The 144,179-nt window shown below is 38.0% G+C and overlaps 6 protein-coding genes and 1 pseudogene across 16 annotated transcripts in view; 3 read left to right on the top strand and 4 right to left on the bottom strand.

Moving 5' to 3' along the window:
- The window catches only part of akap13 (A-kinase anchoring protein 13), a 93,344-nt gene extending 41,250 nt beyond the window's left edge, over positions 1–52,094 (bottom strand). For 5 of the 10 annotated variants that reach the window (XM_059535828.1, XM_059535833.1, XM_059535829.1 and 2 more), the window contains exons 1-8: positions 51,725–52,093; positions 31,727–31,770; positions 25,205–25,358; positions 22,106–22,414; positions 12,688–12,871; positions 9,695–9,881; positions 7,085–9,416; positions 6,064–6,137 (exon numbers count right to left, since the gene is read on the bottom strand). In XM_059535828.1, the coding sequence (XP_059391811.1) occupies positions 6,064–6,137; positions 7,085–9,416; positions 9,695–9,881; positions 12,688–12,871; positions 22,106–22,414; positions 25,205–25,358; positions 31,727–31,759 (3,273 nt within the window). In that variant the 5' untranslated portion in view covers positions 31,760–31,770; positions 51,725–52,093. Of the gene's footprint in view, positions 1–6,063; positions 6,138–7,084; positions 9,417–9,694; positions 9,882–12,687; positions 12,872–22,105; positions 22,415–25,204; positions 25,359–31,726; positions 31,771–51,724 lie in introns of all 10 variants that reach the window. The other 5 variants (XM_059535831.1, XM_059535835.1, XM_059535832.1 and 2 more) reach the window with 2 other exon arrangements.
- An 8,683-nt stretch (positions 52,095–60,777) lies between these two features.
- Positions 60,778–95,190, top strand: LOC132125073 (synaptic vesicle glycoprotein 2B-like). Its single transcript, XM_059536285.1, has 13 exons — positions 60,778–60,952; positions 86,669–87,355; positions 89,434–89,614; positions 90,000–90,151; positions 90,250–90,383; positions 90,747–90,836; positions 90,975–91,088; positions 91,168–91,256; positions 91,475–91,639; positions 91,745–91,878; positions 91,949–92,149; positions 92,309–92,468; positions 93,174–95,190. Exons 2-13 carry the CDS (start codon positions 86,896–86,898, stop codon positions 93,355–93,357), a joined length of 2,064 nt encoding a protein of 687 aa, XP_059392268.1. The 5' UTR covers positions 60,778–60,952; positions 86,669–86,895; the 3' UTR covers positions 93,358–95,190.
- Positions 95,191–97,121: 1,931 nt separating this feature from the next.
- On the top strand, positions 97,122–98,316 carry LOC132125240 (uncharacterized). The gene is made up of 2 exons (XM_059536544.1): positions 97,122–98,012; positions 98,093–98,316. Exons 1-2 carry the CDS (start codon positions 97,302–97,304, stop codon positions 98,141–98,143), a joined length of 762 nt encoding a protein of 253 aa, XP_059392527.1. The 5' UTR covers positions 97,122–97,301; the 3' UTR covers positions 98,144–98,316.
- A 3,474-nt stretch (positions 98,317–101,790) lies between these two features.
- Positions 101,791–103,071, top strand: LOC132124796 (mesoderm posterior protein 1-like). The gene is made up of 2 exons (XM_059535948.1): positions 101,791–102,941; positions 103,049–103,071. The coding sequence occupies exons 1-2, from the start codon at positions 102,227–102,229 to the stop codon at positions 103,069–103,071; spliced, it is 738 nt and encodes a 245-aa protein (XP_059391931.1). The 5' UTR covers positions 101,791–102,226.
- Positions 103,072–104,786: 1,715 nt separating this feature from the next.
- LOC132124795 (major histocompatibility complex class I-related gene protein-like) lies at positions 104,787–106,098 on the bottom strand (annotated as a pseudogene).
- Positions 106,099–109,893: 3,795 nt separating this feature from the next.
- On the bottom strand, positions 109,894–114,515 carry LOC132124794 (major histocompatibility complex class I-related gene protein-like). The gene is made up of 4 exons (XM_059535946.1): positions 114,201–114,515; positions 110,715–110,993; positions 110,157–110,438; positions 109,894–110,018 (listed from the first exon to the last, which is right to left on the bottom strand). The coding sequence occupies exons 1-4, from the start codon at positions 114,265–114,267 to the stop codon at positions 109,894–109,896; spliced, it is 753 nt and encodes a 250-aa protein (XP_059391929.1). The 5' UTR covers positions 114,268–114,515.
- A 9,708-nt stretch (positions 114,516–124,223) lies between these two features.
- LOC132124952 (aminopeptidase N-like) lies at positions 124,224–143,355 on the bottom strand. 2 transcript variants are annotated; one of them, XM_059536121.1, is made up of 20 exons: positions 142,766–143,355; positions 142,542–142,684; positions 141,448–141,584; positions 141,186–141,312; positions 140,887–141,041; positions 140,638–140,751; positions 140,416–140,559; positions 140,249–140,314; positions 140,075–140,140; positions 139,816–139,988; positions 139,254–139,330; positions 138,663–138,796; positions 138,491–138,546; positions 138,259–138,406; positions 138,090–138,178; positions 137,900–138,010; positions 137,144–137,311; positions 136,917–137,057; positions 136,735–136,816; positions 124,224–124,376 (listed from the first exon to the last, which is right to left on the bottom strand). In XM_059536121.1, exons 1-20 carry the CDS (start codon positions 143,347–143,349, stop codon positions 124,224–124,226), a joined length of 2,868 nt encoding a protein of 955 aa, XP_059392104.1. In that variant the 5' UTR covers positions 143,350–143,355. The 2 variants fall into 2 exon arrangements, with proteins under 2 accessions (XP_059392104.1, XP_059392103.1); XM_059536120.1 differs by lacking the exon at positions 124,224–124,376 and adding an exon at positions 136,098–136,641.
- Positions 143,356–144,179: the final 824 nt, after the last annotated feature.

Below are 144,179 nucleotides of genomic sequence, written 5' to 3'. Positions count from 1 at the left end.
CTAAATATACAACCTCCAACATACTGATGGCATTCCAGTCAGCGTCCCTACTGTTCCCACACACACACACACACACACAATATCTAAATTAGGACACGGTACACTACTATTGTTTTTATAAGGCCTTTGTATTTCTAGATAAAGCTTTACATAAAGCTTCAGTATTTTTATGATGAAAATAACTTGATTTAAAGATCATTTTTGTTGTCAAAAGGAAATTGTGCAGAATTTTGTGGAAACTTTTGTGTCGACATGAAGTATATACACATTGCTTTAAAGCTTTAGATGAAAATATGGACAGAGAAGTCTCAGGTTTCAACACTTGTTTCACAATTACTTTATTCTTCAAATAATTTTTCCTTACTTATACATGTCCTCAAAAAGGACGTGGTCTCAAACTTCTTGGGACATTTTGTCTCTAAAGTGTCCATATGAAACATCCACATTGCTTTGAAACTAAAGAACAAATCAAAATCCTTGTGAACATGAAACCTGGACTGAGAAGTCTTCAAACTCTATCATGTCTAGAATAAAATGTCAAACCCTTGAGCCAGTGGACAACGGCGGCCAAAAGTTGAAAAGCAGGCCTCATCGTTCCACATCCAAAACTGAACTCCACCCAAGCCAAGCAGCAAAGCTCCAGAGCTCTCTCACACATACACACACACACACACACACACACACACACACACACCCCTTCGACTCAACGCGATCGAGATCTCTGGCATCTCAACAACGCTCCCGGCAAACACTAATCAATGCAACGTGACAGCACAAGCAACTGTCAACAAGACAATCTGCAAAATTTATGGACGAATCCCGCAAAAAAAGATTTTTAACAGACGAACTCAACACAACTACTACTTGGTTTTAGTTTCGTACCTTTATTAAAACCACGTCCACGGACCTCTCGCCCTTTGCGCACAGACTGTACTTTCGCCGGTGTCGCTCGTACATTTTTTCCAGGAGTGAAACGTCAAGGAGAAGAAGAAAGTGCTGTTATAGTCCAACATGAAGCCAGAGACTTGTAGAGTTCTCAGTCAAGCTTTGGGAAAAATGAGCAACTTTCTGCACATCTGCACCATGAACCAGCCCCGTTCTCACTCTCCCTCCCTTCTTCACACACTTCTTTCTCCCCTCCCTCCCTCTCTCCTTTTTCCTTCTGCACACTCCCTCTCTTTTTCTGTCACCGGCTTTCCTTCTGCTCTCACCGTTTTTATTTTATTTTTGTAACAGACTCACCATATTGCAGCTGATTTTTTTCCTTTCCCCCTTCACTCTCTCTCAATGCCTCTCATCCCACCATTTCCATCCTTCTCAATTTTCACATAAAGCTTCACGTCTTACCCAGTGAGCATCACTGTGTGGTTGAACTCTGATCGGTAAACTGTGACCAAAGAGGATGAGGTCATCATATACATTCACTGATAAGACACGTTTTCATCCTTCAAACAGTGGGCTGAGATTCCCAGACTCCACCTAGCATTGTGTGTGCTTTGAGCCATAAGATAAGGCTTTTTTATCAGAGTTCACACTCTGTCAAAAAGATTTTGTCATGATCAAACATAACACACCCTTGATCTATGCTGTTCACAAATTATAAGGTGCAGTAAATCAGATTTAGCTTAGCACTGGATGCAACCCTGCATCTGTATAGATCCATCAACAGACTAACAGCTGGAGCCATGGCAACTGTTTCAAATGGCGAGAATGATAAAGGCCAGAGCACGGGCTGATGGGATTCACTGGAGTTGAATACAATTGACACAGTGCGAGGAACTCACAATTGAACTTTTGGAAAAGAATCAGAAGTAAATTATCTTTAAAACTCAGGAGATAAGGATTCATGTGGAAATACCGGTTCAATGTTATTGATGATTGAAACTATTAAAAATACTTTCTATTAACTAAAAAAACATAATAAAATAAATATTCAATGGAAAACCTTCAACTAAAATCTGTAAGTTTTAAAATTCTTGAATTACTAAAATTTTAATCTAAATATAATTATTTTAAACAATGATTAAAAAAAAACAAATTTAATGGAAACAGAAAATATCAATTCAAAAGCCAATTCAAATATAAATAATATTAAAACCACTATGTAACCACTGCACAATATATAATTGATTTAAAAAAAAATGCTAAATTAAAATATTGCATTACTTAAAACTGGTAGCATTATGACAAGCCTGTTGTTGAACCAATGCATGGCGAACTGCACTGTTTTTCCACACATGCTTGGGAGTTTCCATCCACCATACAGTATAATGAGGGTGTCACGGTGTGGGTATATATAATTTTATACAAAAACACACAAAACTGTCACACAGACACACCTTGTGCACAAGAATACCTTCAATTAAAGTCTCATGCACTTTTCCATGTTTAGCATGAAGATCCTTACTTGTACTTAGGAGAAAGAGACATTCAGATGTCCTGACGCAGTCAATTTGATCTTTACTCTGTGTTTGCATGCATGCGTGTGATTATCCAGTGGAGGAGGGGATAGGAGAAACAAGGGCTCTTTGTGGGGATCCCAGTGTATGTAATCCCTACGTTTCACTCAAGACCACTCATCCAATCTACAATTTAAATTTTAAAGGAATAGTTGAACCCAAAATATATAACTTTCTGTCATTATTTACTCACCCTCTAGTCTGTTCTGTTCTATGAAATTCATGAATATCTTGAAGCTCTTTCCAACTTAATAAACAAAAACAAAGAAAAGCATCGTAAAAGTGAGTTTAGTGCAATGTTGAGAGTTTCTGAAGTCATGTGGTAACCTTTATGTGAATAATAGACTGAAATTTGAGTCATTAAAAATACTGAGGTTCATGAGAGAAGCAGTGATGTCCGAATCATGAATGAATCATTCCTTTGAGTCAGGTCTCTAAATGAATCAGTTGATCCAATTCACAAAACTAGTCTGAATGATCCATTCACAAATCTGACTGAATTATCGAACTCAAAGTAATCAAGCTGGCAGTAAAGGGAAAAAAGTATGTCTGTTTTCTAAGCTGGCAGTAAAGGGAAAAAAATATGTCTGTTTTCTAAATGTATGATAAAGGTGAATTATTCACAAAAAGATCAACAACACACATTTCTGATGTTTGTTTGACCTTTAAAATCAATCAGCCATAAAACGGTATCTTACAATGTCAGAAGACATAAATACAGTTCAAATATAGTTATATGGCCATCTTTTATAATAAGTTTATGTGAAAATGCATTGAAAAGAGTGTCAAGCACTAAAATATAAATTTCGGCTTTTGTGTTCCACAGAAGAAAGCCGTATGGGTTTGGATCAACATGAGGGTGAGTAAATGACTTTTTGGTAGAACAAACGTTGGAAATAAGAGACAAAAACAAAACAAAGGATGATGGACAGAGGGGAAAAAAGAGAAAGGATTTTCCATCAGTGGTGGAGCCAGCAAACAGATGCATGAATGGAAGGAGTGTATGTGGATCTAGACCAGCCTCAGTGGTGTCTTCAACCCTCCCACTCCACCAAACACCAGCCCTTTGCTTTTCTTCAACATCACGCCATTCTTACACTTCACATTCCAGCACTTGAGAGGCAGTCTTGTTCCTTTTTCCAACACACTAGATGTTGGATTTGCGTGCGTGTTTGTTGTGCGCGCTAAGGCCTCTGTTTCCCAGGGGCGGGCTTGTGTGGTTTATTAGTTTGGATGTTTAGTGAAAAAGGAACTCCTTTAAAGGGATTCCCACAATGCATGTGGCCTACTGCATGAGGACAGATGAAAAGAGGTGAAGAAGGCTATGTTAGGAGATATTAAACAGCTCTCATGCTGCTGGTGGCATATTGAGACCACAGTCTACGCTTATTTGCCCTTGTCCCACTCTATAACACATATGTAGACTACTTTACAGCTCTGTGCACATCTGGAAGGTGTTATATCTCATCCTAACACAAGGGGGAGCCACAGCGCCCTAGAAGCCACAAGATAATAAGCTTAAAACAGCCAAACCACCCCATTACCCATCATAAGTGCAGGATGGAAAACATTCAAAGATAGTATGAAATCAAAAATGAATCCATTTATGTTCATAAAGCATGTTTCTGGTTTTATTGTCAATTAATCATTCGCCCAGGTTATTAAAAAAAGTAAATACCCTCATGCTAATTATTACAATCGTCTCTCTTCAGCCTCTTCGAAAAATAACTTGGATTTCACACTGCCCTCTGTTGGAAGCAACTGCATTGAGGAATTCGTTTATCAACTACCTCCAAAGGTAAGAAATATTTGAAGGCTGAGCTTTTCTGATGTGAAAAAATACTAAATATTTGTTAGCGTGACAAATTAGATTGAATGAAGCAACCCCAGATTCAATTTTCAAAAATTAACTGACAGAATGACAACAACTGTTAAAATATAAGGGGGAAAAAACATGCAAATTGTAATACTGCTTTAGCAAGCACTGCTAATAAGACCCTGGCGTTCTAGTGGTTTGTATTGGACCAGCAAAGATAAAGTTAGCATGCTAGTCAAAATTGGGATGCTCTGTAAATGTGGCCTCTGCTCTTATCTCAAGAGTCTCTCAAGATAGAATGTTCCAGAGTGTAATTTCTTTCAAATGCTGACAACGTAGCTACACAACCTCATGATGCCGTCCAAGTCTGCATACCAGACAGCAGATAAGTGTAAATGTAGCTTGATTTCAGAGGCAACAGAGACCGAAGAAGCTACCTTGACAAAAGAGGTCAGAGGGGGGTAAAAAAAAAAATTTAAACACAAAGGATAAGACAGTCACTACCTGGGTAGCCTAATTCATATACTTTTTGTTGTTGTTCTTATAGGACCTAGATTCAAATTAAACTGGAAGAATGCAGCTAAAGCCAGCTAAAGGTTTAACAAAAAGATATTTAGCATTCTCTGTTAATTGGTTTGAAAACAAACAAGACTGAATAAAAACCCATTATGTCACAGTTATATCATGTACAAGAAAAAGATTTCATCACTCATGCTAGAGTGCACCACAATCAAAACAATTGATACTAGTCGCAACATGCTAGCAAACACATGTCAGTTTCCATTGCTTTATGGCCCATCTACACTAAAAATGATAACTATAGCGATAGTATCCACACCATCAGATGAAAGTATTCTTTTTATTGTATGCACTGCAGTTTTGTTATATGCCAAGCTCTTTAAAGTCGGGTGAATTGTGACCAGATTTTATCATTCATTTGAAAAAAAAAACATCTCAAAGTTATTCCCCTGATATTGTTATAGCTGTGGTGTGGACTTCCATATTCTCATTTCCCGTTTTCGAGAATTATTATTAAAACTTCATAGCTGCAGTTATCATTACAGTTATAGTTATCATTTTTGGTGTGAATAGGCCTTTATATACTGTACCAGTTATAACTTTATCTTTCACCTCCTCAACAATAATTTTAGATCCTATCAGGTACTCCAATACAAACTGGGAGGCACAGGAAGAAGTCAAAACAATATGGATTCCCACAAAAGATGACAAAATCAACAACTGAATTTCTTTCGAATCAGAAACTTCCAAAGACATACGTCTAACTTTATCACTCTTACTGGCCCACATATACACGCAAGCTAACACATCTTCCCTTCCTCCCTCTGTTTTCTCGCCAATGATATCATCCCTCTGACACACAACTGGGAAAAAAAAGGTGTTCAGGGTGATGTCATCTTTTCTTTGAGAACAAGGACAGCACACACACACAAAACCACAGTGTGAGCTGTAGGATGGCAGTGTTCTCATATCTGCCAGTTTGACCTTGTGTGACACAGTTCAACACTTGTAACTCAGACCTGCGTCCGAACGCTGAGGCACTTTCAGCAACCAGGCAAAAAAAAAAATCAGATTTACGACAGAAGGTCAGGTTGAAAACGTCCCTGAATTTCTGCTCTGTGGAGCCTTTCAGGAATCTACCACCCTCCTAGCTACTGAGAATTCAGGGTGGCTGGAAGCAAACTATGAGTGAATCATACTAAGAGGTCTAAATGTTAATGATTTATTTAGTGGATGGCAGGTTGAGGATAATTGCCAAAGAATACTCACCGCTTCAGAATTCGCTATGTCTGCTGAGGAGTCTTGGTGTCCGTCCACCTCATCCTCTGGTAAAGTGCCATCATCTGTGAAGTGGAATCAAAACAGAGGACATTTAGAATTTGGAACTGAAAAAGCTGAAGCACTTTTCAGTTGCCATTTTGTCAAACTTACTGTAGACGATGGGGCATGTACAAACAACAAATCACTTCATTTAAATACGTTTTGAGGAAATATACAAACATTTCAGTGGCGCAGGTTTATTTGTTTACTTATAAATGAAAAAATCATGATACAACCATTCAGATATGTTATTAAACCTATAGTTTTGATAAAAGGAAATTACTTTTTCCTCCTTTCCAACATAGCTCAGCAGCTCTGTGAATGTGATAAAACACATACAGTAAGCAGCTATTAGTAGAACAATGCTGAACTCTCATACATGTGGAAGAGAGCTGGGCGTCTACCTTGTAAAAGAAATGTTCACAAGACAATCTTTCAACTGATTTCATTCTATGATGTGAGGCAGAGGTGACATCAAGTTGCCATGATACAATGTGCTGCTAATACACACATAATTTGCAAACACTCCCTATTAACACTGTTACCTGAATGACAAAGAAGGTTTTCCCTTCCAGATGGAAACCTAAATCGCTGATCAATGGCAGAAATTTGCTTAAACATTACTAAAAATAACATTACAGACAAAATGGGAATATTGACCTAAGTAAGAATAACTCAATGTTATGTCCATAGAAGATAGTTTTTAAGGCATCATTGTATTCTCATGCATACACACACGCATGTGTTAGAATACAATGAAGCTAATGACAAACTAGCTTCAGCTGTAAACAGTCTGCCTGGAATGGCATGACGCTTCATTTAGTGGCAGGACAAAGTTTCAGACTTTCAAACAACTGTTACACAGGATGACAGTAAAAAGTAGCATTATCTTTTAGCATCAGACTCCCTAAAATACTTGCTTACACTAGCTATGTCAGCACTGCTAGAATGAAAAATAAAAATGCATTACCTGTCATTTTTTCAACATGTGGTTCCTCAGCACACTTCTGAAGTGTTTCACTGTGCTCCATCAAACAATCAGGCATATCTTGATGTAATCCATTCAGGCTTTCAGGTGTTTCTGAAGGCTGCAGTTCCTCAGACAAACCATTGTCTATATCCACTGGGGAAGTGTGTTTCAAACCCTGGAGCAATCCACTATTAATATCCAAAGGGGAAGTGACCTCAGCTGTTGAGGATGAGGCATTGAGTGGGTCAGACATGGAGGAGCTCTCTAGAGCTGAACCACTCGTGGTGTCTATGAGAGAGCAGGGGCTGTCCCCTGAGACAGTCGTCTCACACATATCGATAGTCATGTCAACACATTCATTCCCACCAGGAATTACAGCAGAGATCTTTACTCCATCAGTGAAGGGTGTCTCAACAGGTCTGTCACCTTGGCTTTCGGTTAGGAGTGAGGCACAAGACAGCTCTAGGTCATTCACACATTCAGCAGTGGGTTCTGGTGGTGTGTTTGCACTCTCCTTGGAGGATTCAGGGAGCTGGAACTGTGATTTGGATTCAGGACAATCATTGTGTGTGATTTCCGATGGATCAGGGAGCTCGTTGATTGTGTCCTGTGAAGTAGAGTCAATTTCCGTTTCCTGTAGAGGTTCATCTGGATCAACATCCTTAAATCCCGGTTCCCCCTGCAAAGTGGACACTAGAACCGATGGTTCCCCTGGTTCACAAATTTGATTTTCATTTGTGGTATCTCCAGAATATTCCTCAGGAATCTGCTCAACCAGTTTGGATATAGAATCTGGCTGAACAAACGTTTCAGATAACTCTTTGAAAGGAGTTCCTACGAGTATATCAGCTCCACAATGTTCAGAAGGCAGTACTGTAGACACATCCTGTTGTAAATCACTTACCATAAAGGTTTCAGAATCAATAGGCAGAGAAAATTCATCATAAGTTTGTGATTTGTCATCCAAATTAGAGTCAAAATTGTCCTTAACTGATTCTGGCTCTTCAAAGATCTCCTTAGGGTTGTTTATACTCTCTTTCAGGGCTACCTCCACCTTGCTTCCATCAGGTAGAGACCCATCAATCTGGCAAAACGAAATTTCTGCAGTGACGCCAACAGAATTCCCTGTTTTTGCACTGATGTCACAGTCTTTGTCATTCGACAAAATCTCCTGACATTCTAATACAGCTTCTGAAGATTGTGTAACTTGGTGTGGCTGTTGAAAACGTTCTGTATTTTCAGAAAATGGCTCCACAGCTGGACCTTCATGATAGGAAGTCTCAGTAACAGGCGAGAGCCCTCGTCGAACCTTATGCACCGGTCCTGGTGCCATGTTTGGCAGGAGAATTAACAATTCCAAAGGATCACCCTCTGAAATACTACATCCAGAGTTCTGCTTTATGCTAGCGTCGTCTGTGACCAAACCAGAAACTGACTCAGTGTTGCCTTCAATAAGATTTCCTGTCTCTGTCTCTAGGCTACCATGTGTCTTATCAATGCCATCAGAAATAACAGTTTTGTCTATTCGTACAGATGAGGTAACCTCAGAATTTACTTGAATTAAAGTCAATTTAACTTCATCTGTTCCCACCAAACATTCTGTAGACAGCTTAGTCTCAATCTTGTCGTCATGCTGACTGTTTTCCTCTGGATCATGGGAAGAAAGTGCTGAAGAGTTTAAACCTATTTTCTGGCTGCTACTTGTCTCCCCTTCCTTTTCCTCTGGTAAGTCCCCTTGCCAACTAAGATCTGTACTCCCCTCACTCTCTTCCTCTCTTTGTGAGGGCTGACTAGTTTCCGTAGGGAGGAGACCCTGAGATTGTGTATGGCCCATGTCTTGGGACTCAAGATTTCCAGATTGAGAGTTACTGTCCGTTTCAGTCTCTAAACTCCTCTGGCAAGCCTCCTGCTCTTCTTGGTCCCCTTTATCAGGCTGTGAAGCAGCTCCCTGTTTGGCACTGATTATGCAGAGCTCTATATCAGCTTCCTCCCTCTGGTTTCCACAGGAAGGGGCACTGAAAGTCACAGAATTGCCTTCTACCCGCTGCTGTGAACAGTCAGCCTTATCGGACGCCTTCCCAGTATCCCCTACAGCTGGCTTGTCAAGCTCCACCTCCCCGCCCCGCATTTGGACATGATCTCCTGTGCCGTTTTGACGAATACACAATCCATCCTCAATGGCAGAGTGGTTCAATTTGCAGGTTTCTTCTTGTTCAGAGTTGGGTCCCTGATGCTCAGGCTCCAGAGAATTGGGTGCTAGGCAGTCTGTTTTATCACATGAGTTTCTGTTAAGAATCAGCAGTGCTGGCTTACGCTGTGGCGGAGGATCTTCCTGAATAAACAAAGTTCAAAAACAGCTATTAAATAAAGCAGCACGCCTTAAACAGCCCTCATTAAAACTGACATTAAACATTCACAGAGAGAAACAGAGCAATGGTGTGTGCACAGAGACAGTCAAGTTTGTGATCTGCATTTAGTGACTTCCTTTAGTCACAGATAGCTACCTCCTGCAGAGTCCTAATCCGCGCTGATCGTACCCAGCTGGAAATATCACTGTGATCTTAAAGTGACAGAGCAAGAAAATAGAGGACTCCGAAATCACTGACTCACCTTCTGATGTGACTGCATGAGGCGTTGGAGCTCCTCCACATCAAACTGAAGGTTAGGTGGGGAACTCCCTGGCACATCCTCTAGCGTCAGGGTGTAAGTGTTTAGCTTGGGGTGGTGTCGCAGAACTCTGCCTTCCGGGTAACGCCACTTGGACGTTTTCGTCTCCAACTCAGGCAGGTTGTCAACCCTGCCCAACACAAACATAGCAAACTTTGAGAATGCCCAGTCTCGAGGCACTGAATCAGCAAGGCCACACCCAGCACACCTACAGAGGATGTGAAGTTATACACAATACTGATTGTGGTTACCCATTGAACACATTGTCAAGTGTGAAATTTTTCACTCATTTAAACAACACAGCCAAACTCAAAACAGGTTTACATCCAGCACAATGCTGCAATGAGCTCAGACAACAAGAATTTCATTCTCTCTTTAGACAAAGATATGAAAACCACTCACTCTCAGTGTAAAAACCTGTTCTGCTTTTTTTCTTTTGCGGGGAGAGAAAAACAGCGTGACTAAATAAAAGGTGAAATTAAAGTTAGATTTAAATAGATTTAAAACATAACATTATGTATCTTAGTAATAGTAAACTACTAAGGTGGACTCACCCTGGTCAACCCCAAAACGCTTCAAGCTTTCAAAAGAGAAAATGTGCAACTGTTTGTGTTTTTGTGCATGTAAGTAGCTCAGATTGTCCCCAGGGCTCTGACACGTGGGTAACAACAGGAGCTGTTTTCACCTGCTGTGTATCTAAGGTCCAAAAAGGTATCCATAGCAACCCTGTGACATCACTCACAGCAAAAAAAAAAAAAAAAGAGTAAAGCAAAAGTAAAGAGTGCAAATTGTAAAGGAGAAGCTCTTAAGGTATTGCGGACCTGAGAGGAATATTTTAGGCAGCCTGAGCATTAGCCAAATGAAAGACGTTAAAGGCTAAACTATGAAGGATTGGAGGGCTGAATAAATCATCATGTATATCTGCTGTTTGCCTTCTACACAACATAACAGCTTAAAATGTTAACATTATAACAATGTTATTTAGATGTATTTACATATACATACACAAACTCATATATAATTGAAACCAGTTATAATACATTACAATACTTTTACTTGATAACACATAAAATGTGTTGATCATGTATTATATCTTATGCATTATACTCTGAAGGTGAAACCTAAATAGGCAGGTAATATAATGTATTATAACAGATCACTATGCATAAATGTTTGACTTTATAGAAAGTTATGACATAAGTACATCAAAATATCTTAAAGAAACCACTAACAAAATATCATGAGCTTTGAGGCAACATCTAAGGGTGTGCCATGGTTCAGTTAACTTGCTTTAAATGAGGAACTTAACCAAAACACTTAACGGCCTTCTATAACAGACCCTTGAATCAAAATAGCACAGATCACACACTAGCTCTGGTCTCTCCTCTATCCTTCTGTCTGTGATCACATTTCACTGGCTTTACCAAAGCTGGGCATCCAGTGACCCGGTAGACATCAGTCTGGGTGACACCGCTAACAGGAAATGGTTCCAAGAGTGTCACGTCTCTCATGTATTAATACAATTATTTAGCCTAACTTTCATATATAGGCTTGAATTCAAACCTAATTTAACAGATGTGAGGTCACAGGTATGTCTCAAATTAAATTCAAAAAGAGATATAAAACAGGATCAAAACATGCATAGCCCTCTCATGCGTTTAGTTTTCAACCCTGAGGAGTACACAGACTGCCTTGGTGCCCTGTTTTAGAATAGTCAAGTAGGGGAACATATGGAATCTGTCCCACGTAGGTTTGCTAGCCATAGACTGTGAAGAGCAATGGCTGGAGGAAGCTGATAAAAAGTAAATGTCTCTGTTACACACGCACAGGTAATGCCACTTTACTGAGTAAATCTGCAGACAGGATCTTGCTGGTTTGAAGCAGGTTTCTGTTGCAGACTGCAAAGGCTTGCTTTAAAAAGCTTATGTGGCTTTAACTGTTTACACAGAGCTCAGAGCCACATGGCCTGTCCTTGTGCTTTGCTCTTATCTCCCCCAGAACACAACACTAAATCTTGAGAACACAACACATTCACATTCTTCAGAACACAACACTAAATCTTGCCTCATTCACATTATAAAATAATAGCTTTATTATTATAAATCGGACTCTTGCTCTTTTTGGGAATCCATATCAGCCCAACACAAACATTGCCTGAACGGATCTGTGTGGTTGTCCAGTGCAAGACGGGGGGGGGGGGGGGGGGGGGGTTATGGGACATCTGAAAAATAATGACATTTGCAGCTTTACCTTTACAAGTGTGACTTAACTTTTTATGTTTGAAAGCAACAAATACGATAAAGCTGTATTTGTTTAAGGCATTTCAAAGGTCACAACATCCGTTCTGTTTGATAAAGTCTGCAGCTTATAACAGCCTGTTTCTTGACATTAATCTGGTCAGATTTCATAGATCAAGATTTTCAGAGGGACCATAATGACAAAGGCTGTATTATTATGTTTGTATTAGTTTTAAAACAGAACAAGGCAAAAATACTATTTAAACAACATTACAAAAAATTAAAAAAAAAATATTAAGCAGCAGAACTGTTTCCAACTTTGATAATGAATCATCATATTAGAATGATTTCTAAAGGATCATGTGATAATGATCCTAAAAATTCAGCTTTGCATCACACAAATAAATGATAATTTAAAGTATAATAAGTTTAAAAACAATTATTTTAAATTGTAATAATATATCACAATATTATTTTTTTTCTGTATTTTTGATCAAGTAAATGCAGGCTTTTGGTCTGTACTGTATATTGGCACTCTTTGTGTAAATACAAACTCTCAATATAACCCGCATTGTCATTATTGCAGAAGTATCAGAAATATATTATTGTTTTCAACAATGGTGGGCCATGGAATCAAAACGGTTGCTAAAAAAGGAACCAAAAATCCTGGTTAAATATATAATTTTCTTGCATACTTACTCCGTCAGCAGTTTCTGGAGCTGCGTATGGCCTCTCTTCTGGGCGACCCTGGCTGGTGTACGACCCTGTTTGTTGGGAAGTCGGAGGGCCTCTTTTCCCCCGGGTTGCTGGAGGAGAAATAGTGCTACCTTGCGTAGTCCACGCTTTGCAGCAAAGTGCAAAAGTGTGTCTTGTGGTCCAGGTTCTATAGGAAAATAAATAGTTTAGTTAAGTTTGTGATCTTAGCTCAATCTCTTTCCTTGTCCTTTAAAAAAAACACTATTATCTAATGCATATTTCTAATAATGCTGCTTCAGGAAAGTGCCACACTGACTGCTTCATAGGGGCTCTGAAGCTCTAAGCTCCACCCCCTGCCACTTCAGAACCAATGAGAGCCGGCAAAGCCCTCGAACTAGGCCCACCCCCACAATTCCCTCGACCTCTGTCAACAGAATCTCCTGACAAACTTGTGCAAACAAAATTTCAATAGATGATTTACAACGAGGACAAAAAAAATCAGGCAGAGAGGTTTCCTGAGTGAAAGAAGTGAACGCATTTGAAGGCGTTTTTCTTAAAGACAGATTACAGTGCTGTTTTAGAAAGTTCAGGAAGCTTGAATGAGGCTCTCTGTGAAAGCAACAGATACAGAGGAAGGATTGTTCTTGCTGGTTAATGAGAGGCTGAGAATGAGACTGCCCTCAGTTAATCGGCCCACTGAGGATCCAACAACCAATTTGAAGCTGTGGTGAAGTGATCTGGCACAGGAAAGAACGGCAGATCAGGATCACTACACAGTCTGATAATTGGAAACACAAGAGTGGACATGAAACTATATTGAAAATACTGGACTCAAGTAACTTGTATCCCAAACCCATGTTAGAATTGTCATACTCAAGCCTCAAAACACTGGTGTTACCATAGAATTTATTTTAAACAGTGGTATCATACATAAGGTTTCTACATGTTTAAGGAAAGTTTAGTAAAACATTTTTTAGCAATTTTTATTTACTAACTTTTACTCATTTCCTCACCCTCATGTTGTTCCAATCCTGTATGATTTTTATTTCTTACAAGTATCTTAACCCATGAACATGCTCTTTTTATTTTTATTATTATTATTATTATAAATAACAATAATTAAGTAGATTTTTGCTGACATCCACAAATTAACAAATAAACAAAAAATATAAATAGAAATGATAAAAACATAAGAACAAATAAACAAAAATCTCCCCCCTCAGGTCATTCTAAACATTAATTAATTGTATTTAATTTTATTTAATGTGTGTATATTACACAGTGGACTGGAAGTACACTTTATTAGCACACTTTATTAATAAATAATTAAATACATTTTGCTGACGCCCGCAAATTAACATACAAAATCATCACTAAAACAAATAAATAAACGACAAAAATAAATATAGATAAAAATAAATATACAAATATGGAATATGCATTTAATTTTATGTTTATTTATTTATATTTCTTTACTTGCGCTATGGCTCAATGTACAATACTAGGCCACAACACAGAAAATGAAGCACTTTTGAAAATATATAATATTCAAATTCCAGAAATATTTGAATGAATGAATGAATGATGCATTTATATAGTGCTTTATTTTTTATTGTTGTACACCCAAAGTGCTTTACAATCATGTCGGGGGGTCTCTCCTCATCCACCACCAGTGTGCAGCATCCACTTGGATGATGCGACGGCAGCCACAGGACAACGGCGCCAGTGCACTCACCGCACACCAGGTGGAGAGGAGAGAGAGATAGAGTCAATCAAGTGGTTGGGGATTATTAGGAGGCCATGATTGACAAAGACCAAGGGGCAATTTGGCCAGGACACCGTGGTTACACCCCTACACTTTAAGAGAAGTACCATGGGATTTTTAATGACCACAGAGAGTCAAGACCTCGGTTTAATGTCCCATCCGAAAGACGCTGCTTGTTGACAGTATAGTGTCCCAGTCACTATACTGGGGCATTAGGACCCACACAGACCACAGGGTGAGCATCCCCTGCTGGCCTCACTAGCACCTCTTCCAGCAGCAACCTAGTTTCCCAGGTGGTCTCCCATCCAGGTACTGACCAGGCTCAACCCTGCTTAGCTTCAGTGGGAAACCAGTCTTGGGCTGTAGAGGGGGATACAGTATGGCATATTTATACCACCCATCCAAAATTCTGTCATCATTTACGTACCCTCGTGGTTTTCTAAACCTGCCTGCATTTATCTGTGTCCTGCAGGAGTAATAAACACAGAAACTAAAAATAAAAAATGTGCCAGTTTCTTTGTCTTAAAAAGTTCATTGTTGAATTGGTCCCTACTGAATTTCACTGAATGGAGAAAAGCAGCTAAAAGATTTCTCAAAATATCTTTGTGACGAGTGAGGCGGGGCCATGGGAGCGGAGCGAAGCCGGTGGAGTGAATGATAATGAGCGACACCTGCACCACTCACCAGTCTCGAGGACCATGGAGGAGCTCCGGAAGAATAAAAAGCAACAAGTAAGTACTGTAATGAACAAGTAAGTTCACTGTGAGAGACAACAGTGAAGGACGAAACAGGACCAGACCTTTTGATTTTCAGTCGGCCGTGAGGGGCTGTCGCGCTATTTTCAGTTTGTGTTTATTTTGTTATTAAATTCTGTATAAAATGTTTGCTGGTTCCCCTCTCCTTCTTCCCTGTACTATGAACTTTGTTACAATCTTATTTTGTGTATAAAAGAACATTTTACGGGTTTGGAACAACATTCTGGGTAAACTATCCCAAAGAAGAATCCAATGCGTCATTTTCCATGAATATCATCTTATATGTGCCATGCAACATGTACGAATACCAGCAAATTCCCAGTTGGCATTCCCAGTTTCCACATTGGAAATATATATTTTCTTTTTAAATATAAAGCGCTTAATTTTACTTATGGAAGACTGCTGGCAGTACAGGCTCCCTGATGCACTGGGCAAGAAGATGCCCGCGGGTTGCTCCAGTTTCAAGGCCGGTCCAGGTGCCCAGTGCCAGCTGCCACAAATGCCAGAGCTTGGGGAGTCATTACACAGATCGCCCTCTCCCTCAACAGACAAGTCAGCTCTTGGAATTTGTTTGTTTTTTTGTTATTTGGCATAATAACCATAGAGTACTTATTAAAGAAGAGATCTAAAGAAAACACTACATCTAAGGTCAACAGCAACTTGATCTAAATCTGCAGGAAATACAAAACGATACCAACATGTGCTCAGGTACCAGATAAAACCTACAATTGTCTTTTCTCTTTTTACTCAGAGTGCTGAACTTTGCATGAATAGGTAACTGAGCTTTCAGATGTTTTGCTGAATTGGCTATTTAAGGCCAAGGCTGTTTATAAAAGATAAGCCTGTGCTTATTATGACATCACAGAGCCTGTTTAGCCTTTGTTGGCCTTATCTCTCTGTGCCTACGGTCCAGCTCTCACCACACCTCCTACATGGACACAGAATTTAGAGGACAAGCTTGAGTCACATGACAGCCGGGAATCTGTTGTTGCGTCAGCTGGCCTGATGAATGATTCCTCACTGTGCAATTGTTTGAATCCTCACATCGGCCGGATCCACACACTCATCCAAGCACACTTAATATACACAAGCTCATATTTCACACCAGTGGATTACGGAATGATACACAAAACAGGGGCTTCCCAAGGCGTTTGGTCGTTTACGACTGCAATCAGTATTTCAGTATTCATGTGATATCTTTTCGATCTTTTGTTTGGCTTTGTTTAGGTTGCATATTATAATCATCTACCGAAAGTTTATTTTCAGTTCCCGTTTCTGTTCCTGGTTGACAGACAGTTACACAATAAAACAAACAGAAACAATACAACTGTACTTCTGCTGGCAAGTTTGTTGTGTGCAAATCATCTGAAAACACTTGACAATGTAGATGTTCACACAGTGCATTATACATTCATGTGAATATATATATATATATATATATATATATATATACAGTTGTGTTCAAAATTATTCAACCCCCTTGACTTGAAAGACAATTTGCTGTGGAGGATAACATTTTATGAAATCAATTTAACAAAGGCATCAGTAAAGTATTAGAGAAAGTTTGTTAATACACTTTTGAGTGATTCTGAGAATGGAACATTGATGAATAATGATAAAATTCGAATTGTCTCTAAACATTCATGTTCAAAATTATTCAACCCCCTTTGTGCAGAATCTTTTATTCTTTAAAATCACCAATAAACGCTGTCTGTAAGTGTTTAGAAGCTTCTGTCACCTCTCTACTACAGTCTTGGCCCATTCCACACCTGAAAAAGCTTTCAGATCACTGATAATCTTTAGTTTTCACATTGCCACTGCTTTTTCAAATTCAACCAGATATTTAAAATGAGAATTAAGCCTGGAGACAGAACAGGTCACTCAAGTACATTCTGTGACTGATCCCTGAACCAAGCAGTAGTAGATTTGAATGTGTACTTTGGGATGACTGTCCTGCAGGAAAGTCCATTGAGAATCAGCTTCAGTCTTTGCACCAAAGGCATCACAATTCTTGTCAAAATGGCCTGATACTTCAAAGAATCCATGATGTCCTTCATACAGTCATGATTTCCACTTCCTTCTACAGTAAAGAAACCACATAACAGGACTGATCCACCTCCAAGTTTGAGGATGGAGATGGTGTTCTTCTGCTTATGAGCTTTGCCTTTTTTTGCAGCAGACATACCGCTGATCCATGGGTCCAAAAAGTTCCAGTTTGGTCACATCACTCCATAAAACATTCCTCCAGAGCTCCACAAGTCTACACAAATGAATTTTATCAAGTTCAAGTTGGCTTTTTGTTCTTCTTGATCAAGAGTGGTATTTATCAAGATGTCTCAACATGAAGGCCTTACTTGTCTAGTGTTCTTCTTACACACTGCATTGAAATGGTTTTCCTCTTTTCATCGGGTCATCTTGCAAGTCTTTGGCTGTACATTGCAGGTTTTTTCTCAGTTGCTCTGATTAAACATTTTATGATATTGTGCTTTTTCTTCCACAACTTCTCAAAGGTTTTCTGGTAAAACACATTTTAAGCTAAGAAATAAGGCTGAGAACTGTGTCTCTAGGAACTTTCAATGTCTTGGAAATCATCATATAGCCTTAGCCTTTCTAAAGTACTACGATATTTATTCTCTTTTGCTTTTGTGAGATCTCTGTTGACATTTTTGCTACTCAACTTCAATACATGCATGGGCCAAACTGTATGTGTAACAGCTCAAGCTAATTCTGTTTTTAATAGAGTTTCTAAAGGCTTAATTGTGTTTTGAGACTGTTTTATTCCCCACCATGCAAATAAGTGATTTAAAAACAGCAATGTTGAATAGGGGTTGAATAATTATGACATAGCAGTATTATTAAAAAATCTTATAACTCAAATATATATCATTATATATTGACAATATAACTTTTAATATGCCAGTGAACTGTTATAGATGCAAGTTTTATTATATCCTGGATCTTCAGAAAAGCTTGTATTTGTAAAGTACTGCAGTCTCTAGGGGGTTGAATAATTTTGAACACAACTGTATATATATGCATGCAATGCATTGTCTGCCTCGTCTCTCTTTTAATTTATTTTAAATCTCACGTCAGGTTCTTTCGCAATGATTTTTTAATGTGACACAACGCGTTTACGTCACCCACAAAGCAGAAGGAGACACAAGCGCTGCGTCCGAGATCGCATACTGCAAGGAGTCAGCAGTGTTTTGATTTGAGGCCGCATGCAAACGTAAAGAGAACGTCGTGGTGTGTGTCCATTGCAAGATAGAGCTGGCATACCACAACTAGGGCCCTGTGATTTCCGCGATGCAGAAAACGCAGAGGGAATCGCGGAATCCAGTCATAAAAACGGAATTTACAGTTTAACGCGGAATGGCACGGAATTTGCCAAATTTTGAATGAATTAATCAAAAATAGGTCATTGCACTTACATCAAATCACATCAAATATTAAGCCGGAACAGTCTGTTTAAATATGCATCCTGCATGTTCTGCGTGCCTGTGTTAATGAATGGAGCAGAAGCGCGTCGTCCTTTATTAACACACTGAAGCACGCGTGACGCTCACGGTAATTTCAGCGTCTGCTGTCTCACTAAATGATGTTAACACATGAACAACATCTCCAGAACTGCTCTGACAGTCACTTCATGAGCATTTGACCGTTTGATTTGAGTAAAACTAGCGTCACATCACATACACAGAACTGTAAAGGTACGTCAACCCGTCAAAATAAAAGTCCGGTAAAAGACTATTGTTCAGCAGAATGTACTGTACATAGCCTACTACAAAAAAAAAGTTTAATCACACAAAATTTCTTCCATGTTTTATTTTTTCCATAGTAAATCCCCTTTGTTTACCAAAAAGTTAAGTTAATTTTCAATAATTAAAAGATTAATTCAATTAATGTTTTATGTTTAATGTTTAATGTGCATCTCAGAAAATGCTTTATTTAAAACCCCAACTGAATGGCACTTAATTCATCTGTCAACTTTGTCATTGTTCACAGTACAAGTACAGACAGAGAAACAATGGGTAATAATTAAATGTTTATTTTTGATGTATGCATTGCATTCTATGCATTTAAAAAAAAATATATATTTTTTTTCTAAAAAATGAAACTTAGTTGTTCAGTTTAAGAGACACAGGAATCTTATTTTCTCTTGCATAATTAATATTGCACTTTAAGCAAAAACACATTTTATCCGATTACTCGATTAATCGATGGAATTTTTGGTAAAATACTCGATTACTAAAATATTCGATAGCTACAGCCCCTATCAGATATTTTTTAATAAAATGTATAATGATAAATATTTCTAACAATAAATAAATAAATATTAGGCCCTTATAAGAGTAAATTTTTTTATGTTTTTAAAGAAGTCTCTCATACTCACCCAGACCGCATTTATTTATTTGAAAATAATATATATTATTTTACATTATATACTGTATATTACATCAGTGTTTGTCAACTGGTGGGTCACGAGACCGTTCTGAGTGGGTCAAGTAGGCAAGTTAGTAAAATTCTGCTCTTAAGTCAGTAGAAATATGAGCCAAGTCTTCCAGAGGTTTGCAGATCCTCGGTCGAATACCAGTCACAGCTCTATGGATATCAGTGAGCAGGAAGAGAAGCTCGAGTCATAAGTAATCATTTACAAGACACTTTCAAAGCGACACCAGCATAATTGTGCTGGCTTATAAAATAGATTCTTTTGAAAATATTTTATGGCAAAAATCCTTGGTGGAGAAAAGTCCCAGAATGTGATGAGACAAGCTTTGTGAGACAATTAAACCAGGATGGCAAAAGAGTTGAGAAAACTTAATTATAAATTAGCTCAAAAGCACTGATAGAAATGAACTTTAAGTATGTTTTTAGCTTAGCAACATGCTAATGTCTGACTCTACAGAGTCTTTCATGCTAAAGCTTTATATTTGTTCCAAAACAATCCCCAAAATACCTTTCATAACAGGACACTGTCTACAGCTCACTTAGCTTTTAAAACCTACAAACAAAACTAGAGATGCAATGATTGCAGTTTTTTTGGCCAAATTCGATATCCGATTTTTTGTTAGTGTGATCTGCCGATACCCATTTTTGCTGATTCCGATTTTGTTTTTTAAGAACTATAATTGACAGCATATACAAACAAAAATCGACTTTTCTTCAATGCTGAGTCATATTTTGCCATAAAAACACAATAAAAAAGTCAGTAATAAAATAAGAACAAATTAAAAAATGCAAACAACAGCACAAATACATGCAATAGAATAAAGAGAGCTATGAAACTATGTTTTTCAGGTTAAGTAAGTTTTTATTCAGTTAAGAAATACTACAGAAATGAAAGTAGCCAAATGTAAATTTTCATCAAATTTAATATCTGTGGTCTTAACTGTAAAAATGAAATACAAATTAAAGCTTACCATTAAAGTTATAAAACATACTCAGTCAAGAGCAGAAAGAGATTTTCTTTTTTTGATTAACATGACAGACAGCAGCAGGAATATTGGACTTCTACACACCTGACATGTACTCTCTTTCTCAACTATTTAACATTCCAAAACTTACTGTGTTTAACTGCATACTCACCAAGAAGAGCATTTTGACATCATTTTGTGTGTGTTTGAATGTTTTAGCACAGTTATTCACTCATTTAGGTATTTGTGGCTTACAAGCTATTTGACACTCTGCACTCCACAAAAAAAGGGAAGTGGTGGTGCACGTGGTGGACGCTTTTGGTGTAAGAGCGAAACCTGCAGGAATGACTAAAATAATGCGCATTACAAGCACTATTTAACCGGTGCGAATGAGACGTGTACGAGAGAGAAGTAGAAGTCCGTACAGGCTTTGAACAGGCTTTCTTTTATATTGGGCTTTAAACACAGTAAAATTTAGAGCCCAAACCCATAATCTTTTTTTTCCACAACGAATAGCCAAATAAAAAAAATAAAAAAAAACTTCTGCCGAGTTTTTGATTGGTTTTATATGACAAATGGATAATTCTTCCATCGTGCCAATTATGGTAATTTTCGTCAGTTAAGGCTCATTAGCATTTGGCCTGCTTTAAATCAGACAGAGAGATGCAGTGTGGTAAGATCACATTTATTTGAATTAATTAATTATATAATTTAGTTGAATTAGTGAGAGACAGATAGAGAGAGAGAGAGATGAAAGTTGTGTGTGTGTGTAAACCTGTGTGTGCGCATCTCTCTCTACATGTAGTGTCATAAACAGAGATTTTACCCCCTCATTGCAGAGAAATATAAAGTTCTGAGTCAGTAGCCTGTCGAAGCTATTTTAATAATAAAAGTTTCTATGCTGTGTTTTCGTTGTGTGCAATAATGTGTGTGCATGCATCAATGAAAGCAGTGTAGCCTACTGCATAGAATTTTAGTTTAGGTATAAAACTCGAGCCTGAACCGAACCCGAAGCTATTCATTAAACATTAACCTGAATCCGATGCCGAAAGTATTCGGGACCCATTGGGCTAGGGACGGGTAGCAGACCTCTAGAGAAAAGGGGTCGTCGGAGAGAAGAGAGCGAGAATGCACGACTGACGTTATTGCCTGTGCCGCTGGTAACCAAATGGATATAATCGGAAAGAAGTGAGACTAGTCACTGATCCTGGCTGATCATGAGGAGAATCGTCCAATTCTGATCCCTAGCCTATCAATCGGTGCATCTCTGAACAAAACCCTATGCAATATTTCTTGTTTTAGTCCAGAGGTATCCAAACCTGCTCCTGGAGGACCACTGTCCTACAAAGTTGAGCTCCAAGCCTAATTAAACACCTGAACCAAGGCAAGTGTGTTGCAGCTAAACTCTGCAAGACATTGGCCCTCCTGGATCCAATGTTTTAGTATAACTGTGTACTTTGAAAACCTCAAAAACATTGCCTACTCACCAATTCCCAAGCCTGTGCAAGTGCCCGTGTCCAAGTTTGTGCCCAGGACGCTCCAGCCTGCCGGTAGAGGCAGATGTCTAAGGGCAAGAGCCAGAGTATCATCCAACCTCTCACACTCCTTCAGGGGGATCTGACACTCGTCCAGAAGTAACGCTCCCTCTGTCTTCCCAGCCGCATTCACCAGGAACTGAGCCATGTCCAGGGCAAGGTCCTGCACGAACTGGAAGCGTTCCTCGGCCACAGGGTCCACTGAGCCCCCGGGCCGGGCCTGGCACAGTGTGACCCGCACAGTTTCACTGCAATCATGAGCTGTTAGAAGACAAAAAAATAAAATAAATAAACATTGGACAGAAAGATATTTTTTGTCATGCATTTGTGATTTTGCTGATGTCCACAAGATAAACTAATTAATACAAATAATAACAATTCAATAATACAAATATATAATAAAAAAATGGAAAATTAATTATTGTAAATAATCAGATAAAAGTGTATAAATGTAATAAATAAAGCTTGGGATTTTGCTTGGCACTAAATAGAAAGCAGCACAATTTTATCTATGCATCTATTTATTTGTAAATAATCAGATAAAAATGAAAATAAATTAATAAATAATTTAAATACGAGTGAGTTTGCTGATGTCCACAAAATAAACTACTAAATAAAAATTTTAATAAATAAAGCTCGATATATCCCTTGGAACCAAATAGATAGCAAAAAATGTTTTATGTATTTATTTATAAATAAGTAAATAAATAAATAAATACAAAGCTTGGTATATTTCTCAGCACAACATAGATGGAAACAAAATTTTTGTATTTAATTGCATGCATGTATGCATGTATGTATGCATGTATGATTGGAGAATCAGGGAGCACAGTCGGATTTCAACTTGATTTACAAGCATGAGAACCACAGCTCAATGTACACTGCAAGATCACAATTCTGAGTATGAAGCTCTTTTAAAATTCAAACCCAAATTCCAGTCAAAATATTTTGGTGCAGCTTGCAGACTATAAAAAATATTTATACCACCCACTAACATTTCCACAACTTTGTCAACTATAAATCAATTATGACTAAGCAAACTAACTATGCATCTCATATCAAACAGGGAGGTCTCCTTTAAATCATCTTCAAACTGATTAAAAAAAGAAATAGATCTAGCTTAATATTTTGGCAGCTACACATCAACAGACAAAAAGGAGACTAAGTGCCTATGGTTGAGTGGAGATAGATATAATTACTGAGAAGTGTTCCTGCATTAACACTACTCATTTCCAACAGGGAAACAGACAGAGACAGATGTAGACATACTATAAAAACAATATTCATAAACAATTAGAACTTCACCATGAGGGCTGCCAGGAGGCCTGTGTTGTTTCACTACAGTTATAAGACGTCACTGCAACAAGTGTCGCGAGGACAGAGTTGGTTAGTGAGCGACTTTCCAGTCAATGCAGAAAACCCCCAATGTGTAGATCCACACGTCCACACTGACCAACAGCACATTTGTTTGACCAAAACATCTCAGTGGGACATCCATCTGGGTTCAAAGCATTTGAGCCATTTTTGCCGATAAAGAACTCTTAGCAGCCAAACATTTGGAATTAACCAAAAGTATGGACCTCCAGCAGAGAGACAGAGGGTTGAAAGTGTACTCTGGCGGGCCGACAGTAGCGCACCTGAGGCGGACGATAGTAGGGCCATTCTTCATGCACTCTTAATGCATTGCTGAAAAGCTTTTAAGTGCTCAGTCAGAGTAGTGATTACAAAACTGGTGCCAAAAGTCTCAGCTGGATTCCATAACACTGTATCTACTGTGACCATCTGTGGAAGTGCTCGGGGGCTACGGTTGAAATTTATTCCTTTTTTGACTCTGAATACTGGCTAAATTGTGTTTTTGTTTTTTATTTCTTTGTAAAACAAGATAAGTTCGCAATGCTACCAGTTCCACTAAAAACAATAATGTCTCAAAATTATGGGTTACAAGACAAATCTTCAATTAATTACAGTAATGGATTGTGCCTGTTAATGGACAGTTGCTCAGGGTGTTCTAGTTGGTTGCTAGGGCATCACTAAGTGGCTGGTAGTACGTTCTAGGTTGTTGCTATGTAAATGCTTACTAGTTCTAACATATTGCTTAGACCACTATTTTTTTGTTTGTTTTGAAAGTCAAATTAAATATATAAACAAACAAAAACATGAAAAATAAATTAAACAATCAAACAAACAATAAATGAAGAAAAAAAGACAAACAAACACAAACAGAAAAAGAAACCATCCCCCACTACCCAGGGTCAAATTAAATAAATTCTTCAAATGAAAAATTCGTAGGTCATTACTTTCCTTTTTTTTTCAAAATTAAATAAAACAAAAAAAAAACATGAAAAATAAATAAAACAATCAAATAAATGAAGCAAACAAAAACAAAAAGACAAACAAAAACAGAAACCCTCCCTTACTATCTTTTGGAAAAATAAAATGAAATAAAATAAATTTAATTTAAACATATCAAACAAACGAAATAACCTTTATAAACCTTCTTCCACTAGCCCTCGGACAATATGTGGTCAAAACTATAAATATTACTAAGTTACTATATATTTATATATAGTTTATAAATATTTACTATACTAAACAGAAAAACAAACCCACCCTCGCTATCCCCAGACAAGTCTATTTTTGCACCAATAAAAAAAAGTGTATATGTTTGTAGACTCTGGTTATATTTTCTTCCACCTCTTTCAACATATTACTCCATTAAGCAAGAATGTGTCTGTTGATTAATAGTTACTGCTTGTCCATGAATCTTCAGAAGCAGCACTGGAATATCTGAATCAGCTCAAGCATGTGCTCAGTGCAGTAATACAGAGGTCGCCCTGTGGTAAGCGGGACAATTTTGCGGGTGAATAATTGGGCAAAGCAACAATGTGCCAAGCAGTGCCTGGACCAGGTCTGGCATGACTGGAATGTAAATGAGTCGATCTCTGCAGGTAATGAGAGTTTGGTTCCAGGAAGAAGCTAACAATTATCAAGCACTGATAAAATACTGTACGCGGAATGTGTTGTGTGACCGTTGGGGTTTTAAATACTGACCTGGGCACACGGCTTGCAACGTGACATGGCTGACTTTCAAAGTGCTGGAAACGTGCCTCTGGGTGGAGCCGGCGAATAGCAGGTAAAACTCTACATCTTCCTCATCCTCGACACACTCTTCCTCACAGAGCTGGACAGTCAATAGACACTCACCCTGAATAAGAGAGAAAAAATAGATCACAAAGCATTTCAGGAATTATTGCTTAAATATTAAAAAATAATCCTATTGCATTTTAAATTATGGTTGAAGCGCGACAATCAAGGACTAAGAAGTCCTTCTCTTTTTCTCTCGAAAGACTAAAAGTAGGACTGATAAAGTGTTCAATTGACTGTAGGTGAAGAAAATTACACAACGCAAAGCATTAACTCGTATAAATCATCATTACTGGATCCTCAAACAACAGGGAGGCATCAACACCTGTCCATTAAGAGAGACGCATTACATTACAAAGAAAGCAGCGACAGAACCGAAGACTATATACATATCAACAAATGCTGAAATAAAAAAACAGTCATCAGCTTTTCCCCACCCTCATAATTATAGCTTTACTGTCATAAAAGTGTATGTGAGAAACAGTTTTTTACTCTTGACATACTTTAAATGTCACTTCTAACCTAAGGTATGGACAACTACTATAATATATCTTTTGAAAGAATTGTGGATATGTTATGTTATGAACTCCTGTTTTTGGCTGGAAGGTGAACAGACAAAGCAAAGCAAGATAAAAAAAAAGAACGACAAAAACAAAACAACAAACCACAACAACAACAACAAAAAACCCTTCCAAAACAAAAAACAGAAAACAAAAGAAAAAATCAAACATCAAATAAAGCTATTTAAATAAATTATAGATTTCACCTAAATGTTTATTGACAAATAATATAAATTACCTATTTGATGCTACATTCATAGATAGAAAGACAGACAGACAGACAGACAGACAGACAGACAGACAGACAGACAGACAGACAGACAGACAGATAGATAGATAGATAGATAGATAGATAGATAGATAGATAGATAGATAGATAGATAGATAGATAGATAGATAAACTAGACAAAAATAAAATAAAACTAAACTGTTCATTTGGCCTGGAATATAACTCCCAGTTTGTCTGTACAAGCAATATATAATGATGTGTCACCGACACTTGACACCAGAAACAAATCGGCAGGCGTGACGAGAAGCAAGTATATCCGCCGTCTTAGATATCGTCACTTATTTATAGCATGCTTGTGAATGAGAATGTGACTATTAGAGTGAAAATGAGAGAGAAGTACCACCATAAGATAAAAAAACAAACAAGAGAAAGAGTGGCTTGACATAAGTTTGACAGGGCTGTCTAAGCAGAAGGAATGTTTATACTATCTTAACCCAAAGTAACAAACTAGCATTCCCACACTGCATTTACCTAGCTACTATTCTAGGCCACAAAGTTTTGTCTGACACAGAGGGCCTTTAGAGTGTGACGCAAGCAGTGGGACATCCTAGCGAGAGATGTTTTCATTGGCCAGGCTGCAAAAGCCACATGGTGCCCTTGCCAAATGCCAGTCAGCTGCTTTTTTTGGCTGACGATGATCACAGCCGCGGAGTGATTCGGAGACAAGACTGAATCCTCACAGTGAGATTAACTCCTGTGCACTCTAGGTCTGGAGAAAAAAATCTCATGATATTTCTATAGTTAAGGTACACAGTAATATTAAAATCTGATGTGTTGCCATTCAACATCAGACCAATTTTATTATTTAACATTAATTTATTCTGTAAATGAAAGTTTGAATATTTTGTTAAAATACTAATTAATTTCAATAGGATTTAATGTAACAAAAGCAACAACTATAATAATAGGTAACAGTTAATAATAATATAAATAATAATAATAATTATTATTATTATTATTATTATTATTATTATTATTAATAGAAAATAAAATGAATTTAGTTAAATATTCTGGTTTTATTACTATTGCTGTTATTATTCTTTTGACAAATACCTATAAATAAAAAAACTAATTACATTTCATTCACTGGGGTCATTATTATTATTATTATTATTATTATTATTATTATTATTATTATTATTATTATTATGCCAAGTAAAAAGAAAATACAAATAAAAACCCATAATTCAATATTCTGAGGTTATTATTATTATTGTTGTTGTTGTTGTCTAAATAAATAAATATTCTAGGGTTAATATTGTTATTATTAACTACAGCTACTATTTATTACCATTTTTATTATTGTTTATTTTAACAATTAATACAAATTTAAATGATAAAATAAAATATATTTATAAAAAAAAAATTAAAGTTAATTAGAGGAGTTGTTAAATAAATAGTTCACCCAAAAATGAATGTCATTTCAAGCCCATAAGTCTCTTGTTCATCTTTGGAACACAAATTAAGATATTTTTAAAATCAAAAATAAATTGTGTTTCGAAGATGAAGAAAGGTTTACGGAATTAACATTTTTGGGTGAACTATGCTTTTTAAAGTGAAAGACAAACTATGAGGAAAAAAAATATTGTCAACAAAAATAACATTATGCTCTAAACTTACATTACCAACATTCTACACTTGTTAACATACACCCAATGTCCTATTCCTGATGCTATGGTGCGACTACAGAAGCAGGTGAAGGTATAAAAGCAAAGCTAGACATTAAGGCCACAAATTACATCACAAGAAAGTTTGTTTCCTTACTGGTTGAATCCCTGGGTGTGGGAAGGGCTTTTTATGGCCAGGTCATATTACCAACTTGCATGTGAAGCAGTTATGGTGACCCTTTGATCTAAGCGACATGCATAAAGTTTAGGAATCTGACTGCAACGTCCCAAGGCTAACCAAGCCCACACTTTATTGATGATGCATACGTAGGCCACTAGAAATGTGTTACTGACATTAGATCAGTATTAGAAGCCAGAAAAAAATTATTTGGATGTAAATATCTTTTATTTTTACTGCTAACATGCACAAGTCAGTCATTGGCCACTTTTAGACTACAGCGGCCCAATATGGATAGCAGGCGCCAAACCAGGAAAAGTGCCAAAGGCGAGAGCATAAACAACTGAAACAAAGACCACCCTGGCGACTGTTTCAACTGTGTCCATAAGACATGGAGATTCAGATTGAAAGATAATGGTCTTTGTGTTTATTGGGTCACTTTGTCTTATAAACAAACAGGATTTCGGTTTTGAGGATTCAAGGTTGATTTTTCCAATCCATCAAAACATTAATGCTACATACAGGCCTGGAGATATTTTAAGGCTGATGTGTGTTAATACTTGGTAGATTTTCTAAGCAAAAGATCTAAAATACCCAGAATCCAATTAATCTTGCTCAGAATCTTTTGACTTAGCTGAATATAGGATCCCTTTTGTCAGGAAGCATTTTTGGCACCTGAAGCGGGCTCATGGGGTTCTCAAAGTACTGTTGATACTTTGGTTGTTCGTTGGTCTATTTCAGGATCTTGCAAGTCAATGTGCCCAAGGAGGTGTGCATGGCCTTTTCGCCCTGTGTTTAAAACAACACTTGGTAAGCTGCCTCGTCTAAGAGAACTGTGGGAGTTGGAGACCACCGTGCTACTTTTAGCTACTTGCATTTAGCTCAAATTTAGCAGAACAAGTTTAGACCAAGTCTCAGTGCAATAGCGAACTTCAAAGTGGATCTTACGTTTCACAACATGTCTTTGCTTCTTTATAAACCCAAAACCGCTATTCCTCTGTTTATAATCAAGGAGAGCAAATTAGCCCACATCATGTGTTGAACAGAGGGCGCTCCTTTATATTAGCTTCTACAACAACCATGAAAGTACAGTCTCTACACCTGCTAACTCGTAATACAGAAGTTCTGTCCTTCTTCAAGCCACCATTATTAAAAATAATGTATCTGGGAAAAAAACTGCTACAAAATGAGGATAGCTTTTGTTTGTTTTTGTAGCCATCATGTGGTTAAAAGGTAAAAACTAAAGATAGTACAAGATGGCGCCGCATACGGCAGCCTCAGTGTTTGGCTCTCCAGTTTTGTTTTTCTGACTTCTGAAATTTAACTTGAAATGAATCTAGCTTTTGTTTGTTTTTGCAGCTTAAACCAACAAAAATTAACCCAAAAAGGAATCTTGCTCGTTTTTGTAGCTGTTAAGTAGCTAAAACTTAGAAAAAAAGAAAAAGAAAAAAAAACCTACAATAATTAATCTAGCATTTCTTTGTTTCTGTAGCTGTCATTTAGCTCAAATTTGGAAACTTCACAATAAAAATAAAGTTGTAAATGAATCTAGCTTGTTTTTTTTTTTGTTTTTCTTTTGTAGCTGTCATGTAGCTAAAATTTAGAAACCTACCAATAAAACTGAACTAGAAAATTAAATTAACTTGAGTTAGTTTTTGTAGCTGTCAAGTAGCTTAAACTTAGGAACTTACCAACAAAAATTAACCCCTAAAATGAATCTAGCAGTCATTCGTTTTTGTACCGGTCATGTAGATAAAAAAACAAAATAAATAATAATAATAATAAATAATAATTATAATCTAAAAAATGTATCTAGATTTTTTTTTGTAGCTGTCATGTAGCCAAAACTTTCCAGATAGAAATTGCTACAAAATGAGGCTAGCTAAAAAGTAGCGCTTCAACCAGAGCAAACCACTGTACATGCTAGTTAGCACCAAAAGAACTATAAAAGATGCTGCAATTAGGATTCCTAGAGTTCATGAGGAAATTCAAATGTGTCAAGTCTTGTTAGGAGTACGATATATGCTTTACAATATACACTTTGTTTCCATTTGACAATTTCCAACCTTAAAAATGTACATTAAAATATGAAAAGAAACTGAGGACATTTGTGACTTCTGTGAGTTCATCAAGACGTCCTGAGAATAAACAATACAATGCCTCATCAAGTCAGCCACTTGCAACTGCTAAACATGGAAAAACCACACGTGGAGCTTTAACCACACACATGCTAATACACACGAACACAGCAAATGCACTGAGCCACAGCTTTGTGCTTCTTTTATGGTGAATCATAGCAGCATCTGTGACATGCTTCATAGTTCATGACAAAGGACACCATTATACCCCAAATAACATATTTGATATCATCTTTTTCTGGTAGGGAAACAAAAATTAAGACGGTCCTCTTCAGTGTGGCGGAAAGCTACTTTTAAAACTAATGCATTACAATATTGCATTTAATACCTAAAAAAGTAACTAATTATGTTACTTAGTTACTTTTTATGGGAAGAAATGAGTGAGTTACGTTAAATTTGCGTTACTTTTTAAATATGAGCAGGGCTTGTTTGTTATTAATATAAGAAGTTATATTTATAGCAAATGTAAAAGCCCTTTCACATGATGAAGGATAAGTATATTCACGTCCGTAGAGTAAAAAACAGGAGAAGAATGTTCAGCACTCTTCAGCAATAAATAAACAACGAAGCAAAATTGTTAGTTTATCTAAAGTCAGTTTTAGATCAAAAAGTAACTCAGATATTTTCTTGTAAATTAAAAAGTAATGTGTTACTTTACTAGTTACTTGAAAAAAGTAATCCGATTACGTAACTCGCAATACTTGTAATGCGTTAGCCCCAACACTGGTCCTCTTCATGGGGTCTAAGCAAAACACTATATTTAAAGGTCCATTTCTTTCAAATTTAGCTATTAGGTATGATTAGGGATGTAAATTATGGTCATTCAGAGTATGTGCTTTATAAGCACTTATAAACAGTCAATATGTTAATAATATGCATGCTAATAAGAAACTAGTTAATAGTGGGAATTGGTCCCTAATTGTTACCAGGGTCTGCAGGCAGGGTTAACATTTACACTCATTAGATAAATAAAGGATTGTTAATAAAAATCATCACTTGACTGTAACTTATGTCAGTTCAAACAGAACAAAAAAAAATATGGCAATTAATAAATATTTATAGAAGAATTAGCAGGTATGCCAGAAACTAAATTTTATACCCTGTAAGTCTGTTTAATTGCGTCTCCTAACAAGATCACCAGTAAACAAAAAGGAACATCCATGGCAGGATGTTGACATTACCATGGACGCACAAAAAACTGTTTTAAGCATGGCCTGATTCGTTCAAGTAGTGCAGTTTATTTTAGTGAACTGTTCCGGTCCACACCGTAGATTTGAAAGTACTGTGGTGTCTTCGGTTAGACATCCTGCTGACATATGGGCTTCGTATGCCTTAAGCAAGTCTAATTAAAAGGGTCAGCACCAAACAAAAGAAAAACATAATTACCCAGCACCCTCTCCCCTAACCGAAGACTAGAACACGCTGATTCAGCCTAACATGAAGAATTTGAGCAGGCCTTGGCACAACAACATTTCATTAGAAGTTTCCATCAACTAGGGATAGGTCAGTATGGTCAACAAGTTGCCTAAAAACCAAGGTTGACTAATTCACATACATCTTTTTAGGAGTAATTTATTAAAGACACAACCTCTCAATAGATACCTGGCATGTTAACTGAATGAAACACATAAACATAAAAAAATTATGCAATACTTACATATAATGGGGCTTGCTGTGGATTCAGTTTCATGGCACTGGCCACTGCAGAAAAGAAAAAGTGAGAGAATTAGAAACATGACATTTCTGAAAATACAGAATGTTCAGTTAGAGCTCTTATTTTATTTTATTTTTTCATTTCACTGATCATGTACAAGTACAAAATAGCTTCTGAACAACATGCCGCACAATGCAGATCAGCTGGGGCTTTTAACAGACAAAACTGTGACCCTAATAACTATTAGTGGCACATTACCTTGCCTACATTCGTAATGGTCATTCTTTCTGGGTCCTTCCATTAAAAACCTTCAGTAAAAATTTTACCGCAGCTAATAAATAACAGGAATTCCATAATTTGCATCTGTTTTCAGGATTCAACAATAGAGAGAGACTGAGGTGTTCACTGATGCCTACCAAATTAAAATAATCTGATTTTTGTGATATACTGCACAATGTTGTGGAATTGTGAGGATTTATATGTTGCAATGATTTTGTTATTTAGCTGAATAACAGATGAGAATTTACTGCAACTGCAAGAAACACCAATGATTAGTTTCGTTTAGAATGGGTTGAACATGATAACAGGATGTAATCATTTTCAATCAGGAAATACAAAGAGGAGTTACTTTCTCACTCCATCCATTTTTCCTCTACACAAACATGCTTCAGTAGAAACAGAGGCTCTCATGCCAGAGAATATGCCACTCTGTGGAATCTTGCGGCTGGCCGCAAAGCACATTGCCCACCTGCAAGCTGCAAGAGGGTGTAACGCTTCACCCAAGCCTGAGAGGCAAAACCACAGCTCTTAACCCACAACACACTGCAAACCCAACCACTGTCACAGAGATTCAGACAACACCCAAATCTCAGTTGATTCAAGAAAAAACATATTAGGCAACACAGTAAGACATAAATCATGTATTTAATGTGATGGCTATAGGAGCAGCCCCCTAATACAGAGGGCTGGGAAACAAGTGACATTGGAGCGTTAGCACTGCCTCCACCTTCTGTTCACTAAGGATGATATACCGCCCCCAGCTATTGTTCCGTTATCTGCCCCAGGTGAGCTATTAGGAGGTCCTTGTGGTTATCTGAGGCCCCACTCCTAACATGAACACACAGGAACAACACATACACACACCCACAACACACAGACAAGCAGAGGTGGAAAGAGTACAAAAATATTCTACTCAAGTAAAAGTACCATTAAATTAATGAAATTTTACTTAAGTACAAGTAAAAGTACCAGTCTAAAAATCAACTCAAGTAAAAGTAAAAAGTAGCTCATTTAAAATGTACTCAGAGTAAAAATTACTTAGTTACATTTTAACAGTGGGAGGGAGTCAAAAATGGGACAGGCCAAGAGTGTCAAACTCAGTTCCTGGAGGGCCACAGTCCTGCAGTTTAGATTTAACCCTAATTAAACACACCTGATCCAGCTAATCTAATCATTTAGGTTTATTTGAAAACTACATGATATGTGTGCTGGAGCAGGGATAGAACTAAACTCTGCAGGGCTATGGCCCTCCAGGAACTGAGTTTGACACCCCTGGGATAGGTCTATTAATCTCAAACTAGTTGTTTTTAATTAAAGGAATCAGTTATTTAGTTATTTAGAATAATAAAACATTTGGGCTGTTACCAGGCAAATCAGTATCAACAAACTCATCTTTTAATGAAGAGGAAATGCAGAAGATTCATTGGAAGTGGCATTTAGATGTATCACACTGTTTAGTGCAGGACAAGAATGCATTTAACCTGCAGTTACAAATGCATGAATAATGTTTTGATATACAAGACATAAAATGTTGAATACTCATTTGAAATTATAAGAAATTAATTATAAAAAAAAAAATCTAAAGATACTTTAAATGTGAAATTAAAATGGCCAGTATGTGTCAGCAAGTCACTTGTTAATAAGTGAGTCATTGCGATTGAACCGAATCATTTAAACGGTTGATTCATTCAGGAACGAAACACTGTCACGTTGCTCAGAGACGCAAAACTGTGCTTTGGTGGCTGTGTTTGGAATTATTTTCTGTTGTAGAAATAGAGCTAAAAAAGGCAATATGGTGTCTAAAACGCAAGTCTCTTAATTAACTTGTTTACTGAACTGTTATATATATGTATGTATATATTCATGATGATTTTTGGAGGAAAAGATGGCATTCTTTGTGTGATTTTGATTTAATATATTAAATTATATAAATATGAGAATTTTCTGCCCCTATATCTTAAATTTTGTGATCATTCTAAATGCACTTTAGGAGACTGAATCACACAGTGAAAGAACGCACTATAAATGCGCGCACACATCATTAAAACGAAAAACATGATAGTATCGCAGATGATATATATAGCACACTCCTCACCACTGTCTTTTTGGCTAATTTGTGCAAAACCTCTTGCTAAAATGTCAAAGCTTCATTTTAACCACCAATGCAACGATGCAATTATTTAGCTTACCTCTACATTCTTGCGAAGGGTTGATGTCTTGTCGAGATTTTATAAGCTGCTAGTTTGGTCTTCCTAGGCAAGTACAGCTTACACTGCATAATAGAGCATACTGTACATATGGCCAGGGGTTCACTTCATTTCCTTCGAGTTCAACTTCAGAATATGACGGGGTTTCGTTTTCAGCGGTGTCTGCACCACTAACGCCTGTTTTGACCGTCTGCATCTTTCTTGTGATTTTAGCGTCAGTTTGCCCTCCTGCCCATTATTTACTGACGTAGTTTCCAGGGAGCGATTTATTTATTTATTTTTTTACTCAGTAATTAATGTGTTTTAAAATGTAGCGAAGTACAATACTTTAAACAAAATATACTTAAGTAAAAGTAAAATTACAGATTTTAAAAATTACTTTAAAAAGTATTAGTACACAAAAAAGCTACTCAATTACAGTAACGCGAGTAAATGTAATTCGTTACTTTCCACCTCTGCAGACAAGCACACACTGCCTTACATGCTTGTGACTAAAGTATGTTCCTTCTAACCTTCTAAAGTTGAGTTGCAATAGATTTCAATGGAGTTTTATGCTAAAATGTTGCTAAAGCAACAATGGGGTACTGTTAGCATAACAATTCCTGTCATACAAAGTACACATAAAACTTTTTAGTATTAAATGAAATTAATATTTCATTTTTCTGTTTAATCCAACATCTTATATTCAATTTTGCACTGAGCTGAGCTCATCACAATGCATTCTGAGATGCAAAGATACATGCAATGTTGCCAAAATCATAAATAAAATGACATATCCTAGCACAATTAAAGTCGCCTACCTTGTTGAACAACCTTCATGACGGAAACATGGCTATGATGCCTCAAAATATGGTCTCTGTTTTGGAACAGAGCACATAATTTCAGTTCTCTTTAAAAAGCAGAAATCTGACTGAAACCCACTAACAGAATAAGAGCACTGTTTTTGAGGAAGCTTTAAAGATCACAACATAACATCTTTATGCATCTTTAATTGATGAGGCAGTCTCAGAATGGACTGCAATATCCAACATGGCAGACAAGTTGAATAAGCATATCTAGCTCGGCATTGCAATGTACCAAAAACGTTTCCATCAAATTCTAATTATTCCTCAAGATTTCTTCTAACTATAGTTCACATTATTTAAGTATTAGCTTAGCAACATGCTAGCTTCAGTTTTGATTGAAACTCCACTCAATATTTGCATAGTCTCCGTTTTAGTGCTCGGATAAATGCCATTAGCTTAGCAACATGCTAATACCTGGAATCAACTGAGTATTAGTCAAAGGTTTTTTTGCGCTTTAATCTCGTAATCTACAATTACAATTGCTACAGCTACACACAAGTGAGTGTTAACGTAGTATCCAGTATGCAGACAGTAGACAGTGAGGTGGCTTACTAGGTTTTGGAAGAGAGCTTAGGTGTTATAAACTGGACAACTGACTAATCACTCATCTCTTCTATTCTGCTAATATGATGCCAGGGTACTTTACTTTAACCCTTCTAGGGCTCCTGTGGCAGCGTAATTCCCAAAATACCTTTCCCCTCCCTATTCTGCAGGAAGAGATCAGACATCCCACCTGCTGCTTTTTCCACTCATGCTGATTCACCAAGTACCCCTGCCCCAAATCCAACAGCAACCATTTAGCCAGCTGATCCACTTCCAAATCTCAACTAATCAGCTAGATCTACGGTGGAGAGAGAGAGGTGATGACCCATCCTAAGCCAGACGGCTGGCTGAAAACCTGGCTAAGCTTCAACCAGACAGATCAGAGAATGTAGCAGTCATGGAGGGGGCATGCTATTACAAAGACTGACGTGAAGTGGTCAGGCATGCATAAAACCTGAACTTAGCGTTGATATGAGGCCTTCTGGTTGGACCTGATAAGCCAGTACAGTCGTGGCCAAAAGTTTTGAGAATTACATAAATATTGGAAATTGGAAAAGTTGCTGCTTAAGTTTTTATAATAGCAATTTGCATATACTCCAGAATGTTATGAAGAGTGATCAGATGAATTGCATAGTCCTTCTTTGCAATGAAAATTAACTAAATCCAAAAAAAACTTTTCCACTGCATTTCATTGCTGTCATAAAAGGACCTGCTGAGATCATTTTAGTAATCGTCTTGTTAACTCAGGTGAGAATGTTGACGAGCACAAGGCTGGAGATCATTATGTCAGGCTGATTGGGTTAGAATGGCAGACTTGACATGTTAAAAGGAGGGTGATGCTTGAAATCATTGTTCTTCCATTGTTAACCATGGTGACCTGCAAAGAAACGCGTGCAGCCATCATTGCGTTGCATAAAAATGGCTTCACAGGCAAGGATATTGTGGCTACTAAGATTGCACCTAAATCAACAATTTATAGGATCATCAAGAACTTCAAGAAAAGAGGTTCAATTCTTGTAAAGAAGGCTTCAGGGTGTCAAAGAAAGTCCAGCAAGCGCCAGGATCGTCTCCTAAAAAGGGTTCAGCTGCGGGATCGGAGTGCCACCAGTGCAGAGCTTGCTCAGGAATGGCAGCAGGCAGGTGTGAACGCATCTGCACGCACAGTGAGGCCAAAACTTTTGGAAGATGGCCTGGTGTCAAGAAGGGCAGCAAAGAAGCCACTTCTCTCCAAAAAAAACATCAGGGACAGATTGATCTTCTGCAGAAAGTATAGTGAATGGACTGCTGAGGACTGGGGCAAAGTCATATTCTCCGATGAAGCCCCTTTCCGATTGTTTGGGGCATCTGGAAAAAGGCTTGTCTGGAGAAGAAAAGGTGAGCGCTACCATCAGTCCTGTGTCATGCCAACAGTAAAGCATCCTGACACCATTCATGTGTGGGGTTGCTTCTCATCCAAGGGAGTGGGCTCACTCACAATTCTGCCCAAAAACACAGCCATGAATAAAGATACCAAAACACCCTCCAACAGCAACTTCTTCCAACAATCCAACAACAGTTTGGTGAAGAACGATGCATTTTCCAGCACGATTGAGCACCGTGCCATAAGGCAAAAGTGATAACTAAGTGGCTCGGGGACCAGAATGTTGAAATTTTGGGTCCATGGCCTGGAAACTCCCCAGATCTTAATCCCATTGAGAATTTGTGGTCAATCCTCAAGAGGCGGGTGGACAAACAAAAACCCACTAATTCTGACAAACTCCAAGAAGTGATTATGAAAGAATGGGTTGCTATCAGTCAGGATTTGGCCCAGAAGTTGATTGAGAGCATGCTCAGTCGAATTGCAGAGGTCCTGAAAAAGAAGGGCCAACACTGCAAATACTGACTCTTTGCATAAATGTCATGTAATTGTCGATAAAAGCCTTTTAAACATATGAAGTGCTTATAATTATATTTCAGTACATCACAGAAACAATTGAAACAAAGATCTAAAAGCAGTTTAGCAGCAAACTTTTTGAAAACTAATATTTATGTAATTCTCAAAACTTTTGGCCACAACTGTACACTGCAGAGTCAGCAAGTCAGTGGTTACCCTCAACAGATTCATGTCTAGGGGATAGAGAGAGGGCCATAGTTTGTGTGCCTTGGCCTGCGTTCTGGCACCACTGAAACTCAAACAGCACATTTGGGCTTTTTTGAGAACCCATAAACCCCCACAAAAGCCCCACTGTCCTACACATGTGAGACAGGCGGTAACAGACAAGAAGTAGGAATCTAAAACAAGGACAACATATTGACAGCAAGTCAGGGGTGGGTGGCAGGGTGGGGACAGGGCTGGACATTATGAGAGGGGTCACAGCCTCTTACTTCAGGCCACATCTCTTGTTCTTTTAGCTGAATAAAAAGGGCTACTGTTGAAGCTCAACAGGACGGGGTACAGGGATAATCAGCTGGTTCTAATTATAACCACTGATTTTGTCCTCTCGAGCTAAGCCCACTCACTATCTAACACAATGGATGCACACAAAACTAAACAGTACACTTAATAAAAATAAAGGTTAAAAGGTGGTCTCAGATATGCATTTCACTTACACCAAACCTATCATAAAAATATAGAAAATAGCTAGTAAATTGAAAGTAGACACCAAAACCAATTTTGTTATCACAAAGTGAAACTGTTGAAGCATTACTAAAGCAATATTTTTGCCAAATCTGATCTATGTGAAAAGTTTTAACTTGTTGTACCTGTAATCTAAGGTAAGATGCCAAGTTGATCACAAAAGTAGATAAGAGACAGAAAACCATAAGGAGAGAGAGGAAGAATGAGACCCAGACATGACACCAGCTCAGTGTATTTAATGTGCATTTTAAATACTTGATCTTGTATTCTTGATTCCGCTTAAGACCATGTAAACGTGGCATGGGCCTAGTTCTTGGCTAGGGCAGGAGTGTCCAAACTGGTTTAGTTTAGCTCCATTTCTAATTAAACACCCAAACTAGCTAATCAAGGTCTTCAGCTTTACTAGAAACCGCCAGGCAAGAAAGTTTGAGCTGGTTGGAGTTAAAATATACAGGACATTGGACCTCTAGGAGCAGGATTAGACACCCCTCACTTGTCAACTGACACTCAGCTACTGTGAAAGTTCCTCTGTGTTTCAAATAAATGCTGCAAAAAAGTATTTTCTCTTTTAAAATTCATTAAAATGGAAAACTGATTATTGGACTCACAACTCTAGGTCTTGGCCATGGAGTTAAGATCTGTGTGAAATTGCAATTAAATGCCCTGCAGAAATCTTTTATGTTATGAAAAGCTAATGAAGATTACAAAAGGTCTTCTTAACTTGCTGCTTAGAGGGTTTGGGACTCCGAACCTGGGTCTTGCAGGGTCTGATCTTGATTCCCACTCTGGCACAAAGCTCGAGTCAACAATTAGGCCATGACTGTTAGGAGAAATTATGCTTGTCTTGAAATGTGTACATCTGAAGGAGGACAGTGTTTACTTTTCAAGTTATTCGGTTTCATAAGCACCTTTGATCTTAGTAACGTCAAGATCAAAGGTGCATATGAAACCAAATATCTTGATGGTAAATGATGGAAGATCCAGACCCAGTGCTGTGAGTCTTCTCAAGACCCAGACACAAAGATCAAGACCTATACTAGACACAATAGCTCCTAAACATCTTTGTGATACTAGAATGGAGGTAGACAGGGCCGACTCTTCTTGCTCATAAATCACATTTCAAAAAGCAAACATCTCTAGTAGTTTTAAAAGCTATATTTTTGTAAAAATCATAATTACATCTCCTATTTTTGGATTAGAGTGCCCCCAAAATAGAAGAGGAACTGCAAGGTAACACTACTCAGTAAAAGCTAGTTCAAATACAGTTTAGAGTAGAAAATTTTGGTACACAAATTATGTACATTTGAGTGGGAATGTTGAGGGGGAAGCACAAGGTTCATTGGCTTAGAGACCACAGTTGTTCTAGGCTGGAATCATGGTCGGTATTTGTTTTATGAGCAGCAGTGAAAATGTGGTTTTGTCGTTTGTCGACATGGAGGAAACGACAGCATTCCCAAACAAAAGGTCATCAAGTTCAAACCAAGAGAGGGGGCAATGTTCTGAGTCACTGCTTTAACTGCAGCAGAGCAAAGTCACATAGGGAGATGAGATCAGATCCATGTGATTATATGTAAAAAGGCAAAAACAAAAACAAACCAAAGACATCAATCACATGTTGAATATGAATAATGGCAGAGCCGCACACAAGAAGACCACAAAGACAACTAAAACATAAAAAAAAAACTGCCAAGACAACATATCTCCTTTTTAAAAAATGCACTCTTGGCACATTAAAGGAAAATGCCACCTTCTTCCCATAATCCACTGTTCTTCCCTCAACTTAGACGAGTTAATACGTACCTCTCCCGTCTCAGTACGTGCACTCAATCACTGTAGCTCATGGTGCCACTATGTTAGCGTTTAGCTTAGTACCATTCATTCCTTAGAATACAAACAGGGATGAATTTAGAAGCCACCAAACACGTCCATGTTTTGGATACTTAAAGACGGTTACATGAGTAATTACACGAGTAAGTATGGTGGCAAAAATAAAATGTGGCGATTTTCTAAGTGGAAAAAGTAGCACCGCGCGATACAATGATTGAGTGCACGCACTGAGACGGGAGAGGTAAATTTCAATGTACGTAAGTTGAGGGCAGAACAGTGGATTATGGAAAGAAGCTGGCATTTTCCTTTAACAATAACAATGAAAAACTGTACAGCTAGCGCTTTGCAACATAAACCATGTGTATATCTCAGTTTGGCTCTCTGAGTCCCTGTTACACTCAATTTCACATCAACAAACATAAACTTAAATATCAGCCCTTGTAATATACCTCTGGTTTGTCCTTGTATGCTTTAAGGGGCATGAGAAATTTAATTTCCTCTGTCAGGCCCCAGTAGGAGCCAAGTTGGCCTTACCCGGCAGCCAGGGCCAGACACCTGTTTGTTTAGTCTGAGTCAACACTGCTCAGCCTCTCAGAATTCTGTGTCCCCTTCACCTCATAGCTATATGCTTTCAAAAGTCCAAATAAAACACTGTATTCAGCTGCAGAATCCAATCAATATCCTGAAAATAACAGGTTTGCACATTTGTTATGGCATGTCAAGCAAGCACTGCTTGACATTTTTTTCAAACACATTTTTTCTATCACTTCTCTATATTCTTAACTAAATATTATCCAGAGTGGCAGAGAAAATCAATACAGCTTAAATACAGTCACTTCCTGAATGATTCGGTCACAAAAGACAATAAGGAAATGGTATACAGACAGTCACAACAAAAGGCTCTTCCTGGTCTAGCTGTGCTATGATAAGCATAGACGTCTGGACGCAAGTGAGAGGTTTCAATAGGATTACAAGATAAGGTGATTTAGCTAGCGTCTCATTCATCACATCTAGTTAACATCAATGCCTAAAGTGTGAAACATAGGGCAAATATGGATTGTTTCCATTTCTGTCGATTTTAACCTCCACAGAACCTGCAGGTTCAGAATAGCACACACTACCATTCCTACAGGACTTTATGGCTGGTGTGTCCAATCCTACTCCTGAAGGGCAACCTTCCTGCAGAGTTTAGCTCAAACACACCTGCCTGGAGGTTTCTAATAATCCTGAACACCCTGATTATCTGGTCCAAGTGTGTTTAATTATGGCTGGAGCTAAACTTCCTACTGGAAGGTGGCCCTCCAGGAGCAGGGACACCAAGTACGGCAAGTATGCTACATGTGCACAGTACTGGTTTTGGTAATTTTCATGCAAGAAAACACTCAATACGTTTGCACATTTAAAAAAAAAAATCACAAATTTACAAGGAAGTGTGCTATTGAATAAAATGTTAACTGCATAATGCATAAGATTTCAAATGCAGGGTTGCCTACTCTCAGGCTTTCAACATCAATCTCATGCTGAAGTCCAAGTGTCAAGCCAGATGCGTGAGAGTTGGCAACCCTGCAAATGGCATTTTAAAAAAAGTAATGGCATGTATTCAATATATAATACTTGGTATGCAGTAAGCCAGCACTTCATTCCGAACATAGCCAAGGGTTTTCATTTGAATGGCTACAACAGGCATGGAGAACTAGCAGTTTAAATGTGCATGCCAGAGTCATGCTGGAGGAATGCTTGAACAATCCGCATAACAGGGCCTTGCGTTAATTTGCGGGAGCTTGCCAAAATGGCAAGGGCATCACTCTCAAGGCCTGTGGAAGATGACAGAGTCGTACCGCATTTGTGTTGAAGGGTTGAGAGGGCCCTCTTGCCCCTGTGACATGAACAGGATGTAGCATGTGTTGCTCTCCCAGTGGAACATCCCCTTGGGAAATTTGGATAGGCTTTGTAGTGCAAATAAGTCAAGCTTTTCTCCATTCAGCGAGAAAGACACAACGCACATAAAATAAAATGAACTAACCATCTGACTTGCATATTGAAAGAAAAATGGTTTATGTAACCTTTACCTTTTCCAATAAGATCTTCGCTCCAGAGGCATCATGAAAAAAAAAATCACCATAATGTTTTATAATAAAAAGGCTCATGACACTCATGAGTTGCCATAGTAAAGCCTTGTATCAACCAAAACAAATACTTGTGGTGGTGAAGCTAAAGTAACTCTAACCCCTATTTAAGAGGATATTTAGTCTTTGCAGAACACACACTGCAACAGAGAGCACACACAGTGCCAAGACAGCAACTACTTCAGGGTTTGATGTCGCTGTTTACCAAGCTCATGGTGGTCAGTATTATCAAACAAGTATAAAAATAAGGCTTTAAGTAGATGGATGTACAGTACTATGAACAAGACATGACTTCCAAAAATACAGAAATGCCTTGCTATTTCAAGCAAGAAACAAAAATAAAAATGACCACTGCTTTTTCTAGGATATTTATTAGTAGCTATCAACAAATGAAAACATGTTAATGTTCTGCACTCTGTACTTATATTTTTCAGTAAACAGTAATAGAAAGTCTTGGTGCAAAATTACAAAATTAAACTAAAATGTGTTTAAATTAAATAGGGAGTTACTAGCTTCGATTATTTTGGTAGATTAAAAAAATGATTCTTTATGTAATGAACCTTTAGATAAATATTATGTAATATATTATATAACAATTTTATAATTCACATAATAAAATCGCACATCCCACAGCAGACAGTTGTTGTACAGCCGAAGTCTCCATGCCAACGAACAAACAAAACCAGCTCAAGCATATCAGTGAGAGTGAGACAGGCCGCAAGCTAACACCACACTTCTGTGTAACCAGAGAATGAGACGTTCCCATGAATAAGCGAAACACTGGCCAGTCAGAAGGGAAAATATTATGCTTTCCAGCAAAGATTTCCAACAAACACAACTGCTGACAACCATAGATAAGAGCAGAATGAACACAAAATAAAAGCTTTTGAAACATATTTAAGATTCTGTCAGAGGTTATGCACAGCCTCTCAGGTTTAGTTAAAACAAAAATCATCGGCTTTGGCTTGTGCACACGTGTGTGTGGACAAAATCAGGGTTGGAGGATTTTCATGGAGTTTGAAGTTTAACTGGTGGATTGTTTTACGGCCCCCCTGCACGGTCAGTGCAAGAGCGACTGGCCACCCACTAAACACAAAGCCGCACCAAAGACACGAGATGGAAATCAGGCAGTCGAAATGGTGAACTGACAACTGGAGGATTGTGGTAGTGTTGAGATGATAAACCTGTTTTCTTCAAAACTTGAGAGATTTGCATTTGTTACTATAAAATGTTTACTGCAGGACTCCAAAAAATAGCTAGCTGACATAAAATACTTTGGAAAAGTTTACGTCCTGTGGTGCATCTTGAAATACTTAATCTAAAACTATTTTAAACAACATTTTGCCATTTTTTATGCATATTCTCATATTTATATTTATTTGCCACATTGCAGAACTATGCAAAAAGGGAAATAATTTGGCTCTTTAATATAAAGTTAAACAAATAACTGTATATAGATTGAACACACTTTTTAAATTATTTAAACTGCAAAACTGGTTTAAATGAATAATGTCATAAGTAATGATACAAATATCCATAAAACACATAAACATGTATGAGTTATTGGCTATAACTTAAAATAAACATTTATTAACATTAAATATAATCTGTTTTGTATCAGTTGTGAAAAGCAAGACATCTAGACACAACAATAGTCTGCCAAAGACTCCATTGCCAACTAAATATGAAAAAAAAAGACCCAACTCCAGCTAAATTGCCAGATCCAAGTCAGATTTTTGTGGTACAAATATAAAAACCTGGCAAACACTAGCAAGCAACCAACAAGTATATCCTGCAAACATTTGATATCCAAATAAAAAAAATATACATCATATTAAATCAGTTGTTTAAAGAAGCAGCAGCCAAACATCCTAAAAAATGGTCCCTTCTGCAGCTTGAGGCAAAAGTTTAACTTTTCCATTCCGTGTAGAGGTTAGACTCAGTGACTGTTTAACCATCATCCATCTTTGAACAGTAAAAGCCAAAGCTCAGACTAAGGGCATGCTTCCACCTCTCCAAGGGCAGCTCTCATTAGCTTAAAATATAGCGGGCCTAACAAACTCTTTTCTTTTGACATCCTCCATTCCAGCACGAGATTTCACTTAGCAGCCGCTGACTCCATGAAAAATAGGAAAACTTTAAAAGGAATACGTTTGCCATGGATTCACATAAAATATTTCAGTTGTATCACAGTAAGTTGAAACCGAAAGGTGGGACCTTTGTATGACCAGAAAGGGTTTTTGTGTAGCAACTATCAGCCAGTTAAAAGCCAACAATGCTTTTTACCAAGTCCACGAGGTGAGCGTTTAGAGATGGGGCTTAGTACACCATTGATAGTAAACAGGTCCTGTCTGAACGCACAATAACACCACACCAGCACCACCCAAAACTCACAGGGTCAATGAACCTCACAAATACGCAAGCCTCGACATGCAAAAACAGAACTCACACAGAACCTGCAGTTCATTTTATTATCATCACTCATAAAGATTGTACCATAATGTAATTGAATTAATAGCAGACTTACTAAAACACTGAGTTGCGTGAGTTTCCACAACTCCACATGGCACATGCCCAGTGAAGGTCCAAGCTGCATGTTTGTATGCAATCTGGCAACTTTTAAGGACAGAGCTGCAAACAATTAAATCGAACTACCACCGCAGCATTCTTGTCTGGTGTTCATGGCTTTTAAAGAGAGCATTCCACTGCTTCCTGCTAGTTTCTCACTGGTGTCTACTTTTAGACAAGAACGTTCCCTAGATAGAAGGGTACACTGTCAAGATCCTGAGGGAGAGGCAAATGTGACATCTGCTGAAATAGCATGAAGAGATCTTAAAGGAATAGTATAAATGTGGACTAAAGCTTTCAAGCTTCAAAAAAAAAGAGATGCAAAAGCACAATAGGAGAATCATAACAGGGGACCGTCATACATTAGCCATATATTTCAAGTCTTCTCAAGTCATACAGATATTCTGGTATGAAACAGACTGAAATTTAAGTCATAATTTTGTGATAATCTTCCCCTCTACTGAGATGTTAAATGCCACTAATGGACTGAGCTGGAAAATCAATGTGATTTGTGAACTGATTCATTGAACAAATCAGAGTCAAGCAAATCATATAATTCTCTAATGATATTGTGAAAAACAGCTAGTGCAGATGTCAAGATTTCTGGCGAATAAAGATGAAATACAGCACACTAATCATCTGGATCACTTTCTGATTCATTTAATGGTCCTTTTAGATACTTATTAAAGTTTAAAAGTTTCAGGTACTTACTGTACTTGCATGGAAAAGAGCAGCCAGCGGAGTCTTTGGAAATTCTTATTTTACAGTATGTTCTAAGAAAGAATAAAAGAAATCATACAGGTTTGTAATGACATGAAAGTGAGTAAAAAAAAAATAAAAAAAATAAAAACGGTGAACTACACCATGACCTTCAATGTTCAAGTCATATAACGAGAATTTAAAATAATTTTTAAAACATGGGAAACTATCCTTTCCACTGGTGGGAATTTCAAAGTTAATGGTAGGTTGAAATATTCCTTATTTTTTAGCAGCAGACATCCATTCGTCATCTTTCTTTATTTTAAAGCTCAACCATACAGACTTGGTTCAAGGCTGCAGAGAGCTACATTTGACAAACCTCTGACAGGATGATTCCACGAGGGGGATATGAGCCACAGAAGATCCCGGACAGTCAAAATGCAAAACTAAGCTTTGCCTTCTGCTTCCTTGCTGTACCCAGAGGAAGACAAAGTGCAGAGGTCTGCTTTATCAATCTAACCTGACTGAAGCATTGATTCAACGATTTAATCATTGGTTTGGTGCTTAACATGCATTTTGTGACCTAAAAACACTAGAATGGGTTTACAAATCCAGGACAAGCTACAGGGTCCTGCATAACCAAACATCTCATTTTTCTAACTAAATCTTGAAGTGACTCCTGTTAAAGCATCTGAGGCGTGATGGGTCATGTGAACTCTGGTGACATCAGGGTAATATTTACACTGCAATATCAAGTTAAGATAAGCAAAGTCCACCATACGTCAATATTTGTCCTTTGATTATTATAGAGGCATATTTTCATATATGCTGCATTATGTGATGTACAAGTGTACTATCTTACATAAAGACATTTCAGTCAATCCTGTTTTCATAAAACAACCATGTGCTGCATTTCGCAAAAGCATGGTTTCTACGATCTAATGTTTGAAATGCAGTCCAGATGTCTAAAACCCAGCATTCGAGGTGATGTCAAAACCAAAAAATTAACTTTTGCACAATTTTGGATTGTAGACTTCATGGAAGTGACATAATTCCCTCCGCCCAAATTGTTGCAAAACAGAATAAAAATTTCATGACAGTTTAAGTGTTTTCACAATAGAGCATAAACCCTGTTATAGTGTGAATACAGCCCAGAATCCTGAATTCTAATCTGTGAACATCTAGAGATGAAAAACTAAAGTTTAATACATTTACAGCATACCAGACTGATCAAAGGACATTTGAATGAACATTTTGGATTCCCAGGAGGAAGTGGCCTGCTGCATTGTAAGTCAAGATGACCATAACGCAAGCCTTATTAAAGGCAATTTTCAACACATATTCGGCAAGATAAAGAGGATAAAATCTTCCCAGATTCAAACCCACACCCAAAGACTAAATATAGTCATATTAGGTTAAGAATTATCTGCTGAGTACATTCCAGTCAGCTGAGGACCATGGTAAAAATCTTGGGGAGATTAAGCCAGTGGATGAAAAAAAATGATAAAAATGTTAAATCTTTTCTTCCTTAAAATACTTAAAACTCAAACATGCACATTTTGACTGGTGATGACAATAAAACAAAGAAAACCAGCAACAAATGGCTGCTCACTCAATGCTTGTTTCAAAGACAAAAAAGGCAATAAAAAAAAAAAAAATCAGATGTCAGATGCTATATGAATAAGCAGCTAAAAAGGACTTCTGCTCTGTTTAACAAGATCACGATCTACAATAAACATTGTTACTTGATGATGTAAAAAGAAAAAGGCGTGGATTTTCGTATCGTGATAACCATAAATGTTCCCAATAGGCACTGCCTTTCAAATTCATGACAATCTCTCCAGTCACCATAACTGACTGTACAAATGAGCCAGAAAGTAGCCGGAACGACAGCAACCGCCTGCAAAGTGCTCGAGTGCTCACAGGAAACCGGCCAGATGCAAATCACCATTGAAACTGCAGATGTGTGCTCTTACAAAGAGGTGTGTGTTTGCATTAAGAACACTAGGCCCTGCCTGCACAAGAGATTACCGACGGTCATATCTAGCCACACAGCTGATGACCCAGTTTTAATGCAGACACCTAAGGCCTATTGTTCCAATGCATATAGCTCACTGTCAACAGCTAACTAAGTGAATGAAGCACAGCTGAGATATTTCTAAAGCACTGGATTGGTCAATGAGAAACCTTTCACTGTGCACCATTTCAAAGGGATTTGGTAGAAATTACTCCTTGGAACTTTATAAAAAATGAAACCGCATCTGCAACCAATTTTAATTCCATATTGGGTCCCATTTCTGGGACTCTTTTGAAGAGACTTTTGACCATGATGTTATTATTTATTAGATTTAAGTTATTAGACAAAGACTTTTTATTTGTAATAATGTGCACTAAAGAATCATGCAAAGTAAGGCAAGGAACGTGTTATGAAAGCAAATAGGCCTAAGCTAAGTTTTGAGTTTAAGTTGACTAGCAAAATGTATGTCTGGTGCTTGCAAATAACCCAGTTCTGCAAAATTGAATGTGCATTGACGACCTCAGGATAGATAAAAGATTAAAGATTTGACGTCACACAGAAAGGGGAGAGTCAGGTCACTTGGCAGGTGTACAACAACAAAGAGAAGGGCCTCGATAATAGACTTGAAAGCGCTTACTGTACACACATGCTGTCTTATAGGACACATTTTGCTTCCTGCACATGCCAGGCATCCTCAGATTTACAATAATGAGGCACTTTCAATCTTTGGTTACAGCTGACAGACCAACTAGTTTTTCTTTGCTGAGAAATTACATAATGCCTTTACTTTAGAACAACAAGAAGTCTCTTGTTTAGATTTTTTCTGGCATGGTGAACTGTGGCAAGGACTTTACAGGAAACGTTATGTCACAAGTGTCTTTCTAAAGCTTAGTTTTAAACGTATTACATTTGTGGAGTCAAAAAACTGTTTAAAACACATAAAAAGCATTGCACAGCAAAATTTAGGGGCCAACAGGAGGCAAAACACTGCAAAAAAAAGAATCTGGACAAAACATTTTCTAAAATGGGTTTCTTTCCATAAACAAACTACTAGAACATACTTTTGCTGAATGCTAAAATCTATCAATCAAACTGACGATGTTCTTCATTGTTCAAAACTGAAACAGCATGCAGTACATGCCATTTAGCAATAAGAAACAGCTCTTCCTCTAGCAAAGAAAATATCTGGCATTTCTGGGCAATCGACGGATGTTCATGTGCACAGTCCTGTTGTTTGAAACCAGTTGAGTCTAAAAGGCTGGACTTTTCTCAAGTATGGGCTGAATCAGAGAACATGGCCACAGTTTCTGTCTGTCTGGCCGCTTTTATTAAAAAGCAGAAGGCCTGGGAGAATAATGTGATATCCATCACTGACAGAGATACTCAGAACTGGAAAAGCACTTCTAAAGTCTGCAAGTGCTCAAAAACTGAGAATTAACTGAACAATTAGCAGGCTGAACATACTGGAAAAGACTGGGTTTATATTCGATTTCTATTGATTCCACATCAGCACAATCCTTCGCATGTCTGGAAAACATTGAAACCTACAGCCTCCACTGGAGAATTGGACTTCCTGCGATATGTGTAACCATGGAGCTCTTTGATTACTAAAAGGTGGCGAATGGGACTCTCTTGACCTGTTTCTCCAAATGCAACACAGAGAAACTGTGTCTTAGAGTACAGATTATTCCCTTTATTTGTCTAGATGCAGCTTTTTGCCTTGGTCTTAAGGAGTGTTATAGGTTCAATACAAATTAAAATTATTACTCTGAAAGATTGGCTATATATTTAGTTTAATTCTTTGTTGTGATGTCAAAGTTTTGTGGCTATACTCTTAATAATATATTGTGTTTTAATGTTTTACTGCCTGACCCTATCCATTGTTTAAAATCACTAACGTTATTTAAAAAAAAAAAGAAACCTGAGAGGAAGGGTTGAAAGATTTTCTGTGGTGATCAACATCAAAATGGCATAGGCTAGATGCTGTAGATAGATCTTAACTTAAATTGAACATGGAAACAGTCATTTTAAATTGTAAAACGATTTTACAATGTTTCTGTTTTTACTGTTTATTCAAATAAACAATGCTTTTGTGAGCATAAGAGACTTCCTTCAAAAACACACTCACACAATATTACACTAAACTTTTGAGCATAGAGTGCATAGCATAAGCAGCTGCAACAACATAAAAGTGCGGATACTGGATGTCATTCCATATGCCACTGCTGACTGGAGGGCAAAGTACAGTAAGAGCTGCTAGAGGCTCTTAAAATATTCTGTTCTTATTTGCAAAATCTGAAAGCGAGTAAAAATTATCTTTAAAACAAAGCTTTTATCCTCCCATGCACATAGCAGACTTAAAACAAAAAATAGGCCAAGTTGGAACCATGCAGCAAAACTAAGCTAATAATGCCTTTTTGGGTCAATGATCACCACCAACATAGATTAGATTATAAGTGATGCTGCGGTGCAGTCTTTCCTAAATGATCAATCCCCCAAGAATTCTAATCAGTCAACTCAGTACAGATCTCGACAGAAAACATCTACCAGAAAGAAGCTAAAACTGCATTCTCTGTAATGAGATACAGATGACCCCTCTTGGATTTCTTCTGGCAGTGGTTTCATCTCCATAATCGCTAGCGGACACTTTCACTGTTTGACAACTGCATTTCAAGAAAGGCACAGGCCCGGAATGTGGGTTAACAATAAAAACTCAAACTTCCATTATTATTTCTGTATTCCAGTTTTCATGTGTGGCTCATTAATGTGGCAAATACCATGAGAGTGCTGAGGAAATTAAAAAATCTGCAAGGTTATTAGATTTTAGATCTGGCCAGCGAAAGCAAGATTTCCATAAGCAATTCCAAAAGGAGCAAAAGCGCTACATACAGAAACTTTTAAATCAGTTCTCAACTGGTGAGTCACGGGCATTGCTAAATGAAAATAATAAAACAAAACTATCATGCATAGTTAGAAGAGCAAATAAATAAGCATGTATTTCATGTTCATTTAAAATAAAACTTAAATGTTAAGGACTTTTTGTTAACTTTTGTTCAATATTCTATGTTAGTACTTGATGTCCAATACAAGTCCTGAAGTAAAACCAATTGAGAACCACTGCTTAAATGAATAATAGATGCCAGGAACGACAGACAACCAAATACAAAACACACCCTGGGAATTCCAAAGATTCTAGACACAAGAACAACAATCTAGGACTGTGGAGTCTGGGGGACACACAAAAAAGCATATTTGTAATAACAAAATGCAAGGCGCAATCTTGTGTTTACTAACAGTCAACTCTGCCTTTGTCTTTGATTCTGTCTTTTTCACATGCTATGGTTTTCTTCAACACAGATCAAGTCATGTAATCTGTTGAGATCAATTCTTAACATTTTACAGCTTTGAAGAGGAAAGGTTCGAGTTAAATGTGAACACCTTCTATATCAGGCCACAGAATGATTAGAATAACAGCAGGGGTTCAAACCAGCTACTGATATAAACATTCTGCTGAGATGAGTTCAGATCAACATCAAAGGCATGTTTGTCTAAAAGACACCTGTCACCAAAAAGTGTATAATCCAAACAATTTTGTTTAACTAGTTTTTTTGTCTAATTATAAACAATGTTTCTTTCAAGATCAGAAATTAGACAAAATAAGGTAACCGATTAAAGGAAAAAAGTAAACAAAACAAAAATACAATAAAGAGTTCACATAAACAATTGAACAATTAAACATGAAATAAAATAATTGTAATATAAATATTAAAGCATATAAATTGAACTGAGGATTGCAAATTCTAAATGTCTCTATCTGAAAGCTGATCGATATGTTTTGGAATATGATCCCCAGCTGGTCATACCATCTTAAAATGGTCAAGCTAGTTTTTGGGACATGGTCGATGGTAGACTAGATAATAACTGAATTAACATGCAGTAAAATGATTTGAATAATAATAAAATATATATATAATGTGACTATGTTACAAAATGTAATATTGTGACTATTTACTGCCATAAGACGAGTATAGCCTACTGACTTCTAGAAATATAAACACAGAATTATTTATCATTTGATTTACAACATTATTATATTTATATTATACAACATTTATATTATTATATACAATAATACTTGTTAAGCATCAACACCTTTTTCCCTAAATTATAAATAAAAGTGTTATAAATAAATGTGACATGCGGGATCCAGTTAAAGACCACTAAAATGACTTCACAGCTATTATTTTTGGAAATTCGAGGTTTCTTATATTACCTCGAACGCTGCAGTGCTCAAAGCGTGCTTTCCTCGTTCACTCTCATTCCCTTTAAACGCTCACAAAAAACACCATCCAGCGTTGTCTCCTTGGGACTGTTTGACTGGTAACCGCAAACACGCTGAGCTGTCCTTCTATTCCAGTGAACGTCGCGAGACCAACTACTTTGTTACAATGTTGAGCTACGGCGTTTGTCTGGAGTAAAAGCGTTCTAAAATGTACCAAAACAAACAGCTTGTTACAATGTTGGAACTTTTATTCTGCCCTGCGGGTTTTGACGAATGTAAAACGGTCCCAGAATGGAGAGACACATATCACTAGTTAGACTGTAGAAACTTCTATTCTTCTCGTCCGCGTGTCTCATAGGGCGGGACCAGCAGAGCAGCGGTTAGTGGGGAGCAGTGAGGTGTCTCTCTGGCCCTGTCTGTCGCATGCTTCTCTGTTTATTCATCACGAGCTTGAATAGGACTCATGAATGTTTACTCATTTCTCGCTCTTGAACGAGGTGTTACCGTGCATGAATACCTATATTTGGGTGTTGTTCATATGATATGACTATAGTTATGGTTTAGGGCTGTAGTGTGGGTCTGTGTCATTTAAATGCTTTTATTTGTTTGTTTGATTAATGAACGAACGATACCTGGATCTACTTTTAAGCGATGACTGTCTAAGAAGCCAAGCTGCCCATTTCGATTTTGGTCTTAGGTTTCATATTGAAACATATCCAATGCCAATATCCAATATCCAATGAAAAGTTATCAAATGAATATGACTGACCTCGTGTGGACAGTATAAATACTACAACTGGGACCAATTCTAAATCTATCTCCGGTCACCCATCTGTCTAGGATGTCCCACTGCTTGCGTCACGCTCTAAAGGCCCTCTGTGTCAGACAAAACTTTGTGGCCTAGAATAGTAGCTAGGTAAATGCAGTGTGGGAATGCTAGTTTGTTACTTTGGGTTAAGATAGTATAAACATTCCTTCTGCTTAGACAGCCCTGTCAAACTTATGTCAAGCCACTCTTTCTCTTGGTTGTTTTTTTATCTTATGGTGGTACTTCTCTCTCATTTTCACTCTAATAGTCACATTCTCATTCACAAGCATGCTATAAATAAGTGACGATATCTAAGACGGCGGATATACTTTCTTCTCGTCACGCCTGCCGATTTGTTTCTGGTGTCAAGTGTCGGTGACACATTATTATATATTGCTTGTACAGACAAACTGGGAGTTATATTCCAGGCCAAATGAACAGTTTAGTTTTATTTTATTTTTGTCTAGTTTGTCTAGTTTCTCTATCTATCTATCTATCTATCTACAACCCGAATTCCGGAAAAGTTGGGACGTTTTTTAAATTTTAATAAAATGAAAACTAAAGGAATTTCAAATCACATGAGCCAATATTTTATTCACAATAGAACATAGATAACGTAGCAAATGTTTAAACTGAGAAAATTTACACTTTTATCCACTTAATTAGTTCATTTAAAATTTAATGCCTGCTACAGGTCTCAAAAAAGTTGGCACGGGGGCAACAAATGGCAAAAAAAGCAAGCAGTTTTGAAAAGATTCAGCTGGGAGAACATCTAGTGATTAATTAAGTTAATTGATATCAGGTCTGTAACATGATTAGCTATAAAAGCTTTGTCTTAGAGAAGCAGAGTCTCTCAGAAGTAAAGATGGGCAGAGGCTCTCCAATCTGTGAAAGACTGCGTAAAAAAATTGTGGAAAACTTTAAAAACAATGTTCCTCAACGTCAAATTGCAAAGGCTTTGCAAATCTCATCATCTACAGTGCATAACATCATCAAAAGATTCAGAGAAACTGGAGAAATCTCTGTGCGTAAGGGACAAGGCCGGAGACCTTTATTGGATGCCCGTGGTCTTCGGGCTCTCAGACGACACTGCATCACTCATCGGCATGATTGTGTCAATGACATTACTAAATGGGCCCAGGAATACTTTCAGAAACCACTGTCGGTAAACACAATCCGCCGTGCCATCAGCAGATGCCAACTAAAGCTCTACCATGCAAAAAGGAAGCCATATGTGAACATGGTCCAGAAGCGCCGTCGTGTCCTGTGGGCCAAGGCTCATTTAAAATGGACTATTTCAAAGTGGAATAGTGTTTTATGGTCAGACGAGTCCAAATTTGACATTCTTGTTGGAAATCACGGAAGCCGTGTCCTCCGGGCTAAAGAGGAGGGAGACCTTCCCGCATGTTATCAGCGTTCAGTTCAAAAGCCAGCATCTCTGATGGTATGGGGGTGCATAAGTGCATACGGTATGGGCAGCTTGCATGTTTTGGAAGGCTCTGTGAATGCTGAAAGGTATATAAAGGTTTTAGAGCAACATATGCTTCCCTCCAAACAACGTCTATTTCAGGGAAGGCCTTGTTTATTTCAGCAGGACAATGCAAAACCACATACTGCAGCTATAACAACAGCATGGCTTCGTCGTAGAAGAGTCCGGGTGCTAACCTGGCCTGCCTGCAGTCCAGATCTTTCACCTATAGAGAACATTTGGCGCATCATTAAACGAAAAATACGTCAAAGACGACCACGAACTCTTCAGCAGCTGGAAATCTATATAAGGCAAGAATGGGACCAAATTCCAACAGCAAAACTCCAGCAACTCATAGCCTCAATGCCCAGACGTCTTCAAACTGTTTTGAAAAGAAAAGGAGATGCTACACCATGGTAAACATGCCCCGTCCCAACTATTTTGAGACCTGTAGCAGAAATCAAAATTGAAATGAGCTCATTTTGTGCATAAAATTGTAAACTTTCTCAGTTTAAACATTTGCTATGTTATCTATGTTCTATTGTGAATAAAATATTGGCTCATGTGATTTGAAAGTCTTTTAGTTTTCATTTTATTAAAATTTAAAAAACGTCCCAACTTTTCCGGAATTCGGGTTCTATCTATCTATCTATCTATCTATCTATCTATCTATCTATCTATCTATCTATCTATCTATCTATCTATCTATCTATCTATCTATCTATCTATCTATCTATCTATCTGTTCGTCTTTGTTAATATGTATTTATTTGTCTATCTGACAGTATTTCTGTCTATGTTTTTTATCTATCTATCTATCTATCTATCTATCTATCTATCTATCTATCTATCTATCTATCTATCTATCTATCTATCTATCTATCTATCTATCTATCTATCTGTCTGTCTGTCTGTCTGTCTGTCTGTCTGTCTGTCTATCTATCTATTCATCTGTCTGTCTGTCTATCTATCTATTCATCTGTCTGTCTGTCTATCTATCTATTCATCTATCTGTCTGTCTATCTATCTATTCATCTATCTATCTGTCTGTCTATCTATCTATCTGTCTATCTATCTATCTGTCTGTCTATCTATCTATCTATCTATCTATCTATCTATCTATCTATCTATCTATCTATCTATCTATCTATCTATCTATCTATCTATCTATCTGTCTGTCTGTCTATCTATCTATTCATCTGTCTGTCTGTCTATCTATCTATCTGTCTGTCTGTCTGTCTGTCTGTCTGTCTATCTATCTATCTATCTATCTATCTATCTATCTATCTATCTATCTATCTATCTATCTATCTATCTATCTATCTATCTATCTAAAGACGAAATAAGCGTTCTGTATACCAAAACCATCTACTGCAATTCCAGTGTATAGGCATTCTTTTAATTATATAGATCCACTAATTCCCCTCTCTTTCTTTGCACTTATTTTCTCTCAGTGCAGCCAAGATCTAAGATAGAGAAAAGGCCCAAGAGTCTCCTCTGCTTTCACTGCTACCACGTGTCTGTTGTCTATCAAGGTCTGTGGTGCTTTCTTTGGGTTCTGAATGAATTGAGACTCCTCCTTTCTTTCTCTTTCTCTTACTCCCTTTATCTTTCTCTCTCTCTCTTGGGTTAAATAAATAAAAGCGCACGAGGAACACTGGCTCCGGTTCCTGTCATGCTGGGCTGCTCCAGAACACACTGATCTCGACAACTCGCAGCCCAGCACAGACTCACAATATGACATGTTTGTGTACTTCTGGTATTGCCAATATGGTAGAAAAAATATATATTTTTCAGAATTTATATACTTTCTTTTAGCTTAATTATTTAGAATAACATTAAGACGGTAATTTTTGAGATGCTTTAATAAATGTTAACGGTGGTTATAGCTATACACTAAGGCAAATATTCATAAAGATGGCAAATATTCATGAATTCCACATAAAATGCTCTGATCACTTATAGTGTTCAGAAGTCAGATGTTTCTTAATATTTGGCGTCCTCATGGTAATGCTTTTTTTGAGTAACTGAAACCAGCGCAATCAACACAACTGCCTCCATCTCAGTTATGGATAGTATTGAAAATAACCTCTGAGGACGTCAGTATTAATTTAGCTGTAGCCTAATATTGTTTTGTATATTGTAAGGTACTATTTCCTGAAGTAAAAGTAATTTCTTAAATATTTTCCACTCAAATAAATATTTAATGTCCACGTGTTCAGCCATGTAAAATGTAATGTTAAACTTTAATTTTTCAGCCACTGAAACCATAATTATTCAACATTAGAAAGTAACCATTTCAACAAGGGAATACAAATGTTTTCTCCCAAAAGGCAGTGGGATTCTGCAGGTATGGTTAGACTTATGTGAATTCATTTTTTTAGCAGGAAAAATGTTTAAAATTGTCATTATGTTGCCTCGGAATTATGCTGACATAATACATAAGCCATAATGTTAAAAAGGATGAGAAAACCTATAAATTATACATAGTCTTTCACCATTGTTTTGGATGCCTTTGAACCCAATTACTGATTTCTCATGTGGATTCATTATTTTAATAAGATTTGGGAGATCTGTCTTAAATGTAGCTATAACAACGTGCAAAAGAAAAAAATGACCCTGTAGTATTTTATCTAATCAGTAGAGGACGCTATTTACCTCAGAATATGATAGACCTATGATAGAAGTATATTTAAAAAGCAATGTTATAACACTGCCTTTCAAAACAATGTACTTTTTATAGTGATCATGTCAAAGCACAAATACAGCAATATATATATTGTTTTTTTGTTGTTGTTTTTTCTCTAAAGACATACATACTAAATTTTTATTCATTTATTTATCATGATTTGTTGTTGTTGTTGTTGTTGTTTAGTTACAGAGAAATGTGCAGGCTGTTGTTAAAAAGAACATCATAATCTCACATCTCACGTTGCAAGCTCTAATATTGTATGATAAATAAATGCCAGGCAAAGCTTGTGTACTGTCACATCAATATTGTTGAATTATTTAGCTGTTAGTAGCAGCCTACGCCTTCACCATTCAGAAAAGATTTTACTCAGGCAAGTGTGATTTACCGTTTAAATGATCATTTAAAACATCTGCCTCCAGAGCTACTGCAGCGGCGATGAAAGATGATCTGTCCCCAGGGGGAATCGTCACATATGCATTTGTTTGTCTATAAAATATTAATATGTGCATGTAGGCTGATGTCATTTGACCATGAATAAAGCAAAAGTAACCAGTTTGAGTTATTAATGCTTTAATTTTATTCCCTTGGATCTGGATCTGTAATGTGTGTGTATGTGGCTGTGTGTGTGTGTGTGTGTGTGTGTATATCATTGCAGGGGCTGACAAGATGTATGTGCACTGCTGTAAGCATGGGGAAAGGCCTCTGTCTGATTAGCATTCAGTCCTTGCACAGACTGCATCAAGGAACTCCACGGCCAGACCCCTCCTCTCTCTTTCACTTTCTCACTCTCTCCCCCCTCTTTCTGCATCATTCTGTTGGACCAGAACCCCTCAAAACAAAACAAAAGGAACACCTTGTGTGGTAAAGATTTCGGCAACAGGTAATTTTCTTTTTTTACGTTTTTTAAGTTGCCAGAGCAATTTACTAGTGCAATGAGATTCAGACAACAAAAGGAGAACAAATCAATGTGCATGAAGAAATTTTAGATGTACAGGTGTTTTGAGTATCATTTGAAGAGGATTTCAAATAATACCAGTTAAACAGTATGTTTCGGTTGTGTTTCTTTTATAAGAAATTAGTCTGGACACACCTGTGGCTTGACTTCATTTTAAAGTGTATTTGATTATATATAAACTATATATTGTTTTTTATTATTCTATTATGCTTACCAAATTTGCATTTATGTGATCAAAAATATAGTAAAAACTGTAATACCGTTACTTTAGCAAATGAATGCATCCTTTCTGAATAAAAGTTTTTTTTTTTGAGTGATAGTGTGTATATAATGTGCAGAAATCAAGCAGAAATACTCAGTTTTATACTAAAATCTTATCAATTTAAAAATATGTTTAATTTTTCTTAGGCCTAATTTTTAAAGATATACATGGGTTTCAAAGAATTATAAAAAAAGCATAATATTAATATTTATAATTATTAATCTGTCGTGTGTTTAAAATATCTGTATGATTATCTACTTTTATTTTTTTTTTTTACAACTTATTGTGTTATTTTTTGCATTTGTGTCAGATGTATCATTATATAAGGCCATTGGAAGGAAACTAAATAAAGACTGTTCAGATCGGATTGATGAGCCGGTGTGATATATGAGACACCCACCCCTCCGCAAGTCAGTCCAGACGTGAACCAGGTAAACCCAGATCTGTTTCATACATCATCAACACCTTTCCAATCTTAGTCACAGTCACTCGGCTTGACCTTTCTGGTGCCAAGCCAATGCTTTGCAGAATATACTGCATTCGGTCAATCCTTGACCCTAACTGATGGACAAGGAATGTTGTTTCCGAGCCAGAAGAGTACTTAAGCAGTGTGGAAATATAAGCACAATGATTCTGCACTATACAAGCCTGTCTGAGTTCCTGTTTCCTATAAGTAGCTGTCACAAAAATTAAATGTTTGCACCAAGTAATAATTCAATGGGGCTATGAGGAAAATTTGCTTTATTTGGGTCTTAGAATGGATATTAGGTGTTTATCGATTCATAATGGCATTTTGCTTATATGTTACACATCAGTTACTATAGGGTTGCACAATATATTGCTATCATATTCAAGTAATCTGGTAGTATTATAGATTTTTTTAATTTAATCTTAAAATGAATGTCCATTTTTTTTTAATATCCTACATTATAAATTCTATAGTTCCGAAAATACTATTATATTTAAACATTTAATTCAATGTAAATATTATTTATTTGATTGAGTCTTTCATTTATTAGTTATCTGTGGAATAGAAGCTAACATTAACCAATGGAACCTTATTGTAAAGTGTCACCTTTTCTTTTCTTTCGTCTTTATTTGAAGTGAAGATTGTTTAAAACTCTCTCTTTGTCAAAGATGTCTCAAGAGGTATCACAACCAGCAATGTTTCTGTCTTCCTCACATGGATGGAGAACCGTTTATTTCCACCCAAGCAGAACAAGGCTTCGGCTCAGAAACAACACAATCACCCGATAGATGTGACAATATATAGTGTGTTTTCCCAACCTCAGAAAGTCCCTTGTTTTGGTTAATTCCAGGGTGCAGGGCAGTGATTTTGATGATGATGGCAGATGAGGGGTGGGCAAGGGTGCATGATATGAATCTGGTCATGGGCTGTGCCCAATGTCTGACCCTAATCCTCGTGCAAGCAGAATTATGTGTTGTGGGATTAGTGAGCTTTTCCCTTTCCTGTGTGGGACATCCACTTTTTATAATGATGGCCCAGCAGCAGGTCAAACCAACCAGGCCTGATGACATGAAAGAAGCATTCGAATCACACTGCTCTTCCTGGAGCTCCATATTTGATCAGGCAGAAAGTCTCCCCCCTGTACCTTATAAATGCTGCATGACTGTATTCATCATAGCAGGTTCCAAATCCATTATGCAGTAGGTTGGTGCAGAAATACAGCAAGAACATGGTTGATTATCCATATGAGCATGGTTCAGAAAGATCTGATCTATTGCTCTGTTGTGTTGTCTTTTTTATGTAATAAGCTTATCTGATGCAGACACCATTTTTGGAGATTAACCAACTTTTTTTCTGTTATTTATTTCTGTGATTGCAAGCTATAGCAGCAGCTATATACTCCAGTCTTCAGGGTCACTTCATTCTTCAGAAATCCTTCTGATATGCTGATTTTAATAATAACATTTCTTATTATTATCAGTGCTCAAAACTGTTTTTGTTGCATAATATTTTTTGGAAGATGTGATATACTAAAATTCAGCTTCGAAAATTCCATCACATTTTTAAATATATTTCAATAGAAAACGGTTCTTTTAAACTGCAATATCATTTCACATGCTTTACATAAAGCCTCAGTTAGATGTAACAACAACAGTGTTTACGGCATCTGCTTTATTCACAGCTGAATTGTTGGAGGTTTTTGCATCAGACTCTAGGCAATTCATTGTTCTTAAGTACAGACTATGCAGCACTTCCATATGGCAAACCTGAAGCACACAGACACACACACCTTGCCAGGTGAGAGCACTGCAGACGGTAAAAATAGAGATGGGTTTTTTTTTGTCTTTTATGAGCTGAATGTGGGATAGATAAACAGTTAAACAGACAGACTGGCTAACATGATAGATAGACGGGCAAAGACGGATACTATAGATAGATAGATAGATAGATAGATAGATAGATAGATAGATAGATAGATAGATAGATAGATAGATAGATAGATAGATAGATAGATAGACGGCCGGATGGTAAAGTGTTTTGCATATTCATCCCAGTCCACTTAACCAAACCCATCCGTCATTTATAAAACAGAGACCCCTTCCCCCCTCCCATCAGCAACTGTCCATCTGCCAGGCCCAATTCCTCCTCCCTGATGTGCATTCTTCTTTTCTCTACAGTATTATCGCTCTCCATCTCTCTCTCTCTCTCTCTCTCTTCTATCACAAACAGTAGCTGCTCCCTCCCGCCAGCTTTGGCACATGCAGGAGTGAGCAAGGAGCAGAGGTAGAGATGGACGCTACCATTGTGAGTTGCTTGGGCGTGTTCAGGGAGCTCCTCCTATAATGGACGGATCGGGGGAGGGAGGGAGGGAGGGAGAGTGCGAGTGGGAGCGCTCGCATCCTAATCTTCCTGTTCAGCATCTCTGCTGGCTTTCTGGATGATCCCTCTCTCTCATGTTTGAACACAGGCCGTTATTACCGGATTCTCAGCTTTTTGGGGGATTGTAAATTTGCACCTTTTAAAAAATACAGGGACTATTTTGGTGCATATTCAGCATAATTTGACGGTAAGAAAGTTGATTGTTTGTTTATGTGTCTTGTGTACTAGATAAAAGTGAAAAAAAAAAAAGTGAAGTGACATTCAGTCAAGTATGGTTACCCATACTCAGAATTTGTGCTCTGCATTTAACCCATCCGAAATGCACACACACAGAGCAGTGAACACACACACACACTGTGAGCACACACCCGGAGCAGTGGGCAGCCATTTATGCTGCGGCGCCCGGGGAGCAGTTGGGGGTTCGATGCCTTGCTCAAGGGCACCTAAGTCGTGGTATTGAAGGTGGAGAGAGAACTGTACATGCACTCCCCCCACCCACAATTCCTGCTGGCCCGGGACTCGAACTCACAACCTTTCGATTGGGAGTCCAACTCTCTAACCATTAGGCCACGACTTCCCCACATAGTGGGGAAGTCATATAGCTACATAGTGAATAAAATAATTTCTGCTTCTTTTTTTTCTTTTCTTTTTTGTCTTGAAAGTCCATACTAGAGGTTGCAATGCACATTGAGACTCTCTGCAGTGTAAAACTTTATAAAATATTAAAGGTAAGAACCGTGTTTGAAGATTTCAGCGCCCAGAAAACTCAGCTAAAGGGAGTTTTCCTTTCAAATAAACTGTAACCGAAGACACTGAGTTATTTAGATGATGCCTCCATTTATAGAACGAATCAATGAGCGTCTGGTTCCTGCTGAGTAGATTTTGGAAGCAGTTACATAATCAATACACAGTGAAAATATTTCTCCTGCAGCGACTAAGTGATGCAATAATCTAATATGATAAAGTGCACGATCGTCACCACATTCGAAAAGTAAAATGCTCATCAATCGCAGAGAACTTTTGCTAGACGCAATACGAAACTTGCTTTTGCTAATTCCGTTTTTTTTAGTATTTAGATATTCACAGAATAGAAGAGAAATCTGTTGGCCTTCTCTTTTTGACATGAAAAGCATCATTAAGTTTATGAAAATGAGATGTGCAATGATGCAAGAGTGTGAACTGATTAAACTATAAAATTGATGTTTATCACTTTCAGTGCACTCAAGCATGTGTGTTCAGAAATGTGTGGGCGAATGCAAGTTGTGTATTTATAAATAGTGTGTGCTTGTTGTGTACCGAAGGGTGGGGGATCTCCTTGCAGTGGATAAAAACAAATGCATTATTTATATCCTAGCTCTAAATGTCTCGTGGGCACCAGAAGATACAAAAACTGTTCATTAATTGCTCATGATGAAGCTAGTTGTGGAGTAAATGCTACTCTACTGTATGCAACTGCAGGTAAACTTATTCATTATAGTTACTAAACATAACCTGTCAAGCAAACCTAGAAAAAAAAACGTTTCTAACTCACTCTCCTAGATAACATTTGATCATTAGCTGTCTTCTGTGGCTTTCACACTGCTTCTACTGTATGTGTATTCCTGGTGATCAAATACAGAAAACGTGTTATAGAAAAATTACTTGTTAGAGGCGCCTCGCAGCGAGGGAATGCAGGGCCAAACAGATCTTGAAGACTGCTTTGAGTTAGCAGAAACGAAACTCAGACACTGCATCAAATTCAGACCAATTTTTGCATTATAGTGTTAAATGTTCCACAGTCAGATATGAGTCTAAATCTCCAAAGTAGAGTTGGCAACTGCTAAGAATTTTCAAGATAACACACAATTCCCAAAAGGATACAGTAAATGGGTATATTCAGGCCCACATGGAATCTGCTCAATTGGAATGGCTGTCATTTCTAAATAGCAGACAAAAAAAATAAGGAGTCTTATTTTCAACCCATTTTCAACCATGTTTGAATCCATTCCACAGAATTTAATCTTTGCTAAGCTCCGTCCCCATTGGTTCCTGTTACTATTATAAGCAAAAAGCAACAACATTTTGCTGTATTCTAAATAACTTTCAAGAAAAAAAAATGTATTTGCTCTACAAACACAAGTTTAAAAAGATGGGTCTTATGTCCAACGGGTCAGTAGGTCAGTTCAAACTTTACCATGTGTCACTATTACAAGTGAAAAGCAACATTCCACTATATTTTAAATCATTTACATAAAAAATGCATTCATACTTATTGAAATTCACAGACCAGACTTCGTCCATAGACAAACACTAGAAAAGTGATTATAGATGGGTGAATATATATATATATATATATATATATATATATATATATATATATATATATATATATATATATATATATACAGTACAGACCAAAAGTTTGGAAACATTACTATTTTTTATGTTTTTGAAAGAAATTTCTTCTGCTCATCAAGCCTGCATTTATTTGATCAAAAATACAGAAAAAACAGTAATATTGTGAAATATTATTACAACTTAAAGTAATAGTTTTCTATTTGAATATACTTTAAAAAAAATAATTTATTCCTGTGATGCAAAGCTGAATTTTCAGCATCATTACTCCAGCCTTCAGTGTCACATGTAACATCCAGTCTATCACATGATCATTTAGAAATCATTCTAATATTCTGATTTATTATGAGTGTTGGAAACAGTTCTGCTCTCTTATATATTTGATGAATAAAAGGTTAAAAAGAGCTGCATTTATCCAAAATAATAAAAAAATCTAATAATATATATTCTAATAATATATTTTCTTTACTATCACTTTTTTATCAATTTAACACATCCTTGCTGAATAAAAGTATTGATTTTATTTAAGAAAAAAAGAAAGAAAAAACATTACTGACCCCAAATTACTGACCATTAGTGTATATTGTTATTACAAAATATTTATATTTTAAAAACATAGCCTCTTTTTTTTTTTTTTTTTTTTACTTTTTATTCATCAAAGTATCCTAAAAAAGTATCACATGTTCTGAAAAAATATTAAGCAGCAGAACTGTTTCCAACTTTGATAATGAATCATCATATTAGAATGATTTCTAAAGGATCATGTGATGATCCTAAAAATTCAGCTTTGCATCACAGAAATAAATGATCATTTAAAGTATAATAAATTTAAAAACAATTATTTTAAATTGTAATAATATATCACAATATTAATTTTTTTTTCTGTATTTTTGATCAAATAAATGCAGGCTTTATGAGCAGAAGAAACTTCTTTCAAAAACATTAAAAATAGTAATGTTTCCAAACTTTTGGTCTGTACTGTATATATATATATACACACACACACACACACACTTCAAAATTACAAATTTCACATTTAGTCAAATTTTTACCTATATTTATCTATATCTACTGCTTATATTTTAATCATCTGTAACTAAGCTACATGGATAAAACTGAATGTGAGCTTGTGCAAAAGAGCTCTGTTTTTTCAGCCCAGCGTTGGCAGTTAATGTAATGCCAATTTTGCAGTCCTACAGTTGGCTTGTGTTTTATGTTTGTGAGAGAAGCTTTTTTTTCTGGACAGCGAATCTCAAGAGGGAGCAGAAAAAAATGCTGGAGCAGAACGTCCCTGAAACTCACATAAAAAGAGCTCAGTTTTTTTTTTTTTGGTTTCTCACTCTTCCTCTCTTTTGTTTGAACCAGCTTCCTGAAACCACGAGGGTTAAACTTTTTTTATCTGTTCATCTGTCAAGAGCATGACAGGTGTTACAGTCAACATCACCATAATGAAGCATCTCGGTATAAGCATCACAAATTCTCAGTTTCCTTGTCAGTAAGGAGCTTACTTTGAATAACAAGCAGTATTAGAAATACATAAAACATTTGTATGTATTAATAGTCAGCCGTAGAAGGAAATGTTGCTGAATTTAGCGAGTGCATGAATGTCTGCAGACTCTTTAATATTTTACTAGAGCTCTGTTCACAGCAGGGTTCTCCCTAATAGATCAACATGGCGGATTTTCACCCTGAGCCTCTGTGATTTATTCCTTTTGTGCTGCTTTTTAATTGAATAATTATGCATTCGGACAAAGATATTTTATGGACATCGACGGTTTTAAAATTCATTTGAATTGGTTGAGCCATCATGTTTTATCTAAGGCAAGTGTTATGGTGCACATCTGAAGCCAGATTTACTATATTCCAAAAAAGCACATATGGGTGTGGAATGTTCTACTGACTATGTGCAAGAAGATGCAACATCTTTTCCATAATGAACAACAAGAGCTGTACAAATTAACATAAGTTCGCAAACAAGCAAACTGTACTCTCCTCCCATAAATTTTGCATTTGAAAGGGAAATATGCAATTGACTGTCCATGTCCATTGTCCATTTCTTTTCATTGCACATTTTTCACAGTGTTTCACAGTCTTTTTTAGACCAGCACGCACATGAGCACACAAATGGGTGAAATATAATTATATTAATAATATAATTTTTGTGAAATATTGACATAGTTAATTGTCTTCTTCGTTTATTAATCAAAACAACTCTGGCTGCATAGAGCCATTTTTTGCAAACCTGTGAATGACTCCATTCTGATTCATAATGCCCACTTTTTAACATGCAATCAATTTCCGATTATATTATGATAATATTTTCTATTAAATTGTGTGTAATTCAGACACAGGGCACATTATAAAAGTTTAATATCCTATGACAATACATCACACTATCATGGTAATTCGTAAATATTCTATATTTTGGTGAATTCGTAAGAATTTAATTTCTGTTTTTGTACGATCTTCTTGACCTCCACTAAGGATTAGGTTTATCAATAAACTTTCATGCTTAAAAAAAGTCTCTTTTTGTACAACTTTCAAAATTTGAAACCAGTTCCCCAAAACGTAAAACGTTTTGAGAAAGAAATTGCTTAATCTTGTGTTTATTGCCAGCTGCATTGGAAAAACGATGAAATTATATATCATTAAAACTTTTCTGGCCACTCATTCACTTATTTCTTAGTGTATTACTGCTAATTTTGGAGTCCAAACGCAGCTGATACCATCAAATTAAAATGATATACCTGTAAACAGAGATGATAAAATACCTCGTTATCACTCTCGTTCAACTATCAATTAAAGATAATTTAGGCCATGCAAAGGGTATCATTTGGTTAATGGATACAAGGAAATTGTTTCATGGTCATGTCAAGGAAATCAATAAGACTTAGAGTGTTCCTGATGGGCCCCACTGATACAGACCTCTGGTTGCCATTAGCGATATGATGCTATCCACAATAAAATGGGCGATCCACACCTGCTTATCGGCACTAAATCTCATCATCTACACTTTAAAAAACTAATCTGGAGTTTCCGCTGTAATGCTGAAAGCGCATAAACACAAGTCGTTTCAGTTAACAAGTGCTATGCTACAAATGGAGTCTTGTCAGCTATTGGTCATCTTGATAACCCTTTACCCAGCATGTTTTATGTGTGCGCTGCTGAATTGCAAAGCAGGGAATCAATCAATAACCTGGAATTTGTAAAAGTAATACATGCACCTCTGTCTCAGAAATAGACGTGGGTGAGATGCACGTCTCCTCTTCAGCTTAATGGACCTCTCAAAATGTATTTATCCCTGCCGATCTGTCTGTGTGATAGTATTAAAAGAGCGTTAGCGAATGCGTGGCTACCACAGGATTAAAAATGGAAGATATTGTAGATTTGAAAATACACATGTAGTTCATTTCATTGCTTTCATTGTAAGATATTAGATTTAACCCTTTGTTGCGTGACACCCAATATAGATCTTTCTAAGTTCAAAGCTAGTTTTAACCATTTACCATGTGATCTGACATCCAAACCACCATGGGCCATGACCTTTGAACCCATATACAGTATATATAAAATTGAGACTTACCTAAAGTGATTACAGTACATGAAACCATGGCACACCTGAGAAACGAATCCCAGTCAAGCATCTTCATTTGGTTCTCCAGCAGAAGATTTAAATGATTTACTGAATATAAAAATGAACCCCAATACCTGCGATTAAAACATCAGTTTTATGCATGTTACATAGACGCCATATAACATTCATAACTGAATTATCTTTCTTCATGAAGCTCATTGTTTTGTGTTCATTCATGTTCATTACAGCACATGATTAAAGGGAGAGTAACTGCACACGGGAGAAGGAAAATAGGTGCATACGTGAGCTCAGAAAGCAGCGGTTATGTAACACCCAGCTGGCTGTTTTATCAAGGGAGAGCTGAAGAGGGAAGTGCTGGGTGGGGTTGTGTAGAAACATACATCAACAAGCACTGTGTGCTGTGTATGCAGCTGCTGTTAACCAAAATGAAAGCTTTTCACCAAAGTTATAAATGCATATGATGTAAATTATTCTAATAATAAATCATTACATTTTTATTCTTTTTTGTTTATATTTCAATTTTAGGCAAATAAATACAAATACATACATATAAAAATATTTCATGTAATATAAAAGTAATACAATTAAATAAAAAGAAAAAAAAACATGAAATTGATTATTATATTACATAAACATTTTGAATATAAATTATATTCTATAAAGTAAACAGTAAACTCATAACAAATAATTTAATAATTTCTCTCATTTTTATCTATTGTTTTTTTAATGTTATGTATATACTTTAGGTTAAGGTTTTATACTGTATATATGTATATACATATTTTTTATGTAACATAAAAATAAAAAAATTAAAAAGAATACAAGAATTAAAGTTAATTAAATACAGATTATATATATATATATATATATATATATATATATATATATATATATATATATATATATATATACACACACACACAAATAAATAAATTAAAAAAAAAACATTACAGTAATAATATTTTTATGTAATATAAAAATTATAAAATTAACAAGAAGAAATAAAGATACATTAAAACTGATTATTATATTATATATTTGTTTTATTAATTATTTTCATTATATCTAATATTATTTTAATTGCGGGTTACATTTTATTGTATTCAGTAAAGTAAAAAAAATGTTATTCAGGGTTATGTTATTATAATTATGTTTTTTTTATTTAATGTTATTATAGTTATTATGATTTGAAATACAAAGCCAAAGTATACTCTATTTCTGCAATAATGACCAATGGATCATTTACGTCAGGAAAGTGCATTAGGAAAGCAAATAGGTTCCATTTTGATTTCTGTTGATCTCATTGTCTATGTGAGCAGCTCATAAAACCAGTCTGTTAAACAAACCAAACAGGACTGGCTTTGTTTCGCAGAGGCAGACTGTCATTTCCTCCTCCAAGTGAGCAAAGAAAGTTTCCATGTCTGACTTTATCACTGATAAGAGATAGCTGCTATCGGCTGTCTACGACAATAACGAAATGCAATGAGACAACGGAGAGGCACGGAACAGATAAATCCTTTTCTCATGTCATCTACACACTCTGGCTCAGAGAGAGAAAGAGAGTAATCTAAAGCCATCCGTGGCCAGTGGACAGAATACAATTTCTGCAGGATTAAATCGCAGCTCTCTTCTGTCATGACGACAACTGATCTCACAAACTGATTCTCTCTGTTATTTTCCCCTCGCACATAACTTCTCAGAGATAAAGGTCAGTGAAAATAAAGAGCATTTACTGATCTGTAGACATCCAGGTCTTGTTTCGAGGGCCTTAACCACAATATACATTGACAGATTCTTCATCTATCAAAATGAAAATGCCTTCATCATTCACTCAAACTTATGTCTTTACAAAACTGTTTGATTTTCTTCTGTATTGATCCTTTTTCCAATATTTGTATTTCATATCATTTAAAAATTAGTATTTAGGTCATTCAAATATTTACATTCTATATCAGTTAAATATATGTGTGTTTTATTTTAACCAGACAGCTGAAAGAAACTGACTGTAGCATGATTTGCATTAGTCCTGCCAGAGATGCTGTTGTTCTGTAAACTTCATTTGGTGCAGATATCATCCTGCTGGCCGGCCTCTGACGTAAACAGTTCCTAGTTGGAGACTAGCAGGTTTTAGAAACCGTGAAAATAAATGAAAATGATGTTTGAATCTGTCTTCCAGGAGCTGTGATTCATGTTTTATATTAAGCTTTGAAGGCAGATGCCAGGGAGCAACGCGGGAGCCTCATGGTCAGATCATGATGAGTTAACAGCAGGCTGCCGGTGTTTGGAGAGGCCATACTTCACCTCTCTCAGCTTAACTCACAAGTTTGAGTCTATCAGCGCTTTCAGGGAGAGCTAAATTAGATTATAGTTCGCTGGGTTAGAAATAGCATCTCTGATAATGAAGATGTCACTGTCATGAGAGCTTTGGTCACAGTGGCTTTGAAAGATGTGACCTTTGTGGTAACCACATGGGATTTTGACTGCAGTTTTGTTGTCAGTGGGTGTTTGTCAAGTTTTTCTACTGATCTGTGAAAATACAACATTATTTTTCCACATCTATCATTGTCACAAATGCCATGTTGTTAAATCCCTGAGGAAATTATCCAGGTTAAACTAGCTCTGACTGGTCATTAGCTGGTCCAATCTGGTTTAGTTGGCTGATTAACTCAACTACCTGGTCAGGGATAATTGGTCCTCTTACAAAACTGTTAGTTACCCGGTTGAGATTATAATTGTAATATTTTTTTATTATTTATTAATAATATTTCTTGTTATTTTTGCACACAAATCTTTGGGACCCTGGACCCCAAACATAACATTTGAAAATTAAAGCTGCAAGCAGTATTAAAAGGCCCCTCATACCCGGGCACACCGCCATCCAGTAGCTTTAGGGAAACAGCAAATGGTGGGCAATATGCTTTTAAAATAGTAAATATAGGAGGATTATGTCAAAATATATACTTTGTTATGTACTGTAGAATATGTCATAAAGTCATTTATATGTGCCTGTGATCTTCCTGCTACCAGTTGGTGGTGTTATGACTATAACAGAATATTGGCATGTAGATGTCTTCAAGCAAGCATGATCAAACATGTGAAGTTTGGTGCAGATTGAACATGGTATGTTTGAGTTAGTGTACAACATGACATATCCTGTTGCCAACAGGTGGCGCTATGAAGATATTGGCTTTTATATGTCTTCAGTCCAGGACTCTCACCAAATATGTGAAGTCTAGTGTAGATTGGACATTGCATGTTTAAGTTAGTGTAAAACAAGTCATTTCATGTTGCCAGCAGGTGGCGCTATGATTATAACAGAATATTGGCCATTAGATGGGTTCAGGCAAGAACTCTTATCAAAACATGTGAAATCTGGGGCAGATCATTTTATGGCTGAGCTACAACAACTTCCTTTTCCATTTCAAAACATCAAACTTTGTCACAGTGCCCTTTAACGAAAACTCAAGATCTTAACTTAACATGGCAAATGCCCCTAGCGAAACTCACCAAATATAATGTTGATGTCATTAAATCTCTAGGAGGAGTTTGTTAGAGCATAAAACGTCCCACTTCCTGCTGCCAGCAGGTGGCGCTATAACTCTAACTGAACACATGCACATGTGTTCAGGACAGGACTCTTATCAAGTGTTTTCGGGGGAGATCAGACATTAGCTGCGTCTCAGTTCGGAGGCTGCGTCCTCGGGAGGTCGCATTTGAAGGCTGCATACGTCATCATGGAAGTCTCATTTAAGAAAAGTAATCATAATAAAATTGAGTGTTATTCCTTGTGTTGTTTAAAAGACTATAGTTTATTTTTTACTTTGCAATTTAACGGTTACTTTTCTTAAATGAGACTTCCCCGATGACGTATGCAGCCTTCAAATGCGACCTCCGGAGGACACAGCCTCCGAAATGTGATGCAGCAATTGTATGCCTGAATTCTAACAACTTCCTATTTCATGGCGAAACATTGAAGTTTGTCAGGCCGCCACTGACACACACTTCAACGAAAACTCAAGATCTTCGCAATTTACCATCCAAAGGCTTTAGATTACACTGATCAAATTTGGTGTTGATCTGTTAAACTCTCTAGGAGGAGTTTGTTTAAATACAACACCTGAAAATAAAAAAAGGGCACTGAGTGCCGAGTTTCGAACTTCATACCTGGAGACTTTTTTGTAGGTATTGGTGTGTTGCATGTGTCTACCGAATTTCATACATGTTTATGAAACATAGCTCAAGGGGTACATTGTTGAAATTTTATAGGCAGTGGCAATTTTGCCACAGCCGCATTTCAGATGTAAATTTTCTCCACTTCTGGCGCGTGTGTAGAGTTTCATGACTTTGATTTATTTTGGAGAACAAGAAGAAGAAGCAGCAATTCATTAGGGTCGTCGGACCATCTGTGCTCGGGCCCTAATACATCTCAACAGAACATGACTGTTAAGATGGTTTGACCTGTTTAAACAAACTACAGACTACAGCAACTTCTCTGTTACAAAATATTACCCCTCAGCGCTTATTTTAGGGTGTGCTTTGAGAAAAATGAACCCCTAGTACTTCATGCCCCAGTTTCAAGTCTAAACAGTGTTAGAAAAGATCCAATACCAAAGGAATCGACTGCTCATAGCCTAGATACATATATAATGTTCAGTGAAGCCATGAAGCTCTGTGATTCAAGGGAAACACAAATAAATCAGTATGTTTCAGAGGTCCCATGGGAACAAGACACTTACCAATTGATCTAAATGAGTAACAAGCGTGAATATTATCAGGACGGATTTCAAACGATCAGCGAATATGATTAACCTCATTAGACTCAGGAAGACCGATCTGTATATTTGATTATGAGCAATTTGATTGTTGCCAAATTGCTGAATTGTCTAAAATGTGGCGACAAGTGACTGTTATATTGAACGATTCACTGATTCATTCATTTGAATGATTTATTAAAAAATGCTGATTCATTCACGGACGAGACGTTGAGTCATTAATTCAGCTTTCAACAAGAGTTGTTCAGAAATTAAACTGGTTTCTGTCTTCATTAAGGGGATTTAAAAACACTGATAGATTCAGGAATTGATAGACATCAGTGGGTTGCAGGTTTTGCTGTGGTGTTGTTTGGAAAAAAATTTGTTGAGTGAACAAAAACAGACAAATAGTATCTGGCAATATAGTGTCTAAAATGTAAGTTACTCAGTATTAAATATGTAATATGTAAAATACAGAGAAATTCACATTGGCTATAGTTTTATGGGTTTATGGATTTCTGTTTCAGTGATACCCCTCAGGATCGTATGCTTGTTATGTAAAAACAACATGACTAACTTGTTCAGAAATACTTCTTAAAACATTGTACAGCACATAACACTGTGGGACCCATTGCATGGATGGTATAATATAAAGTATAGTTATGAAATGGGTGTGTGAACATTCTTATTATTTTGGATGGGAAGGATCATAAATAGTCAGGGCCATAATGATCAGAAGTATGATGAACACTAAGATGTAATAGGCTTTAGTTATAGCTCCTGTCCCCGATAGCTGCACACACACACCTAACCATCCACAATCTTGAAGTTTCTGATGACATTTTCTTCCATTTTGTGGAATAGTGTGATATGAGGGCCGTTTGAAGAGCCTGTCATTTCTCTCACGCTGTGCCATGTCTTCGATAATGAGCTATAAAATATGATGAGAGGGAGAGATATCACATCAGCTCCTTCACAGCCTCCCTATTATTTTGTTTATTTGTTCTGATCTCCCTTTCAGACTTTCAGCGCCTTTTGCTTTGTTCTGCCATCTTGGAATATTCTCTAAAGGGCATTTTATGCACAATGTCAAGAATATGCGGTTCACGGACAAAGAAGAGGTAGACAGGAGCAACTTTTCTCTGTTAGAAAAAAAGAAAATCATGTCTTCTGGGGGCGGGGATGGGTGGACCACCAACTGCCTAGAATCTTGTTATCCCCATGGATAATGAATGACTGGCTAGCCAGTGTTAGCCTACTGAATTTTTCATGGCCAGGCCTCTATGGTTTGACGCATGTGTTGTATATTTGGCTTGACGTGGGTGCGGTGTGGTGCACTGGAAGTGTCTTTTACCATGGCTGTATTCTTACTGCAGTGTGTTCTCTCTCAGGGAAGGTTCTCAAAGCTCTGCCATGCACAAATCAGTTATTTTACTATACACACATTATTCACCTGAAATGGCACGAGCTGCAGTGCTATTTTTGAGTTAATGGTTTCAATCTTTCTTTAGTCAGTATATGTACAGGTATTTTTGGGCCACTGATAGCACACACTGAAGAAAACATAGAAACTAATTTCACAATTAATAAAGAGAAACATCAAGTAACACATTGAAAACATGAATCAACTCCTGAACATGAGATTTTAAGAAGAATAACAGAAAAACCATTGTCTTGTAAAATTTACTCATCTAAAATTTACAAAAAAAATTGCTGACTTGGGGACATATGTGCTATTACAAATTATTGATGTCAGCGATCTCACCATACTTTTAAAGTAATGTGTTCATGCAATGCATACAAGTATTGATTCCACGTTTCTTCAAGTATGCTTTTTTAGCATTTATATTTAGCCTAAATAACAAAACAGTCATTGCCTTAACTCTCAAGTCCGCCTGATTGTCATAGAAACTATTGGCATTGTCATAGTAACTACTGCTCAGAAAATACAGCTAGGAATGTTCTCTTGTATCAGTTTGCCAAATGAAAGAGCCAAATGTCTCCTGCAGGCTCGATGGAAATGGTATCAGATGAACCTGCAACTGATTCTTTTTGAGAAAAGCCCATCTGGAAACTCTGACCTTTACTTTTCTTTGTCAACAGGGAATGAGCCACTTTGTCGCAGATGCCTGCAGGCTGAGAAAATGCCAAATTGCACATTTACCTCAGTGCAATCCTCTTCTGGACAATAAACAAATGCATTGTTATCCACACAGGACACAAAACAACGAAGTGAATCAATCTTGAATAAAAAGCCATTTAATGAGCTCTAGCAGTTTTGCACAGCACTGTGCCAGAATCGCCCCTCTCATATATTGCACAGATGGGAAGTAATGTTTAACAAGACATGGGAATTTGGAGGAAAGTGGGCCGCCTCAAATTATTGCAAATTGAATTTGCCCCAACAACAGTTTTCTAATAGGCCTTGTTTGGATCAGTTCCTGAGGGAAATCATATTCTCTCTATTGCTGATGACCCTGAGGAATATAGACTGAATGTGTTTTACTTTTAATTTTTAGTTGTTTATCTGTTTATCATGATGAATATAGTCTGTACATAGTTAAACTTAGCAGGCGTTAATGTTTTGCAATTTGCCTAATTTGTGCTGCAAAATGTATGAATACAGCAATGACAAAATCCCTACCTGCATGTAAGAGCAGCTATGATTTGGCTGCTTAGCATGGTCCCATTAGGGCGTGTTGCTAGATGGTGTTGTTGTGGAAAATTCTACCTCCAAGATGTAGCCATGTGTAATGCCTGTTCAAAAAAACAAACAAAAAAAACTGATAACTAATCTAGCAGGCTAATTAGCTAGCAGCATGCTAACTTGCAGCCTAATAAGCTATCTGCATGCTTAGATTGTTAATCAGATCTACACATGCTTTGCAGGTTAAAAGAATAGTGGTATGTAAGCTAAAGCTACAGCTAACCAAATGAAAAAATATTTAATTTGACAGGCTAACTTGCAACCTTATAGGCTAGCGGCATGCTTAGATGTGTTGCTAATTAGCTAATTAGCTATACGCTTTGCAGGTTAGTAGACCATTGGTAAGTGCAGCTAGTGGATAACCGAACAAAAAGGTTTAATTTAACCATTTCTAGCTTCTTTTCAATAATATGATGTCACAAGGTGACGATCTTTAGGGGCGGAACCAAAATTCGGGAAGTTTGGTTCCGCCCGGAAGTGTTTCCGCCCGGACCGGAAAAACAGAACACCGGAACTTCCGGTAGCGCCGTAAGAAGGAAAATCAGGGAATTCGATGCACCTGTGCCTAGTTAGGGACAGCGGTTGGTGATTGGAGGATACGCTGGACAAGGCAGTACTTAAGGCCAAGTTATTTCACAGTCTGGGAAGCTCTCTTTGGTGTGTGTGAAGCACTGGGTTGTGCCCGTCTTGGTACGCTGCTGGTAGCTGTCTAACTCTCTCTCTCCCTCAGGCTGGAATTGTATGATTGTGAAGACATCGCGAACCTTAAAGGTTGAGAAGTGAACAGATTATACGGCGAACTGAGACGACGTGAAAAAGGGGATTGGAAGTGGCATTGATGTGAGTACTAAGAGCCAGTCGAAAGTGCCCTGTATATTGACCTGGCGTTGTGTAGATCTCTCCAGGAGGAGGAGGGTGGCCCTACCCCTAATATAGTGTGGTGGGAGAGCCGAAGGAATACTTATTGAAGTAGTCGCAACGACGACATCACTAGCTAGGCCGCATATTCCATCGCCAGATCCGAACCAAGCGAAGTGAAGGAAGACGGGTGTCCTTTCCGTACACTGAGTGTGGTGGGTGAGTCTTCGTGCTGTGAAAACCTATAATTTTGACGTGGTGTTGTATATTGCTGTGGGCTGCTGTGTATTGCCGTGTGTCCTGTCAGATAAACCCCCGCCTTCACGCACTTCGGCGTGGGAGGACAAGGAGATTGCTGGTCCTAGCCTAGTTCAGTACAGTATATGTTGTGAGCGTGCTTCAGATCTCCGGAGATAGCACGGTACGCTGTGTCCAGCCCAGAGGTGAAAGCCATCCAAAGCAGAGTAACTGTGTTTTGTGTCCAAGTTGATACCTGTGGAGAGGAAAGGAAAGAGAGTGAGTAACACAAGGAGAAACAGAGGAAACCTGTACTTACAGTACGCTGTGTTCAGCCCAGAGGTGAGAGCCATTCAAAGCAAACTAACGGTGCTATTGTGCCCAAGTTGATATCTGTGGAGAGAAAAGGAGAGAGAGGTGAATAACACGAGGAGGAATAGAGCGAACCCTGTACTTACAGTACGCTGGGTCCAGCCCAGAGGTGAGAGCCATTCAAAGCAAACTAACTGTGCTATTGTGCCCAAGTTGATACCTGTGGAGAGAAAAGGAGAGAGAGAGTGAATAACACGAGGAGGAATAGAGCGAACCCTGTACTTACAGTACGCTGTGTCCAGCCCAGAGGTGAGAGCCATTCAAAGCAAACTAACTGTGCTATTGTGCCCAAGTTGATACCTGTGGAGAGAAAAGGAGAGAGAGAGTGAATAACACGAGGAGGAATAGAGTGAACCCTGTACTTACAGTACGCTGTGTCCAGCCCAGAGGTGAGAGCCATTCAAAGCAAACTAACTGTGCTATTGTGCCCAAGTTGATACCTGTGGAGAGAAAAGGAGAGAGAGAGTGAATAACACGAGGAGGAATAGAGCGAACCCTGTACTTACAGTACGCTGTGTCCAGCCCAGAGGTGAGAGCCATTCAAAGCAAACTAACTGTGCTATTGTGCCCAAGTTGATACCTGTGGAGAGAAAAGGAGAGAGAGAGTGAATAACACGAGGAGGAATAGAGCGAACCCTGTACTTACAGTACGCTGTGTCCAGCCCAGAGGTGAGAGCCATTCAAAGCAAACTAACTGTGCTATTGTGCCCAAGTTGATACCTGTGGAGAAAGAGAAAGCGAGTGAGCACCCAAGGAACGAACTGTGTGAACCAGTACTTACTGTGAGCTGTAATCAGCGAAGAGGTGAGAGCAAAACCAAGCTGAACTAACTGTGCCTGTGTGTCCCAGCCGCTGCCTGTGGAGAAAGAGAAAGCGAGTGAGCACCCAAGGAACGAACTGTGTGAACCAGTACTTACTGTGAGCTGTAATCAGCGAAGAGGTGAGAGCAAAACCAAGCTGAACTAACTGTGCCTGTGTGTCCCAGCCGTTGCCTGTGGAGAAAGAGAAAGCGAGTGAGCACCCAAGGAACGAACTGTGTGAACCAGTACTTACTGTGAGCTGTAATCAGCGAAGAGGTGAGAGCAAAACCAAGCTGAACTAACTGTGCCTGTGTGTCCCAGCCGTTGCCTGTGGAGAAAGAGAAAGAGCGTGAGCACCCAAGGAACGAACTGGGTGAATCAGTACTTACTGCGAGCTGTAATCAGCGAAGAGCCGTTGCCTGTGGAGGAAGAGAAAGAGAGTGGGCACCTCGAGAACGAACTGTGTGAACCAGTACTTACCGTGAGCTGTATTCAGCGAAGAGGAGGAAGAAGGAGGGCGCTACGGATACCTAAGACTCAGGCCGGGGCCCGAGCCCCACGCCCCGGATCCCCGTGGCCCCCTTGCTCCCTGACCTCTTCCCGGCCATAGCCCATCTGGAGGGCCGAGTCAGAGTTTAGTTTTAATTGCCCTTTCCCTATTCCCCAACCTATTTTTAAATATGTAAATAAAGATTGTTTTATCACTTACTTGTTCTCGTGTTGTTTGGCCATTGGGTCGGGTTTGGGGACCTCCTCGAGGTGGAAGTTGAGAAGGGGTGTGGCTTAGTTAAAGCATAGCCAGCCCCTGGGTGTGACAGATTTGGCGTAGTCGGCAGGGTTTCCACCTCGAGTTGAGTAACCAAGGTCGTCCAATGACCGACAACGCGGGGCTTTCAGCCCAACCCCGTGCCATGCCCGTTTTTATGGGGAGCCCCTGGATTCAAAAATATGGGGGGACAGAATCCGAGGTACGATTGTCTGAATGGAAGGCTCAACTAGAGTACTTGGCCGACCTACAGGGCCTTAGTGCAGCCCAGCGGCTTCAATTTGTGTTAAACTCCCTGGATGGAGAAGCGCGGCGAGAGGTGCATGCCGCCCCCGAAGCCGTTAGAGCCAACGCCCAAACCGTGTTCCAGTTCCTCACTGAACAGTATGGTGACCACACCCCCGTAGCTGTCCTTCGCTCCCAGTTCTTTAATTGTAAGCAGGGCCCCCGCCAACCGATTAGAGCTTTCGCCCTGAGGTTGCGAGAGCAATTCGCCCGACTACAGACCCGTCGGGACCACGGGTTGGGAGATGGAGAGACTCTATTGCGGGACCAGTTTCTTCTGGGGTTGAAGGAGGGTCCGGTGAGACAGAGCCTACGTATCCAGTTTCGAAGGGACCCGGGTCTTACGTTCGAAGATCTGAAGAAAGAGGCACTGGCCCTGGAAGGTGATGAGACTGAGGTGAGTGGTTCCCCAGTGTGTGCGGTTGTCAGTGAAGTAGCACCAGCACAACCCGGAGGCCCTGACTGGAAGCAAGCACTGAAGGCTGAACTTTTGAAAGATGTCCGCGATCAGATGTCTGAACTGTCTAAAGCCCTCGTAGGAGAATTGCGCCAAGGACGGGCGCGGGAGGAACCACGGCCGGCGCCCCGAGACCGAGTGTACTCAGAGGGAGGCCGAGAGCCGTTCAGGCGCCCGAACCACTTTAACCGGCCCCGTTTCGAATGGGACGAGCAAGGGCGACCCATCTGCAACCGCTGTGGCAAACCAGGTCACTATAGCCGCCAGTGTGGGCCCCGCAGGGCGTCAGAAGGGGGTTTTTAGGTCGGCCGGCCACTGTGGGTCGTGTGGCCGGGACCCCTCGAGAAGACCCTGGAAGAGGATATGGCTCTAGGAGCCAGATGATTGGGCGTAGCCCCGTGGCGAAGGTGAGAGTGTGCGGCAAGGAGATTCAATGCCTGGTAGACACAGGCTCCCAAGTGACGTTGTTTGCTGAGAGTTTATCCGAAGAAGTGTTTGGGAAACAAGGGGCACCAGGGGCGGAGGCCCCCTGGCTTACTCTGAAGGGCGCAAACGGCCTCGACATCCCATATATTGGCTACCGATTGACGGACCTAGAGGTTCACGGAGTGATGGTCCCCCAGAAAGGTGTGATTATCGTGCAAGACCATTGTCTGGGTGCACATCGAGCCCTGTTGGGCATGAATGTCCTCGCTGATTGCTGGGAAGAGCTATTTCGGGCTAGGCCCGTATCGAAGATACCACCTGCAGAGAGGCCCAAGTGGGAGTGTGTGGTAGCTGACTGTCGAAGGGTGCAAATGAGCCAAGTCCGCAGGGAACAGGAAGAGGTAGGAAGAGTGATGTGTCGTTTTGCTTTGTCTGTCCCCGCAAAAAGTGAGGCTGTTGTGTGGGCGCGAGTACCGCCCCGAAGAGCGGGCCCAGAAGAGTGGGTGCTGGTGGAGCCCCATGTGGATTGTCCACAAGTGGAAGTGGCACGAGGACTATCGACGGTCCGGCGGGGGAGAGTCCCCGTGAGGATACGGAATGTACATCCATACGCGGTGCAACTACATCGGCACCAACGATTAGCCCGTCTGACAACGGTTACATCCCACCAAGTAAGGGAAGAGAGGGATATTAGTTTTCGTCAGGTGTGCCCCACTGTCATCGAGGTGGCCCTGACACAAGTAGACACCCCATGGGGTGGTATGGAGAGGAGTGTGCCGAGCCACCTGGCGGGTGAGTCGTTACAAGGGGAGGATTTAGAGCAGGCACAGACACAGAAGTTACAGGCCCTCCTTCGGAGATGGCAGCATGTGTTTGCCACCCACGATGAAGACTACGGATGCACCCAGGTGGTACAACATCATATACCTACCGGGGATGCAGGGCCCAGCCGGGAGAGGTATCGCCCAATTCCGCCCACTTTGTATACCGAGGTACGTACACTCCTGCAAGGCATGCTGAAGCAAGGAGTTGTTAGGGAAAGCAGCAGCCCGTGGGCGGCCCCCATAGTGCTGGTGCAAAAGAAGACGGGGGCTTGGAGATTCTGCGTGGACTACCGTAAGCTGAACCTCGTGACTAAGAAAGACGCTTTCCCTTTGCCACGGATCGAAGATTCGCTTGCCAGCCTCACGCAGTCGGCATGGTACTCTACCCTAGATTTGGCCAGTGGCTACTGGCAGGTGCAGGTGGCCGAAGCAGACCGGGAGAAGACTGCCTTTACAACCCCGTTTGGACTATTTGAATGGGACCGGATGCCTTTCGGGCTCTGTAACGCTCCGGCCACCTTCCAGCGGCTGATGCAGCGGTGCTTGGGAGGTCAGTTAATGGAGTCAGTATTAGTTTACCTGGATGATGTGATTGTCTATTCCCCAGATTTTGATTCACACCTGAGGCACCTCGAGGAAGTTTTTCGGGCCATGGAGAAGTACGGATTGAAACTACAGCCCAATAAGTGTCACTTACTACGGAGAGAAGTCAACTTTCTGGGCCACGTGGTCAGTGCGGCTGGAGTGTCCGTAGATCCTGGAAAGGTATCGGCCGTGAAGGACTGGAAGGCCCCGAGGACAGTGAGGCAAGTGCGATCCTTTTTAGGATTTGTGGGATACTATAGGCGTTTCATAAAGGACTTTTCAAAAATTGCTAAACCCCTTAATCAGTTGCTGGTTGGCACAGGTCGTAACCGGGGCCGGGGGTCGCCCAACGTAGACTGGGATGCAAATTGTGAGTCGGCGTTCCAGACATTGAAGCAGGAGCTGCTACAGGCCCCTATCTTGGCATACGCAGATTTCACAAAACCATTCCTTTTGTATACAGATGCCAGCAATCTCGGGCTGGGAGCGGTGTTGGCTCAACGGCAGGACGGAGTTGAGAGGGTCATCGCGTACGCCAGCCGGAGCCTCCACCCAGCCGAGAGGAACGATGCGAACTATAGTTCTTTCAAATTGGAGCTGCTGGCGTTGAAGTGGGCCCTAAGTGAGAAATTTAAAGACTACCTCTGGGGTGCCAAGGTGACGATCATTACAGACAATAGCCCATTAGTACACTTGCAGACGGCGAAGCTGGGAGCCGTGGAGCAGCGGTGGGTGGCCCAACTGGCCAACTTTGACTATCAACTACAGTACCGACCAGGGCGTGAACACACGAACGCGGACGTCCTCTCAAGGCTGCCCGAAGCGGAAAGCCCCGGAGGGGCCAGCCCGGAGGAGGGCTATATGGTAGGAGCAGTAGAGGCACCAGGCAGCAGACAAGAGGCCGTGCCTGAGAACTGGGGATGGGATCCCCGTCGGTGGAGGGAGAGACAGGCCAGGGATCAAGATGTGCGGCTGGTAAGAGAATGGCTGGAACAGGGCCGACGGCTGACGCCAGCGGAGAGGTTAGCCCAGACGGATACTGGGAGGAGGCTGCTGGGGCAATGGGACAGGCTGGAGCTGAGAGATGGCGTTTTGTGCAGAAGGGTCAGTGACCCGAAGTTGGGCGAAGAAGTACGCCAGATCGTGGTACCCGCAGATGAGGTAACGGCTTTAGTTTCGGCGTACCACAACCAGTTGGGGCATCAGGGACAGGAGAGGACCGTGTCCCTGCTTAGGAGATTCTTCTTTTGGCCCGGGCTAGAGGCATCGGTGCACGCCCTAATTCAAGCTTGCCCGAGATGCATATTGTTTAAGTCCAGACGGGAGGTCCGAGCGCCAATGGTACCCATCCATGCGAAGGCCCCCCTTCATATCATGGCTATGGACTTCTTGACACTGGGCCGACCACGAGATCGCTACCAGAACATCTTGGTAATAACGGATTTGTTCACAAAGTACGCTTGGGCTATCCCCACCCTCGACCAGACTGCAACCACCACCGCTACAGTTTTATGGCGGGCCGTCTTCCAGACGTTCGGATGCCCGGAGTTTCTGCACTCCGATCAAGGAGCCAACTTTGAGTCCAGGGTAATTAGAGAACTATGCCAGTTGTACGGTTGCACGAAAACTCACACCACTTCGTATCATCCTCAGGGGAACGGCGGCTGTGAGAGATTCAATCAGACCCTATTGGGGCTGCTGGGGACCTTGGACCAACAACGGCAGGACGATTGGGTGAGTGCCTTGCCAAACCTCCTACAGGCCTATAACAACAGTATACATAGTACTACGGGTTACGCTCCCACTTACCTGATGTTTGGCAGACACATACGAATGCCTACTGACCTGGTCCTAGGAGTGATAGCCGACCAAGAGGAAGCAAGTGTAACGGAGTGGGTGGGGCGCCATCACCAGCGCTTGCATTTCGCCTACGAGCAGGTGTCGAAAAGGATACAGACGGCAGGAGAGAAAAGTAAGCGGTTGTATGATCGGACTGCTAGAGAAGCCCCTCTACTGCCAGGAGAGAGGGTGTTGGTGAGAGATAATCGGCGGCAGGGGAAGGGGAAACTGAGTGACCGTTGGGAGGCCACCCCTTATGTAGTCTGCCGGCAGCAGAGGCCGGGGCAGCCGGTCTATACCATCCGGCCAGAAGGGAAGTCAGGCCCCGACCGTGTGGTGCACCGGAACATGATTCGCCCATGCCCTAACTACCCTGAAGCCGTGGAAGAAGTCCCCACGGAACCTGTACCAGCGGCCCCCTGGATTGAAGGTTGGGCTGTGGTACCAGGGAGACCCGTGGTGGCACCACCCCCGATCGCCCCGAGAGAACCAGAAGCAGCCCCTGAACAAGCTGAGCCCGATTCACCAGTGAGACGATCCCAGCGAGAGAACCGAGGCCGACCCCCTGCCCGCTATGGGGAGTGGACAGCCCGAGGACGTTCTAGGGACTAGAACGGATTGGCGGGGGAGGATGTCACAAGGTGACGATCTTTAGGGGCGGAACCAAAATTCGGGAAGTTTGGTTCCGCCCGGAAGTGTTTCCGCCCGGACCGGAAAAACAGAACACCGGAACTTCCGGTAGCGCCGTAAGAAGGAAAATCAGGGAATTCGATGCACCTGTGCCTAGTTAGGGACAGCGGTTGGTGATTGGAGGATACGCTGGACAAGGCAGTACTTAAGGCCAAGTTATTTCACAGTCTGGGAAGCTCTCTTTGGTGTGTGTGAAGCACTGGGTTGTGCCCGTCTTGGTACGCTGCTGGTAGCTGTCTAACTCTCTCTCTCCCTCAGGCTGGAATTGTATGATTGTGAAGACATCGCGAACCTTAAAGGTTGAGAAGTGAACAGATTATACGGCGAACTGAGACGACGTGAAAAAGGGGATTGGAAGTGGCATTGATGTGAGTACTAAGAGCCAGTCGAAAGTGCCCTGTATATTGACCTGGCGTTGTGTAGATCTCTCCAGGAGGAGGAGGGTGGCCCTACCCCTAATATAGTGTGGTGGGAGAGCCGAAGGAATACTTATTGAAGTAGTCGCAACGACGACATCACTAGCTAGGCCGCATATTCCATCGCCAGATCCGAACCAAGCGAAGTGAAGGAAGACGGGTGTCCTTTCCGTACACTGAGTGTGGTGGGTGAGTCTTCGTGCTGTGAAAACCTATAATTTTGACGTGGTGTTGTATATTGCTGTGGGCTGCTGTGTATTGCCGTGTGTCCTGTCAGATAAACCCCCGCCTTCACGCACTTCGGCGTGGGAGGACAAGGAGATTGCTGGTCCTAGCCTAGTTCAGTACAGTATATGTTGTGAGCGTGCTTCAGATCTCCGGAGATAGCACGGTACGCTGTGTCCAGCCCAGAGGTGAAAGCCATCCAAAGCAGAGTAACTGTGTTTTGTGTCCAAGTTGATACCTGTGGAGAGGAAAGGAAAGAGAGTGAGTAACACAAGGAGAAACAGAGGAAACCTGTACTTACAGTACGCTGTGTTCAGCCCAGAGGTGAGAGCCATTCAAAGCAAACTAACGGTGCTATTGTGCCCAAGTTGATATCTGTGGAGAGAAAAGGAGAGAGAGGTGAATAACACGAGGAGGAATAGAGCGAACCCTGTACTTACAGTACGCTGGGTCCAGCCCAGAGGTGAGAGCCATTCAAAGCAAACTAACTGTGCTATTGTGCCCAAGTTGATACCTGTGGAGAGAAAAGGAGAGAGAGAGTGAATAACACGAGGAGGAATAGAGCGAACCCTGTACTTACAGTACGCTGTGTCCAGCCCAGAGGTGAGAGCCATTCAAAGCAAACTAACTGTGCTATTGTGCCCAAGTTGATACCTGTGGAGAGAAAAGGAGAGAGAGAGTGAATAACACGAGGAGGAATAGAGTGAACCCTGTACTTACAGTACGCTGTGTCCAGCCCAGAGGTGAGAGCCATTCAAAGCAAACTAACTGTGCTATTGTGCCCAAGTTGATACCTGTGGAGAGAAAAGGAGAGAGAGAGTGAATAACACGAGGAGGAATAGAGCGAACCCTGTACTTACAGTACGCTGTGTCCAGCCCAGAGGTGAGAGCCATTCAAAGCAAACTAACTGTGCTATTGTGCCCAAGTTGATACCTGTGGAGAGAAAAGGAGAGAGAGAGTGAATAACACGAGGAGGAATAGAGCGAACCCTGTACTTACAGTACGCTGTGTCCAGCCCAGAGGTGAGAGCCATTCAAAGCAAACTAACTGTGCTATTGTGCCCAAGTTGATACCTGTGGAGAAAGAGAAAGCGAGTGAGCACCCAAGGAACGAACTGTGTGAACCAGTACTTACTGTGAGCTGTAATCAGCGAAGAGGTGAGAGCAAAACCAAGCTGAACTAACTGTGCCTGTGTGTCCCAGCCGCTGCCTGTGGAGAAAGAGAAAGCGAGTGAGCACCCAAGGAACGAACTGTGTGAACCAGTACTTACTGTGAGCTGTAATCAGCGAAGAGGTGAGAGCAAAACCAAGCTGAACTAACTGTGCCTGTGTGTCCCAGCCGTTGCCTGTGGAGAAAGAGAAAGCGAGTGAGCACCCAAGGAACGAACTGTGTGAACCAGTACTTACTGTGAGCTGTAATCAGCGAAGAGGTGAGAGCAAAACCAAGCTGAACTAACTGTGCCTGTGTGTCCCAGCCGTTGCCTGTGGAGAAAGAGAAAGAGCGTGAGCACCCAAGGAACGAACTGGGTGAATCAGTACTTACTGCGAGCTGTAATCAGCGAAGAGCCGTTGCCTGTGGAGGAAGAGAAAGAGAGTGGGCACCTCGAGAACGAACTGTGTGAACCAGTACTTACCGTGAGCTGTATTCAGCGAAGAGGAGGAAGAAGGAGGGCGCTACGGATACCTAAGACTCAGGCCGGGGCCCGAGCCCCACGCCCCGGATCCCCGTGGCCCCCTTGCTCCCTGACCTCTTCCCGGCCATAGCCCATCTGGAGGGCCGAGTCAGAGTTTAGTTTTAATTGCCCTTTCCCTATTCCCCAACCTATTTTTAAATATGTAAATAAAGATTGTTTTATCACTTACTTGTTCTCGTGTTGTTTGGCCATTGGGTCGGGTTTGGGGACCTCCTCGAGGTGGAAGTTGAGAAGGGGTGTGGCTTAGTTAAAGCATAGCCAGCCCCTGGGTGTGACAATGACATATCATTTTTGTGTTTACACAGTTAGCACAGCATACAACACAACACCTATTTTGTAGCCTCTCCATAAACAATTTATTTTATTACAGTAGATTTTTTGCTAGTGACCAAAGCATGAAATTGACTTTTTATCTTACAGAAATATCACAGCTCAGGATAGTTAATGAAGGTTTTAGGATTCATAAATGGGAATGTTAATGGCTAGCTCTCTCCTGTTATTGCAGACCACCTTAGCATTAGCACACATGCCCCTGGCAATATTTCATATCACTTTCCCACTCTCTTTCTCCTCTCTGCTGTTCTGTCTAATTTAATCCATAAAATCCAATAAATATAAATAATTTACACAAATCAAAAATGAATGAGTCTGATTAAATTTATATCATTTCCATGTCTTCTTCATCATTGCTAATTAATCTGGAACAGGCTCATGTGTATGACCTCACCATTCAACATATGATTATTCAAATAAGCAATTCAAAGGATGATCCCACTTGTGCTCTCTCACTCCAACCAAAGAAATTTAAATTAGGGTTCTTGTTTAACTAAACTAATAACCCACACACCTAATTCATGAGTGTCTCTGCTATAGCGCCATTTCCTGTAATGAGTCCACAGGTCTTACAGGTAGTAACAGATGGGATGGACAGTATTAACATATGTATGGGGGAGTAGAGTACTCTTCTATGCTATAATTCACAGTGTGTCTGTCTGCTGGTGATGTGAATATATGGACCGGTGGGAATAAGACATGGGAATAAATCCTTGTGTAAAACCTCGCTTGAGTCAGAAAGACAGTGAGAATTGTGTCGAGTGAGACCGATCTCATTTGCTGCATTAGCAAAGACCCAAACAAATGTCAAATAAATGGGAAGAAGCCTCTGTGTCTTGTGACAGTCCTGGGTTTCATTTGTGAGCTCATTTGGTCACAGCTTTACAAAGCCTATATTTAAAAAGTGTGAAACAAAGGAAGGAACGTTAATGTGGCATGTCGTGACATGCCTTACAAGAAAAGCTGATTTTGTTAAGGAATGCATGTTTAATTTATTGTACTTACAGATAAAGATGGCTGCATATTTTAAATTGTTCTCTATTTTAATGACTGTTTAATTGCATGCATAATTATTTATGCGTATGCGTCTATCTATCTATCTATCTATCTATCTATCTATCTATCTATCTATCTATCTATCTATCTATCTATCTGTCTATCTGTCTATCTGTCTGTCTGTCTGTCTGTCTGTCTGTCTCTCTGTCTGTATTTATATGCATTCTTTCAGTCAATATAGGCTTTTATATGAAATATAAATAAATGAATACCAACATACACTACATAAATAAATAAGTACATACATATTTTTTTCTAAATACATTTTTTTAGCAACATTGTAGATTTAAATGATTTACTTGATGATGATGCTTGATTGGTGCTAATCATCTTAAATAAGGATCCAATTTACAAAACAGTTAATAAGAAAGCCTGGGTGCTTCTCAAAGCATTGTTTCCCCATCACTAGACTACCCCAAATTGTATACTTTCATACCATTGTGGTTTCTTGGTGCTCACGCATGTTTAAAACAGTTTTGACATTAATTCAATCACTGATGTCAGTTGTCCTTGGCTTCATAAAGCCTGATTAAGCAGCCTGTTTTTTGGACCTGTGTCATGAGTGGTAATACAAGTCAAATGCATCCAGCTTGATGTTGAAGCATTTATTCAAGCTTCCGTGTAACTGATTCAGTGTTGATTTCCATTTGCAGGCTCAGCATGTGGCCCAATGAGAGCTCTGAAAATCAAAGGTGATTAGAAGGGACCAATCGCCATCGTTACACTCAAACTCAACGGTCCCATTTGATTGGCGCCTCGAGGACCTCTCAAGATTTCTTTAGCTGTAAACACAAAAGAACAACGACACAAACCAACACAGCTACAGATTATGCCTATATAGGCTCCTACGTGCAGTGTAGGTAAGAACATCTCAAAAACCATGGCTGACCCCTACCACAACAACATTTACCACCAGGGAGATGGAGACAGCTATGGGAGGTATGGACAGGGGGGACAGGATGGCTACGGTTATCAGACTGACTACCCTCCCCAGGAGGAAGACGCCGCCAGTGACGCCACTGAGGGACACGATGAAGAGGATCAAATATATGAAGGGGAGTACCAGGGCATACCCCATCCAGATGAGGTCAAGGCTGCTCGGAGGGCAGCAAGAGCAAAAGCGAGGACCGTGGGGGACACCGTGTCAGATCAGGAGGAGCTTGCTGAACAATACGAGGACATCATGGAGGACTGTGGACATGGGAAGTTCCAGTGGACCCTGTTTGTGGTGTTGGGTCTGGCACTAATGGCGGACAGCGTGGAGTGCTTTGTAGTGGCCTTGGTGCTACCCAGTGCAGAGAAAGACATGTGTTTGTCCCACGCTGAGAAGGGAATGCTGGGTAAGTCACCATTTTAGTGTTCAGAATACCACCATAGCATTTCTGCAGTAAACACCTGAATGTTCCACTAAATGGGAAGTATAATGCACTTAGGTACTTGTTTCCCATGATGCATTGCAGTCTTCCTTACATTTCCAGTTCAAATCTTTATGGAAATGAACCATGGTTTTAATACAGTAAAAACAAATAGTAACAACAAATTGAGGGTGGTATTGATACAATAACCATAGATTAACCATGGTGTTTTGTAGTAAAACGGTGGAATGGTAATGAATACTCCAAAAAACTATAAATCAGTACTATAAAACCATGGTTAATTTTAACAAGCTATCAAGTTGCTATCTTTATTGACTCACTGTTTGATTGTACTGAAAAAAAATCAAGACGTAAATAAAAGGCTAAATAACCGTATTTAGCAGAAGTGCTAACTGGATACCATTAGATAAACTACTCGCTTGAGGTTTTGGGATAAACATTTTTTAGATTACAACTGTTTGAAACATTTAGCGCTGCATAATGTGTACGATTTCACATAATTTTTAAATGTAGCAGGCTGAATACAATGTACACTGTGTAGTATGTGGCTAGATATATTCCATTATGTACATAACCTTTGTTAATCTCAGTTTAACATGAACACAGAGTTAGGATAAACAATCATAAAGGGATATATGCAGGATTTTCTTGGTGTATATTGATTTTTATGGATTTAAGGCGATGTGATGAAATTCTTTTTCCTGAGTCCTTTTTTATAACAAAAACTCAACCAAGAAAAACCGCATGAATTAAATTTAGCTGGTTATGGAGTCCTGGATGTGGTTCCATATGCACATGCTGATGAAAAATTTTAGTGTTATTAATCCTAGTAGTGATTTTATAAATTGAGACAGACCTGAATGATGGCATACAGTCAGTTTTAGCCAGCTGGTACTTCAGGAGACCATCAATTAAGAATGTTCTCAAATTAGCTAATGGAGCACTCGACAGTTGGGATTCATGCAGCTGGGTTTCACGCTCGGTATACATCAATCTACTCTTGCTTAGTAAAGCAGTTGGGGGAACTGACTCGTGACTCCCGAAGGTATGACTGAGATAGGGTAGGTTTTCGGACAGACTAAAGAAAAACAATTAAGCAAGACCAAGCAAGCATAGAAATTGGAGCAAGAGGTAGTTGTGTTTAATGTGCCCCTGTCCTTATAGTTTCTTTTATTTCTGGATGTAATAAGTCTGAAGTCTAATCGTAATGTGTGTGCATTTGGTGAACACTTTTATCCAAAGCAACTTATGTGACAAGGTCATAAGCTCCCTTGGAAGTGAACCCTGAAGTTTGAGCTAAAAAATAGCTTTAATGTTAAATCATGATTAACATTAAACCATTCAAACCTCTACTGCATTCCTGAAGTATAATTTTAATAATCTTGCCCTTCAAAGAACAGTTAATGCCTCCACTGTCATTGTACAACATTTGCACAAAGGTTCAAATTGAATGCCAGCTCTTTCGCTGCTCTCTTAAGTGAGCACCCCGCTGACAGGTACATTCACTAAACATGTTACGTCAGCCAAATTGCACACCTGTGAGTCCTACTATAGCTTCTAAACACCCACTCGCACTCATTAAGATTGACCAGGACCTCAAAATCTTCTATTGCAGTCACTTAACATCGTGACTGCTCATTTGACGTTCCTTTCCCTCCAATTCCGAGACTACATCAGCTTAAATTGATCTTACATATTTCTTTGTCATTTAAAATCACATGGAGACTCTATTGGATCTCATTAGATAAGAGTGATTGAAAGTAAACACTAAATATATAAATGTATTTTTGGGGGTGATGAGACTCTTATTGCGTACTAACAATAAGTAAAGGAGGGAAAAGATGCCCCCTAGAGGTACTGTAAAATAGAAGAGAGGTAAAATATGTGTAATGTTTCATAACATATAAAGAGAGAATATTAAATAATAAATAATTAAGTATATGTATGCTTATTAAAGTATGCTCTCTCTCTCTCTCTGTTATGATATAACTATCAATACTGTATGTCAATCGATCTGACGTGGTTTATCGTTTCTTCTGCAGGTTTGATAGTATTCCTGGGAATGATGTTCGGAGCATTTATTTGGGGTGGCCTGGCTGATAAAGTGGGCCGACGGAAATGTCTGATTATCGTCCTGGCCATGAACTGCATTTCTGCCTTCTTCTCCTCATTCGCCCAGGGATATGGCTTCTTCCTGTTCTTCAGGCTGTTTTCTGGAATTGGGTAAGCTAAGCTGGAGAAAAAAAAGAAAGAGAAGTAGTGGTATATTAAGACAAAAAAAAAAACACAAAGGTCTGCCCTCCATGTAATTGCTTGACAGAGTCCCTCTGTAAATCAGGCATGTCCAGGCTCAAGCCCTTCTCCCTCGGCTCAACTTCTAATTTAAACCTAGCAATGCTGGGCGGTAATTACAGGACTGATTCATGGGGAACTTTCAATCTAGCTGCCTCTGGTAGTATTTTCAGGCTACAATATATCCTTGAGACTACATCATGACATTAGAGGTCTCGTCAATATGCTCTCGTGGCCATTTACAGGTTTTGTGGACAAGAACGCAGATAGGAAAAATTGTATTGTAAAAGAACTGTGGCCATGTGTTGTCTTGCAGAATTGGGGGCTCTGTTCCAATTGTGTACGCGTACTTCTCTGAGTTCCTGCAGATGGACAAAAGAGGAGAACATCTCAGCTGGCTTTGCATGTTTTGGATGATGGGGGGCATCTATGCCTCCTTCACTGCCTGGGGCATCATCCCTCGATATGGTACATATATATATATACTTTGAGTATGTAGATTGGTGTAAGGATTACGCTTCTTTTTTCCCTTGCTTTTACATGTTGGATGTTTTGCTGTATTTCAGGCTGGGGTTTCAGTATGGGCACAGAGTTCCAGTTCCACAGCTGGAGGGTCTTTATTCTAGTCTGTGCTCTCCCATCTATAGCGGCTTTTGTTGGGCTGATATTCATGCCTGAGAGCCCACGCTTCCTACTGGAGGTATATATCTTAAATATACAATAGCGCTGTTCCAACACATAGTGAGCTGACTTGCTGCCTACTGCCTACACAAACAATTGCTACATGCTACATGCTCATAAGGTTCTTCATAGACAGCAACTTGCCCCACACAAATCTGATTGCCACTAGCAACTTACGGCAAACAATTTAAAATTGAGTTTGACATTAGGATGTTGCTAAACTAACCAAACTACACAGCACAAACAAAAAGAAATCTTGCACCTCAAATAGAATTTGTTACCTCATAAATGTCTCTACTGTCACTTTTAATCAATTTAATGCATTTTTTGCTGGATAAAAGTATTATTATTATTATTATTTTAAAATATATATCTCTTCCAGAATGCTAAACATGATGAAGCCTGGATGATCCTGAAACAGGTTCATGACACCAACTGGAGAGCCAAAGGAGAACCTGAGAGAGTGTTTACTGTAAGTTCAATTATTTTCAAGAGCTGATTTGATGTTTGGAGTAATGTAATACTTTTTGTCTTAGCTCTGTGTCATGTAATATGGTAAAGACTTTTTCTTTATCATAATGCCTAATGGATAATGAATTCAAAAATCCAGGTAACTCAAATCAAGATTCCAAAGACACAGGAAGATGAGTTTATTGAGATTCAGTCTGCAACTGGAACTGCTTTCCAGAGATGGGTGGTTCGAACTTTGACACTGACCAAGCTGGTAAACCATAAAGCTAACAGTTTAAGTTACTGTACTTTCTTCAACATGTAGTTCTGATATAAGCTATTTTTGTGTGCAGGTCATGAAAAATGTGTTGTCCCTTTTTGGTCGTGATCTAAGACTAGCTACTCTGCTAATGGCCATTATATGGTTCACAATGGCATTTAGGTAAACCACTTTTACTAACTACTAATTATTCTTGAGTCCTGAAACACTGGTGCATTGATTATTTTAATAATTTCTTCTTTAGTTTAAGGCAAAGTCTGTAACTTTAGTGCCTCTAATGTCAGCAAATGGAATTGCAACACATTGAATTAGCCCCATTGGTGGCGTTTTCACACTTAGAAAACATTTTCATTGCTTCTCTTTCTTGTGGTATATTTCAGTTTTTACGGGCTTTCTGTGTGGTTTCCTGACATGATCAAACACCTCCAGCATGAGGAGTATGAATCTAAGCTCAAAGTGTTTCACCGGGAGAAGGTGGAGCAATTTCATTTCAACTTCTCTTTGGAGAACCAAGTCCATAAAGAGGGAGAATACATCAACGACAAGTACACTGACAAAAACGCCATCTGCGACATCAATTACCCACAAATGCTTTTCCTAATTGTCAGGCTATAGTAGTATCTCAACGTGGGCTTTGTGCTTTCATGCAGGTTCATCGACATTGAGATGAAGTCTGTGAAGTTTGAAGACTCCTTGTTCATGGACTGCTTCTTCGAGAACATCCGATCCACAGAAACCACCTTTGAGAACTGCACCATCCGCAGGACTGTGTTTTATGACACAGGTAAGAGATCTTACCCAATTTTCAGAACTGGTTTAGTGCACTAGGCCTCAAGGTTTGTTCATTTCCCCAGACTTGTATGAAGAAAAGTTCATTGACTGTACATTCGAGAACGTCACTTTCCTGCAAAACAAGAAAGGATGCCATTTAGACTATGAGGAGGAGAACGACGTCCTCGTATACTTGGTCAGCTTCTTAGGCAGCTTAGCCGTGTTGCCTGGAAATATCATCTCGGCACTCTTCATGGACAAGATTGGACGAATCAAGATTATAGGTGAGCTGAACCGCTGCCTAAATGGCTACAAACCTTAGCTTAGCTATTGTCAGAAATGCTATCGAAATGTTTTTATCTAGTAGCTTGCAATCTAAGAAGTTACTAATGTTGTTTCTAACCAAGAGGAGCCTGTGAAGACTATTTTTTCTTCTCTTGCAGGTGGTTCAATGCTTATTTCTGCTGGCTGCACCTTTTTCCTTTTCTTGAGCTTTAGTCAGGCAGCCATCATAGCCTGGCAGTGTTTGTTTTGTGGCGTTAGCGTAGCAGCATGGAACGGCATTCAAGTCATCACTGTGGAGCTCTACCCAGCTTCAAAAAGGTAAAACCAATGTAAAAATTTTTGAGAAATTAGTGTTGTTTTTGCAAGTGGATTTGCGAAGAGTGCTAAAGAAGCATTATCAGCATTGTATTGTTATGTTAACTGAAAGTCTCTCGCCTACTTGCAAATATATTTACAGTACAGTGGGCTTTGTCCAATTACATCATGATGCAGTGTATAACAATGCTATTTTAGTATTCATTATTTATATACTAATATGATATTTATTAATATTTTGAATTAGCATTTTTATATTTTATATTACACTTTAATATAGGCTTTTTTTAGTCATTTGTTGTTTTGTAATTTTTTACTGTTTTTATATATTTATTTATTTATTTTTAGGTTTCAGTTTAAGTAACTTCTGTAGGTTTGTGTTTTTCATCAAATTTTTATATATGTATTTTTTTATATTTTAGCTTTAGCTTTAAATCTATAGATTGCTTTAACAATAACAATACTGGTGTGCAAATTTTATATTTAAACGATTAGATACATGTTGCATTTGTCTTTTGAAGCATGGTTACAAAGTCCAGGCAGATTGTAATCTGATTAAAAACGCTAGTGTTACAATCACATTATCAGTCCGACTATGCAAAAACAAATTGACTTTATACAAATAGTTTTTAGTAGAACTGAACTTTTAAAGTGAAAACTGAAAAGCCATAGTGTCTTTTCATTGTCTGGTCTTAACTTCTCTTGCAGAGCCACAGCGTTTGGAGTCTTAAATGCCATTTGTAAATTGGCGGCGATATTGGGAAGCTCAATCTTTGCCTCATTCGTAGGCATTACCAAAGTCATCCCCATTCTGCTGTCCTTTGGTGCTCTGGTCGGTGGCGGAATGCTGGCCCTTAAACTCCCTGAGACCAGAGAGAAGGTCTTGCTGTGAAAATCTGAAGCTGGAGGTTTGGTCTAAGCAATTGTAAATGACTATTAGTGTGGAGATATCAGCTGGCATGTATAAAATTGGGCTTATTCAAGGAAAGAAAAAAAATATACTTTAAATGCCATAATATGTGATATTAAATTCCAATATTCAAAAACTACAAGGACCAACTGATGGATCTACTCCTAGTCAAATATTATTGTATAGATATGCCTGATATTTCATATACAGTACGTTAAAGGCCTGTTGAGTCATTTAGAGCCTCAAAAAATACCTGCACTAGTTATATAGTTTTAGAAAAATCTACAAGGAGTGTTATAGAGAATAACCTCTAATGAAAAATACAGCTGTCCTAGATTTGCTTGGATGGGGTAATCAGAGTAATGGAAGTCTCAATCCTGTGCCATTTCTTGGTCAAAAAATTCAGGTACTGTTGAAGATTTTACTTTTACCTTATTCTATAGCTTGTAATTTGCTATCGTCTCACCCTCTGCCTTTGCTTATGATGTAAGTGTGATAAAAAGTGTATTTTTGTCCCGGTGTTTGCAAGTGTCCTACTGTATGTCAAGAGACTGATCTCAATGTGTCGCTGTGCGTTTGAATGCTCAGTGCAGAATGTGCGCTTGTGTTTGTTGGGTCACTACAGAAACCATTACTTGTGCTTCCTCCGTTTTCTATGTTTGCTTATTACCTGTAAACTGGCAGAGCACCTTACAAAGCTAGCCTCGCTTTACCTTGCCTTTCACTAAATGTGTTGTTTCTTAGTGCTCTCTCACTCTCTTTCTCTATTGCGGTCTTATTTTATTGTTTTGCATTCTGTGAATCCTGAAAAAGTCGGACGGTTTGGTCACTTTGGAGCTTCACAGAGCAACATATCTGTATGTGTTGTTGGCTGAGTTGCATGTGTGTAAGTTACCAAGTAATGTGTCTTTTCTCAATGTGTTGTCTGGGCGAAGTATTGTATGTCTCACTACAAATAAAACTGGTTAGATCATACCAATCAGTGGTAATCTGTATCATTTTAGTTTTCATGAGCTGATTATAGAGGAACGGTACACACACAAAATGAAATTTCAGTAATGATTTACTCACCCTCATGTCATTCCAAACGTGCATGACCTTCCTTACACAAAATTTTGAAGAATGTCTATAAATATTATTTTTGGGCCACATTGACTTCCATTCTATGTCCAGAAAATGTTATTTTTTGTAACCATACAGTTTTGGAATGACATGAGGGCGAGTAAATGATGACATGATTTTTGTTTTTAGCTGAACTATACCTTTAAAGTTTGTGAAGCTGTCACCTTTGTAACTAACAAACAAAGCTGTGCTTGCTCACTATATTACTTTGTTAAAACACAATATCAAAAATACATGCACCAAAATGAAATCTATACACCTGAATAAGGAAGCCAATTTCTGCCATGGAATAAAAATAAAAAATTAAATAAGGTAAATGTGACTTTTATCCTACAATTCTGACTTTTATCTTGCAGGATATAAAACTGGAACTGCAAGATTCTGAGAAGAAAAGTCGGAATTCTGAGATACAAACCTGTAACTGTGAGAAAAAAAAAAGAATTTTATTTTATTTTATTTAGATAAAAAAATTATTCTGTGGCAGAAACAGGATTTCATACCTGACAAATTGAAAAGATCCATATGATTCTAAGTTTATTTGTGAACACTTGCTTCTTTGTTTTTAAAGTATATTTATTCTGAAATATTTTCTGGCTTTTACAGAAATAAATCATTTTATGTTTTCTGTTCTGATGTTTTTGTTTTGTGACCGTACATTATGAATTACAAAAAAATAAACATTTATGTGATTCACAGTTTGTGTGTGTGTGTTTTTTTTTTGGCTGAAAACTTTCTTCTGTCTGCCAGCTCATTCTGTCTAGGGGTTTGAGCAACTGTGTGAAAGATGTAACAGCAAGACCTGAGACAGAACTGGAGCAGAGTCCCTAATTTTCGCTTGGTTGAGAGGTTTTAGTTTGTAAAGAAGCTATTCAACACTGACGGTCTCTGAAACTGTAGAAGTGGGTGGGAAAATATGCACAAAAACGAGTGCAAAGATCATGTTACATGCAAATTCTGGTTCAGAAATGAGTGAATATCAAACACTAGACTCCTGGAGATTCATATGATAATGTACTTACAGTATATTTAGTGCACTAAATTTGTTTTTTTTTTTCACTTTGGACACCACATACTCATGTTGTTCTCACAATGCAATGCCATGTTTCTCCTGATTTGCAGCACCTCTGTCTCAAGATATTTTGTTTTGTTTCACACTCATGGTGCAAAATGCTGCACACCACGAGAGGAGGGAACATTGTCATTCCCATGGGAATGTCAAGGGGACAGTTTGTTGCTTTAAATGTCAGGAGTGATTAGAAACACATGCCTTAATAAAATAAGTTTTAGTTATTCTTTTTGATATGGTGAACACTGTGGTCTTTTAAGACTGAGAACTAATAGATACTAACAGTCTCACCCACCATGCATCTGAGGTGCAAAAGACCACCACAGACCTGGCACCTCTCGGCTCCCGGAGGGTGAGATCAGGGTTCGGGAAGTTCACATCACAAAGGTCAAATCTGATCTGACCCAATCTAAATGTTTTGAAAGAAGACTGTTCAGATGAACTCTTGACTTGAGCTTGGTGAGGTCGCGGAGACTCTTGTGAACTGTGTGGCGCAGGTTTAGCACCTTGTTGTTCTCAAGGTGCCATGCTAAGCTGCCAGTCTAAACAGTAGCATTTCAAAACTCCCACACTCAGCCACACACCTCCAAACAGGCTAAATATACTGAAAACCTTTTTAAGAGGTTTTCAGATAATTTTAGTGATTTTTAATGTTTAGCAGTTTGATGTGTTTGGGATTAGCAGCACATGTTTGAGCACACTATGCTATGCTAATGCTGATCAAGTTTTAAAAAGTCATAATGTAAGGCTAAAAAACATTTAACAGTCTTTATATGAATAAGCTTCATTCTTAAATGTCTTTTCATTGACAGTATATTGGTGTGAATGCTCTTAATATTATTTAGCCAGCCTCATTAGCTCACTTACATGTGTGGTGTGAAATTCCATTAAAGGTTGACACAGACAACAGAGCGTTTAATGTGTCCCATTAGAGGTGTCCTTTAACACCGTGGCTGTCTCTGTCTCTATACAACTGACCTACTGACCGCATATCATCGTCTAAAGCTTGGTTTCTTAGAAACGCAATAGATTTATCCTTTATGGTATCAGTATCTACCAAACTTTGCATTTGTGTACTTTTTTGAATAATTTATGCCAAGCTTGAATTGTTCTTTTGTTGTTGTTTGTATTATATTTTATCAATATATTATCAAAGTTGACTGTGGCTTTGGGGCAGTGATATTGGTTGATATTTATGTTATGGTTGATGTAGAACAATGCAAACTATATATATATATATATATATATATATATATATATATATATACACTATAATAAAATGTCATATAATAATATAAATATAATTTCAATCATTTTTTCAGCATCTGTGAATTTATATAGTATACTATTTTTAATTATGTATGCAGCATTATATGAAATTGTGATTATTATGCAATTAATCTGCTCTTTTTTAATTGTCATTTTAGAATATACATTTTTAATGAATCAGTTTATTGTGTTTCTATTTATGGGCTGAAAATAGTCTAAACAGCACTGGAGAGCTTGATGTTAAAAACATTAGGGAAGAGGGGGGAGTTCATGCTGGGTAGGAGTGAAAAATCACACATTACCTGATGACTCATTTTTGTAAGTTCCCACATCGGGACTGGACTTCTCCCTCTCTCCCTGTAGTCTGGTCTGGGACAGAGGCCTGCAGAGGTGTCACTTCACACCTCTGAGGCCTGAGGCTGCTATAAAGCCTCCCTCCAGCATCACTGACTCTCCCAAACTTCACAGAATGGACGTGTCTTCTCCTTTCTTCAGCTACTTCACACAAAACTCCTGGAGCTGCCCGAGCTCAGACTCTGAATTCAACAACATCTCATCTCCTGAAGCAGTTTCTCCTACTTCCTTCATGGTTCAAAACAGCTGTTCTCCACCTCCTGGAGGTGTAAAGTTGCCCACGTCGGGTTCCTTACATCAGGACGGCTCACGTTCCCGTGTTGGAGCTAGAAGAACGCGCTGCAAGAACCCAAGCAAGCAAAGACAGAGCGCCAGCGAGAAGGAGAAGCTCAGAATGAGGGACTTGACCAAAGCTCTCCACCACCTCAGGACTTATTTACCTCCTTTCGTGGCTCCTGTCGGTCAAACATTGACGAAGATTGAGACGCTTCGCCTCACCATCCGCTACATCTCCTATCTGTCTGCTCAACTAGGCCTCAGTGAGGAGTCTCTCTGCCAGATGAGGGACCTGAGCGCTTCTACATACCAAGAATTGTCTCAAAATCAGGGCTATTCAACACCAGAGTACTGGAGACTCAACACATCACATGAAGAACTGTCTCAAAACACCTTCAGACCTTCAGAGCATGTGTTGAGGAAGATAGAGATAGACAGTCATCAGGTCTGCACGAGCATGAAAACACTGTCACATGATGATTCCTTCAACTCCAGCTCTGAATCTCTTCTGGAAGGCCCTTTCTATGCAGATACAGCCACAACATACCAGGTTTGTACTTTGCTTGGCACTTTTCAAACACTGAATAAATGCTGAATAAAATACTTAATTTTTTCCACCTCTCTTTTTAGGGTTACAACAAAGCTGTCCGCTGTCCAATTGCACCGGTATTCTGGGGATGAAACTCTCATCCAACTAAATTATATATATATATATATATATATATACTGTACAGTATTTAATGTATTAAAAAAATAGTGTTTTATCTTATTTGAACATTTCTATTTTAATATTATATTTGTATGTTATCTTTTTTGTACAAGAATTATACTAATTTATTTCTATTTATATTAAAAACATCTAAATGTCAAAGTTTTGATTTTTTGTGTATTGACTTCACTTCACGATTTTGTTTATTTATCATTCAATAACATTAAAAAGATCTTCACTGTTTAAAATCAACTTTTGTCCATCAACAAATCAACAGTTATTCATGATTACTTATTATCAATAGATTCTCAAACTAGCTATGACTTATTATAGTTAACCAAAACTGAAATTGAACCCAAAACATAATTACAATACATATTTCAAATAAAATATATATATTTTTACATTTACAAATTTTAACTGGCTAACATTAAAATGATAAGTGAACATATATAAAAAAATTTAAAATAATAATAAAGACTTTAATAGCTTCTCAGTTATGCTAAAAGAATACTTTCTCAAACATATTCTATATGAGTGACGGAGGCTATATGAATCCTGTTTGGTTTATTGTAAGGCAATGTCTATAGTTTCCATTAGAGGGCGCAATTTTCCAGCCCCATGCAGCTACGCCGCTATGAGTTTGCCCATAGACAGTGATTTTGCCCCACGACGACTCTTCTTTTGTCCTAAACCTAAGCAAATATATTATAGTTCTCCATTTAATTTCTGTTGCATGCTTTATATTTGATATTACAGCAATATGAGTTACAACTAATCAAACGACGATTGCTTTCATAGCATTTTTGAACATATATATATATATATATATATATATATATATATATATATATATATATATATATATATATATATATATATATATATATATATATATATATATATAATGAAATTCTTCCTATACCTATAAAGATGCAAAAATCCGCTGGAGAGTGCAGAAATTGCATAGACAGGCAGTTACAGCGTTAGTGGAGGCTTTGAGCCTCTCCTCAGTCATTTTCATGTAAATTACACTCAGAAACCTGATAATGGGATTTTGCAGCCAGTATTCACATTCAGGAATTGCAGATCCCAGCAGATAAAGAAAATGTAATACAGAGCAAAACAATTAACCAGCATTAACAATTGTTTAGGAGAATATAAAACGGGGTTAAAATATCATGACGCCTTTTTTTAGGGTTGCACTTCCTAAGATATAAAGGCAGCTATACATTTTCATGTAAAACAAGTTTTTACACTCATACATAGCCTAATATTAGTTCTGACATATTAAGTGTGTCATTATAAAGACATGTTCAGCAAAAAAATATATCATTAATTTTTTTTTTTGTTATACTAAAGCAAAAATATAATTGATTGATTTGTTTTTATTATCAACTATATATATATATATATATATATATATATATATATATATATATATATATATATATATATATGTGTGTGTGTGTGTGTGTGTGTGTGTGTGTGTGTTTATTGTTGTTTTTATTTATTCTTTCTTTCAAATTTTCCCCGTTGAGGCCCTCTGGTGGTCAAACTGAGTAAATGAGAAAAAGTTTTAAATAAAATATTATTATATTGAATAAAGACTTGGAAAAGAAGAAATTATTATTATTTATTTCAGTTTATTAATATATTTATATTATATTTTTTATGTAAAAAAAAATCAATCAATCAATCAATAACATTTTCCCTGTAGCTAAATTCAGTATTCGAAACTCAAAAAGACATAAGATGGTATTCCCCAACCCATTCAAGCTGTGCTAAGTACTAATCAGTACTAATCAGGCCTGTGCAAATAGAAGCCCTTTCTTAATGAACTCCAAGTCAACAAAAAAGATCATCTCGCACCTCAAAGTCTGGGCAGGATGATCCCTTTAAAAGCCTGAACTTCATGCATGCTTATCTTCATAATCCTCTAATGCGAGAGGGGTCGGCGTGCTGCATGTGTTTCAGGACAGTGCCGAGGTGTTAGATGCTCAGCTAATTAGAACTAGGGCTCTGCTTTAGATACCCTTGACCCAGTGACTGATGTGCTAATGTGGAGCTCAATACACAGTTTACAGAGCACTGGGAGGAAAGCATTTAGACAATCTAGTTGTTTACCTCAAATCAACATTTAACCGAGCAGGATAAGAAAAACACTTCACATTGATGTGCTAATCGACCTTTGGCACTTTAGGAAAAACTAAGAACCCTTTTTAAAAAAGGAAAAAGGGAACTCATTTGCAGGGGGGTCTGAGACTTTAAATCAACATTTCAGTGAATCACCAGTGTCTAGTGACATTTTTAATGAATTAAGTGCACATTTAGTCTTTTTTGAGGTTGTTGTTTCGTTTTTAATTGTGCAAGTTTGCTGTATGCTTTAACCTATAGACCGTGATTATGTCATAGTTGTATATTTGGAATCCCATTTGATGACTTTTGACATATTCAGAATTTGGAATTTACTCGTTCTTTATTTCATCAGCAAATTCACAGAAGTCAGCTCTTCTGATCTCGTCTGAAATGAGTGGGAACTCATTGGGAACTCATGTCTGGGAACAGTCTAAATCGAATTATTTCAGGTCAGCACCGGGCAAGAAGGAGCAAGAAGTGACACGTTGTGGTCTGGGAACCATTTCCTCAGAGCTACTCACACCGAAGCCCAGAGCTCACCTTACACCTCAGAGAACAAAACAACAACTGCATACACAGCCATCAAATATTGATCTCACTTCAAATCTAAAAGCACATGCATCAAATAGCGATTTTGCACAAGTTTTATTATCCTGTCATTTGCCCATTTTGAGATTGCATTTAATTCGAAATATTTTCTATTTGCACACACAGTATATATATATATATATATATATATATATATATATATATATGTATTAATGTGTGTGTGTTTGTGTGTGTGTGTGTGTGTGTGTGTGTGTGTGTGTGTGTGTGTGTGTGTGTGTGTATGCATATATATATATTATTTTATGTAATATATTTTACATTTTAAAATTGTTAAAGTAAAACTGAACAAAAATGTGACTTCAAATTCAAATGTTTATAATCTGCCCTCTTAAAAATAGCTGTCCTTCCTGAGTTCCCATGAGGCCATAAAAGGTAAAAGTCAGTTGTCTAAACAAAAACCTTACTCTGAGAGAGCGAGAATTTTTTAAAAGGCAGAAAACAAGACATTTAAATTGCATACCATTTCGAATAAATAAAACCACAAACGTATCAATAAATGCTCTTTTATAAATTATTAAATTAAATAGTACTGTCCAACATTCACGGCCTTCGTTGATTCAGAACAACTTTTCTTCAGAAAAACAACCCAATGGTAATCCTAAACATACAAAAAGAATGAATGTATAATAGAAAATTTTTAATAAATATAGATATATGTAATATATACATATAATGTCATAAAGAATAAATGCATAGAATAATATATATATATACATATATATATATATATATATAGTTTTATTTCTTAAAATGCAAAAAAAATAATAATAATAAATGCATCAAGACCTGACTCTGATGCAAGGTGAAAAATAAATTGCATGGCTCAGTTTTGATTTACTGGCGTTGTATTGTTGATTAAAACTAAACATTAACTAAAATGCCACTTTTGACTGGTTTTACAGGAATGGAAATTGACAGATTGTTATAATTATGTGCTATGTAGTACTGAACTAAATACAGAAGTACACAGCGGCAAAAAAATCACATCAAAATTATTCCCATAAATAAAATCTCCAGATATTAAATCTAAATCTATCTTGAACTTCCCCTGTAGCCGTGTATGTTATTTTACCACTGCAGTCACCACCTCCCACCTGTGCTGGAAGTGATGTGATTTTCCCAGAGACCCCCTGCCCCTGGTGTGATGTCTCTCTGCCGCTTTGAAATTCTAAAGCACCTTCTGGAGGTGCAACATCACACCTCTACATCCAGGATATATTTGGCTGCTGCCTGCAGCTCTTTAGCATTCACTCAGGTACTAGAGAACAAGAAGGAAACATCTCCTCTGCTTTGAAAAGATCACAGCCATGGAGTTGAACTTTTCTCCTTACATGCTCCAGGGAGCCAAATGCCAGTTTGAATACAAGCAAACATCTAGCACCATTGATGCTGGCTACTTCAGTGCCTGTGGCAGCCTTTCTCCAAGTTCCTCCATTGATTCTGGATGTTTTTCTCCTCCTTCGAGCCGTTGGGGAGCTGGAAGACAGCAAGAGGCCACTGGGATCGACTGCGTACCAGCTAAAAATCCCAGATTAGCTCTACCTGCCGATGTAAAGAGACGTTCCAGGTCTAAAAACCCCGGAAAGAAGCGTCAGACGGCCAGTGAAAGAGAGAAGCTAAGGATGAGGGATCTGACCAAGGCTCTCCAACATCTCCGAACCTACTTACCTCCTTCTGTGGCTCCTGCTGGACAAACCCTGACCAAGATTGAGACCCTCCGCCTCACTATTAGCTACATCTCGTATCTTTCTGCTCAGCTGGAACAGTCTGAGGAGACCTTCGACCAAGAAGCAACACCAAGAGACTACTCACAAGATACTTCAGAGAGGCTTGAGAAAGATCTGCTTTCAGAAACCTGGAGTCTGGATGAGCCACAGGGACACATGCAAGACAATGTCCAGTATTGTCCAACATTCACACCCTTCAGTGATTCACCACAACAGATGGAAAACAACTTTCCTTCTACTTCAAACTTCAGAGATGCACAATCCTGTATGGTAAGGAGGCTTTCCAATGTGTTTTGTTATTTGGCATATATTAAACATTCATTTAATGACTTGTTGATTTGTTGAATTGCACATATCTTGTGCTGAATTTCTGTATCTAAACTGTTTTTTTCCTCTTTACAGTTTCCCTGCTCAACAACACATGATGCTACATACTACAGCCATTAGTTTTTTCAGTGAAGAACCCAAGAGATAATGATGCCAAAATCAAACTGTTCACCTATAAACTGACTTTTTTTTTTTTTGATGCATTGTGAATTTAAATATTTGTAATTATTTATCAAATAACTTATTTTTCTATTGAATACATTTGTATATATTGTATATTCATTATCCTTTTTATAATAAATACTTTGAAATTTTATTGCATTTTTTGTTTTGTTTTTGACACCTTGAAGTACTGTACATTTAGCTGAAAGGTTTCTAAACAATGTCTCTTCAAAAGTGGTTGAATTTGAAAATTGGTGTTTGTAGCATAAAGGTACTGCGAACTATATTGGTTTATCCATTTATTAATAATATAACTTTATGATCTGTTCCACCAGTCTAAAATACTGTCACAATGTCCCAAATGAATCTATACAGCAGGCAGCAGTAAAGCCAAAGTGAAGAGCACATTAAAATCTGTGGCTGTGAAAATGAAAAAAAAAGTTTCTACTTTTATATGATAGTGAAACAACAGCAGTAGATATTTGTAGCTTATAAAGTATCATGTATTATAAACTGCATACATTAAAAAAGAAAATAGTAAAACAGCATATTAGCTCGTCATGAAGTCATATGATTAAAGTAGGATAAAATATTTACTTACTTCTTCAATGTTGTTTATTTGATCTAATATTAGCTTCTGTGATTTTGCTCTCAAGCTAGTGAAGGTCATACAAATGTTGTCTAAAGCAAAACTGAGTGTGAGAGTCAGATAACAAAGGATGAGGCTAGTCTTGCAGGTTTTATTTCTTATTTATTTCTTAGAGTTATCTCAGGGTGTTTAGCGTTACAGACTTTGGAAAATAAATTACATAGACACAGGTCAAAACAAGATGCTGTCATTTTCATCCCAACTTTTTGCCAGTTCTTTTACAAACGTGAGAATTTTTTGAATTAGTTAAAATTACTACCTAATGTGCCATTCAGAAGAAAAATGTAATCACTGACACTTACATTTTCGTATGTACATATAGCATGCAGTGACTCATTGATATAATGGAGCTTCTGTTTGCATAATGTCTATTATCTTTGTTTCTGAACTATTGAACTGTGTCAGTATATAACTTTCTGATATATTACACAATCTGACTCATATTAGCTTATTAATTAAAATCCACGTAAAGAAAAACACCTTTACAAGGCTATTAGTTCACACAAGCTACAAATGGAAATATAATTACCATGAAAGGAATACACGCATATAAGCATCAGTACTTTGTAATATTATTATATGCATAGGTGAAATATTTACTTTGCCCATTAATTTAATTATGTTTTATCCACATCGTCTTCAGTTGCTGAAAATGAAATTAGAAAGAATATTGGTTAGAAAATATTTAGACAAATCAGTATTGTTGTTATTCTTCATGCAAATGAGTCATATTATGCTCTAATGCAAGTACCAATAATAATAGGTGTGAGAAAGCTAAAACATTTACAGAACCAAAAAAAAAATAGAATACACAAACAGAAAATACTCACTAGAAGCAGAAGAGTAGTCACTTGTGCAGGAAGCTACAACAAAACATAGGAAAATAAAATGTAAAACATAAAATGTAAGAAAAGGAAATTATTAAATAAAATAAAATAAAACTGAACAGCATTTTAGATCACTATAGTCTGAAGGAATGTAGTATGTTTTGTCTATGACATGTCATGTACCTGAGTGATGCCTTCTCCACCATTTAATAACACCAATCGCAGTCATCAACACCAGTCCCAAAGCCAAAACCACAAGCACTGAGGAAATCACCTGCTTAAATGTTTCCCCTTGATACTCTGAAGTATGAAGATAATTTGCATATTTTTACCAGTAACTTTTGTCTGTTGAATGAAATAGTTCCAAAGGCAGCAAAAGAAGAATGAAGCCAATCAGGTTTAAGCATTAAAACTAAATAAATAATCCTATGACCATACCCAAATCAATGTCCAGTTTGTTGTCCAGACTGAGGTGTGTGACAGAGCAGGTGTATGTGTGTGTGTCTGCTCTGCTGATCTCCAGACTCTTCCTCATCTGGTACGTCCCGTCATCATTGGGCAGCAGATCTCCTCCAGTGATCTCATGATCAGATACAGGCTGCCCGTCTCTGAACAGGGTCAGGTTGATGTGACGAGGGTAAAATCCTGTTGCCAAACAACACAAACGAGACCCTCCAAAATCTGAGTTTGCTTTCTGGAGGAGTCTGACTCGCGGTTTTACTGTCCAAGACAGGAGAAATGTAGTATTATTATAGCACCCTAGACCAGACTGCACCTGTTTAAATAAATTAAGCTAATTGTTATATTAAATTAAATTAGAGAAGCATGTTGGAGGCTTACCTTTCCTCTTTACCTGAGCTCCTCTCTTTTTAAGGTAAGACCTGAGAGTATTTAGGCAGTTTGGGTAGGTTACCACCTCATGATACCACATCGACAGCTGCAGAACCGGGTCTGATTCCTGCTCTGTATATTTTAAAGGACCATTATGTAAACTTGCCATGAAAATATTTAAGTTCGTCTGAAGTAGAACCATTAAATGCACTCTTAATGATAAGTGGTCCTGACTTGTCCTTGTCCAACAGTTCACAAAAACCCAATACCTGATAAACTACAAGACCTGTTAGGACAGAAATAAAGAACAAATATGTTAGAACAGACCCCTTTGTTCTGAATATGAAATAAATTAAAGTGAAAGTTAAATTAAATTAAATTGACTTACTATCTGTATGATTTTCGCTTCTTGATTTATCCACAAGATGGTCATACAAAACTTCTCCTATGGCAGTATTATCCCCCAGGTTATACATATCATCTTCATTTGTAGTATTTCCTCTTGCAACATAGGTCCTTGTCTCTGAATTGTAGAATCCAACTGTAATGTCATCCAACATCAGTGTGATACTAAATTCGGGAAATTGAGTGTTTCCTTTAATGTACGTTACAAGCACCACTGTCGAGTGAGAACCTGTGAAAAGTACTATTGTCATTAAAATAGGCTAAATTATGTAATAAAACTAAATTTCCTTAACCAAAACAAAACAATGATTGCTAACAATGCTTAAGACAAAATTACATTATGTCTATTAATTAAAATCTACTTCGTTTTCATCAAACCCTAAAACCTTGTCCTACCTGTTGAAGCAGATGATGGAAATGAAAGCACCCACAGAAAAATAAATAACTTGATCATCTTGTTCTCATTTCGCATGTAAACAGAAATATTGCAAGTCTTGTAAGAGAAACTTGTCGCATGACTGTGACTTTGTTATTTCCTTGAGCAGCAGCTTTTAAGAAATAAAAAAAAACTAAGGTAGGCTGTCTCAGATTCTGTCAGAAACTGTCAGACTCTGTTCCATATTTTGTCAGTGTTTTGCTCCTCATGTTGTTTCATCATTTCATCCCAGGTGTTTCCCATGTTTAATTCCATTGATATAGATGTTTCCTTAGTCCCTCAACAACACATGATGCTACATACTACAGCCATGAGTTTTTTCAGTGAAGAACCCAAGAGATAATGATGCCAAAATCAAACTGTTCATCTATAAACTAAGACTTTTTTTTTGATGCATTGTGAATTTAAATATTTGTAATTATTTATCAAATAACTTATTTTTCTATTGAATACATTTGTATATATTGTATATTCATTATCCTTTTTATAATAAATACTTTGAAATTTTATTGCATTTTTTGTTTTGTTTTTGACACCTTGAAGTACTGTACATTTAGCTGAAAGGTTTCTAAACAATGTCTCTTCAAAAGTGGTTGAATTTGAAAATTGGTGTTTGTAGCATAAAGGTACCCCAAACTATATTGGTTTATCCATTTATTAATAATATAACTTTATGATCTGTTCCACCAGTCTAAAATGCTGTCACAATGTCCCAACTGAATCTATACAGCAGGCAGCAGTAAAGCCAAAGTGAAGAGCACATTAAAATCTGTGGCTGTGAAAATGAAAAAAAAAGTTTCTACTTTTATATGATAGTGAAACAACAGCAGTAGATATTTGGAGCTTATAAAGTATCATGTATTATAAACTGCATACATTAAAAAAGAAAATAGTAAAACAGCATATTAGCTCGTCATGAAGTCATATGATTAAAGTAGGATAAAATATTTTCTTATTTCTTCAATGTTGTTTATTTGATCTAATATTAGCTTCTGTGATTTTGCTCTCAAGCTAGTGAAGGTCATACAAATGTTGTCTAAAGCAAAACTGAGTGTGAGAGTCAGATAACAAAGGATGAGGCTAGTCTTGCAGGTTTTATTTCTTATTTATTTCTTAGAGTTATCTCAGGTTGTTTAGGGTTACAGACTTTGGAAAATAAATTACATAGACACAGGTCAAGACAAGATGCTGTCATTTTCATCTCAACTTTTTGCCAGTTCTTTTTCAAACGTGAGAATTTTTTGAATTAGTTAAAATTACTACCTAATGTGCCATTCAGAAGAAAAATGTAATCACTGACACTTACATTTTAGTATGTACATATAGCATGCAGTGACTCATTGATATAATGGAGCTTCTGTTTGCATAATGTCTATTATCTTTGTTTCTGAACTATTGAACTGTGTCAGTATATAACTTTCTGATATATTACACAGTCTGACTCATATTAGCTTATTAATTAAAATCCACGTAAAGAAAAACACCTTTACAAGGCTATTAGTTCACACAAGCTACAAATGGAAATATAATTACCATGAAAGGAATACACGCATATAAGCATCAGTACTTTGTAATATTATTATATGCATAGGTGAAATATTTACTTTGCCCATTAATTTAATTATGTTTTATCCACATCGTCTTCAGTTGCTGAAAATGAAATTAGAAAGAATATTGGTTAGAAAATATTTAGACAAATCAGTATTGTTGTTATTCTTCATGCAAATGAGTCATATTATGCTCTAATGCAAGTACCAATAATAATAGGTGTGAGAAAGCTAAAACATTTACAGAACCAAAAAAAAAATAGAATACACAAACAGAAAATACTCACTAGAAGCAGAAGAGTAGTCACTTGTGCAGGAAGCTACAACCCGAATTCCGGAAAAGTTGGGACGTTTTTTAAATTTTAATAAAATGAAAACTAAAAGACTTTCAAATCACATGAGCCAATATTTTATTCACAATAGAACATAGATAACATAGCAAATGTTTAAACTGAGAAAGTTTACAATTTTATGCACAAAATTAGCTCATTTCAATTTTGATTTCTGCTACAGGTCTCAAAATAGTTGGGACGGGGCATGTTTACCATGGTGTAGCATCTCCTTTTCTTTTCAAAACAGTTTGAAGACGTCTGGGCATTGAGGCTATGAGTTGCTGGAGTTTTGCTGTTGGAATTTGGTCCCATTCTTGCCTTATATAGATTTCCAGCTGCTGAAGAGTTCGTGGTCGTCTTTGACGTATTTTTCGTTTAATGATGCGCCAAATGTTCTCTATAGGTGAAAGATCTGGACTGCAGGCAGGCCAGGTTAGCACCCGGACTCTTCTACGACGAAGCCATGCTGTTGTTATAGCTGCAGTATGTGGTTTTGCATTGTCCTGCTGAAATAAACAAGGCCTTCCCTGAAATAGACGTTGTTTGGAGGGAAGCATATGTTGCTCTAAAACCTTTATATACCTTTCAGCATTCACAGAGCCTTCCAAAACATGCAAGCTGCCCATACCGTATGCACTTATGCACCCCCATACCATCAGAGATGCTGGCTTTTGAACTGAACGCTGATAACATGCTGGAAGGTCTCCCTCCTCTTTAGCCCGGAGGACACGGCGTCCGTGATTTCCAACAAGAATGTCAAATTTGGACTCGTCTGACCATAAAACACTATTCCACTTTGAAATAGCCCATTTTAAATGAGCCTTGGCCCACAGGACACGACGGCGCTTCTGGACCATGTTCACATATGGCTTCCTTTTTGCATGATAGAGCTTTAGTTGCCATCTGCTGATGGCACGGCGGATTGTGTTTACCGACAGTGGTTTCTGAAAGTATTCCTGGGCCCATTTAGTAATGTCATTGACACAATCATGCCGATGAGTGATGCAGTGTCGTCTGAGAGCCCGAAGACCACGGGCATCCAATAAAGGTCTCCGGCCTTGTCCCTTACGCACAGAGATTTCTCCAGTTTCTCTGAATCTTTTGATGATGTTATGCACTGTAGATGATGAGATTTGCAAAGCCTTTGCAATTTGACGTTGAGGAACATTGTTTTTAAAGTTTTCCACAATTTTTTTATGCAGTCTTTCACAGATTGGAGAGCCTCTGCCCATCTTTACTTCTGAGAGACTCTGCTTCTCTAAGACAAAGCTTTTATAGCTAATCATGTTACAGACCTGATATCAATTAACTTAATTAATCACTAGATGTTCTCCCAGCTGAATCTTTTTAAAACTGCTTGCTTTTTTAGCCATTTGTTGCCCCCGTGCCAACTTTTTTGAGACCTGTAGCAGGCATTAAATTTTAAATGAGCTAATTAAGTGGATAAAAGTGTACAATTTCTCAGTTTAAACATTTGTTATGTTATCTATGTTCTATTGTGAATAAAATATTGGCTCATGTGATTTGAAATTCCTTTAGTTTTCATTTTATTAAAATTTAAAAAACGTCCCAACTTTTCCGGAATTCGGGTTGTACAACAAAACATAGGAAAATAAAATGTAAAACATAAAATGTAAGAAAAGGAAATTATTAAATAAAATAAAATAAAACTGAACAGCATTTTAGATCACTATAGTCTGAAGGAATGTAGTATGTTTTGTCTATGACATGTCATGTACCTGAGTGATGCCTTCTCCACCATTTAATAACACCAATCGCAGTCATCAACACCAGTCCCAAAGCCAAAACCACAAGCACTGAGGAAATCACCTGCTTAAATGTTTCCCCTTGATACTCTGAAGTATGAAGATAATTTGCATATTTTTACCAGTAACTTTTGTCTGTTGAATGAAATAGTTCCAAAGGCAGCAAAAGAAGAATGAAGCCAATCAGGTTTAAGCATTAAAACTAAATAAATAATCCTATGACCATACCCAAATCAATGTCCAGTTTGTTGTCCAGACTGAGGTGTGTGACAGAGCAGGTGTATGTGTGTGTGTCTGCTCTGCTGATCTCCAGACTCTTCCTCATCTGGTACGTCCCGTCATCATTGGGCAGCAGATCTCCTCCAGTGATCTCATGATCAGATACAGGCTGCCCGTCTCTGAACAGGGTCAGGTTGATGTGACGAGGGTAAAATCCTGTTGCCAAACAACACAAACGAGACCCTCCAAAATCTGAGTTTGCTTTCTGGAGGAGTCTGACTCTTGGCTTTACTGCAGAAATAAATGCATTATGAATATGGGAATACACTCTTTTACATCGTTAATTATACAATTTAAAATTTGTGATCTGCAGTAGACTTAAAATTATGACACTCAGAAAATAACTATTTAGACGTAAGTTATAATGTCAGGTGTAATGTCAGATATATTTTAAAAACACATCTTTGGTCATATTCATAAAACAGAAACAAAGATTAAAGCCACTGGTAGTTTTAACAGTTTACAGCAGCTAAAATGTTTGTTGTAAGTAGTGGTCTTGATACTTACTCTTTCTATTTATGTCATTTTGTCTCTTTTTGAGGTAATTCTTGAGAGCATCTATACAAACTGGGTAATAGAAGTTTTCATATTTCTGTTTGAATTCTTCCAGGTGGGGTTTGAGCACTTCCTGTGTTATATTTACAGACACAGTATAAGTAAAGCTGCTGTTAAAGTAACACAGCTCATCTGTGGTGCAGCCTCCGGCAGCATCTTTAATAATCATTTTTCCAGGCTTGTCAAGATCCAGCAGCTCACAGACAATCAATGTCTGATAAACATTAGGACCTATGAGGAAAATGAAGATGGCGATTGTGAACATGTCTCCCTCAGTAAACAATGTATTTATAATATAAGTAGATTAATACAGGAAGACAAAAACGAGTGTCAAGTCATTGGCCTATACTTACTGTCAGTTTGGCCGTCTTGTCTTACGAGTGCCGATCGTCTCATAAATGAGTTATACATGTAAGTACCTATATCCTTTATGTAATCTGAGTTAATCACATCATCCTCATTGGTCGTATTCCCTCTTGGAATATACATTTTACGTGTATTATTATAATATCCCACTATGGTGTCATCCAAAGATGCAATGTAACTAAATTCAGGAAATTGTGTTTCTCCCTGAATATAAGTTGAAAACAACCACAAAGAGTGAGAACCTGAAAAACAAAAAGGTAATTTTTTTCTTTATTTATTTTTAAAGTAGCTGTAACATGGCTGTTGAATGACTCGACTTTCACTTTCAAGAACACTCGGGCAAAGAAGGCAAATGAAGGTCAGTTAGATGACATTAGAATTTGGTTCTCTAAACAGTCCCTCCAGTATTTCACGATTTTTTTATTTTGTGATTTTTGCGATCATATTTGCGACATTTCTTATTGTTTTGCAGTGAAAATATACAGACAACATTCTTCTAACACTGTTATGACTTTTCTGACTCCAGACTAACGTTTGAGGACACCAGCACCAGTGCCATTAAGTTCTACAGAATGTGGCACCAGCACCTGACAGTTAAGCACTCACCGTAATCACACATTTACATCTCAGAGACATCTAATGTCTGCATTTACATATGCAAGATGTCTTATTGTTCATCTGCAGTACGTCTCTAAGATGTTTCCTGTCAGATGTCATATAAACATTTATTAGAATGCATGTAAAACTGCTTCTGAGACCTTTATCAGACTACACAGCAGATGATTCTTTAGCAGACATCTTACAGATGTAATAAATATATTACATCTAATAAAATTTACTTTTATTACTGCCATTCATAATGGCTAAATATAATTTAATGAATACTAAAATATATAGGTTGTATGATGGAGTGGAAATGACCTACTGTATAAGTACTTCTATAGAGCCATTTACTGGTGGTCATTTAATATCTTTTTTTATTTTTAAATAAGTATTTGCTTTCCTACATTATGAAACTTTTAGTTTTATACATGGGGGAAACCTATTAAGGATGAACAAATATCGTCACATTAAAAATAGGTAACTTTCAAATTCGGTAATACTTAAATCATTAATCATGTGCTGGTAAAAGTTGTGTGAAGCATTTAAAATCACTCGAAAATATTACACAATTTCTGCCACAAGTTGTCCCTGTAGTTTACTGTTAAATTCATGGACAATGGTGGAGATTTTGTTTTGAGTGAACAGTGTTTTTCATGGTTTCCACATCAGTGGTGATATCAGCTTTAACAGAATTCTTCTCTGAATTTAAATGCTTCTCACAAGATTTCACAGAGATGTTGATTCTGAGGTGAATTGGACTGCTTTCTTCACTGTATCTCCCAACGCTGTGTATAACAGTGTTGCGGCCCTGACTCGAGCAGTTAAACACTGCAGTCACGCCATCTGCGCTTCAAGTTTATTGCGTGTCTACTCGGCGGTGCGTGGTACATTAACGTGCGAGCGCTACAGTCTAATCATTTTAGTAAATCCTCCTTCGGTTGTCATATTTATTCATATTCATAAGAATGATTGAATTCATTCACGTTTTCACAAACGGTCTCCGCAGCCCGAACTAGTAGCGCGGATTCGTTCGCTTATAAATCGGTCCTGATGAGAACACAATGCCTTTCTTTGACTGAATTTTGTGACATTTAGGGGGGAGCGGGGTCGAAAGTAACGTGGCATGAAAGTAACAAAGCGATTTTCTCAGAGCCTCTTACTGCATTTGCATTCCAAGCTATGAAAGCATCTTCAGCATGCAATCCTTGACGAAGCTGAGAAATATCACGTGAAACTGTTTTCGAGTACAAAAAGTAGGCCTAAATTGTTGAAGAAGTAATTTTTTTTAATTAGTTGTGTTGTTTTTCTTGTTTCATGTGTCACAGTAATGATCAATCTACATGTTATTTAGTGCTTTAACACATCCTAATGTTTGCATTTTCAGAGTTTTTCAGTATAAAAGTAAATCAGGTTTAAATGTCAGGAGTTTCTGCCACAACAGTGATAATAAGTATTTATTTTTTTCCGGTGCATGCTATAATGTGAATTTCTCTGTCTTGCATCATTTATTAAAATGTTTATGTCATATTATACCAAAAGAATATGTCAAGATTGAGGTTCAGAAAGACAGACAGAGGTCTGGTTTTATCCAGATGTTTATGAGAGGGCTTTTCTGGACATAGAGGAACATCACTCTCTGGGTAGCTGCTACGTCGCATTTACCTTAGTTATATTTTAGGTTTTAGGCATACTTTACCTTTTAAACCTCCACCTATGAATTTGCAGTGTTTCCAGATGTTTTAATGCACATTTTGAATTGATGCATAAAAACAACTGGATGGAAACACGAATAGGCTTACTGCTACATTATGTTTGGAATTTATGAAATTCAATTTTCATATTGTTCATTCTGTTGAAAAATATGTTTTTTTAAAAATACACTGAAATAAAAATATATTTTACAAAAATGAATTTTGTACAGTCGGGTTTTGAGACATTTGATGAAACTTAAATAAAAAAAAGTATAGCCTATTTGAAAATTTTATTTTATATATTTTTGCAAATATAAAGGACAAAATATGTTTGGAGTTACATATTAACAAGGTCTTAGTCAGGTATACTTAATAAAAATAAGAGTAACCAAAAAACAATCTAGTTTATATTGTTGTGTTACTTTTGACCCAACCGACGGGGTCGAAAGTAACAATGTGCAACTTATGTTCCAAGTGAAATTACTGAAGTCTTTCTACATTTCTACAAAATACCACCTGGTATTGATAAACCACACTTCTGAGTTACTGGCCACAGCAGAAATATATATCTGTCTACAACATTATCTTTTAAAATTATGTTTTTCAGAAAAATTGTACTTTCGCCCCTGCTCTCCCCTGATCGAAAATGTGTTTCTTTTTTTTTAAACGGCAATCTTTTGCGAAAATTGCGGAGTTTGCTTGATTTTGTGTTGATCAGTGATCGGGAAATCCTGGAGTTATGGATAGACTCTAGCAATCCAATCTTTCTGAAACTTACCATTTGAAGATGTTGAAGGTAAAAGTACAAATAACACGATGATTATATCCATTTGCCCTGCATTCATGTCTTCTCATGTCTTAAAAAATTAAAACTAGCATCTCTTCACAGTTAACAAGTTAAGTTCGAACATAATTCCCTTTGCGCTTTCCATAACTTATTGAGTTCGGTAAAATTGACGAGATATGAACAGATTCGACTTTCCCGGATCAATAATTCGCGAGCAAAACGTTTTTAGTACACGAATTATGCCTCTTTTCACTCGTAGTGATGTAGTAAATGAGCTACAAGCGATTTCGTCTGAAAACAAGCTTCGCTCCGTACAAATTGATCTTAGTGCGCTGGCATCTGAGCAACAAGTCCGAAGGGACCGTCTGCAAAGTGCGAAAGGCGAAAAAGGTTACTAATAAAAAAAAAAAAATTATATTATCTAACACGGGCGTTAGGGCTTGCGCTCCGGTTTGCAAGGTAAACGGGTGGTCAAGTGATGTGTTTTGATTAGCGCGAGAAAGATGGGAAAATGTATACTGAGTAGGTGTAACGGGGGCTTTGCCTCTGGCGATTACGTTTTGGTTGCACCAGCAACTAAAGTAAAGTCTGGGGTGTGGAAAAGTAATGACCACGTTTATAATGAGAATAATGAGCCATTGGGTTATATTGCTGGACGCACCACCAGTGAGCACAGGAATGAGCTGAAGCCATCTACAGTGGATTCAATTATTTTCCAAACCTTTGAATGTTTAAAATGTACGAGTGTCTGAATGTACAACTCGTCATTTACTACGAATCCACTGGAATTTGTGTGTGTGTGTTTTTGAGACTTTCCTGGCAGAGCTGTCTTCCCACGTGGGTCTGTCATACTCTTTAGCCAATCAGATGCGAGCTTACCATTCAACCAATCATATCATAAGCCACTGAGAGTGCATTCAAGGAGCACGATTCTGCGCACCTTTTGCGCAATATGGATTAATTAGAATGGAAATTAAGCCTTTACATCAGTAATTCCATATAGACAGTAAAAGAAATCGACACAGCGACCCAATTTGATCTCAATTGAGACAAGTGAAGCCCATTTTTAGCGATTTTTAGCACTTCCGTTTCTGACGCGCAGACTCAAACTAAGCTTGATGACGCAATCGTTAGCCTATTTTTACAAAAACTGTTTCTACGGGGCCATAATGTAACATAGAAGGTAATGGAGCCCTTTATACACTGTTGTGTATCTTTAGAAATAAATAATGGACAAATGGCGTCTTTAAACGCCTCAGATGTAAAGTTATTTGCTGTCAAAGTGACACCAAAATGAATGGGAGTCAATGGGATGCTAACGCAAGTGAAGTTCTGCCACAAGATGGCGGCACGTGGCCGACTTCAACTTCCGGTCGATCCTTCCCGCCTGAGTAATCCAGCATGGCGAACGAAGAACGGGAAGCACGGGTAAGTGAAGTAAAATGTTATTGGACAATAATGTATTGTGACTGAAAATATAACGAGGACAGTATTGATAATGAAGCATGCAATTTCTCTAGTTTAACAAAGCACATTGTTTAGCCTAATTAGGGGAATATACTTTTCAACATTCAAAAATTATGGAGTGAATTATCAAAGATTAGATATTGTAACGATTTCACCAGTGATCAAATAAAATTACACCAGCATTTCGAAAACTTGTCAGAGTACAGCATTATACTGTATTCCTGTCATTATGTTTGTCTGGTCCAGGGATGCTTTTCGATACTGTATTTGTGCATTCTGCTAAAGTAAGTTTGCACATGTTCAGATGAAGTCACAATAATGGCAGAAGCTTCCTTTGCCAAAACATTTCAAATTAAACCAAGCATAACATATGTCTCTTAAGTAACTATAGCCAATAAAATATGGTATAACGTATAGAATTGTTGATTTAACATTAACTCATGTAAGGTTCTTTAATTAATTGTTTTGTTTGACAGGCATTATCATCAGAAGTGGAATCAGCTGCAAGGGCTCTTATTGATGTGTTAGCCAGGGGCCTGGCTCCATCTTCAGCTAGTAGCATTGGTACATCAAGGAGTGTTAATACACCAACAAGAGAAAATGTGCGAATGAGTGCAACATGTGCCATTACTCCTTTGCCGCCTGTGCCAGCACCAGAAAATAGGGTGAGGCAGGCATTAAAAAAGTAATTTTATGTATTTTCATTTAAACATTTATCATTATTGAAATATTTTAAAAGATGGTAATGACACATTAAAACATATAAGAGAAATAACTTTTCTTCAAGAAATTGTCTCTTTGTCATTTTGGCCGTAGGCAGTTCCCAAGTATGTTTAGGACTGAAAATGACCAGCCTAAGGGAAAAAAAAACGTTTCTCTTTGGCCAAACCTGTCAATGTGAAAAAGACAGATTTTCAAATATATGTGCTCTCCGAAACCAACCATGTTTACTCCAAAAGGAGATGAAGACTTAGAACTTTTATGGGCTGGGCTTGGGAAAAGGCTTTTAACTATTCCAGACACCTTTAAACACAATGAGGTAATTGCAAACATAAACAAAACACGAGTGAATGTGAAGTAATGATGCAAGTAAAATATTTTTTTTCCCTTGACTTGAATAATGAATGTGGTGTTTGCTTGTTTAAGATTGTCACTCTGCTTGAGGAAGAATTTCCAAAATTAAAAAATCTTCAGGGAGGCTGGATGTTTAACAAATCTACATGTATTTATAATTTGCAAGTTAAATATACATAAAACATGGATGCATTAATAATCATAGGTCTTTATTGATGCTGTAGGTAATACAATTTATTCAGTGCTTTCAGATTTCTTTGCAAAAAGAATGTGGAAATGAGGAATGACTCCTGAGTTTGATCCACTGATTTTACATTAAGGTGGTGGTGGTCGGCGTAAGCTTACTTTAATTCCCACTGACTGTGATGGATACTCAACTCGGCTCCTGAAGTCAGTGTCAAACAATGGAAAGAATGTGCTATTTGTAGCTCCACTACAAGAGCAGCTTTCCAAAATACCATTGCCGTTGCTGCCCTTACACATTGAAGAGTGCAGAACAACTGAGTCTGTAGGTTCTGCTTGTATTGTTTTTGTCTTTTATTATATTTTAAAAACATAATGCTTTCTTAATTCTTTCAGTTCAGATCTGTTTACATTATTTTTTTTAGGAGTCAGTAAACGATGTAACTGTGCTTGATGATGATGATGATAATGGAAATGTTATTGGAGCCATTGACCAGCCAAGCCCACTTCAAATAGATTTAGAACAATCTTCCCAGGTATTTGTCCAAAACTAATTTCCTGACGAATGCAGAATTTTATTTTTGCTTTGTAAACACCCAAGAATCTGTGGTCCCTTGCAAACTGCTCTGTAAGGTTATTCTGAAGTTCGATGAGACTGATATGCAACTTATATTACCTTCTGCATGATTTTGTCTAAGGTAGCAAATATGCAGTATTCAACAGTAATTTAAATTATATTGAAATAAATATTTATTTAGCTTGCAAATTTCTTAACTTGTACCTGAAAGAAATTAGTAACCTATTAGTTGTCTTTACATTTCTTATTTTTACAAATCTGTCCCATTTGCCAGATTTCTTTCCCAAATGATGTCTTGCCTTATCATGCAAGCATGTGTGGTGAAGGGTAAAGTTATGCTACAATAGAATGACATTTGTTCTTTAGACCCTTACTTAATACCTTAAGAATTAGTCCACCCAAAGTTGATATTTCTCTTTTAAGTTACTGACCATCTTTCCATCTCAACTGTTGGTAAATTTTGTTCACAGAGAAAAACGAAGACCGGAACCAAAATTTCTAGCAGTAACATTTATAAAGCAAACTATTATTCCTTATTAGTCTTGTCACTCAAAGTCTTCTGAAGAGAAATGACATTTGTTTGTGAGAAACAAATCTATAACTAAAATATTTTTAACTATAAATAAAATGTGTTTCTGTGCAAAGAGGTGAATGATCCATATTGTTAAAGACATTGTTTGTTAAAGATATGAACAACCGAACAGAAGATAAACAACAAAGTTCAACAACAGCTGAGGTGGAATGTAGGTGAAGAAGATTTAAAAATATATAATGTTTGGGTGAACTAATCTTTTATTTAATCCCATAACAGACATCTTTAGCTATAAAGACTTATATTTTACATGTGTAATGGATGCTTCTTTTTCTTCATTTAATGTGCAAGAGTTTCTGAACTGGTTGGATAAACAAAATGTATGTGCCATTGCTTTTTTTAGAGGGAGGACTTTCAGTGGCAGTGATTCTCCAAGCACTTCAACAAGAGAAGAACTGTCAGGACCCTCAACTGCACAGACATCCACATCACTATCAGCAGGTTATGCCCCACACATATTCTGCTTGGTTATCACTGTTGTACTGCTTTGAAACAAGTGCATCTATATGTAAAAATATAAACTCTAGTTGTGGCTTTGTTTTTAGCCCTCGATTTGTTGTACAACTATATTTGTAAAATAGTTGTGAATTTCTTTTTCAGCATGGAAATACGAAACTGACCATCAGAAAGCATCTCGAATGTTCTGTGAAGAATTGCTTTCCCAAAGTTCGGACTGTCCATCTTTGTCACTACAGATCAACCAATTTGATACTTTGGATGAGCAGGACATTACACTGATTTCATTTTATAAAATGAACAGTGTAAACTGGTCAGCACCATTGAAATGTAGATTGACAGGTATTACGCTCTGTAATTACTGGAACATTGTTTGAAGTAACCGTTGTTTGTACAATTTGTGAAATTTACTTGAGATTGCTATTTTTTCTCTCTTTTTAGGAGATGCAGCTGTTGGCAAAGGAGTCAATCGTCACATCTTTTCAATGAATATGCAAAAACTGAAGACTGGCTTCTCTTTAAATTTGGGTATGTAATCCAGTTCAAGTTCTATTCAATGGACACAAAAATAGTCAAAAGTTTGGAAACATTACAAAGAAGTCTCTTCTGCTCACCAAGGCTCCATTTATTTAATCCAAAATACAGTTAAAACAGGGTAATTGTGAAATATCATTACAATTTTGATTATGATAATGCAGCGATGAATGGATTTTAGATCATCTTTTAATGGTGTCATTGAGGTAACAACTGTTACCTCCCATGTTACATAAATTCTTGATTTTGATGCACATCGGAGGGAAAAAAGACCCCATAAAAGCAACTGAAACTGCTCATTATCTTACTCAGATTGATTCAGTCCAGTGGTGGAAAATAGCATTTATGTGTGTGTGTATATTCAATTTAATTCAGTAAAAATGTGCCTAATGCAGAGACTGTTATGGCTTTACTAGTGAATGTTATGGCTTTAGAACTAGTAAAGATGTTTCATGCTAAGGTTCATGTCTTTCTTAAGGTTCTACTTCCACAACCCTTTTTGTCCCCTCTGCATCTGCTGTGCTACGTGACAGCAACCTTTTCCAAATGGCTGGCCGAATGATAGGTCATTCTTTTGTCCATGGAGGTCCTTGTCTTTCTGGACTGAGCTTACCATTGGTAATCCTCCTAACTGGAGGTAGTTCAGACAGTGCGGCTTCAGCTCTAGAGCTGCAGGATTGCCCTGATTTAGACCACCGGGAAACCATTAGTTTGGTGAGTACTTGCACTTTATTCAATATTTGTTATTTTTGTAAAAGCATTTCACTGAATTCTTCTAATCATTTGAAAGCATTTTCAATTTGTGGTGTTTTTGCAGCTCAAGAAAACAGAACTCACTGAACAAGAAAGTACAAGATTAACTGACCTTTGCCTGTTCTGGGATCTCCCTGTTCCGTCTTCTTCTAATCGAGACTGGCTGTTTTAACAGCTGTTGTCACACGCCGTAAGTCTTGCTATTTTGTTTTAAAATGATACTGTGGCAGGAGTTATTATAGTTACTATATTATATATATATATATATATATATATATATATTATATGTATTATATTATATTATATATAGTCTCTATTTAACCCAAACCTAGCAGCATGCTGAAAATAAACTTTTTATGTTTTAGTATAATACCTTGGTAGGTACTAAAACATTCTAGTAACACCCTAGCAACCACTTAGAATATGAGCAATGGCCTAGTAACTACCTAGCAAAACTATAAAACCTTTCTTTTTGCTTTGATCACAGGAATAAATTACACTTTACTACATATTCACATAGAAAACAGCCGTTTTATATTTTTGTAATATTACACATTATTACTTTGTTTTTATTATATATATATATATATTTTTTTTTTAAATCAAATAAATGAAGCCTTGTTGATCAGAAGAGACTTAAAATCTTTAATAAATCCAAAACTTTTGACAGGTAGTGTGTGTGTGTGTATATCTCAATCTACTAAATTATGTTGCCTAAGCTTTATGGAAAAAAAAGTTTTATGAAATGGAAATCAATTATTTAATCTTTATTGTGCTGTTTCAAAATTAAACTGTCTTTGTACATTTTGTTTTCAGGTACTTGGACGTGTCAAAAGCCAGGTTAAAGATCTCAGGAAAGGTCTCAAAGAGACTGGTATCTGACCACTACTATCCCAAAGACTTGACTGTCACCAAGTAGTTTTCCCAAGGGAGTCACGAATGGACATTACAGCACAAGTTAGTATGCTTGTATTTGAAAAAGCACTAAAGGAAAAATCTTATGTATAATAGATTATATCAATATAGATTAAACAATATAATGTCATTATAGAGCAGTCACTGAAATGATAAACGTAGACAATTAAAGGGATCATGGATTACTACATATAGGAGTTCTATACACAAATATTTTAAGTAATTTGAGTTCAAAACTTCAGCCTACTCTTTTTAAATCCCTGCTACTATTCGTTGCCTACTTTCTTGGATTTGTGAAAAATGTGACCAACTCTTGGTCACATTAGTACAAAAATGAATCCACAGCAATTATCATATAGTCACATCTGAGACCCACTCACTTGGTATTGAATACAAGTTATGTGAAGATGCTAGCTAATCAGAACACATATGCCATACTGTTTCAAAATGAGGTAGAAAACCAGAATAAAAAATGTCCATGTATTTCTACTTTCTGACCGATTAAAAAAATTAAAAATATATATAATTCATGACCCCATAAACATAAATTTTCAAACCCTCATAGACAGTCCTTCAGAAAATTGCATGGCCCAAGCCTGTGGATGATGATGAAGACAAGGATGACTGCATTGCTGTTGAAATAATGAGCGTCATCACAAGCTACATGCGACGATTTATTGAAGAAGGTATGGTTTTATGTATGTTACTTGACTTTCTGTGCGATTTAATACCATTTACATAAAGCAGTTAAATGTATGATATCTTTTAATTACTCTTTCATAGCATGACCAAACATGCTGAGTGACCTATTGAAGTTCTGGGTGGGATGGGAGGTGCCAGAAGAGAACCTGGTTTTGGAAGTGGTGACTGCCAAATTCCCTGTTGCTCAGACGTGTTTCAATATGTTGCGCCTTCCCTGTCACTATCAGAGCTACACCACATTCAAAATGGATATGGTAATGTGCCTACAATCTGTTAATAGTGGATTTGGTCTCATTTAACTAGAAGAGATAACAGGGGGCAGTGTGTTTAGTAATGTTCTTAAATTGCAAAAAGGATTTAGCCTAAGTTAAGAGTAAAAAAGACAAGAGGCTTAAGTGTTAACTTTTACAATGTGTTAAACGTTTAATCAAATTTATTTTCAAGTTGGTATACTCTTGAATGTCTTAACACAGTTAAAACCTGTTTGTTAGTAAAAACTGTGTTAGAAAGCAATATCAAATGAATAGTTCACTCAAATGTAATCTATAGGATTGATTTTTTAGTTTAACTTTAAACAATTTTTCATGCTGCATAATGTTTTAATGTTTGGCCTAAGTGCAATAAAGTTTATACATATAGTTTGATATATACATTAAATAAATAAAGTGACCCCATTTAGATTCCCACTGACTTTAAATTGTGAGGATAAGATTTTTTTGAGGGGTGAACTTTTCTTTTGGCATAAAATTTGCATTAATGTTGAAAACTTGAGTAATACCTGTTGGTATATACACACCACATGTTCATGTAAAAAAAAAAAATGATACCAATGTTGAAAAAATGTTTGGCACCTGTTGGTAAACTCTAGTAGGTGTATAAAAAGAATGTTTTTTTTACCAATAAATATTGTACAGTGGGTAAATATGAAAAATGAAAGCTCCACACCTACAGATTAAGCAGGGTGTACAACAAGGCAAGAAAGCATAAATGGAATTTGGCAGGGACTAACTTTCAGTTAATCTCTCAACATACTGGACAGTGCTAAGATAGAAGTCTACTCCATAAGACTCAGAATGTTGCATTGACATTTTTTAAGATTTTTATTATGAAAAATAGTTAATAACTTTACTGTAACACTACTACAATGAAACTCATATTGTTGTAGTAAAACCAGCAGGAGAGTGGTGATGTGTGAACTGAATTTGGTGAAAGTACAGTGTGTATAGTAAAGTTATTAACAGTTTTTTCTTCATTAGAATTCATAAAAAATCTGTAAAAGCAACTATTTTCAAAACAATTGTTGTAGTGTAGCAAGATAGCAGTGATGTGTGAACTGAATTTGGTGAAAGTACAGTAATGGGTATTTGACAAAGTCATAATAACGAAACATAACGAAATTAAGATAAACGATATGCCGGATTTTCTTCGCCACTAGCAGCTAATGCCAACATAAGCTTATAGCCTACTCTGTCTACATTATGCATTTAAGGCTCAATCAATATTTAGTTATAATTTGAAAAACCTTTGCTTGCCAAGATTAGGCTAGGTCTACATGTTTTTGTGGAGGGAAATAATTGAATCCACTGTTGATGGCTTCAGCACATTCTGTGCTCGCATTGATGGTGCGTCCAGCAATATAACGCAATGGCTCATTATTCTCATTATAAACATGGTCATAACTTTTCCACACCCCAGACTTTGCTTTAGTTGCTGGTGCAACCAAAACGTTATCGTCAGAGGCAAAGCCTCCGTTACACCAACTCAGCGTGCATTTTCGCATCTTTCTCGCGCCAATCAAAACACATCACATGGCCGCTCGTTTACCTCGCAAACCTGAGCGCAAGCCCGAACCCGTGTAAAATAATATAATTTAAGCCCGAGCCCGAACCCGACCAAACTCGTCAGGTCCCATCGGGTTCGGGCAAAGATCTTCAGCTCTACTGTGAAGTTATTGAGTATTTTATTAGTAACCTTTTTCGCCTTTCGCACTTTGCAGACGGTCCCTTCAGGCTCGTCTCTCAGATGCCAGCGCATTGAGATCATCGTATTTTATACAGAGCGAAAGAAAGCTTGTTTTCAGGCAAATTCACTTGTAGCTCGTTTACTACATGACTACGAGTGAAAAGAGGCCTAATTCTAAAAACGTTTTGCTCGCGAGTTATTCGAAAAGACGAATCCGTGAATATCTTGCCAACTTTACCGAACTAAGGGAGTGTTGCTCGCGCAACGCGCATGTCCTAATGTCTTTATTAGAGCGTAGCCTACAACTGAAAACTGAAAGGCAATGCTACTGTAGTGGGGATTTGTCCTTTCGATGGAAAGAATGCGACAGGGGAAGGGGAATATAACCGTAGAGATAACTTCCCACAAATTGCAATCATAAATAAGCTACAATGTTTAGTATATCTACAAAAGTTGACCATATGATTAGTGAAGCCATGTAAATAGAAGATACCTGTTATAAATATTTTAGATTTTAAGTTATTTATTTTCATACCATGGTACAGTAGAAGATTAGAGTGCAGTATGATCATTTTTTTGTGGTTCATATAAGAGAATGTTTCCCTCACAGTATTTATTTTGTTACAGAGAAAATCATAATTTAACATATAGGCCTTAAAACTTTTTGTTGTTGTTGTTTTTTCTCCTTAATATAATGCATACATCCACCTGGTTATGCTTTCTGGTTTAATTATTGTCTATCATCACACCTATACAGACACACAAGAGACTGACATCATTTGTATCGCCTCAGTTATTTTTAAGCAGATTCAGCCACCAGCCAGTCTGGGATTTCTTTCTGATTTTCAGCCACCCACTTAATATTGGCTTTTGTCTTCTCAATGGCCTGTTCCAGAGCTGCTGTCCCTGATCCAAAGCTGAATGCTGAGTTGTCACTCTTAAACTGCAGAAGCTTTTCAAATGTTAAGAGATATTAAATAAAAACAACAACAAAGAGAACAGAAATGAATTATCCATCAAGCACATCACCTGCTAGAGTTTAACACGGTGGGATCAATTGTTTGGAACTAAAGGGAGTTCAGGTGTTAAATTTAAATGAATTCAATTCTTAACAGTGTTATTGTATTACTAGTGTACATAGAAAATATCCACCTGCTCAAGTTCTGATTCAATTAAAAATGTTTTGGTTCTGTTGATAACTGGAATGACCTTTAAAAATAAATATATTAAAGTTATTAATTAGAACTGGGTATGTGATTTCACTCACGTGTATTTACCTCATGGTTCTCAGTCAGTTGATTATTCCAGACTTATCCAAAGCCTAGAGGTGATAAATGAGAGTGATTAATCAACCACTAGATGGCAGTACTGACAAACGTTTTGAGTTGGTTTGGATTTCGAAGTAATTTGCATGGGAATATTAATCAAATAATTTACGTGCTAATTATTAATATGATAGGTTTTGATTGTATTTTTGATTATTCACAGTTTGAAGGTGATTCCACACAGGTCATCACCCACTGTCTTTTAGGGTGATAAATATAAAAAAATATAGCAGATTCAAAACAAAACAAAAAATGTTTATCAGGGGCCCGTTCCTCGTAGCTACGTCGCTTATTACATCCGAGATCAAATGACACATCCAAGATGATATCATCGCGCTAATCAGGATCTGGCTAATTAGGTTCCTCGAACGCACCTGTTGTTGATGATTAGTATGGCTGGACTGAGTTATCTGAGATAACTGTGCATTCATTGTTTGGTTTAAAAGTGGTTATGTATCATTCCCTTTCATAGGTCACTTCAATGCTGCGGTGACGTCACCGTATGGGAACACCTCTCGGTGTGACGAATGTCTGAAGTCCTATACCATCCCGCCAATCCTATTGGCCAAATAGCGCTTGGCACCGCCCTACGCATGCGTACACATCGTACACCTGAGTGCCGCGCGCTATTTCGCTCAGATTTCATTTCCTTCTGGAAAGTGAATCATCTGTGCCCTAAGGAAACCATCTCGCGTTCTCAGGGTTTTTTTTCTTCGAGCAGTGTTCAACTCCTCTTCGCGGACGCGATGAGTCAACGAAAGGTAAGAGCCGTATAATGGGTTTATCACAGGCTCTGTCCGGCACATGCAGTTCTCTCCCTCTGAGCGGACAGGAGAAACACGCCTCCCCTTCCTCAGTGAGCTGTTGAATGTGGTTACCCGCGTGGTGGATAAACTATCCCCCCGTGAGCCGCTACCCTTCTTCACGGACCTCCACCAAGAGGTTTCGAGGTCCTGGAAGCAGCCTTAATCAGCGCACGTCACGAACGCCGCGGGTTTCGCCACCATTGCTGACATGGCGGACTGCTGTTATACAGCGATTATACACGATTAACAGCGATTATGCTGTTATACACTGGTGGACGAACTCTCTAGCCGAACGGATCGCGCCGAACTCGGCCGCGGCCTAAAGTCTCGTCGAAGGCGTGTCGAGTCGCGTCTAATCTCGGCAAATTTACTTCACTTTATGGCGGTTCTTAACGAGAAAGATATTACAATCGGAGGCTGTGAAAAAGCTGCGGGGGGCAACAGATTTGGCGCTAAGTGCTACCAAACATACTGCCCGAGCAGTGAACCGTTCTATGACAGGGATGTTAATGGTCGAGCGCCACCTTGGCTAATCTCACCGACATTACAAAAACCTGAGTTGGACGGCAAAGCCTCTCGTCCTCAATCCCCTTACTTCCGTGGATACGGTTCAGGATTATGTACGGCAAAGCCTCTCGTCCTCAATCCCCTTACTGCCGTGGATACGGTTCAGGATTATACACAACGAAACGCAGCGACTTTGACGCATGCGCTTCCCTTCCTGTTCGTCAGGGACTGTGCCCTCCATTAGAGAGCGATGTTGGACCGCTAATGCACATCCAACCCTCTCACTGCAGTCCCCATGCTCTAACACTGACTGTCTCACAGCAAAGGCACCTCGAGCATCATTGGATCGAGCTATCACTTAAGCGCCCCCTCAGGCACAATCCAGCCTTCAGAGTTTGAGGGACAGCACAAGAGGCTGACTAAGACGGCCTGTTTATGACGGCTCACACAGCTGCCGTAATCATGCTAGCGGCGTGACCCGATGTTCATTTTGTTGGATTTAATTCTGCCGTGGATACGCTTCAGGATTAGACACAACGAAACGTAGTGACCATGACACATGGGCTTTCCTTGCTTACGGACGCTGTGAGCTTTCCGTGCTCGGACGTTAATGCATGTGGAAACGCTGCAGGCGAAGGCTTGGAAACCATTACGTTTTATGGGCCGCAGGGTAGCGCTTGCCCAGCATTTTCACTATGGGTGTTATGCACAATTCGTCACGGATACACCATTCAGTTCAGAAAGGCCCGCCTTTTTGCCGTGGAAATCTCCCATGGTTGTTAACCAAATCGTGGTGCTGCGGCAGGAGCATCTCTGCGGGGAATAGGGGCTATAAAAGTAGACCCCTCTCAGATGGAGTCAGGTTTTACAGCCGCTATTTTGGTAAAATAAATAAAAGTGACGATTTACGCCGTTTGAATCTTGCACTCAAGATGAGCAAAATCAAGATGTTAACGGTAAAGTCTATTCTGTCTCAGATTCAACCAAACAGTTGGTTTGTCACGATCGATCTGAAGGATGCATATTTTCATATTCAGATCATCAAGAGACACAGGAAGTTCCTCAGATTCGCTTTAGAGGGCAAAGCATATCAATACTGTGTTCTTCTTTCACCTTAGCCTTGGCTCATCGAGTATTTTCGAAACGCATGGACGCAGTTCTGGCCCCGTTGCGGCTCCAGGGCATTCGTGTATTGAATTGCCTGGACGATTGGCTGGTGTTAGCACAATCGCAGACTCAAGCACACTCCCATCGGGATCTTGTGCTGAATCATCTAAACAGCCTGGGCTTATGCACGAATTTCTAGAAAAGTGTTTTTATTCCCTCTCAGCGGATAACCTTCTGGGAATAGACTTGGACTCTCGCACGATGACAGCAAGTCTATCTCTCCCGCGCGCTCAGTCTCTCGCGTCATGCGTGCGTCACTTCAAAGTGGGTCGCACAGTGACGGTGAGTTTGTGCCTCAGACTTTTAGGTCTAATGGCAGCGGCATCCCCTGTATCCGTCTGGTCTTACTTCATATGCGCCCTTTTCAGTGGTGGACGACAAGCCGGAACATTTCACCCCGTTGTCTTCCGCATCGGACGATTTCGGTGACACGGAGGTGTGTTATGTCAATAAGACAATGGATGTCAACCGTATTCCTTCTAGCTGGAGTTCGGCTGGGGATTTGTGCTTCCCGAGAGACTGTCATGACGGACACGTCTTTGACCGGTTGGGGAGCTGTTTGTCAAGGGCGCCCAGCTCACGGAGTATGGGCGGTGACACAACACAGTTGGCATATAAACAGGTTGGAATTACTGGCGGTTTTTCTAGCTCTCCAGTATTTCTCGAATCTGCTGATCGGCCGTCATGTACTACTCAGGTCAGACAACATAGCGGTTGGGTCGTATCTGAATCATCAAGGAGGATTATGCTCTCGCCCCCTTTGCAGGCTGGCGGGAAATATTCTTCTTTGGTCTCAGAACAGATTTCTGTCGATCCGAGCGGTTCATGTCTCCAGACATTTGAACTTCGGAGCGGATTTGCTATCCAGACAGACTCTGGAGCAGGGGGAATGGAGGTTGCACCCCCAAACGGTGAGCCTTTTATGGCAAATATTTGGAGAAGCAAGAGTGGACTTATTCGCGTCGAGCATGACTACGCATTGCCCGTTGGGGTTCTCCCTATGCCCTCCATTGCCCCTAGGCTTGGATGCGTTAGCTCACAACTGTCCCAGAACCAGCTTGTATGCTTTTCCCCCGATACGTCTAATTCCAGCGGTGTTATCCAGGATACGGCTGGACAGAGTGGTGCAGCTCCTGCTGGTGGCTCCTTGGTGGCCCACACAGCCATGGTTTGCGGACCTGGTCAGTCTGTTAGCGGACTCTCCATGGGAGATTCCCCTCAGACAGGACTAACTATCGCAAGCACAGGGAATGATTTGGCACCCAAGGTAAGATCTATGGAAGCTGTGGGCGTGGCCTCTGAGCGGAGTGAGTTAATATGTCCCGGTCTTTCTGTTGAAACCACCGAGAATATAATGAATTCTAGGGTAGCTTCTACGAGACGCTTATATGCTTTCAAATGGAAACTGTTTACGACCTGGTGCCGAATTCGTAATATGGATCCGGTTTACTGCCCAGTGGCTTCAGTACTGGAGTTCCTTCAAGACCGTTTCTCTGATGGAGTAACGCCAGCCACTCTGAAAGTTTACGTGGCAGCGATTTCAGCTAACCACGTATATATAGATGGTGCTTCAGTGGGCTGTCATCCGCTGGTCTCTCGTTTTATACAGGGTGCGCGACGGCTGAGGCCTTTCCGCCCTGTGCGAGTTCCTTCATGGGATTTATCCATTGTGTTGCAAGGTTTATCAGGGCATCCGTTTGAGCCCTTTGAAACTATACCGGATAAAATCCTGACTTTAAAGACAGTTGTATTATGTCCCTATATAATGTCCCATATAATTATGTCCCTAAGGTCACTTCGAACCCTTTTCACTTTCAACAAATGGTCTTGGAGGCTTTACCCCCTGCAGAGGCGGGGTCAGGAGATCTGAGTCTTTGCCCTGTCAGAGCGCTGAAGACTTATGTTGATCGAACAGCTCCATGGCGTGAGTCCGACCAGCTTTGTCTGTTAGGACACAAAATAGAGGCCATGCTGTCACAAAGCAGCGCATGTAGATAATGCATATGAAGAATTTCTAAGAATATTTAAATTATTATATGATAAAAATTGCCCGATTAAAATATTTAGTAAGAAACAAAAACATAATGATAAACCATGGATTTCCAAGGGATTACAAAATGCCTGTAAAAAGAAAAATACACTTTATAGAGAATTTATAAAACATAGAACTATAGAGATTGAACATAGATATAAGAAATATAAGAATAAGTTAACCAGTATTATGAGAACTTGTAAGAAAGAATACTACGCAAAACTAATAGATAATAATAAAAATAATATTAAGGGTATGTGGAACATCTTAAATAATATTATTAAAAATAATACTAGACAGGCTACTTATCCACATTAATTATTGATAATGATAAAAATATCAATAATATGGAGGAAGTGGTGAATGAGTTCAATACATTTTTTGTAAATGTGGGACCTAACTTAGCAGAGCAAATTCCAATTCCACAAATATTAGAAAGGAATTATAATAATTTAGTAGAAAGAAATCCCAGTTCAATATTTTTGACAGCAGTTGATGAAAAAGAAATAAAAGATATTGTTAAAGGATGCAAAAACAAACCATCCACTGATCATGATGGAATAGACATAAAAATTATACAAAAAGTAATAGAGGGGATTGCCAAACCACTAAAGAACATCTGTAATTTATCATTTTTAACCGGCAAATTTCCAACAAAAATGAAAATAGCAAAAGTCACCCCTCTATACAAAACTGGAAATATACACCATTTCACAAATTACAGGCCTGTCTCTCTATTATCACAATTTTCAAAAATTTTAGAAAAACTATTTAACAACAGATTAGAAAAATTCATAGATAAAAATAACCTACTCTCTGACAGTCAATATGGATTTAGAAAAAAAAACTCAACATCATTAGCACTAACAGAACTCATTGAAGAAATCACAAATGCCACAGACAAAAATAACTATGCAGTTGGAGTATTCATTGATCTAAAAAAAGCATTTGATACAATAAATCATGAAATATTAATCAGTAAATTGGAACGAATTGGGATTAGGGGGGTAGTTTTAAACTGGGTAAGTAGTTATCTGAGAGACAGACAGCAATTTGTGAAGATAGGAGAGTATTCATCTGAATGTTTGAGCATGGTTTGTGGTGTTCCACAGGGGTCAGTGTTGGGACCAAAGTTATTTTTATTATACATTAATGATATTTGTAAAGTATCTGAAGTATTGAATTTTGTATTATTTGCAGATGATACAAACATATTTGGTTCTGGGGACAGCTTACAGCAACTCTTGGAATTAATCACTTCAGAATTTAAGAAAATAAAACAATGGTTGGACATTAATAGGTTATCACTAAATTTGAGTAAAACTACATTTATGGTATTTGGAAATTGTAAGTCAAATTATCAAGCACAGATACAGATAGAGGGTGTTAACTTAGAAAGAGTACATGAAAATAAATTTCTTGGAGTGATCATAGATGAAAAGATCTGCTGGAAGCCTCACATAAAATACATCAAAAACAAACTGTACAGAAGCATTGCAGTTCTAGCAAGAGCTAAGCATATATTGGATCTTAAATCTCTTCGCATCTTGTACTGCTCATTATTGTTACCTTATTTGAATTACTGTGTAGAGGTTTGGGGAAGCACTTACAAATATTCACTACAGCCGCTAGTTATAATGCAAAAAAGAGCAATGAGAATTATTCATAATGTCGGATTTCGGGAACACACAAATTCATTATTTTTGCAATCTATATTAATAAAATACCATGATCAAATTGAATATCAAATTGCAGTATTCATGTTTAAAGTAAGAAATAGGTTATTGCCAGGGAATATACAAAAGATGTTCTCAGAGAGGGAGGGAGGGTACAACTTAAGGGGAAGGGGAAATTTTAAGATTAATAGATTTAGAACAACAAGGAAAAGATTATGTTTATCAATTTGCGGAGTGAAATTGTGGAATAAACTAGATGAAAACTTAAAGCAATGCCCTAACATATTCCTCTTCAAAAAAATGTTTAAAGAAAAGATTTTCAAGAAGTATCAAGAAGCACTGTAGTGAAAGTAGGAGTGCTCCTTTGTTATGATTTAAATACTTGTTAGTGGTCACTTTGATGCATGTATGTAGGTATGTAAATATGTAGGTATGTATGTATAGGTATATGTATATACATGTATGTATGTATGTGTACATGTAGGTATATGTATGTGTATATGTATGTGTGTATAAGTGTGTATGTGATATCAGATAACAAAAAAATAATAATAACATAAAAAATTGTTATTCAAAGGAATGTAAGAATTAAAGGGGTAGGAGTACATAAGTTTAGCTTCTTCCTACTCCTTTTCGCACATGAGATAGAAGTATGTTTACACAGGGAAAAAAAATTGTAATTTGTTACGGCTTATCTGGTGTTATTTTTTCTCTTTTTTTTCTCTTTTATTTAAAAAAAAAAATGCTTTAAACATTTTTGTATTTTATTTTACATATTCTTCTCTCATGTTCGAAATAAAGACTTCAATCAATCAATCAATCAATGTCCCATTGGCTGGTGGAGACTATATCTTTAGCCTATGAGGCGCGCTGACTCGCTTCGCCCTTAGGAGTTAGAGCTCATTCCACGAGAGCAGTGGGATGACGTGTAGGGCGTTGCCAAGCGCTGTTTGGCCAATAGGATTGGCAGGATGGTATAGGGCTTCAGACATTCGTCACACCGAGAGGTGTTCCCATACGGTGACGTCCCCGCAGCATCTCGTTCCCTATTCAGGGAACCGTGGTTACATACGTAACCGAGATGATACCATAGATACTCGAAACCACGATCAGCAGTGCAGCAATTGGCTGGCGGCAAGACGGCAACGTTATGACGTCAAACAATTAAAAACGACACCCGACGAAAAACTAGAAAAATTTCTGGACTTTTATAAGGAAACAGCCAAGCAAACAAACGGCTAAACGCCTGTTTCGCAATGTGAAACTGAAATTAGTTTAATGGAATAATAAAAAAAATACACTTTAAAAGATGTAAATAAAAGTTTATGGCTTGTTTTAGTTGACCATTGGCAGGGGCAGTAAGTCCATTAAAAGTGTATTAGTTTGTGTAACGTTACACTCACCACGATCAAGTAACGTTATCTGGTTCAGCAAAGTCTGCACCAAGATAAGATAACATTACATAATATGCGAATCCTTCATTTAACCAAACTTCATTCCACCACTTTAGAGTCACAAGGTTGCCAAACCACTGACCAAGACGACAGACGAGTTATATTATTATTGTATCACACATATTATAACTATTTAAATTTATATTATACTATTTATATTATCTTTTTTTAATATAAATGCAAGTACCATGTGTGCCAGTTCATGGACTATAATGGTGGCTGTTCTCTCTTTGTTTGCATTAGAGGAAATGACTGGATCATATAGAAGGTTTGTGTCACTGTACGTCACCAGCCACCGAAACTTAAAATCAGGCAGGGCAATTTGGTCTTCAAGTTAGAGATTTTATCCCCCCCACCCACTGCAATGTTTTTTCAAAAAAACTTGAGGATTGGCCCAGTTATATTCAGGGCATAATCACCATGGTCTTCGATGGCTTTCTTACAAGGCCATATTCATATCTGTTCAGAGCAAACATACTTTGGTCATATGCACCATGAGTAAATATGCTTTAAAGGACATTTTGTGGTCAATAAATGTAAGATTTTCATCTTTTAAAGCAGCTCTACAGTTCACGAAAGACGAATGATGGTCATACAAAAATGTTATATGCTGAGGTAACATTTGTGTAGTCACTGACAACCAGTGTCAATAGATAGGAGGACATGTTCTTTGTGGGTTCAAATGTTGTCACAGCAACAGGTTGTCCATCAAGAACAGTGTCCACTTTCTCTGAAATACAACAAGCTGTAAATTAGATTCTTTTTTTATTAGATATCTTTAGCTATAGTACCCCGATTTATTAAACCCAGTGTTCACATTACAATATTTCACATAGTCTTTGTTTGTTAAAGGTGCCATGTGCAAAAATTGAGCTAAAAATATTCAAAAAATTACCTACACGCATCAAAAGTATGAGAAGAAATAAGGGCGATGATGTCATTAAAAAAATGTAAAATTATATTGCTGCAGAGATATCAACCTTAATTAGCAGTAGCATTACTAGCCCCGGCCCGACAGGTGTCGTAATACCAGTTTCGGCCATGGGAGGCGGTATGCGGGCAACATAACCACCAACCAACCTGCAATACACGAATAACTCGCACGGCTTGTGGGCGTAATCTAACCTGATGTCAATCAAGCAGAAGGATGGTTGAAGCCCTTGGCAAGAGACCACCACCCGCTACAGGGAAACAACCGCGCTCGGAATCACAAATCAAATCCAATAAGAAAAGGAGCCGAACCAGAGTAAACATCGGCACTGCTTTCAATCGCTGGAGACAACTGATGGACCTGAAAGAAATGAGGTTCGACACCGAACTTGCAACATTTCTTTTGGATTGGTAAGTTAGATGCTGTTAGTATTTCGCTAGAAGTTTGTTTTATATGTTTGTGTATTTTTTTTCGGGAAGTTATAACATAGAAATGTATCGAAGGCTGTTCTATAAACGTGCTAATGTTAGCGATGGCTAACCGTAGCTGCATTTGATAATTAGCTAGCTATAACTTACCCATATTTTTATATCATAAGTAACGTTAACCTGCTCTGTCTAGTCTGTTGGTCTCCGTGTTCTCTTTGCTTCGTGGTTTTTCTGTACGTGAGAAAATTGATGTGTGGCGTGAAAGCGTGTGAAAAGAGTCAATTGCGTGTCTCACGGTGAATGCTTGACAGTTGGCAGCTCTGGTTACGGTGGTTGGCGCTAGCTTGGTCAACATCAGCTGTCTGATGTTGACCAATGATGTTGACAGAATGCTGTCTGTCAAATTAATTTAATTCCAATAATGTGTATATACAACTCAATGTAATATGAACAAAACGAATATGAACATATTCACTGGTAAAGGTGAAGGGGAGTAGCTTGAAGATGTCATGTTTCAAAATCACTTGACATCACCCAACGTTCCTCTGGAGGCAAAACGTCCTCTTATAGCAGCGGTTCTCAATTCCAGTCCTCGCGCCCCACTGCTCTGCATATTTTGCACGTTTCTCTTTGTTAACACACCTGATTCAGATAATCAGCTCGTTAGAAATGAACTCCGTGCATGAACTGTTTTTCAAATGTTCATTGCTCCCTACTCTCTGAGCAGGGGAAATCTGTTGAAGTTTACCTCACATCGAAACATTCATTCACTGATTTGTGCTGTGCAGCGTCTTTAAACATGGACAACTGTGACATCATATACCTCTGTAAATCGATACAATTTAAATTCACCTCTTGCACACTTCAATGCACTTTGATTGGAACATATAGCTACGTTCACTTCGAACTGGAATCATGGCTGAATATCCTGTGATGACCACTTCGCAGGGCACTTATGTTCGAATAGAACAAATGTCTGAAGCTCCAAGAGAAACGTTCAAAATGTGCAGAGCAGTGGGGCGCGAGGACTGCAATTGAGAACCGCTGTCTTATAGGCTTCAGCTACGCTCTAGTGTTGTTGTGAAGGTAGGGGCGGAGCATAGAGACTATGCTGTTTCTCGTTTGTTACTCTAGAGTATACCAATTCACTTTATTGAGGCATACTGCCCCCATCTGGTATGGAATGTGGAGTATGACTTAATTTTTTTGCCAGATATGACAGATGGCACCTTTAAACTAAATTGTTTTTGGTAGAACTGACCGATTTCCATTCCATTCAACAGGGCCACGATTCCCCTGTTATGGATGAGAGTGATGTAGAAAACCTTTATGCAGGCTCATGGAAACATGGAAGGATCTTGCGAGCATGTGTGGAATGCATCTGGTTGGTGGCTACTCTCCTGGAGCGTAATTATTGTTATATCGCAAATATAGTGTTCCTAACACCAACGGATTTGGGGAAACTGTACATATTTTTCACTGTCCAAACAATGTTTACCTGATGACTTAATCTCCCACACCTTAAAAAGCTTGTGGATATTATGTAGTGCCCAAACACACACAAATTAATTGCTTTATTGATCCAGGAAGTAATATTCCATGTTTATGACAGAACAAAGGTTAAACAGGCATAAAGCTGCCAAGAGACTTATCTAAAAAACATGTGAACCCCTAAGACAAGCCAGTGAAAGAATCTGATAACCTGATAAGTTGAGGTGCACTAAGATAATATATTATAGCATGTTTCTTCCCTGACATATGTATGCAGCCATTACTCTTTAGAGTAGAGTGTGACACTGAGAATCATGGGAAAAGCTCAGAAAAACAAGCATAAGATCATTTAATGTAATCCAAAATATTTTTAATAATTGTAATTTTATGTTTGTATTAGATCTTAAGCCGTATTCTGAAATAAATAGGCTCCAGACCAATATTGAAATTATAAAAGAAATGTTGTCAATAATTAAAAATTGCCTTTAGCCACCATCTGGATAACTTTGTGAGGTATTATCAGACATAATCACATTATAACTCATTAACAATTGACTTAAAAGTCCAGAAGATTCACGAAACAGCCTTGAATTCACTTTAGAGTTAGCGGCTTGTCTAACTCAGTCTCAATCTTTTAGAGCTTTACAGAAATGACAAGTGACTGAAACGCAAGGTTATAATTATTATTATTTATTTATAATTTTTTTTTTTACTAATATTAAATTCAGATTATGAAAATGGGAAACTGATTTTTTTTTTATAGGTTTCTTGAGACAAGGCTATCCACTGGCTGCAATTAAATATACATATTCACACTATAAAAAATAATAAAGGTATACAAAAAAATGACAAATTTACTAGAAAAATACAAATTGGTTCATGGATTGAGGTCTTTTATTTTCATTAGACAAAATATCAAAATGATAAATACCAAAGAGTTGTGTACTATTTCGCTTATTCAGTTATGTTTCATTCTACAAAGTTCATTATCATTATACAATAAATTTGTTTACAAAACAAAAATCTAAGGGAAAACATATAATTATAACAAGACATGCCTTAAAGAAAGATATTTGTATACTGTACATCATCATAGGAAGAAAGTAGCTCTGGAATATACTGGGATTCAGCATTATCCATAATAAATAATAATTTATTTTAATGCTCATCTAGGCCCAAGCTAAACAATGTCCCAGTGCTCCTCTCCTCCTCAGAGCAATCAAACTACAGTATGTGCTTATTTTTTAGAGTTACAATGGATTTATAAACCATTCTAAGACTGCTTGTTGGTTCTTTTCGACCCATTTGATGTTGGCTGTAGTCCTCTCGATGGATTGCTGAATGGCTAAGGTTCCGGAACCGAAACCTATGTGAGCGTAGTCATCCCTGAACTGTATCAGCTGAGTTTTTAAAACAGGAGTTTACAAGTTTCAGCTGTACAAGATGACAGTAAAAAATTTGTAAATAAAGTAGTCCTGGGGAAGATCACATACCTGTTGCAATTCAAATTCAGTTGAGAATCTCTTTGTGATGCCATTGATCAGATTGGAGAAAGAGAAAGAGCCACCTCCATACCTAATGGAGAATAAAAGAAGTGGATATTATGTAGTTATGGAAAACTGCTATCTGTATTTTAAAGCAAACAATAACACAGTCCCCTAAATTGTTTTCTTACTCATTGAAAATGTACTCCCAGTTGGCTCTAACAAAATCCCAGGCCAATGGTTGGCCAACCACATTGCTTGCAATGCTGACGATGGTAGAGGTGGCATCTTGTTTCCGAATTATATCTGGATCCAAAGTGTATTTGAGATACCTACAACATTAATCAAAGCACATGTGTTTAGCTGAATACAATGAGAACTGTATGTATTTGTCAGCATTTATCAGCAGTGAGCTCACCTGTTCAGTAACCAGGGCTCGGTGGCACATGCCAATGCAGCTCTCAGTTTATCTTTCTCTGAAGCAACAGTGGCTTTTTCAAACATCTCCCAAGCAAAGTTCCACTCCTTCTCACCACCTGCAGCAATGGCACTGCAGTACACTGCAGACCTCAAGTTGGCCTTAATACTGAAGCAGTGAGAACATTTAAATGGTAATTTATTCATTTAAGGTAATAAGCTTAAAATCTATAAAAGTACAACAAAAGTACTGAATTCATTTAAATGTACCAAGTGTCCAAAAGGATAAAAACTGTTTGTGAAAACCTTTCTGAGTATAATTCAAGTGTAAATCACACTAAAGACATCCTCTAATAATGTTTGACAACAAAAATGTAACTAAATACTAATTGTATTACATTTTAAAATATTTTTAACAAGTTATTGCTTTATATTTTAAAACCTAACCATTTAAAATCTTTTTTTTTGTGAAGTTTATCCTATATCTAATGCAATGACATTCAGACATTTTTTAAGTGCAACTAAAATATTCAAATACTTTCTGGGGCAACTTTAAATGCCTATGGACAAAACTGGATAAAATAAAATTGATTGACAGTAATATTAAATATATTATCTGTGACTATCATAAACATCGGCAACATTAGTAATAATATTCTTATAAAACTAAGAATTAAATATTCTGCTTTAATATACCTTTTAACTATGATGCTCTCTCTAAGATACACTCTAAAGATTTCTATTGAGTGAAACTCACAGGTTGACATTTGGATTTTCCATCCACTGTTGGAACCATGTTTTGACGAGAGTCGTACAGTTTTCATTGCCAGTGCTGCAAGCAACTCTGAGTGCATTGACTTGATTATATCTGCAGATACAAAGACATCAATACAATTGAGAGCAAATCTGAGCATTTATTGTCACAAATGTGTATTTACATGACTTACTGGTCAGTATGTCCGTCAGGCACATCCTCCCAATTTGTAAGCATCGTGAAGTATTCAAACAAATTTTTCACTTGATTTCCAACGTATGTCTGCAAGGTATGAAATAATGTGATGTTAGAATTCAAGCTCAGCTGAGTTTACATTATGAAATATTCAGAGACAAACTTACTTGCATGGGGCCGTACACCTCTGTGCGATCAAACATGAGGTAAAAGTAGTCCAGGTTATCAAGAGCAGACTCCCACGGCATGTACTCCGTTTCAGAGGCTAGGAACAGTGTGGTTCTTAGAGCCAATGTCGTTTCAATAATTCCTGCTCTGTAAATGGGAAAGATGCTTTTTAGCATTTGGACTGACTAGAAATTACACTCAAAACTTTAAAGAAAGAAGTTCAGATCTCACTTGGCCAGGTTAAATGCATCGTCAATTATCTGTGCCCGGTTAATAACTGGAATGCTCTAAATGATATCCAAATGAAATCTAATTATTATGCTGAAAAACAATCCAAATCTTGCTGTAAGTATCTTCAACAATATTACCTGCTACCTAATTTACTAAATGTAATTCTTCTTACCTGTCTTAATGTCTGGAGAACTTTAAGTAGGCGTTGCCAGTTTTCATTATCATAGTTAACCCTGTAGTATCCTGTCACATTGATGTTGGCCAGAACCCACTCATCAATACTAATTTTCATCTGATCCATTTGAGCTAAATTGGAAATGTAGAACATAAATAAATGGATTAGTTAAAGCAAATAAAGCGTTGTCCTTTATTAACATCGAATGATCATTTTGGAGTATAATCACATGCAAAGTTCACCAAAACATGTCATCATTTACTCATGATCATGGATTTATTTTCTCTTTGGAGCAAATTTAACAGAATGTCCATATTTGTTTAACTTGCTATCATATGCTTTCAGAAGATTTGGAATATAGTACAAGTATACAAAAATATGGACTACTTCTATTTAGCTATTTTGAAGCTTGACAGCTCCAGGTCTTCAGTCACTGTCAATGTATGAAATGGAACAATTTGGCCATTCTGCTAGACTTTTCCTTTTGCATTCCACATTAGAAACAAAGTTATAAGGATTTGGAACAACATGAATATGTAATGACAGAATTAAAATTTACATTACTGTCACTGTCATCTTAAAACTCACTAGTTTTCTGCAACAGCCAATATAGGGGTTGTGCTGCTTCTTTCTTTGTCCATGAAATTGGTACTAACCACTCATAACTGAAAAATAAAGAATATTTTGATATGGTTATTCCACATTGCTTATCAAACAGATAATTTATCAAGTAGGATATATGTAATAAATTGGTATGAAAAGAGAATTCATTCTAAATGCATGTTATTGATCTAATTATGAACAATTCATCTCTGCATATTTAATTACAAAAATATCTAAATTTTTTTTTTATCAGAATGTCAGCGCAATCTTCCAGAATTCTCTCTGATGATGTATACCAGACTTGTCCAATCATTTAGTCTGTTTTATCCCAACCCCTTTCTTACAATCAACTGTAATCTCATATTTAGATTATCTGCCTCCATCCAATCAGCAACCAATTGTCTGTTTTTTATAAGTATAATGTCACAATATGGAAAAAAGAAGACTTTAAAGTATCTAGGAAACTGCGCTGTGATTGAAATTGAAAAATGTAATTGGTGCATTGTGATAAATAGTTGTTTTTTGTTGTTGTTGTTTTTCTACATACTTAAATTCTGATGGCCTGTCTGGTTTAGTTTCAGGGTCCAGGAGGAAGTGCTCTTGTGTGATCTGGCCAGTTGCAGTGTTAATAGTGACCACAGGAAAGCCCATTTGAAGAACCCAGCGGTCCATAATCTCTTGCACAGATCTGGGAAGAGTGGTACCACTGTTGTCCACAGCCTACAACATTTCAGGTGTGAGCACATGTGTTTTGGCAACAAATCAGGTAATGACTTGACTGAATGTCATTGTTATTTGCAACATACCCTTTGAAGATGCTCCCAAAGGTCTGTGTATACCGTGTTGCTGTATTTGAAATGATCCAGGTAAGTCTGTTGAAACAAATTGGTTGTGAATATACAAAAACATTCTCCATCACAAAAGCATATTCGATTTTTATTTTACAGTACAACATGGAATTGTGCACAGAGGATTTTTACCTGGAGGCCTTGAATAAACACCGTCTCAGTCAGAAAATCAGATAACATCCTAATTACAGATGCCCCCTAGAGGAATAAACTCCACATTACCAGACAAACCACGTGTAGTCTGTATGTTGTTCATTATTAGACATTATAGTCAACATAGAAATCAGTTCCCACACTACCTTACTGTAGGAAATCGTATCAAACACTTCGCTAATTTGCTCTGGTCTTTGGATCTCCTCTTCTTTAGACGACAAGGGGTGAGACGAGGCTAGAGCATCTATGGCAAAAACTCGGTGCACATCATTAAGAACGATCAAATCTTTCTGTGGGATAGAAACAGTCAGTTATGATTTCATCTGCTCTTAGGGATAGCTTTTAAAATGTATCCTCAAAACACTTACAATGTTCCAATCCGGCTCAGCTTCATCTGCCCCAAGATATTCTACGTAAGATGCAAAACCTTCATTGAGCCACAGATCATTCCACCACCTGATAGTCACAAGGTTTCCAAACCACTGAAAAAGAAAGAGGAAGGTGGTGAAAAGGTGAATTACAAGGGATGTACATTTCATAGTTGTGAAGTTGATAAAAGTAACTTCTATAAACCATTTCATATTAATGTATCAAATTGGAAAAATGGACTCTTATACCTGATGAGCAAGTTCATGGGCAATAATAGTAACAATTCTCTCTTTGTTTCCATTTGAGGATATTTCTTTATCGTACAGCAGGGCCGTCTCTCTGTATGTGATTAAGCCCCAGTTTTCCATTGCTCCAGCGTTGAAGTCTGGCAGAGCAATTTGATCTGTGCAATATTTAAAGGAATGAGTGAAACGTCTAAAACAGCTCAAAAGGTTTAAGTATCAAACAAGTCTTGCGTAAATTGTCATTTTGATAATAGAACCATTGAATCGCCTCATAAAATATATGTCATATCATAGGATCTTACCTGATTTGGGCAGTGGATAGGGGACATTGTAATACTTCTCAAAGAATTTGAGAATTGGTCCAGTCTTTTTGAGCGCATACTCCCCTTGTCCTGCATTTATAGCTTCTTGACGGGCAAAAATTCGAATCTGTTTGTATAAATTACAATATGCTGTGTTTTAGTAGATGAACACATGCTGTTTTTAAATCTTTGGTAAATTGTACAGGTTTCATTATTAAAATCTTCCAGTTTTGTCTAAGGATCCTGTGAAACGATCAATTACCTGCAGATCGTCAATTTTTTGTTCAATGGAGATGAAATCGCTGACAATAAATGCCAACAAATATGTCGACATTACTTTTGTCGGTGCAAATGTTGTTCTGGTTACAAGAGTGTCATCTATGGTGATGTTAACCTCATCTGAAAGTCAAAAAGAGACACTGACTGATGAAACATTGAACATCTGTGTTTCTTTAAATCAGTTTGACGGAAAAAAAGCAAACTGATTTATCATAATTAAACTACTTTATCACATTTGTATTTTGTAGGGCAACCAAACGCTATATTGCTGTTTTTAAGCTTAAGAAATAATCACACAATCCAACTCTTATGTTATATAACTCTTACTGTCCTCTTCTGATTATATTGAATCAGATTTCCTAGAACGGTCCTCTCACATATGAAGTGTAGGAAAGTCAGAATCATTCTAATCAATTGATTAATCTTTGCTCTTTCATTCATATTTATCATTGAAATGTCTGATTTATTCTGGTGAATCAGTTCATATTGACAATTCAGTTGCACTTTATTTTACAGTACGTGTACTAAAATGTACTTATAGTGTACTTACAGTGTATTTATCTAAGAACGTTCTGGTAATACAAGGTAACTACATGGGGTAGGGTTAGGTTTAGGGGTAGGTTCAGGGTTAGTACCTAGTTATTACATAGTTATTGTAATTACTATAATAAGTACATAGTATGTACATGAGGAACAGGACTGTAAAATAAAGTGCTACCGACAATTCATTTAAATTAACAGGTTCACAGTTTCCCCATATGTATCCCCATACTGTGTATTATGTTTTTGTCTAGGTTATGTAAATTATAGCATTTCTGTTGTATTTAATATAATTTACCCATTCAAATTTGATGATATCACACAAATTGAGATTTATAAAGTCATGCGGTTCCCTTATATAACTTCAGTGAAGCTACTTTTTGTTTTTAGCTGTTACTGTCGCTAACTACTTTTTCAAAGTTGCTACTTCACTGTAGTTTAACTTTTTCAAATTATGATTATTTTGCAGCTTGGTAAGCTATACTTTCAAAGCAGTTACTCAACACTGCTCCTGTACAGAATAAAGTGTTCATTTACTTATCACAACACCATTGGAGAGGGCTACGGTTGCTGGATCATGGTAAAGAGTAATGTGGAATACTGCTTTCATTGCAGGTTCATCAAAGCAAGGGAATGCCTTCCTGGCATCTGTTGCCTGCATCTGGGTTGTGGCGACCACTCTAAAAAAGAACAAGGAAATTTAACTATACATGTAAAGCCTGTTGTACAATAGGAACTGACAAGTCAAAGAAACGTCTTACTTCTTTACTCCATTCTCATAGTATTCACTTCGGTAGAAGCCTCCCAAGTCATTTGCAAGCTCGCCTACAAATTCTGTGTAGAGCTCGTAGCTTTCCCCAGCAGTTAATTCTTCTTTCAGATGAATCGCCATATACTGTGTTTTTGTGTGCATCACAATTGATTCAATGGTAGGAGCTGGTTTGCTTCCAAGTGCTGTTAAGGTGGGTTGCTGTGTCATGTTCAGCTTGTTGGAGTGAATGAGGATGAGGTTTGTCTTTTCCACACATCTGAAGACCACGCTGGACAGCCCTGTGAAGATGTAGAGTCCAGTAGCATCCGGCTGGAGCCGTGGCCACAGAGTGACATTGTAAGTTTGTGGACTAAGAGTCTTTGGAAGGCGCCACTGGTCCCATGGTTCATTGGATGGTTCTGTTGTTGGAACTGATGTTGTTATTGCACCTGTGGGTTTAACCTCATTTTCGTTGTTCTTGGACTTCTCTTGGGAGTAGACCACAGAGAGTGCGATGATTGTGGCTAGCGCTCCAGCGGCTAACACAATCCCTACTATCCCGACAGTTTTACTGATAAAGAAGCCCTTTCCCATGTTTCAGCAATGACAGGATGAGATGAGTGAAACTGACATCTGCACAACGTTTTATTTAAGACATGGGAAGATTCTCCTCCCACATGAATTAATGGTTCATCCATTAACACATCAGAGCTCAAGTGTACAAAAGGGCATCTAGAACCTTAGGGTTTCAGAGAGTCATTGATACCTGTGTTATCCAAATGTGGTAAGGCCATATGTTCTGTTTTGAAGATACAATTAAGGCACTATGGGAAGAAGGCAGGCTGGCATTGTCATGATCTGGGCAATATTCTGCTGGGAAATCTTGTGGATGTTGAATGTGGTTGTTATTTTGACACATACACCCCAATGGCATTCCCTGAGGGAAGTAGACTTATTCAGAAAGATAATGCACCCTGGCACAATGCAAAATTTGCTCAGGAATGGTTTGAAGAAAATATCAAAAATTCCAAGGTTGCCTTGGCTTCCAAATTTCTAAAATCACAATCTGTGATGTTCTGGCCCCATAGTTTAGCTAAATCACCTTAAGTAGGAGCAAAGCACAGGGCTAGTAACAAATAATTTTGTAAAAATACCACTCTTTGTGGTCATCAAGTTTGAAATTCGACATGTCAAAACTAAAATAAAAGATCAAAGTAATACAATGATTTGGCCTTTGGAATATGTGTATTTTTTATGGCGGAACATTGTACCAGGGATGACGTTTATAATTTAGATTAGTATCTCTCAAAATAGCCAATAACACAAGATGGACAATTCATTTGAAAATGCATTGGTGTAATGATTATCAGTCTTTACAGTATCCCACCCTCATCATATTAACCCATAACAGCTATAAATGAGAG

This window comes from Carassius carassius, chromosome 43 (assembly GCF_963082965.1).
Source record: "Carassius carassius chromosome 43, fCarCar2.1, whole genome shotgun sequence".
NCBI classification, from domain to species: Eukaryota; Metazoa; Chordata; class Actinopteri; order Cypriniformes; family Cyprinidae; genus Carassius; species Carassius carassius.
This window is presented reverse-complemented; position numbering and strand designations above follow the sequence as displayed.

Coding starts and splice junctions, on each gene's coding strand:
- LOC132125073 (XM_059536285.1), top strand. CDS start 86,896: ATGGCTGACCCCTACCACAACAACATTTACCACCAGGGAGATGGAGAC. Junction 92,150..92,308: donor TGGACGAATCAAGATTATAG/GTGAGCTGAACC, acceptor CTTCTCTTGCAG/GTGGTTCAATGCTTATTTCT. Junction 92,469..93,173: donor CTCTACCCAGCTTCAAAAAG/GTAAAACCAATG, acceptor CTTCTCTTGCAG/AGCCACAGCGTTTGGAGTCT.
- LOC132125240 (XM_059536544.1), top strand. CDS start 97,302: ATGGACGTGTCTTCTCCTTTCTTCAGCTACTTCACACAAAACTCCTGG. Junction 98,013..98,092: donor ATACAGCCACAACATACCAG/GTTTGTACTTTG, acceptor CTCTCTTTTTAG/GGTTACAACAAAGCTGTCCG.
- LOC132124796 (XM_059535948.1), top strand. CDS start 102,227: ATGGAGTTGAACTTTTCTCCTTACATGCTCCAGGGAGCCAAATGCCAG. Junction 102,942..103,048: donor GAGGCTTTCCAATGTGTTTT/GTTATTTGGCAT, acceptor TCCTCTTTACAG/TTTCCCTGCTCAACAACACA.
- LOC132124794 (XM_059535946.1), bottom strand. CDS start 114,267: ATGAATGCAGGGCAAATGGATATAATCATCGTGTTATTTGTACTTTTA. Junction 110,439..110,714: donor AAATGACATAAATAGAAAGA/GTAAGTATCAAG, acceptor TTATTTCTGCAG/TAAAGCCAAGAGTCAGACTC. Junction 110,019..110,156: donor CAAACTGGACATTGATTTGG/GTATGGTCATAG, acceptor TTCATACTTCAG/AGTATCAAGGGGAAACATTT.
- LOC132124952 (XM_059536121.1), bottom strand. CDS start 143,349: ATGGGAAAGGGCTTCTTTATCAGTAAAACTGTCGGGATAGTAGGGATT. Junction 141,313..141,447: donor AAAAAATTGACGATCTGCAG/GTAATTGATCGT, acceptor TTATACAAACAG/ATTCGAATTTTTGCCCGTCA. Junction 136,817..136,916: donor TGGGAGTACATTTTCAATGA/GTAAGAAAACAA, acceptor ATTCTCCATTAG/GTATGGAGGTGGCTCTTTCT.